Source organism: Hippopotamus amphibius, chromosome 15 (assembly GCF_030028045.1).
Source record: "Hippopotamus amphibius kiboko isolate mHipAmp2 chromosome 15, mHipAmp2.hap2, whole genome shotgun sequence".
NCBI classification, from domain to species: domain Eukaryota; kingdom Metazoa; phylum Chordata; class Mammalia; order Artiodactyla; family Hippopotamidae; genus Hippopotamus; species Hippopotamus amphibius.
The window spans coordinates 21386640-21487898 of record NC_080200.1 but is presented as its reverse complement, the minus strand read 5'-3'; the positions used below and the strand labels follow the sequence as shown (position 1 = coordinate 21487898).

General features: G+C 43.1%; 1 protein-coding gene and 1 non-coding gene across 6 annotated transcripts; both read left to right on the top strand.

Annotated features, from left to right (window-relative positions):
- Positions 1 to 35787: 35787 nt before the first annotated feature.
- On the top strand, positions 35788 to 35894 carry LOC130837587 (U6 spliceosomal RNA). The gene has a single exon (XR_009049360.1). It is a non-coding gene; the product is annotated as a U6 spliceosomal RNA (small nuclear RNA).
- Positions 35895 to 53786: 17892 nt separating this feature from the next.
- Positions 53787 to 86695, top strand: ZNF496 (zinc finger protein 496). Of its 5 annotated transcripts, none has more exons than XM_057709079.1 (11): positions 53787 to 54067; positions 54231 to 54458; positions 55889 to 56005; positions 56401 to 56780; positions 57180 to 57363; positions 57499 to 57573; positions 62938 to 63014; positions 75550 to 75682; positions 76213 to 76320; positions 77414 to 77527; positions 83265 to 86679. In XM_057709079.1, the coding sequence occupies exons 4-11, from the start codon at positions 56451 to 56453 to the stop codon at positions 84020 to 84022; spliced, it is 1779 nt and encodes a 592-aa protein (XP_057565062.1). In that variant the 5' UTR covers positions 53787 to 54067; positions 54231 to 54458; positions 55889 to 56005; positions 56401 to 56450; the 3' UTR covers positions 84023 to 86679. The 5 variants fall into 5 exon arrangements, with proteins under 5 accessions (XP_057565062.1, XP_057565060.1, XP_057565059.1 ...); XM_057709077.1 differs by having other exon boundaries at positions 56354 to 56780; positions 75571 to 75682; XM_057709076.1 differs by having other exon boundaries at positions 56354 to 56780.
- Positions 86696 to 101259: the final 14564 nt, after the last annotated feature.

Sequence of the window (101259 nt, the reverse complement as noted above, 5' to 3'; positions counted from 1 at the left end):
AAGTTCTTAAAAAGAAAAAGAATCCACCTGCCAATGCAGGGGACACAGGTTCAAGCCCTGCTCTGGGAAGATTCCACATGCCGAGGAGCAACAAAGCCCATGAGCCACAACTATTGAGCCTGTGTGCTGCAACTATTGAAGCCCATGCACCTAGAGCCTGTGCTCCACAACAAGAGAAGCCACTACAATGAGGAGCCTGTGCACCACAATGAAGAGTAGCCCTCGCTCACAGCAACTAGAGAAAGCCCATGTGCAGCAACGAAGACCAAGTGCAGCCAACAAATAAACAAAATAAATAAATTTAAAAAAAAAGAAAGAAGCCCTAGTTCTTCCAGAATAGAGAGCCCAGAAATAAACCCACACATCTATGGTCAATTAATCTTTGACAAAGGAGGCAAGACTATAAAATGGGAAACAGACAGTCTCTTCAGCAAGTGGTGCTGGGAAAGTTGGACAGCTGCATGTAAATCAATGAAGTTAGAACACACCCTCACACCATGTACAAAAATAAACTCAAAATGGCTTAAAGACAAATATAAGACATGACACAATAAAACTCCTAGAAGAGAACATAGGCAAAACATTCTCTGACATACATTGTAGTAATATTTTCTCAGGTCACTCTCCCAAGCAAAAGGAAATAAAAGCAAAAATAAACAAATGGGACCTAATCAAACTTATAAGCTTTTGCACAGCAAAGGAAACCATAAACAAAATGAAAAGCCAACCTACAGAATGGGAGAAAATATTTGCAAATGATGAAATTGACAAGGGATCAAATTCCAAAGTACACCAACAGCTCATATAACTCAATAACAACAAAAAATAATAATAACAAAATGGTCAAAAGACCTAAATAGACTTTCCTCCAAAGAAGACAGCAGATGGCCAACAAGCACATAAAAATAAATGTTCAATATGGCTAATTGTTAGAGAAATGCAAATCAAAACTACAGTGAGGTATCACCTCACACCAGTCAGAATGGCCATTGTCAAAAAGTGTAGAAATAATAAATGCTGGAGAGGGTGTGGAGAAAAGGGAACCCTCCTGCACTATTGGTGGGAATGTAAATTGATGCAGCCACTTTGGAGAACAGTATAGAGGTTTCTTAAAAAATTAAAAATAGAGTTACCATATGAAACAGCAATGCTACTCCTGAGCATATATATGGAAAAGATGAAACCTCTAAGTCAAAAATATACAAGCACCCCAATGTTCATTGCAGTACTATTTATAATAGCCAAGACAACAACCTAAGTGTCCATGAACAGATAAATGGATAAAGAAGATGTGGTACATATATACAATGGAATACTACTCAGCCATAAAAAACAAAATAATGCCATTTGCAGCAACATGTGTGAACATAGAGATTATCATACTAAGTGAAGTAAGTCAGAGAGAGAAGACAAATATATGATATCACTTACATGTGGAATTTAAAAAATAATACAAAGTAATTTACAGAACAGAAATAGACTCACAGGCATAGAAAACAAAATTATTGGTTACCAAAGGGGAAAGCAGGGAGAGGGATAAATTAGGAGTTTGGGATTAACAGAGATATACTACTATATATAAAACATAAACAACGAAGATTTACTGTATAGCACAGGGAACGATATTCAATATCTTGTGATAACCTACAATAAAAAAGAATCTGGGGACTTCCCCGGTGGCGCAGTAGTGAAGAATCCACCTTCCAATGCAGGGGACATGGGTTAAGATCCCTGATCTGGAAAGATCCCACATGCTGCTGAGCAAATAGGCCCATGCACCACAACTACTGAGCCTGTGCTCTAGAGCCAGCGAGCCACAGCTACTGAGCCTGTGTTTCACAAATACTGAAGCACACACACCTAGAGCCCATGCTCCACAACAAGAGAAACCACTGAACGGAGAAGTTAACGCACCGCAATGAAGAGTAGCCCCCACTCACTGCAACTAGAGAAAGCTCACATGCAGCAACAAAGACCCCATGCAGCCAATAAATAAATAAATAAATAAATTTATTTTTAAAAAAAAGAATCTGAAGAACACACATATATGTATAACTGAATCACTTTGCTGTACACCTGAAACTAACACAATATTGTAAATCAACTACACTTCAATAATTTTTTTTTTTTTAAATAACCCATATGGGACTTCTCTGGTGGTCCAGTGATTAAGTCTTTGCCTTCCAGTGCAGGGAGTGTGTGTTCTATCCCTGGTCAGGGAGATAGGATCCCACATGCATGGTGGCCAAAACACCAAAACAGAAAACAGAAGCAATATTGTAACAAATTTAATAAAGACTTAAAAAAAAAAAAAGAGCCCCTAGTTCTCCAAGAAATCCTATAATTTACTAAAAGCTGTAGTTATCAAATATAAGAATCTGAAGAAGGGACATAAACGGTTGGACAATGAGGAAAACGTGAAGAAAAGGAGATAAAATAATGAGCTGACAAACTCAGATCAAATAGAAAGGGGAAATCCTCGCAGAAATGAAGGTCACCATAAGAGCAGCAAAAAAGAAAAATAGAATCTGCTAAATCATTCAAGCATGGAGAACATGCTTGAGAAACTGAGAAAAAGAAAGAAGAAAAGACAAAGTGTTTAAGAGAATTTTAAAGCCAAAGGAAGGGTATATAAGACAAAGGAGATCCAACGTACACATAAATTTTGTCCCTGAAGACAAGAGAAAATAAAACAGGAAACAAAAATCAAAGACAAAGAAAACTTTCCTAAAATAAAGAAATGCTTGAATTTACCAAATGAAAAGGCACAGTGGATCACAGAGAAAATTGATTTGGAATGTGCAACATCTGGGCATACTTTCAAAGACTGAAAAATTATCCTAGGGACAAAAGTAATCAGGTAAAAGCATTTCTAAAGAATAGCAATCAAGCCGCCCATAAACCTTTTTAATTTATTTATTTATTTAATTTGTTTATTGGCTGCACTGGGTCTTCGTTGCTGCACACGGGCTTTCTCTAGTTGTGGTGAGTGGGGGCTACTCTTCATTGTGGTCCACGGGCTCTTCATTGTGGCAGCCTCTCATTGCGGAGCATGGGCTCTAGGTGCACAGGCTTCAGTAGTTGTGGCACATGGGCTCAATAGTTGTGGCTGATGAGCTCTAGAGCGCAGGCTCAATAGTTGTGGTGCACGGGCTTAGTTGCTCCGCAGCATGTGAGATCTTCCCAGAGCAGGGCTTGAACCCAGGCGCCCTGCATTGGCAGGCAGATTCTTAACCGCTGCACCACCTAGGAAGTCCCTGTGCCACAAACTTTTGATCAAAATCCCAGCATCATTTAATCAAAATCTTAAAGCAAGGTTTGGATTAAGAACCGTATATAGAGACAACATTCTTTTAAGCAAATAGTAAAGAAAAACATTTTTTTAAACAGATAAGAACTTTAAAAGTACCATTTCCATGCCTGCTTTTTGGAAAAGAGAAAAAATAAAAAAACAACCCTACTAGAGTACAAACTCAAACCAATCATGGAATGAAAACAGAAGATGTTATAAAATGATGTTCACAGGCAGTGAATTTGTTTTCACATTTTAGAAATTAACTTTTATCAAAATAATTTATGCATGTGGTTTCAAAACCATGTAGTAGTTCAACCCTTCTGTGGTTAAAGCACTGGTTAAACCCCATTTTCCACCAGCCCTACACGGGGTGCTTGTGTGTCTAGTTAAGCTGCTCATTCCCAGCCTCCCTCACAGAGAGGAGTGACCACCGTCACAATCCCAGACAATGAGATATTAGCAGAAGTCACTGAATTGCTCTTTTAAGAAAGCTCTTGTATAAGTTTCACTTCTGGAATGGCAAGGGAAAGAGCCCTATGGACCTACTCCCAAGAAAAATACCTACAACTGGTGAAAATTGTAAAAATAACAACCATTTAAAGTTTCAGGAAATTGTCCTGAAGGTAGACAGCAAATGAAGGAGCATTTACTCAAGAAAATCTACTAAATTTCCATAGGAACAGTGAGAATCTGTGGCACTTGAGTTGCAACCAGCCCCTCCTATCTGCGTCCCCTAGCTCCCTCCTGCAACAAGAGGAAAATTTCAGTCTGGGTGAGTGAGGCCAAGAAAATAGTGACCCTTTTTAAACTCATCTGTCAATCAAAGGATATCACCAGAAAGGACAAGAAGCCAATATTTTTCATCCCTTCCAACTCCAAGTAGCAGAAGGTAAATTCCTAGCTTTACCCCTGGCATGGAAAGCTGAGAGTATTTGCCAATGGTCTTTGCAACACCTTACTCATAGGGCAGAGTTTCCATGCCCGTAACTTTTACATGGATGTTCCTAGCAACACTATTCATTTTTTTAGCATTTATTGGTTGATTGATTGATTGATTGATTGATGGCTGCATCGGGTCTTAGTTTTAGCATGCAGGATCTTTCATTGTGGCATGTAGGCTCTTCATTGTGGCACAAACGGGCTCTCTAGTTGCGATGTGCAATGCACAGGCTCTGTAGTCATGGCACACAGGCTTAGTTGCCCCACCGCACGTGGGATATTAGTTCCCCAACCAGGAATTGAACCTGTGTCCCTGCATTGGAAGGCGGATTCTTAACCACGGGACCATCACAAAAGTCCCAGCTGTCGCTATTTATAATAGCCAAAAAGTAGAAACAACCCAAATGTTCATCAACTGATGAGTGGACAAAATGTGGCATGTCCATCCAATGAAATATTATTCAGCAATAAAAAGTAACCAATGACTGATACATGCAATTACATGGATGAACCTTAAACACATATTATGTGAAAGAAGCTACTCACAAAAGACCATATATTGTATGATTATAAAAAATGTCTATAATAGGCAAATCTATGGACACAGAAAGTAACTTCATGGTTGCCTAGGGCCGAGGATTTGGGAGGAAATAGAAAGTGACTTCTAATGGAAACAAGGTTTCTTTTTGTGGTGATGAAATGTTCTAAAATTAACTGTGATGGTTATACAACTATGTGAATATACTAAGAAACTTTGAATTGCATATTTTAAATGGTTAGACTGTATAGTATATGAATTATCGTATATCAACACAACTATTATTTTTTAAAAGATTGCATTTAAAAAAGAAGAAAAAGAAGAAGACAGCAACAACTACAGGGCAGGTGCAATGTATCTTTTAGAATTTGTCCTTCCTCTTCTACCTGCCTCGTATGCAGCTGCAGAACCTGAAGTACAAAATCCACCTTGAATCTATAAGAACAAAAATCATGTTCTAAGAAAGTCTGCACAGAAAGAGTAAAAGAATCTGGGACCTCAATGATGTCATGAGACGGTCCCCTTCCTCTGAATAGAAAGCAAACAACTACAACAAAGTCTTACTTAAGTCACCATGATTTGGGCTTTTTGCCATATGCATCCAAGTGAAAATCCTAGATAAACAACTACCCTCTCCATCCTTTTCCACTCTCAGAAGCACCTACTTTTTAACATTTTTTGGCTCTTTTTTTCTAATGTTTATTGCTTTACTTTTATGTTTGCTTACACTGCTAATTTCTTGATGTTTCCGTTTTAGACATTGTTCACTTCCTTTTATGACAGTTGGAGATTTAGTTTTTTAACATCTACTCTTCACTTCCCTGCCATCCATTCTCCCAATATAGTTTATTACTAGTTTAAGTTAACCATTCAATGTTTACAAATTGCTGGCTTTGCTTATGTTCTTCACTGTAAAGCCTAGGACTGAACCAAGATTATCTTCTTGAACTTTTATTTTTTTATAAAGTTTTTTTATAGTTCATAATTGCCTTTATTTTATCATAATTTTTGCATAATTTTTTGTATATCTGGACACTCCATTACATAATCTATCAAATCATCAATTCTATGAGTCTCCTTTTTTTCCCCCCCTAAAGACTGTCCTCTAGGTCCTCAATGCTCCTGACATGGCATCTCTAGATATAATGTCACCGTGTAGAACTTTTCCTTGCCAGTCACCTGAGTTGTAGCCATCATTTCCAGGATCCCATACCTTTCTCTTTCTTGATTTTCTCCCTTAACTTGCAGAAGCACCTCCTCCAGTAGCTTCTTGAGAAAGGAATCATCAGATAAATATTCTGAGCCCTCCTTCCTGGACAGTGTTTATGTTTTGTACTTACACTTGACTAACAGTTTATCTGGGTTAAAAATTTAGGTTGATAATGCTTCTGGCACCAAATGTTGCTTTTGAGAAACATAATAACATTTTTACTCTTGTTGCTTCATATGACATTTCTTTCTCTGTGTTCATTTTCTTCTTTTCTCTAGATGTTTATAAGATCATTTCTTCCCTGGTTCTAAAATTCCAAAATAATATGAGTCTTTTCTGCATGGATAGTCAAGGAGAAATTTCAGTTTGAATGCCAACCAGTTCTAGAAAAATCTCTTGTTATTTCTTTGATTAATCCCTCCCTTCTGTTTTCTGTTTTCTTTTTCTATAAATACTAATAATTGATTTTTTTTTTCTTTCTGGTTGACAACCCAAACTCTTTCATCTGTTCATTATTTGAATCTATCTTCGAATTCATTTTAACTTCCAGCCCTTATATTTTCTTATTAATTTTGACTCAAAATTTTAACTACCAAGAGTGCTAGTTATCAGATTATTTTTACTTTATAATATCTTGTTCTTGTTTATCTATATAAGTATATTGCTAAGTTTTTTCCTCAACTTTGATTTTTCTTCTTTATTGTTTCTTCATCTTCTCCTCTCTCATCTTGCAACTTTTCCTTAAATGTCTCTAGATCCTTCATTATCTGTTACATTCAGCAGTGAGGCACTAAAATAATAGATTAAGGTTCCGAAGGCATAAACGAGGCTCATAAACTGGGGATGGGGAGCTTCTCTTGTGGAACTGAGTATGGAACTATGAATTTTACTGGGGATACACCCAATTTAGGAAAGAGGAGATATTTTCTCTGAATGCATCCAGTTTCTCCAAAGAGCAATCTACTAATCTTCTATATTAGCATTTGACTTTTGGCTGCTGCTGTTCTGTAGGTAAGGCCATTTGACTTCCAATCTCTTGTCTTAATGTGTTCTTTTTAATCTCATCTCCCTCCACCCACACTATGGGTGGTAGTTTCTTCTGCCCCATAACATTAGCTGTCATATAGAAGAAAGTTTAAACATATACACAAATAATAGAAGTAAGCACAGGAAGATGATTTTCATAATCTTACATTGTGCCTTTAAATTATGATATGAAACCCCAAATCCATACAATACTGGTAATCATGTAAAAGATAGACATTTTCAATGGCAATGAAAAAGACAACATTGAAAAATGATATCAGCAACAAAAAGTCAGTTTTTAACTACATAAAATGCTCTTATAGATCAACTCAATGAAAATTAACATTGCAGTAGAAAATCAAACAGACAAAGAATTTAAACATGTAGTTCAGGGAAAAGACAAATATTCAAATGGCATATTAAAAATATTTTTAAATGTACTTAAATAATTAGAAATTAGAAGAAACCATCTTTTTTACATTTCAGAAAAGTAAAGATTAAAATATGTGGTAACATAAGTGTTGGCAAGAATATGGGGAAATAGCTATCATCATACATTTGAGAGTATAAACTGCTGTGAATTTCTACAATTTGACCAATAGCTATTGACATTTTTAATAAACATGTCCATTGAACAAACATTTTTATTTCTAAGAATCAATCTTACATATGTATTTGTAATGTGTATGAAAAATATGTATTATATACAAAGATGTCCATTGAAATATTGTTTGTGATATTTCAAGACTGGGAACAACCTGATATCTGGGTGCTACTAGTACAGGTGAGAGTCAGCCTGGGAACTGTTTTGTAGCCACTGTGTGCCAGCATCTCTATTATTACATAATTCAGTACATTGCAAGACTACCTCAAACAAGAAGGTAATATGTTGATTTACATTTTGATTAGCCTCTTTATCTCATGGACCTGCACGTTCAGTCACACTGGTTTTGGGGACCATATCAATCAATTTTAGCACCACCAGAAAATATTCAGTCTTGAAAAAGAATGGAAAAGAACTATTGAGTTATTTTGGAAAAAAAAAATTATGAAAAATAATCTTGAGCATGTGTGTATGTATGCATGATTAATGTTTTTAAATGTTTTTTATTTGTGTAAAAACAAGGAAAGAATTATTCAATCATGTATCTGTATTTCTGGAAAGAGTTATAAGAAATTGGCAACAGTGTTTGTCTCTGGGAAGAAAGACTTGGGAAATTAGGAAACGAGATCTGAATGAAAGGAGATTTGCTTTTAATTGTATCCTACTTATAACATTTTAATCTTTAGACCATGCATGTACAAAAAAAAAGCAGAATTTTTAATAAATATAATAAACAGAAGAAACATTTTAAAAACCTTATGCACCCTTATGTTCATTATAGCATTATTTACAATAGTCAAGATTTGGAAGCAATCAATGTGTCCACTGACAGATGAATGAATAAAGCAGATGTGGTATGTATATACAATGGAATATTAGTCTTAAAAAAGAATGAAATCTTGCCATTTAAAACAACATTGAGGGGCAGAGCCAAGAGGGCAGAGGAGGATGTGGAATTCACATCTCCTCACAACTAGGGCATCTACTAGGCACTAGTGGGGGACCTCGGGCACCTAAAGGGATGCGAGGAATCCCCATGCTACCAGACAGGATGTGGAAGGAGAGGAGGGGGGCAGAAAAATGGAAGCAGGATGGGACTGGTGCCCCTGATGGAGAGGGGAGAGGGTCCCACACTCAAAGGGGCCCACTCATGGCAAGGGGATCAGCAGGGATGGGGAGGGACATTCTGGGGCTCAGGGGATCAGAGGGGAATGCAGCTGGTGTCTCTCCCACCTGCTTGGGCCCTGGCAAGCCTGCTGGGGTCCTGGGCCTAAACCCCCACCCCCTGGGATCCCCTCTGGCCACATGGGTCCCCGTGCTGGCTCCCCTCCCCCAACCAAGATTTCTTCTGGCTCCATGGGCCCCAGGCCTGAGATGCTCCCCTCAAGACCTCTCCCAGCTGTGTGGGTCCCCAAGCTTGAGCCTTGCCCCCTGTCATGGCCTCTTTCAGCCTTACAGCTCTCAGCCCTGAGCCCTACATCCAACGAAGCCTCCTATGGCTACATGGGTCCTGACAGCCTGAGCACTGACCCTGATAGGGCCTCTGTTGGTTGCGTGGCTCCAGTGGGGCTGAGTTCCATCCCCCTCCAAGGCCTCCTCTGGCTGCACTGGCTCTTATGGGTGCCATCCCTGACAGGGCCTCCTCTGGCCATGTGGGTCCAGGCAGGCTGAGCACTGCCCACCTCCAAGGTCTCCTCTGGCTGCACTGGCCCTTGCAGGCATTCCTGGGGAGGCCTGCACCCCAGCTGGCCTGTATGTGCACTCATGCTCTGGGTCAGCTCCAGGGACTGACACTGGTGAGAGGAAAACATGCAGAGGTGGGGCTGACACAGCAGTTCCAGAGACCTACCTAGAGGTCTTGGAGGCCTACTTGGGAGGTGGGAGTAGGCTGCAGCTCACCATGGGGGCAAGAACACTGATAAATGAGGCACCAGGAAATTTATATTTTTTTAATTTTTAAATTTTTTTTATCTTTTATTTTTATTCTTATTTTTTATTTTTTCATTTTCTTTATTTTTTTATTTTGCTTTTGTGGTTCTGTTTTGTTTTGTTGTTGTTTCATTTTTACTGCTATTTTTTCTGATATATTTTTATTTTTCTAATTTTTTATTTTTTTATTCTTTGTTACTTTCTCCTCTTTTCTGTTTTTTGTTTTTTGTTGTTGTTGTTTTGTTTTGTTTTTCCATTCTGTGTGGCTTGTGGGGCCTTGGTTCCCAGACTAGGGGTTGAGCCTGAGCTCCTGTGGTGGGAGAGCCAAATCCAACCACTGGAATAACAGAGAATTTCAGGTTCCAGAAAATATCAATTGGTGTGAGGTCTCCTGAAGGTCCTCATCTTGGCACCAAGATCCAGGTCCACCCAATGCCTGCAAACTCCAGTGCTGAACACCTCAGGCCAAACAACCAGCAAGATAGGAACAGAGTGCCATCCATTAAAAAGAAAAAGAGAGAGAGAGAGAGAGAGACAACAAAAAAATATGTTACAGATGAAGAAGCAAGGTAAAAACCTACAAAACCAAATAAATGAAGAGGAAATAGGCAACCTGCCTGAAAAAGAATTCAGAGTAATAATAGTAAAGATGATCCAAAGTCTTAGAAGTTGAATGGAGGCACAGATCAAGAAAAAACAAGAAATGTTTAACACAGACCTAGAAGAACTAAAGAACAAACAACACAATAATTGAAATGAAAAATACACTAAAAGGACTCAATAGCAAAATAACAGAGAAAGAAGAGCAGATGAGTGAGTTGGAAGATAGAATGGTGGAAATACTACAGAGGATCAAAATAAAGAAAAAAGAATGAAAAGAAATGAGGACAGTCTCAGAGATCTCTGGGACAATATTAAATGCACCAACATTCAAATTATAGGGGTCCCAGAAGAAGAAGAGAAAGAGAAAGGGCCTGAGAAAATATTTGCAGAGATTACTGTCAAAAACTTCCCTAACATGAGAAAGGAAATAGCCAGCCAAGTCCAGGAAGCACAGAGAGTCCAATACAGGATAGACCCAAGGAGAAACATGCCAAGACACATATTAATCAAACTAACAAAAATTAAATTCAAAGAAAAAAATATTTTAAAAAGCAAGGAAAAAGCAAAAAATAGCATACAAAGTAATCCCCATAAGGTTATCGGCCAATTTTTAAGCAGCAACTCTGCAGGCCAGAAGGAAATGGCAGGATATATTTAAAGTAATGAAAGGGAAAAACCTACAAACAAGATTACTTTACCCAGCAAGGATCTCATTCATATTTCATGGAGATATCAATAGCTTTACAGACTAGCAAAAGGTAACAGAATTCAGCATCACCAAACCAGCTTTACAACAAATGCTAAAGGAATTTTCTAGGCAGGAAACACAAGAGAGGAAGAAAAAGACCTACAGAAACAAACCCAAAACAATAAAGAAAATGGTAATAGGAACATACATATTGATAATTACCTTAAATGTAAATGGATTAAATGCTCCAACCAAAAGACACAGGTTGTCTGAATGGATACAAAAGCAAGACCCAAATATATATGCTGTCTACAAGAGACCCACTTCAGATCTAAGGACACATAAAGACTGAAAATGAGGGGATGGAAAAAGATATTCCATGCAAATGGATATAAAAAGAAAGCTGCAATAGCAATACTCATATCAGACAAAATAGACTAAAATAAAGACTGTTACAAGAGATGAGGAAGGATACTACATAATGAGCAAGGGATTAATCCAAGAAGAAGACATAACAATTTTAAATATATATGCACCCAATATAGGTGAAGCTCAATATATAAGGCAAATGCTAAAGGCATAATAGGGGAAATTGACAGTAACAAGCACATTCTCCAACCACAACACTGTGTGATTAGAAATCAATTACAGGGGGACAAAAACTGTAAAAAAACACAAACATATGGAGGCTAAACAATACACTACTAACCAAGAGATCACTGAAGAAATCAAAGAGGATATCAAAAATACCTAGAAACAAATGACAAGGAAAACACAGCCACCCAAAACCAATGGGATGCAGCAAAAGCAGTCCTAAGTGGGAAGTTTGTAGCAATTCAAACCTACCTCAAGAAACAAGAAAAATGTCAACTAAACAATCTAACCTTACACCAAAAGTAACTAGAGAAAGAAGAACAAACAAAACCCAAAGTTAGTAGAAGGAAACAAATCATAAAAATCAGAGCAGAAGTACATGAAGTAGAAACAAAGAAAACAATAGCAAAAAATCAATGAAATTAAAAGCTGGTTTTTTGAGAAGATAAACAAAACTGATAAACCTTTACCCAGGCTCATCAACAAAAGAAGTGAGAGGACTCAAATCAATGAAATTGGAAATTAAAAAGAAGAAATTATAACTGACACCACAGAAATATAAAGGATCATAAGAGACTACTACAAGCAAATATATGCCAATAAAATGGACAACCTGGAAGAAATGGACAAATTCTTAGAAAGCTACAAACTCCTAAAACTGACCAGGAAGAAATAGAAAATATAAACACACCAATCACAAGTAATGAAATTGAAACTGTAGTTAAAAATCCTCCAACAAACAAAAGTCCAGGACCAGATGGCTTCACGGGCATATTCTGTCAAACATTTAGAGAACAGCTAACACCCATACTTCTCAAACTCTTCCAAAAAAATTGCAGAGGAAGGAAGACTCCAAACTCATTCTATGAGGCCACCATCACCCTGATACCAAAACCAGACAAAGGTATCACAAAAAGAAAATTATAGGCCAATATCACTTATGAACATAGATATAAAAATCCTCAACAAAATACTAGCAAACAGAATCCAACAACACATTAAAATGTTCGTACACCATAATCAAGTGGGATTTATCCCAGTGATGCAAGGATTCTTCAATATATGCAAATGAATCAATGTGAAACACCATATTAACAAATTAAGGATAAAAACCATATGATAATCTCAATAGATGACAAAATTCTTTTGACAAAATTCAACATCCATTTATGATTTAAAGAACTCTCCAGAAAGTAGGCATAAAGGGAACCTATCTCAACATAATAAAGGCCATACAGGACGAACCCACAGCAAACATTATTCTCAATGGCAAAAAACTGAAAGCATTTCCACTAAGATCAGGAACAAGACAAAGATGTCCAGTCTTGCCACTATTATTCAACATAGTTTTGGAAGCCCTAGTCATGGCAATCAGAGAAGAAAAATGAATAAAAGGAATCCAAATTGGAAAAGTAAAACTATCACTGTTTGCAGATGACAGGATACGATACATAGAAAATCCTAAAGATGCCACCAGGAAACTATTAGAGCTAATCAATGAATTTGGTAAAGTTGCAAGATACAAAATTAATGCACAGAAATCTCTTGTATTCCTATAGACTAATGAGTGAAAGATCAGAAAGAGAAATTAAGGCAACAATCCCATTTACCTCTATAACAACAAGAATAAAATACCTAGGAATAAACCTACCTAAGGAAATTAAAGACCTGTACTTAGAAAACTATAAGCTACTGATGAAAGAAATCAAAGATGACACAACAGATGGAACGATCAATATTGTGAAAATGAATTTACTACCCTAAGCAATCTACAGATTCAACACAATCCCTATCAAATTACCAATGGCATTTTTCACAGAATTAGAATGAAAAATTTCACAACTTGTATGGAGACACAAAAGACTGCGAATAGCCAAAGCAATCTTGAGAAAGAAAAATGGAGCTGGAGGAACCAGGCTTCCTGACCTCAGACTATACCGTAAAGCTACAGTAATCAAGACAGTATGGTACTGGCACAAAAAAAAGAAATATAGATCAATGGCACAGGATAGAAAGCCCAGAGATAAACCCATGCACCTATGGTCACCTAGTCTATGACAAAGGAGGCAAGAATATACAATGGAGAAAAGACAGTCTCTTCAATAAATGGTCCTGGGAAAACTGGACAGCTACTTGCAAAAGAATGAAATTAGAACACTCCCGAACACGAAACACAAAAATAAACTCAAAATGGATTAAAGACCTAAATGTAAGACCGGACACTATAAAACTGTTAAAGGAAAACATAGGAAAAACACTTTTCAACATCAATAGCAGTAAGATTTTTTTGACCCACCTCTTAGAGTAACGAAAATAAAAACAAAAATAAACAAATGGGACCTAATTAAACGTCAAACCTTCTACACAGCAAAGAAAACCATAAATGAGACAAAAAGACAACCCTCAGAATGGGAGAAAATATTTGCAAATGAAGCAACTGACAAGGGATTAATTTCCAAAATACACAAACAACTCATGCAGCTCAAAATCAAAAAAACAAACAACTCAATCAAAAAATGGGTGGAACACCTACATAGACATTTCTCCAAAGAAGACATACAGGTGGCCAACAAACACATGAAAAGATGCTCAACATCACTAATTATTACAGAAACACAAATCAAAACCACAGTGAGGTATCACCTCACACCGGTCAGACTCGTCATCATCATGAAATCTATGAACAATAACTGCTGGAGAGAGTGTGGAGAAAAGGGAATCCTCTTGTACTGTTTTTGGGAAGGTAAATTGATACAGCCACTTTGGAGAAGAGTATGGAGATTCCTTAAAAAACTAAAAATAGAACTACCATATGACCCAGCAATCCCACTACTGGGCATATACCCTGAGAAAACAATAATTGACAAAGACACGTGCACCCCAATGTTCACTGCAGTGCTATTTACAATAGCCAGGACATGGAAGCAACCTAAATGCCCATCAACAGATGAATGGATAAAGAAGATGTGGCACATATATACAATGGAATATTACTCAGCCCTAAAAAGAAATGAAATTGAGATATTTGTAGTGAGGTGGGTGGACCTAGAGTCTGTTATACGGAGCGAAGTAAGCCAGAAAGAGAAAAACAAATACAGTATGCTAACTCATATATATGGAATCTAAAAAAATGGTACTGATGAACCCAGTGACAGGGCAAGAATAAAGATGCAGATGTAGAGAACAGACTTGAGGACACAGGGTGGGGGGTGAAGGGGAAGCTGGGATGAAGTAAGAGAGTAGCACTGACATATATACACTACCAAATGTAAAAGAGATAGCTAGTGGGAAACTGCCGCATAACACAGGGAGATCAACCTGATGATGGGTGATGACTTAGAGGGTTGGGATAGGGAAGGTGGGAAGGAGTCATAGGAGGGAGGGGATATGGGGATATATGTATAAATACAGCTGATTCACTTTGTTGTACAGCAAAAACTGGCACAACAGTGTAAAGCAACTATATTCCAATAAAGAGCTTGAAAATAAATAAATAAAATATTTGAAAACAATCCAGTTACATGAATCAGAAGCTTTTAAAAAATGTTATCCACCAAAATGGATAGTGGGGTTAGAAATCCATGGATGCAAACTTGTGTTCCTAAAGGAAAGAGAGTAATAGAAATCCCAATGAGGAGTACAGGGTATTTATTTTCAATAAATGCCATTCTACAGTTTAAAATTTCATGCTATTTAAATAAAATTTGATATGTCCATATGATGGAATGTTCCACAGCTGTTGAAAAGAATGAAGAAGTTTATACTCTAATAAGCAGGTTATTTTAAAAACTGAGGTGAGGACATCCCTGATGGGCCAGTGGTTAAGACTCTGCACTCCCAGTGCTGGGGACCTGGGCTCGATCCCTGGTCAGGATCCTGCATGCTGCCCCTAAAAGATCCCACATGCCGCAACAAAGATCCCACAGGGGATCTGCAGTTCCACCAAGATGGAGTAGCTCCATCTCAGGTCCTCCCAGGTCCTCCCTTGCACATCTAAGGACACCTGTAAATAATACAACAAACAAGCATAGGAAGTCTCTGAAAGGTCTAGAGAAGGTGAACTGCCTAGGGATATCAGAACTTGATGACTGCAGAACAAGCAACATTCCTGGGTTTCCTTATTGTCTCCCATATATCTGGGAAAGGGCACTAAAGAATCCTCTGATGAAATTCAGGCCACCCTACCCAAAAATACAGCACCTTGATATACTGAATATTTTGAGCTGAAGGAATTGAGAAAATGCACGTGCAGGAAGGAGTTTCTGACCTTCCTCCAAAGCACGTCATAAAACCCTCAGGTGAGAGGTACCTTACCTAATACCTGGAAGAAAGGCACATCCTCATCCCAGAAGATAAAGGGACAAAGAGAGGAATCAATGAAAAGGCCTTGCTAAGTTCCCCCCACACACACACACACACACCCAGTTTACTGCGCTCAGCTCATACCCCTTTTTTGTCTTATCACACCTTTCCATGACTTGCCACTTTTCAACAAATCTATCTTAACGTTTAGATTTAACTGCCTTTTCAGGTCTTCATTTCCTTATGAAAGTTCTCAAGTCATGTAAAACTTACATTAAATAAATCAGCACACTTTTCTTGTGTTAATCTGTTTTTAGTTACAGGGGTCTCAGTCGGGAACTTAAAAGGGTAAGGAAAAAGTAATTTTCCTCCCTGACATCTCCAACCCAGAACCACCAAGGGCACAGACAAAAAATGTTGCAAGAAAAGAAAACTGCTAGAGCAAAGAGGGACATTGCATGATGATAGAAGGCTCAATTCACTAAGACATAGCAATCCTAAATGTGCACACACCAAACAAGAAAATGCAAAAATAGACAGAGCTGAAAGAAGAAATAGATAAGTCTACAATTGCAGCTGGGGACAGAAAATCAGTAAGGTGATAAAAGAATTGAACACCAAAATCAACCAATTGGATTCAATTGACATATATACACCACTCTACCTAAAAACAGTAGAAAACACATTTTTCAAGGGCTTATGGAACACTGGAACATTTATCAAAATATACTATGCCCTGGAACATTGGGAAAAAAAAACAAAAAAACAACAAATTTCAAAGAATTTAAATCACACAGAACACACTCTCTTGTAAAAGTGGATTAAAACCCGAAATCAACAGTAAGACAACAGGAGAATCTCCAAGCCCTTTTCACTATCATGGGCCCAAATGTGGACAAGTGTCACTAGATGAGAAAGAACAGGGCCTCATGCAGGCCAGCCCCACACGCCCACACAGTCCATGTGCGCGCGCAAAACAGGAATATCCATTTGGTAAATATCCATTTAAAAAAAAGCAAAATCCCAAGGAAGAGAGTTGAACAGGATGTAGTGAGCCACGCATTAAGCACTGGAAGTACATTTCTTATTAATAACCTGAGAATAAACCAGTTAGATAATACATATGCTTTGCATTTTTGTAAATAAAAAATTGCAGACAAATAGGAAATGCCACTTAATATACAACATTGCAAAAGAGGCTGAAGCTCTCCTAAAATACATGAAAGTTAAGTCTCAGTTGTACAATTTTGGAGCAAATGTGATTGAGCATTTGGCAAACCCGTATTAGATGAATTGACTTTGGGGCAACTGGCCTGCTTCCAAAAGCAGGGGCATTTGGGAAGAACCCCAAGCTTCTCAGCTCATGTCCAGAATTGTCTTTGCAGAAAACAAATCCTTTTATGCCATGTAAAAAATGGAGAGGCTCAAATTCACTTAACTTAGGTGGGCCATCAGCACCACCTCTGAGGAAGGATGTTGGTAAAAAGGGCAGAGTTTTGTGTTTGGGAGAAGAATCAGGGTGGATAGAGAACTCTTAGAAAAAAGCGCATAGTAGGAGGACCTCCTTGGGCCCTATTGTCATGTTGCCCACAGTTAGCCTTGATGACAGGTAGAAAGAAGTCTCAGAGATGGAGGACGAAAAATTAAAATAGGACTACTACACGATCCAGCAATTCCACCTCTGGGTATTTATTCTAAGAAAACAAAGACAGTAATTCAAAAAGATAAATGTACCCCTATGTTCATTGCAGCTTCCAACATATGGAAGCAACGTAAGCATCCATCAACAGATGAATGGATACAGATGTGGTGAACACACACACACACACATACACACACACACACACACACACACACACACACACACGTGAGTCAAAAATTATCCGCACTCTGGCTGGAAAATTTATAGAAGTTTTAATATAACTGGAGTGTGGATAATTTTTGACTCACCTAGAGGGTATTATGCTAATTGAAATAAGTCAGACAGAAAAAGGCAAACACCATATTTCACTTATGTGTGGAATCTCAACAACAAAACAAGAATAGATTCATAGATACAGAGAAAAAACTGATAGTTGCAGGGGGGGGAATGAAATAGGTAAAGGTGATTAAGAAGCACAAACTGCCAGTTATAAAATAAATAAATTGGGACTTCCCTGGCAGTCCAGTGGTTAAGACTCTGCAGTTTCACTGCAGGGAGCACGGGTGTTCGACCCCTGGTAGGGGATCCTGCGTGTCAGGCAGTGCAGCCCAAAAAATAAATAATTTAAATTTTTAAAATTAAAAAAATAAATACATCGTGGGATGTAACATTCAGAATAGGGAATACAGTCAATAATATTATAATAACTTTAATGGTGACAGATGGTAACTGGACTTAGTGTGATTATTTCATAATGTATAAATATGCTAAACCACTATGCTGTACATCTGAAACTAATATAAGTCAAGTATAACTTAATTTTTAATAAATAATTAATATTTTAAATTTTTTTAAATAAAAATAACCTATCATTGCACTGGACCTTCAATTTTCTGTAAATGGGAGGTTTATTCAATTTAAGCATTTAAAACACACCACAGTTTCGTAACCCTGCTTTGTCACTTCTTCTTTTTTTAATGTACTGGGATTCTCAAAACAAAAAAAAGAAAAAGAAAAAAGGAAAGAAAAAAAAAAATGGAAGTGGCCTGGAACTGCTGTCACAACACTTTTCCTGCCCACATTCTGGGCACTTCTCCTTTCTAGAACCTGGCTGCAGCTGCATCTTGGGTTGTGAGGGTCTCAACACTTCTTAGGCCTGGCCTCTCCTTTCATCTTTAGGACTCTAAGCAAAACCGGCCACCTGGAGGGGCCTGGCCTGCTCTACAGCCCCTAACAGCTGACCTCATTGCTTACTAGGGAGAAGTCTGGCAACCTTGCTTATGTTACTCTCTGCTCCCCTCTGCTGGTCATGGGTGTTAGTAGCACTCAATCTTCCACCCTGCTCCCCTGATTAAGGAGACTAAAGAAAAGCAAGGACCAGAGGAGAGTACAAACAGAGGACCAGAGAAAGGAGAAATCTAGTCACTGAAGCAAAGAGTGTGCAAGGTGTTGAAATCTCCAGGAGAGAGGTGAATGACTGGGTACTGGCGAAAGATGTTGTTTTTCTAGATGAACATTAATACAGTTACTTATAGAAGTGTTGGGCTGAGACCTGTGCAAAACCAGGAAGCAGGAACCTCCCCCTTTTTTTAACCAAGAGCCCCACACTGTGAAGCACTCACCTTCATGGGGAGCCTCCCCCCTGCCACCTTACGTATGGTGACCAAATATCCTCCTGTTCACCCTTCATCAAAACCCTTTCACAAGAAAGGCTCTTGTAAACCTGTAGGAGAGTCTCTTTCAATAGTTTAGAAATAAAAAGATATTAGAAATCATCCCGTTTAATATCCTTCCTTTATAAAAGGATACTCTGAGACTCAGAAAGATCAGCTTGCTCAGGGTTTAAAAGAAGCCTAGAGTAGCAGTTCTCAAAAGAGACCACTAAAGGCCCCTTTACACAATCAAAAATGAGAATCCCAGGGAGCTTTTATGGGAAGGTCATATCTATTGATATTTACTATCTCAGAAATTAAAACAGAGAAAATATATTTAATAATCAGTAATTTATTGAAAATAGAAATAATAAACATGTGAATCTAAGTAACACATTTTTCATAAAAATGACTGTTTCCCAAAACAAACAAACAAAAGTCTAGTGAAAGAAGTAACACTGTTTTACGCTTTGTACATCTCGTTAATGGTTGATTTGGTAGAAAACAGCTGGATTCTGACATCTGCTTCTGCATTCAGTCAGTTACAATATCATACATCATGTAGCCTGTCGAAAATTCCACTGTACCCTTATTAGAGTGAAAATAAATAATGTCTCAATATTATTATGAATATAGTTTTGACCTTGCAGATCCTCTGAAAGGATGCCAGGGTTCCACAAGGGTTCCCTGACCACATTTTGAAGACTGTAGGTGTACATCCGGAGTCTATGTCTCCCAAATCTCCATCTGCAGTGTTTATATCCTATGACACTATTATAATTATGTTATCCCTTACCAATAAAAAAAAAGTCAAAATTTCTGTTAGCACTTTATAGAAAAATCTGGAGAATACATTAGGGATGTCAGTACTGTAAAAAGAGGTTGCACGAGTCACTTCGAAAGGACAGTTCTCTCTTCACAAAAACTGAGCTGAAATTATGAAAGATATATGCAAATGTTGCTGGGGGTAATGAAAACAAGCAGTGGTTTCTAGCACATTCACGTTGCTTGGCACTCCAGATAAGAGCTCTTCTTTGGCACTGGACTGTTTTTCCCATAGAAATTATATATGATACACTCCAGAGTGAAAAACAGGCCTGCTGCCTTTACTTCAACTTGATGGTAGTTAATGGTTTAGGTCATACAGTTTAGGACAATCAGTGAGTTAAGGATTTTTAAAGTCTTCACCCCATCATTAGGAAGCCAACAAAGATTACTGCAGGGAGGAAAGCTTCAGTCCTGGGACCTACAGAATGAAGAGAAGGCTCTGCAAAGCCAGGTGTCTATATGCCTATCTCCTTCAGCCTCTCCATAGCTCAGCTCTGCTTAATTTAGCTCTGCTTGGCTCCACACTCTCCTACCTATGCCCTCTGCTCCATGACCCCAAGGAAGGTACCCTTTTCTCCACATTTAATCCAGACATGCCAAATATAGTTGCAAAGCTGCTAAACACACACAAAGACCCAGATCCAGTAGCATATCAAAAGACAAAGGGGCAGGGTGAAGTGTGGTGAGCGACCCGCCCGGCTAATTCCAGGGCTGTGGACACGTTCCAATGTTAAGAAATTGTGCACTGTTGGTGGGAATGTAAATTGGTGCAGCCACTACAGAAAATAGTATGGAGGTTCCTCAAAAAATTAAAAATAGAATTACTATATGATCCAGCAATTCCACTTCTGGCTATACATCTGAAGGAAATGAAATCACTATGTAGAAGAGATATCTGCACCCCCCCATGTTCATTGCCATGTTATTTACAATAGCCAAGACATGGAAGAAACCATCCATTGATGGATGAACGGATAAAGAAGTTGTGATATAAATATATATACAATTGGATAGATAGATAGATGATAGATAGATAGATAGATAGATAGATAGATAGATAGATAGATAGATTCAGTTGCTAAAAAATAAGGAAATCCTGTCATTTGTGACAACATAGATGGACCTTGAAGGCACTATACTAACTGTAATAAGTCAGACAGAGAAAGACAAATACTGTATGATATGCCTTATATGTGGAACTTTTTTAAAAAGAGAAACTCATAGAAAAAAGAGCTCAGATTTGTGATTACCAGAAGTGGGGGCTAAAGGAATTAGAGAAAAGTGGTTAGAGGTACAAATTTCCAGTTATAAGATAAATAAGAACTGGGTATGTAATGCACAATACAATGACTGTAGTTAACACTGCTGTATGACATATTTGAAAGTTGTTAAGAGAGTAAATCCTTAAACATTTTTTTTCTTTTTTCTTTTTTTAACTATGAGATGATAAATGTTAAATAGACTTATTGCGCTAATCATTTCTCAGTATACCTAAGTCAAGTCATTCTGCCGTACACACAGTTCTATATGTCAATAATATCTCAGTAAAACTGAAAGAAAAAAAGAAATTGGTTAATAACATTTCAATAGATCCGAAAAAACAAAAACAATCACATGATCATCTCCATAAAGGCTAAAGATGTATTTACTAAAATTCAACAGCTTTAGGGAGTTCCCTGGTGGTTTAGTGGTTAGGATTTGGCGCTTTCACTGCCATGGTCTTGGTCAGGGAACTGAGATTCCACAAGCCGCACTGCACAGCGAAGACAAACAAACAAACAAAACAAACAAAAACAAAATTCAACATCTTTATTTTTTAGGTACTTATCTATTACTAATTAAATACTCTTTAAAATAATAATATAGTCATATGACCATGTATATAACATGATGATAAACATATCTGTCACCAATTCTTACAGACTGATTTGAAGTTCTAATCCCTGACAACTTAGAATGTGACCTTGTTCAGAAATAGGGTAGCAGTGGGACTTCCCTGGTGGCTCAGTGGTTAAGAATCCACCTGCCAATGCAGGGGACACAGCTTCCATCCCTAGTCCGGGAAGATCCCACATGCTGCAGAGCAACTAAGCCCATGTGTCACAACTACTGAGCCTGCGCTCTAGAGCCCACAAACCACAACTACTGAGCCTGCATGCCACAACTACTGAGCCTACATGCCGCAATCACTGAAGCCCACGTGCCTAGAGCCCGTGCTCCACTACAAGAGAAGCCACCACAATGAGAAGCCTGTGCACTGCAATGAAGAGTAGCCCCCATTCACTGCAACTAGAGAAAGCCCATGCACAGCAACGAAGACCCAATGCTGCCAAAAAATAATAAAGTTCTCTTAAAAAAAAAAAAGGAAAGAAAGAAAAAAGAAATAGGGTAGTAGATGTAATTAGTTAAGGTCATACTTGAATAGAACAGACCCATAATCCAAAGTGACTAGTGTCCTTATAAAAAGAGAGAAGATAACGTGAGAACAAAGATACACATAGACAGCTATGTGACAACAGAGGCAGAGACTGGAGTGATGCATCTCAGGCCAAGAACTCCAATGACTGTTGGCAAACACCAGAACCTAGAAAAGGCAAAAAAGAATTCTCCTCTACAGGTTTCAGGCAGCATGGCCCTGTTGACACTTTGATTTCTGACTTCTGGCCTCCAGAATGGTAAGACAGTAAATTTCCATTGTTTTAAGCCACCTAGCTTGTGGCACTTTGTTATGGCAGCCCTAGCAAACTAATGCAGCACCCAAAAGTCAACAACATGCTGAATAACAAAACATTAGAGGGGTCCAGATTAAACGTAGGAACAAGACAAGTCTATGCACAATTATTACTTAACCCTGTTCCAGAAGTAGTCACCTACACTATTAGAGGAGAGAAATAAGTACATGAATTAAAACAAGGACATCCAATTGTCATTCTTTTCAGCTCTTGTGATTGTTTACTTAGGGAATCTAATCTCCTTCCCAGAGAATTAACTCAGAAATTGTTAAAAATTTAGAAGAATTAAAAATGTGTGGCTGAACACAAAACTGATATGCAGAAATCAATATATTTCACACATAAAAACAAATTAAAGTTAAGGGACTTCCCTGGTGGTGCAGTGGTTAAGAATCTGCCTGCCAATGCAGGGGACACAGATTCGAGCCCTGGCCGGTAAGATCCTACATGCTGCGGAGCAACTAAGCTCATGTGCCACAACCCCTGAGCTTGTGCTCTAGAGCCCATGAGCCACAACTATTGAGCCTGAGTGCCACAACTACTGAAGCCTGCACACCTAGAGCCCATGCTCTGCAACAAGAGAAACCACTTCAATGAGGAGCCTGTGCATCACAACGAAGAGTAGCCCCCACTCGCCGCAACTAGAGAAAGCCCATGCACAGCAACAAAGACCCAACACAGCCAATAAATAAATGAATAAATAATAAATACATACATACATATATAAAGTTATTTTAAAAAACAAAAAAAATTAAAGTTAAAAAGGAAGAAAAATACATTTATAACAGCAAACAAAAATAACAAATACTATATAGGTAGGCTTTACTCAACAAGAAATGTGCAAGAACTATATGAAGAGACATTTTAAAAGGTACTGAGGGGCACCAAACAAAATGAGAACCATAATTCTTGGCTAGCAAGACCCTGTATCAGAAACCCACCACTCTTCCCCAGTTAACCTATATAGTTAATGCATTTCTTTGAATAACAATTATGTGAGAAAAACCAGAAAATTCTAAAAATATAGAGTACAAGAGGGAAGATTAATCTCTCCATATACTAAAATATTTTAGAAGCCAGAGCTGACACTTAAGTAGGATAAGAAGGGCATCCTCTCTGTAGTCACTGCATTTTGTGCACACCTTTATTAGGGCATGCACCACATTGCATTTGTTTATGTCTGGCTTTCCAAGTAGATGCTGATGCCATCGGTTCCAAGGCTTATTCATCTCAGCTTATTCATCTCTACATACCCAGTGTCCAGGGGTATTTGTCCCAAAGGGAGCTCAATAAATAACCCAAGGAGTCACTCATTCTCTGTGCCTCTACTGTGCAGGGTCATATGTGCAAGGGGAGGGTGGGCAGAGCAGTGAGGCCAGATTGGCAGCCTCCAATGTTAGTATGCTCTTGTAGGAGTTCTCTTACTCTAAAAGTTTCAGGTCTCACCTCCATTATACCTCCAAACTTCAGCAGCAGGGAGGTTCCCCATTCACACTACTGGAGATGTATTTATGAGAAATTACTCTCCCAGTCAGCTCCCTCACTGCTCTTAAAATGGCCTGGCTACTCAGCATCCTTCCCCAACTGAGGACACTCTGGCGGTACTAAGCTCCTGTCCATGAACCTCAGGATGACAGACAGCCTCATCTGCCTTCCCGGGAATCCCCAACACCCACAGATCTGTTGTGAAGCCCAGAAGCCCCCACACTCCGGTGTATGCCTGTTAAAATGCTCAAGTTATTGGAAGGTCAAGGGATCACCAATCGTTAACAGCTTATACTGAACTGTCTTACCATCTCCTGAAATCGACAACAGCCCAAGGCAATGGGATAGAACATGACTATTAATTAAAGAGTGCATATTTTCAAATCTGATCTCACTCACACACTGCAGTATGGTTTTCATCCAGCCATAGGGGAACTATTCGCAACTCTCTGGGGTTCCCTTTGTTTATGGGTAGAATGAAAGAATAAACTAAAGTAACTCTGTTATCTTTCCCAACCTTTTGACCATATAATTCTTTAGCACCACCTCCCCTGTGTGTTATGGGCTGAACTGTCTCCTCAAAAATTTACACGCTGGGGACTTCCCTGGTGGCCCAGTGGCTAAGAATCTGCCTGCCAACACAGAGGACCCAGGTTCGATGTCTGGGCCAGGAAAATCTCATGTGCCCCTGGGCAACTAAGCCCATGCGCCACAACTACTGAGCCTGTGCTCTAGAGCCTGTGAGCCACAACTACTGAGCCCAAGTGCCAAAACTACTGAAGCCCGTGCATTCTAGGGCCTGTGTGCCACAACTACTGAGCCTGCTTGCTGCAGCAACTGAAGCCTGCATGCCCAGAGCCTGTGCTCCACAAGAGAAGGCACAGCACTGAAAACAGAGTACCACAACAAAGAGTAGCCCCCACTCACCACAATTAGAGAAAAGCCTGTGCACAGCAATGAAGACCCAATGCAGCCAAAAATATAAATAAATAAATACATAAATAAATAAATACATAAATAAATAAAAATTCATACACTGAAGCCCTAACTCCAAGAACCTCAGAATGGGACTCTGTTTGGAGATAGGGCCTTTAAAGAGACAATTAAGGCAAAATGAGGTCACTATGGCTGGCCCTAATCCAAAATGACTGAGGCCCTTACATATAAGAAGATGAGATAAGGACAGACACACATAGGGAGGACCATGTGAAGACACAGAGAGAAAATGGCTGTCTAGAAGCCAAAGAGAAAGGCCTCAGGAGAAACCAAGCCTACCAACATCTTAATCTTGGATTTCCAGCCTCCAGAACTGTGAGAAAACAAATCTATAGTTTAAGCCACTCTGTGTTATCTTGTTACAGCAGCCTCAGCAAACTAATACATCCTGCCACCTCCATGCCGTTTTACTACACCAACCCAGTGTTCCTAAATAGAGGAAGTACTGGCATTTTAAGAGGCATAATCTAGCAGATACAAACTATTATATATAGGATGGATAAACAACAAGGTCGTACTGTATAGCACAAGGAACTGTACTCAATATCCTGTGATAGGGACTTCCCTGGTGGTGTAGTGGTTAGGAATCCGCCTGCCAATGCAGGGGACATGGGTTTGATCACTGGTCCGGGAAGATCCCACATGCTGTGGAGCAGCTAAGCCCATGCACCACAACTACTGAAGCCCACGTCCCTAGAGCCCATGCTCTGCAACAAGCGAAGCCATGGCAATGAGAAGCCTGCACACCACAACAAAGAGTAGACTCCACTCTCTGCAACTAGACCCAATGCAGTCAATAAGTAAATTATTATTTTTTTAAATCCTGTGATAAATCATAATGGAAAAGCATATGAAGGGACTTCCCTGGTGGCACAGTGGTTAAGACTCCACCTGCCAATGCAGGGACACGGGTTTGATCCCTGGTCCAGGAAAATCCCACATGCCATGTAGCAACTAAGCCCATGCACCACAACTATTGAGCCTGTGCTCTAGCTCCTGAAAGCCACAACTACTGAGCCCACGTGCCATAACTACTGAAGCCCAAGCACTTAGAGCCCATGCTCCACAACAAGAGAAGTGACCATAATGAGAAGTCCATACACCACAACAAAGAGTAGCCCCCGCTCTCTGCAACTAGAGAAAGCCCATGTGCAGCAATGAAGACCCAATGCAGCCAAAAATAAATAAATAAATAATAAAATTTTTTTGAAAAAGGATATATATATGAATAACTGAATAACTTTGCTGTATAGCAGAAATTAACACAACATTGTAAATCAATTATACTTCAATAAAATTTTTTAAAAAAGAAGAAGCATAATCTTCCTCAAGGCAGACCCTGGTCCCACTAAATGCTAGTCATGTTTCTCAGTCCTGACAACTGAAAATGCCCACCCACAGCTCAACATGCCCTAGGGGTCCTCTTTTGGATTTGTGTGACTGATCCAACTGGTAAAGATACAAGGAACTGAGCCACTTTTAGGTTCAGACACTTGATTACTTACATAGCAAAAGGTAGAACAGCCAAAAGTGTCCCAGCTCCCCGTAGCCCTCTTCCCACACATCAAAAAGACAACACCCCAATGAAAGGGGCAAGTTGTGGGAATGTTCCATAGTGGAGGAGACCATCCTAGATTGCAGCTAAGCAGTTTTATATTCTGCAGCTCTGTTCTGAGTGGGGCAGGGCAGAAAGCCCCACATCTCACTAGAGCCTCAAAAGTCCTGAGAAAATGCATGACAGCATCGCCGGGGAGATAGGGAGTAAGAGGGACATAGCAACAGAGCAGCTCTTCACAGGCTTACCACGGTCTCATGTTCCAGGGGCAACACAAGGAGTTTTGTCGAGACTCAGATGAGCTGTGGTTCAAGCCTGTGTGGATTGAATGTGTCCCTTCAAATTCATATGTTGAATCCCCAACCCCCAGTGTGATGGTGTGAGGAGGTGGGACCTTTAGGACATACTTAGCGTTAGATGAGGTCATGAGGGTAAGGTCCTAATGTTGGGATTAGTGCCCTCATAAGAAGAAGGAAATTCTCTCTCTCTCACTCTCTGAGCTCAAAGAAGAGATAATGGAGCACACTGCAGGATCCAGTCACCTACAAGTCAACACAAGAAGCCTCAGAATGAAACCTAACTTGCTGGCACCCTAATCTCAAACCTATAGTATCCAGAATTGTGAGATATAATTTCTGTTGTTGAAGCTGCCCAGTCTGTGGTACCTTATTACAGCAGCCCAAGCTCACTGAGACAAAGTTTTACCTGCATGGCCTGTGCCTCCAGGGCACCATGGTAGAACCCTATAATCCCCTCTCTCCAACACTACCCAACTTTCACACCTCTATCACAAACACACTCCATGGCATACCTTGGAAGATTCAGGTATACCTTTCTGACACTCGGACACTCAGACACATACCCTCGGACACTCCTGGAATAACCTAGAGGAAATGAGGAAGAGAGGGAAGAAGTCAATGGTCAGACTGCCATGCTCTCCCAATCTTCTCTAGTTTCCTTTCTTTCTTTTTTCTTTTTTTTAAGCAGTTATGCCAATGGCTTTCTTGTTATTGGTGTACAGTTGATTTACAGTCTTGTGTTATTAGTTTCCTTTATTTCTATTAAAAGCACATTCCAAAAAATATATTTAATAAAGTAGATATATATATAAATAAGCACATTCAAAGACGTCCACTTTACACACGATTGCCTCCTCATCTGCTTCTCCCAGAGGTCAGAACCAAGCTTTGCAAATAGTAAGTACACAATCAATGTCTGTTCAATTATATGCATTAGTTTAAAAGGACTGAATTACTTTTTTCTCACCAACTTCAAGGTAATCCCAACACCGGAAATCCTGTGCCAGGACTATGCAAAACATTTTGTTAACATTACTGTGTTTAACCCTCCAAACTGTTTTTGCTCACAATTATGAGACAAAATGTGTGGGGGTTTCCTCTACCCAATAAATGATTCTTCGAACCTCTGGACACTAACTGGGTGTCCTAAAACTCAATTCTGATACTATCTACTCAGAATTAGTGTCAAAGCTCACAAGTTAAGGGCTCAGTCCCACAAGACTGACCCCACTACAGATGCCAATCAGACGTCCAGGTTGTCTCGGGTACTTCTGACCAATTAGCTATAAATTCAGTGCTCACCATGCCCACTCCCCAACTCAGTTTCAATAATTTGCTAGACACAATCTCTATCAAATTACCAATGGCATTTTTCACAGAACTAGAATAAAATATTTTACAATTTGTATGGAGACACAAAAGACTCCGAATAGCCAAAGCAATCTTGAGAAAGAAAAACAGAGCCAAAGGAATCAGGCTCCCTGACTCCAGCCTATACTACAACTACAGTAATCAAGATAGTATGGTACTGGTATGAAAACAGAAATATAGATCAATGGAACAGGATAGAAACCCCAGGGATACCCCTTGCATATATGGTCACCTTATCTTTGACAAAGGAGATGAGAATATACAATGGAGAAAAGATAGCCTCTTCAATAAGCGGTGCTGGGAAAACTGGAGAGCTACATGTAAAAGAATGAAATTAGAACACTTCCTAACACCATACACAAAAATAAACTCAAAATGGATTAAAGACCTAAATATAAGGCGAGACACTATAGAACTCTTAGAGGGAAACATAGGCAGAACATTCTATGATTATAAATCAAAGCAAGCTCCTTTTTGACCTACCTCCTAGAATAACAGAAACAAAATAAAAAATAAACAAATGGGACCTAATGAAACTAAAAGCTTTTGCATAGCAAAAGAAACCATAAACAAGATGAAAAGACAACACTCAGAATGGCAGAAAATATTTGCCAATGAAGCAACTGACAAAGGATTAATCTCCAAAATACACAAGCAGCTCATGCAGCTCAATATCAAAAAAACAAACAACCCAGTCCAAAAATGGGCAGAAGACCTAAATAGACATTTCTCCAAAGAAGACATACAGATGGCCAACAAGTACATAAAAAGATGCTCAACATCACTAATTATTAGAGTCAGAGCACATGACTCCTACCAACATGCTCCTATCACATTTAAAGTAAGAGCCACACATATACCCTGAGAAAACCATAATCCAAAAAGATACATGTACCACAATGTTCATTGCAGCACTACTTACAATAGCCAGGATATGGAAGCAACCTAAATGCCCATCAACAGATGAATGGATAAAGAAGATGTGGCATATATATACAATGGAATATTAGTCATAAAAAGGAACAAAATTGAGTTATTTGTAGTGGGGTGGATGGACCTAGAATCTGTCACAAAGAGTGAAGTAAGTCAGAAAGAGAAAAACAAATACCATATGCTAACATATATATGGAAACTAGAAAAATGGTACTGATGAACCTAGTGGCAGGGCAGGAATAGAGATGCAGACATAGAGAATGGACTTGAGAACACAGTGGGGAAGGGGAGTATATACATATACATATTACCAAATGTAAACTAGATAGCTAGTGGGAAACTGCTGCATAGTACAGGGAGATCAGCTCAGTTCCTTGCGATAATCTAGAGGGGTGGGAAAGGGAGGGTAGGAGGGAGGCTCAAAAGGGAGTGGATATGGGGACATATGTATACATATAGTTAATTCACTTTGTTGTACAGCAGAAACTAACACAACATTGTAAAGCAATTATACTCCAATAAAGATGTATAGAAAAATAATTTGCTAGAGATGCAAACTATTGCATATAGAATGGATAAACAACAAGGTCCTACTTATAGCACAGGAAACTATATTCAACAACCTGTGATAAACCATAATAAAAATATGTATGTGTATATGTATATATATATATATACATATACACATATATATACCTGAATCATTGTGGTATATAGTAGAAATTAATACAACATTGCAAATCAACAATACTTCAGTAAAATAAATAAAAAATAAAAGGTACATAATCTGCTAGAATGACTCACAGAACTTAGGAAAGTATTTACTAGTTTATTATAAAGGATATAACTCAGAGACAAACAAATGGAAGAGACACATAGGACAAGGTATGGGATGGGGGTGAGTTTCCGCACCCTCTCCGAGCACACCAGCTTCCTAGTACCTCCACATGCTCACCAACCTGTAAGCTCTCTGAACCCTACCATTTAGGGTTTTTGGGGTTTGTTTGTTTTTAATGGAGACTCCATCACATAGACATAGTTGATAAATCATTGGGCCTTGGTGACTGAACTCAATCTCCAGCCCCTCTCCCCTCCTGGGAGGTTGGGCAGTGGGGCTGAAAGTTCCAAATAATCACAATTATTGGTTCCTGTGGCAACCAGTCCCCAATCTGAAGCTACCTAAGAGCCCAACTTGAGTTCAAATAAGTTCAAATAAGTATAAACTCAGGTATGGTTGAAAGGGGCTTATTTGAATTAAAAAAGATTCTCTCTCATTCATATCACTCCAGAAATATCAAGAGTTTTAGAGGGACTGGGGACAAAGACCAAATATATATTTCTTATTACCAACATTCTTATTCTATTGATGAGGGAACTGAAGTTTAGATAATAATCATAGCTTGCACTACAGTGTGTAATATGTAAGAAATAGTTCTGTATGTATTGTAGACCGTATTCCAAATTATACTATAGTGCCTATATAATCACACATACACTATATAAAATGTACTATTCTTTTTTTTTTAATTCTTTATTGGAGTATAATCGCTTTACATTGTTGTGCCAGTTTCTGCTGTGCAACAAAGTGAATCAGCTGTATTTATACATACATCCCCATATCCCCTCCCTCCCGTGACTCCTATCCACCCTCCTTATAAAATGTACTACTCTATAATGTAGAAGTATTACACATTAGTAGATGTTATTACATTACATAGTACATCTAATAAATGTTTTATTCCTAAAATAACCCGATATGGCGAGATCCTACTATGGTAACTATCATTTGACAAGTAAGGAAACAGAACTACAGTGAAGTTACACTAGTGCAAAAGATCATACCATGAGAGGTGGAAGCTGAGCTGCTGATCTAAAATTGTTCAGCCCCACGAGAACTTCCCTGGCAGTCTGGTAGTTAAGATTCCATGCTTCCAATGCAGGGGGCATGGGTTTGATCCCTAGTTGAGGAAGTAAGATCCCACACACCACAGAGTGCAACCAAAAAAAAAAAAAAAAAGAAGTTGTGCAGCCCCAAATCCTTTGCTCTCAGCACTCCCCTAAACTGCTCTTGTCTGTGAGTCCCAGATCTGAGTATGGACTTATCTCAGGGTTCTTGGTCACTATGTTTCCCAGTACATCAAAGAACCTTCTTCAGTTTTATAATATTCTCTCCTTATTTCAATTTAAAATGTTTATTTTCCCAGTCAATTAGTAAAATTCAGCTTCATATTTCCTAGATTCTAAATCTTGCATTTGACAAAAAATGCTCTATATAAAGTTAAAAGATAAATGAAGGATTACTTGTGAAAAGACTCTCATTTTATGTAATAAATTATTAATATCCAAACATGTAAAGGGCTCTTGAAAATAAGGAAGCAAATAAGACTCATATGCTGAGAACTATAAAACATTGATAGAGGAATTCCCTGGTGGTCCAGTGGTTAAGAATTCACTTTTCTATGCAGATGACATAAGTTCGATCTCTGGTCAGGGAACTAAGATCCCACATGCCTTGGGACAGCTAAGCCCACATGCTGCAACTACTGAGCCCACACACCACAACTAGAGAGCCTATACACCACAACTACTGAGACTTTGTGCTCTGGAGAAAGTGCACCACAACTAGAGAGATTCCTGCATGTCACAACAAAGAACCCACAAACTGCAACTAAGACCCATGCAACCAAATATAAAAATAAATAAATAATTTTTTAAAAATTGAAACATTGATAAAGAAAATCAAAGAAGATTCAAGGAATGGAAAGATATCCCATGCTTTTGGATTGGAAAAATTAATAATGTTAAAAGGGCCAGGGACTTCCCTGGTGGTGCAGTGGTTAAGAATTCGCCTGCCAATGCAAGGGACATGGGTTCAAGCCCTGGTCCAGGAAGATCCCACAGGCCATGGAGCAACTAAGCCCATGCACCATAATTACTGACCCGGAACTCTAGAGCCCATGAGCCATAACAACTGAGCCCACGTGCCAAAACTACTGAAGTCCGTGAGCCTAGAGCCCACGCTCTGCAACAAGAGAAGCCGCCACAATGAGAAGCCCTTGCACTTCAATGAAGGGTAGCACCCGCTGGCTGCAATTAAGACTGCAGCAACAAAGACCCAACATAGCAAAAATAAATAAAATTTTTTTTTTTAAATAGCCATCCTGGATTCCTTTGGTGGCACAGTGGTTAAGAATCCACCTGCCAATGCAGGGGACATGGGTTCGAGCCCTGGTCTGGAAAGACCCCACATGCTGAGGAACAACAAAGCCCATGCACCACAACTACTGAGCTTGCACTCTAGAGCTCATGAGCCACAACTTCTGAAGGCTGTACACCACAACTAATGAAGCTGGCATGTCCTAGAGGCCATGTGCCACAACTACTGAGCCCACATGCAGCAACTACTAAACCCTGCATGCCTAGAGAAGCTCTGCAACAAGAGAAGCCACTGCAATGAGAAGCCCACGCACCAGAACAAAGAGTAGCTTCTGCTTAATGCAACTAGAAAAAGCCCATGTGCAGCAACAAAGACCAAATACAGCCAAAATTTAAAAAAAAAGGCCATATTTCCCAAAGCAATCTATAGGTTTAATGCAATCCCTATGAAATTACCCATGACATTTCTCACAGAACTAGAACAAGTAATCCTAAAATTTATATGGAACCAGAAAAGACCCAGAATTGCCAAAGCAATCCTGAGAGAAAACAACAAAGCTAAACCTGTAACCCTTCCAGATTTCAGACAATACTACAAAGCTACAGTAATCAAAACAGCATGGTACTGGCATAAAAACAACACATAGCTCAATGGAACAGAAGAGGGATCCCAGAAAAAAAACCTACACACCTATGATCAATTAATCTTTGACAAAGGAGGCAAGAATATACAATGAACAAAAGACTGTCTCTTCAGCAAGTGGTGTTGGGAAAGCTGGACTTGTAAATCAATGAAGTTAGAACACTCTCTCACACCATATACAAAAATAAACTCAAAATGGCTTAAAGACTTAAATATAAGACATGACACCATGAAACTCCTATTAGAGAACATACGCAAAACATTCTCTGACATAAATGATAACAATGTTTTCTTAGGTCAGTCTCCCAAAGCAATAGAAATAAAAGCAAAAATAAACAAATGGGACCTAATCAAATTTATAAGCTTTTGCATAGCAAAGGAAACCACGAACAAAATGAAAAGAAAACCTAAGGACTGAGAGACAATATTTGCAAACAATGTGACTGACAAGGACTTAATTTCCAAAATATAAAAACAGCTACTATAACTCAATACAAAAAAACAAACAACCCAATCAAAAAACAGACAGAAGACCTAAATAAAGATTTCTCCAAAAAAAATACATATAGATGGCTAACAGGCACATGAAAAGATGCTCAACATCATTAACTAATAAGCCAAAACTACAATGAAGTAACAACTCATACCAGTCAAAATGGCCATCATCAAAAAGTCTACAAATAATAAATGCTGGAGAGGGTGTGAAGAAAATGGAACCTTCCTACACTGTTGGTGGGAATGAAAATAGGTACACCCATTATACAAAACCATATGATCCAGCAATCCCACTCCTGGGCATGTATCTAGAAAAGATGAAAACTCTAATTAGAAAAGTTACATGCACCCCAATGTATATATCAGCAGTATTTACAGTGGCCAAGACATGGAAACAACCCAAATGTCCACCGACAGATGAATGGATAAAGAAGATGTGGTATATATATCACAATGGAATATTACCATAAAATATTACCATAATTAACCATAAAAAAGAATGAAATAATGCCATCTGTAGCAACATGGATGGACCTAGAGATTATCATACTAACTGAGGTAAGTCAGACAGAGGAAGACAACTATTATATATCACTTACATGTGGGATCTACAAAACAGTACAAATGAACTTTTTTACAAAACAGAAACAAACTCATAGACATAGAAGACAAACATATGATTACCAAAGGGGAAGGGAGAGGAGGGATAAATTAGGAGTTTGGGATTAACATATACGCACTACTGTATATAAAACAGATAACCAACAAGGACCTACTGTATAGGATAGGGAACAATACTCAATATCTTGTAATAACCTATAATGGAAGAGAATCAAGGACAAAAAGATAAATGATGAATGATATATTTGTGAAAAGATTTTCTTTTTTTTAACATACATTTATTTACGTATTTATTTATTTATTTCATTTAGCTGCACTGGGTCTTAGTTGCAGCATGAGAGATGCGGGATCTTTAGCTGCAGCCTGTGGGATCTAGTTCCCTGATCAGGGTTAGAACCCAGGCCCCTGCATTGGGAGCACAGAGTCTTAACCACTGGACCACCAGGGAATTCCCAAGATTCTCATTTTATATAATGAATTATTAATATCCAAAATGTGTAAAGGGCTCTTAAAAATAAAATAGCAAATAAAACATTTTATTATTTATCTGTTGCCATGCGTATAACAAGTTACTTAAAACAATAAACAATTGTAGTCTCGGTGTCTGTGGGTCAGGAATGTGGAAGGGCTTAGTGGGTGATTCTGGCTCAGGGTCTCTGGGGAGGCTGCATTTAAGACTCAGGCAGGAGCTAGAGTCATCTGAGGCTTGCCTGGGTTTAGAGGATGCACTTCCAAGCCAGCACTCAGCTGCTGGCAAGAGGCTTCAATCCTGGCCACAAGACCCTTCCCATAAGACTGCTCAAGATATAAAAGTCGGCTTCTCAACTTCTATGAGTGAGTGATAAGATAGAGGGAGAGAGCACAAGCGGGCAAGGGAGCTACAAAAATGAAAGCTACAGCCTTTTATAACTCAATTCTGGAAGGGATATACCATCCCTCCTGCCTTAAGCTGTTGGTCTCACAAACTAACCCCATAGAATGTGGGAGGGAGCCACATAGGGGGTAAGTAGGAAAAGATGAAATAGAGGTCATCTTGGATGCTGGCTGCCATCAACATAAAAATGATTGTCCATATAGAAAGATATTTGCCTCCCCAGTGATTAGGTAATGCAAATTATAACAAAAAGAACCCATTTCTCACCTGTTCGATTAGCAGAAACTTGGAAAGTCTGACATAATCTATCATTGACCACAATGTAGGCAAGTGGGTAGCTTACACCTTATCCTGGAAGCGTGTATTGAAAGGACAATTTGCAGTAACCTCTGATGTAGTGACTCCACTTCCTAGCTATCTCTCCTAAAAGAATACTGCCTTATGTTCACATGATTTATGTTCAAGGGTGCTTAGGGAAGAATTGCTTGCTGTACAAAGAAAATAAAAAACAGAATGCCCATGAATAAGGAATCATTGTTTCATGTCATATCCACAGAGCACATAATGTGTTGCTAAATGAAGAAAGCTTCATGCCAAATATATGTATCTTGTGAGCTAATTTATGTAAAATAATTACACACAAAAAAATCTTCCATGCAGGTGATAACCACACAAGCACACAAGTCAACTGCAAAAGTACAGCAAACCTGCATGCCTTGTTCACTGCTTAACCCCCAGGGCTGTGAACAGAAATATTCTGGTTAAAAACGATGCCCCATGCTCACTTCAGCAGCACATATACTAAAATTGGAACGATACAGAGAAGATTAGCATGGCCCCTGCGCAAGGATGACACGCAAATTCGTGAAGCGTTCCATATTTTTGAGATGGAGCTATATGTAATGAGGTGGATAGAACTAGTCTGTCATACAGAGTGAGGTAAGTCAGAAAGAGAAAGACAAATATTGTATGCTAACTCACATATACGGAATCTAAAAATGGTACTGATGAACTCAGTGACAAGAACAAGGAAGCAGATACAGAGAATGGACTGGAGAACTCGAGGTATGGGAGGGGGCAGGGGGTGAAGGGGAAGCTGAGATGAAGCGAGAGAGTAGCACAGACATATATATACTACCAACTGTAAAACAGATAGTCAGTGGGAAGTTGTTGTATAACAAAGGGAGCCCAACTTGAGGATGGAAGATGCCTTAGAGAACTGGGGCGGGGAGGGTGGGGGGGACTCGAGGGGAAGGGAGTCAAGGAAGGGAGGGAATATGGGGATATGTGTATAAAAACAGTTGATTGAACTTGGTGTACCCCCAAAAAAAAATAAATAAATAAATTAAATTTAAAAAAAAAAACTATGCCTCAAAATATCTGAATATAGATAAAGATAAATCTAGAAAGTTGCATACTCAATTATAGAGAAGAATGATATGATGAAGAAACATTCACACTTGGGTGTGTGTGTATTATATATAAACAACAAATATGTACTAAATTTTTGTAGTTTATTTCCTTCCAACAACATTGCCACAACCAATTGTAAACAAACACCATGAAACTGGCTAAAGTCAGCAAGACTGAAACCATCCTGGCTTTCAGAACTTCTCTCCAAGGGCTTTTAAATCCCAAATTCAGTGCGAAGAAGTTAGAAGAGGAGAAGGATGAAGAGGAAGGGAGGAGGAGAAAAACTAGGAGGGGAAAAGAAATATGAGGAAGGGGAGAAGGGGGAGGAGTATCGGAGAGGAGAAAGGGGAAAAGAAGAGGGATAAAGAGGCGAAAGGCTCTTTTCATTTCATTCCTTTGCTTCTGCAAAGCAAATCTCACCTTAGGAGAGTCAGGGATGAATCCCTTTCACCTGCGTGTGCAGAGGGGCCACAGAAGAGGCAGGAAAGAAGCCTTGGACTTGCTCAGCTGAAATCAATCCTGTACCTCTAAGTCAAACAAAGACAAGAGGAAAAAGAAAAAGAAGTCCTGCCCAGGCGCTGCAGTGAGCTGGTCTAAGGGCCTGAATGTGAGCGCGCAGCATCCAAGTGGACCCGCGTGAGCGTAAGGGGGAGCTCAGCCGGTCCAGGCATGCGCGCGACAAGGATGCCACGGCGTCTGCCGCGCATCTCGCCTGAGAGTTGCTTCTGCATTTCCAGCAATACATATTTGAGGAGCCAGGTCAGCTCTGCGAAGGGAACTCGGGTTTCGTGGTGTTAACACTCCCGCAGTAATTTTCTAGCCCCAGGCTGGACTCACGGATGATTTTGAACCCCCAAAGCACCCGAAGCATCTTCTCCGCCTTCTGGTGGTTACAGCAAAGTGAAACTGATACAGAAATTCTACTCCCGCTAAACTCGGAGGTGCAAGGAATAAATTTATAACTCCTCTGGGAGGAAAATGTATGACCTTGCAATTTGTATTTTTAAATGTCCAGAACTTGTGTCTCTCCACGGGTCACCATTTCACCGAAAGTGCGTGTTTCCAACTGATCCAGGGTGAATGTGATGTCTTCGAAGTACCTCCGCGGTGCTTCGGTGGCCTGCAACACCCACGGCACAGTGGATCGCGCCTTTGTCACTGTATTTCCTCCTGTCTTCTAGGACTTCTGGGTGCGCTCCCGGCAGGCTCTGGGCCTTGTGTCCTGGACTCCTCAGAACAACTTTTGACCTTGACTGCAAGGAAGGAGATAACTCCTCAGCCCCAAGCCAGGGAGACCCAAAAAGGGTGGCTCCCCAACATCTCCCCCGCGAGGCGGCGCGCGCAGCAGTACACTTTAGAAAAGTGTTCTTCAGCCTTTGAGCCAGCAAACCATTTTAATTTTAGAAGAGTAGCCGACTACTAATAAGCAATAGGAGCAGACGTTGTGAGGAAGTTCGTAACTTAAAATGTCCCACTCCGCTACGGGGAGTACCGAGGTGCATCTCTGTGTTCCCATTCTTGAGGAGGGAGAGGAGGCGCACCGGCCCCAAAAGCCTGAAGTCCACCCCTGGAGTTTGGACAGAGAGTGATGCTTCAGGCTTTATAGCCCCTCCCCGCCTAGGGAATTTTCCTTTTGTTCTACATTAAAATACAATGGTTCGGGGTGAGGGAAGAGAAATGGGTGAAGGTGGTCCGAAGGTACAGACTTACAGTTTACTTTCTGGGGTAGTAAAGTAGGTCGTGGTGGCTATAGTTAACAACACTGTATTATATATTTGAAAGTTGCTTAGAAAAGAGATCTTAAAAGTTCACACACACAACTGAAACTCTGTGTGGTGATGGATTTAACTAAAATTGTGTTAACTAAACTTATTTCACAATATATACATATATCAAATCATTATGTTTTACACCTAAAACTAACATAATGTTATATGTCAACTATATCTCAATTTAAAAAAAGGGGGGGGGGGTGCGAATTCCCTTGACAGTTCAGTGGTTAGGACTCCACCCTTTCACTGCAGAGAGCGTGGGATGTCCATGGGACAATGACTGAAAAACTTTTAGTATGAACCCAAATCATCTAATGCAGTGGTCCTCAAACTTTTGTTGTGTTTCAGAAACTCACCTGAACTTAGGACAAAGGAATATTTCTTGGCTCCACCTTCCAGCAGTTCTATGTCTAAAAGGAAGCCTTGGCTTTAAAGAAAACCCCAGGTAATTTTGATGTACTTGGGCTTCCCACTGCTCTTTGAGAAATACTGACAGACCAGTGGTGCTAAAATGTAGACTGGAAAGATTCTCACCTAGAACTTGCCATTTGGAAGGTTTCGGAGGCAGCCAGGAATCAGGGTTTTCATTACACACACAATTGGAATTCAATATGGTATTTCAAAGACTGCTTTTTAAGAAGTCATAATCTAATAATATGATTATTGTCTCTCAGGCTTTTTAAAATTGAAAACCAAAGAAATACATTTAACATTGTATCTAGTACATATGTATTTATGTGTATATAAATATGCATGTATGTATAATATGGGAACAAAATTCAGGGAACAATACTTATTCTGACATAGCCATAAGAAAAAGCAGCCCCCTCTATAATCAGAATTTTGTCATGTGTTCTAAAAGTTAATGTAACATAAAAAAATTCCTTTCATTTTCCTCCCTCAAAGTCCTGCTTCTCTTTGTTGTTCCCAATAAAGCTGGGACTCCTCTGATTTCTCTTTTAAATGTATATTTGGATCCCTTTTCAGATGCAAATTCCACCTTATCTATGGTTATTTAGGGTAGATTTCAAAAACGTGTGCTTGAATAGCTTTTTAAACATAGATTGTGTGTTTACTTTTGAGGACTTCCCAGCCTCCCAGTGTTGATCCCCAAACCAAAAGAAGCCATAAAATTGTGGATATAGGGACTGTAATGAAATAACTGGTAGTTTCTTGCTGGGGGATAGTCCCCTCATTCTTCATTCTTGCAGATCTTAAAAAAACAAAAGCCCTATTTCAGAAATACCAGAGTCTATGGGCTGATTTCCAAATCTGGAGCAAGGTGCTCTGGCATGTAATCTACACTAGTCTCTTCCATTAAAAAAATAATAATAATAACACTGGACTACGAGGCTGATTAAGTCATGCACAACTCACAGGGTGAAACACACCAGTCTAAGACCTGTTGGGAAAGGAGGATACCTTGCGAGGTTACAGGTTTAAAGGGCTCCCTGTTATCGTTCTGAGTGGCATTCAACGGACCCCCAGGACCTGGGCGGACAACAGTCCAGAGAAACTGAACTCGCAGATCATTTTTAAAAAGCCCCCAGTAGGCAAGTGGAAAAGGCGCTGGGCATCAGAGATGTCGCTGGAAGTGGGAGGAGAGGGAAGGCGAGTTCTCAAAACCTGGTGAGGAGCTGTAGTTGAAGGAGAAGATGGAAGCTCAGACCCGGGGGCGATCTTCCCTGCGGCAGTGGTTCTCAACTCTGGGAGACCAGCTTTTCATTTGCGAAAGTGAGGAATATCCGCAAGCGCGCGGCAGCAGCGGCGCTCGAAAGCCGGCACAGCGCCACGCCGTTTGTTCTCATTTATTCCTTTAATGTGTCATCAACGACGCATCGGAACAATCGTGAGGCCAAAACATGTTAGCTTCCTTTTTTCAGAAAATTCCCTAGGAAAACTTTGCTTTTTAAATTTCTTTAAACAACCTTTCACCCTAGAAATGGGAGAACTGAAATTCTAGTTAATTCTGATTTCAAATATCTGCATGCCAATTTGAGAATAAACATTCATCCCCGGGGCCTCGCCCGTTCATCTATGGGAAAGGGGAGGAACTACCCAAGACCCCGCAACTTCACCCCTTCAAGGGTGCTAGGGCCAACGGAGCCCTTCTTACCGCGGTGTCCCGGAACCAAAGTTGGTGACCGGTGGTTACCGACAGTGGCTGGCGGCGCCTGGGCCCGGCTGTCTGTCGGAGTCCGGCGCCCAGGATAGCCTGTTGGAGATACAGGGCCCACCCTCAGAAATTCCCACGCGGGCGCCTGTGTACTTGGCGGGATGTGCACATCTCCCGGACCCCCGCCTTCCCAGCCTGAAGAGCGAAGGCGGAGAGGCCACCGTTCTAGACGCTCCCTTGCGGCCAGTCCACCCCTTCCTCGGCTGCAGGGCGTGTGTAAGGCGCGACTCCCTGAGTCAGAGAACGCGGCACTCGCGGGGGCTGGCCCCGAGAAGCTCCTGGAGCCTGGGCAGGGGCCACCGGTGGAGATGGGGTGGGAGTAGGAGGAATTAGGCAAGGCGGGAGGGTCCAGTGGAGAAAGCAGGAGAGAAGGCCAAGGGCGTGGAGTGTCCGGCCTGCATCAACGGGGAGGCTCTGTAATAACAGAGAGACCAGGCAGCGGCCCCTGTAGAGAGTCCCGGAAACCAGGGGTCAGACGCACTTGTGTCTCCAGAAATTCCTCGAATGCCCTGTGGGCTCTTAACTTCTCCAGGATTTTCAACTCAGTTAAGGAGTTTGATGCTGGATAATTTCTGAGGATTTATCAGGGTGTTAACTCTGTGCGACTAGAGTAAGTAAATTAAAACAAACAAGTGCTCTTGCCGCAGCCGCCGCTGCCATCATGCAAGCCCCTCGGGTCTCAGTCAGACGAGGTGATGCTCCAGAATGGGAGACAAGGCAATTTGGGAGCAGATTGTATCCAGCTTCATTCAACATTACTACCAGTTATTTGATAACGACGGAACCCAACTGGGCGCAATTTATACTGACATGCCATCCCTTACCTGGGAAGGACAGCAATTCCAGTCCAAGGCTGCCATTGTGGAGTAATTGTCTAGCTTCTGTTCTACAAAACCCAGCACAGCCTCACGGCTCAGGACCAACAGTCCACACCAGATAGCTGCATCATCAAGATGGCTGTGGCCCAGCTCGGGGCCAATGAAAACCCCATCATGGGGTTCCACCAGATGTCCCTACTAAAGGACATCAACTGATGCTTGGGTTTGCACCAGTGACATGCTCAGATTTGCCCTGCACAACTTCGGCAGACCCTCTCCCAGTCAGGCACTCATGCTGTTTCCTCCTCCCTCCTCTTCCTGATACTATTCACACTCCTCCAGATGCTCCAAATGTCATACACAAATGAGCAGGGCCGTGGTGGGAGTGGGCACAGTGCCCCGCTGCTACCGAGGTATTGTGCGTCATGTTTGAATGCTGGACTAGTTGCATCTGACAGAAATTTGTTTTATACAAGCACATGGCTTGGTAATGCAAAAGGTTGTCTTTTTTTTTTTTTTTTTAATCTACTGACAAGTTGCTCTAGTAACCCAAAGAAGTGAAGGAGGCACAAGCTGCCTCACCACCCAGATATTGATTTGTTCAGATGTTTCAATGCCTCACGTTACAATAAAACCATAAAAATTTTCTTAACAAAAACAAAACAAGAAACAACATTTTTACTGGATCAGAAAAAAAATGTTTGAAGAAATAATAATAAAAAATTTTCCAAGTTTGAAGGAAAATGCAAACTTACAAATCTAAAGTGTTCAATGAATCCTAAGCAAGACAGACACAAAGAGGCTACACCAGGGCACATCATAATCAAATTGCTAAAAATTAATGCTAGAGAAAAGATTTATATGCAAATGTGCATAGGAATTTTATCTGTAATAGCTCCAAGCTGTAAATAATCCAAATGTCCATCAACAGGAGAGTGTATAAAGAATTTTTTATATAATTATACGATGGAATGCTACTAACCAATAAAAAAGAATAAACTGATGCACACATTTATGGATTTCACAGATATTATGCTAAATGAAAGAAGCCAAGCACAAAAGAACACATATTGTATCATTCCATTTATATGAAGTTCTGGAACAGGCAAAATGAATCTATGTGAAAGAAATGTGACTAGTTGCCCATGTGGAAAGGGTTACTGGTAAAAGGAATGAGGGGTCTTTCTGTGGTGATGGCAGTGTACATCTTGATAAGGATTAAGGGTTATACAGGTACATGCAATTGTCAAAATTAATCTGACTGTACACTAAAGAAATGTGCATCTCATGGAATATATATTATTTTTCAACAGAAAATTTAAAAAGTAAAAATAAAATCAATATCTGTATATGTGGTCAATAATATACCTTTATTTTTGAAGTACATGCTGGTATCACTTTTCCACCCACAATGACTTCCATATGTGCCTATGGATGCCTGAAATTCCAAGTAATTTACCTTGAAGCTCTATGCCTCTTCAAAAATCAAATGGCCTTTAAATGGGGTCATGTGCACCTTATTATATATTGGTTTATCAGCTCCTTTTCTAAGAATGTGTTTTTGTGGGGATGGCTGGGTCAAATACCATGGGAGTCACAAGAGATAGTTTTTCTTGTGTGTTCTAACTTCTCTTCAATAAACACATATAACATATGTATTAAAAAAAATCTTTTAAAGAAATTATACCAACTAGTTGTGGGGGGTAAAGGCAGATCTTCTTTTCTTTTTTATTTTCTTTGTAGTGAGGCTAAGGATACAAGTAGATGATAACTGGGACTTCCCTGGTGGTGTAGTGGTTAAGAATCCGCCTGCCAATGCAGGGGACAAGGATTTGATCCCTGGCCCGGGAAGATCCCACATGCTGCTGAGCAACTATGCCTGTGTGCCACAACTACTGAACCCACTTGCCGCAACTACTGAAGCCCGGGCACCTAGAGCCTGTGCTTCGCAACAAGAGAAGCCATTGCAACGAGAAGCCTGCTCACCACAACTGAGTAGCCCCTGCACACCGCAAATAGAGAAAGCCCATAGACAGCAACAAAGATCCAACACAGCCAAATAAATTAAATTAAAATTTAAAAAAAACACACAAGTAGATGATAACCTTTCACCTAGAATAAATAAGGTAAAGAAAGAAACTAGGAATACAAAGTAACATTTAGACGATCTATTCCTAGAGTGGATCATCCAAGCCACAGGGAAGACAGCTGTGTTCACATCAATTTGGCTTTAGATGGTAATCTGTCTCATTTGTTAAGTCCCAGTAGCCTTCCTTGTGGCAACAGCTGGGGAGTCCCTAGGAAGGCTACCAGCATGAGCCCACCTTACAGTTCAGAGTTCTGGCTCTTACCATTCAGGGTGAGGTTTAGGAGCCAGACCTTTCTTATTTCCAAAGCCCACAACACAGGCTTTAGGATGCTCTTTCTCAGCAAGCTACTACAACCCTAGAGTTTTTGGTTCCCAAACATTCCACAGATCTGGGAGAGAATTTTTACCTGACAATGTCTTTCCACAACCTAATGATGACTGAGACATACAAGAGCCCCCTTCAATGACTAGATTCAATCACAGTTATGGGATAGCCGACTTTCCAGCCTTCAAGTCCTATACTCACTATCTACTGTCTATTTTCTTGTTAAGTCAGTAAGCCAGCAGCCCACACATCTCTTTCTTGGGTTTCCCCAAAATACTAACTGAACTCTAGTACCTGTCAAGATCACATTAGCCTAATGAGAACCATTCATCAACACTCCGTTGTGTTAAAAGGCCCATAAAAGCTTATGACAGTGTTAAAGAAAAATTATTCATGACACTAGTTGAAGCACAATAAGGCAATCTTTATTCAGGGAACTGTTGTGATATGGACCAATAGTGTGTCCATACACGAATAGGTGTATAAACTGTGGAGCCCTATGGCCAAGACAAAGAACAAAAGAAGCCCCTGGACTAAGTCCAATAGCAGCTGTCGGCAAGGGCTCTCTTGACCTTGGCCAAACAGCACCCCACCCCTCACCCAAGACCTTGGCTGAATAGAGCACCCCCCCTCCCCCCACTCCTTACTAGGTAAAGTATCCGACATTTAGCAACCTGACCAATCACCTAATGACACCCTTTGCCTTATGGTGTACTGACCAATCGATTAATGCCATTTTCCTAGCAGCAATTTTCCTTGTCTTGAGGGTATAAAAATTGGCTACAAGGCCACGAAAGGGTCGGCTCTCCCTGGTCTGCCGGGAAGTCATCCCACTGTCTTTACAGCGTCCCTTCTCTCTAAGAAACTCTATTTTCCTTACGTTCTGCCTATGTCTGGAAATTCTTTTCCAATCCACACTCAAGCCTCAACATAGACCACTGAAACAGGGGTTTGCAATGGGGGACAGTGATTGGGCTCCACTCCAAATACAACAAGGAAAAGTGGGAATTTGTAGCCAAGAAGCAGGGTGGGAGAGTCAGTGGATAGAATATTACTAAAGGGAAACATTAGGGGTAAAGGGACAGTCAGGCTAAGGTGATCTGACCTAAAGGGGATTCTTGCCGAAGGCAGGCCAGGGTGATCAGATATCACCTGAGGGGATGGTAGGGGGATGAGGAACCTGATCAGGGATCTCAAGGATAATCAGAAATCTCAAGGGTGGGGGCTTCTGGTTAAACTGACTGAGCAGGATTCCTGTTAAAATTGGACAATGCAGAGCTAGAATGGAAGCCCAAAAGTCAGGTCTAGTTGAAAAAGCCTCAGGGGACCCTGATTAGCGTTTGGCTGAGGAGAGAATCTGCCAACAACAGCCCAGCCTTTTTCCTGCAGAAGAGAATAGAGCAGAAATTATCAGAGTGAATCATGATTTGTACCTTTCTCTGGGGTGCAGGCAAAAAAAACACATGAGAAACACTAGCCTACAGAGTGAAATCCAAGTTCTTTAGCCTGGTGTATGGGGACCTCTTACCTCCTCTGCAGGTTTGTCACACAGTTTCCTCCAACAGCAAGTGTTTTGCATCATGGTCATTCGTTCACTTATTTCATCTTCATGTTGTGCCAATGAGATTTTCCCACCTTCCAGAATAAGCTCTGCTTGCTCACCCTTGAGCTGGGCTGCTCTGAGTTGATACCCTACTAAATTTAATGCTAAATTAAATTAACTCAAAGGAGAGATTGGGACGGCAGAGCTGTTGGCAATTATCTCAATATTCCAAGGAGCTGACTTCAATAAAGACAACCAGAATGCCAAAGAGAAGATGGATGGGGGGCTTTGTCAATTTTAACCAGTTAGATCTGGGAAATAAAAGGCAGGGAAAAGCTGAAGGTGACACTTTGAAGTTTCATTGAAGGATCTCAAATTTATCTATAAGAGACTATGAACAAGAGACTAGAAATAATAATAAAATAAACAGAGAAGTAAGACAGCATCAAGTTTCCTAATGCTGCAGGCCAAGTTAGTGGGTGTGTGTGGGTGGATGTGCCCTGGCCTGTGTTAGTTTCATAGGGCTGCCATAACAAATTCCACAAACTGGATAACCTGAAACAACAGGAATATATTCTCTCACAGTTCTAGAGGCCAGAATGTGAAAACAAGTCATTGGTAGGACCATGCTCTAGGGAAGAATCCTTCCTTGATTCTCCTAGCTTCTGGTGATTACAAGCAACCTATGGTGTTCCTGGCCTTGTAGACACACCACTCCCATCTCTGGCTTTGTTGTCATATGGCCTTCATCCTGTGTGTCTTTCTTCACATGGCCTACCTATAAGGACACACATCATTGGATTTCAGGCTCACTCTAATTCAGGATGACCTTGTCTTAACTTGTTCACAACTACAAAGACCCTATTTCCAAGTAAGGTTACTTTCAGAGTAATAAGAGATTAGGACTTAGGTATATCATGTTGTGGGACACCTTTCTACCCATTATGGGACCTCACTGCCATTCCTATCTGTACTTGAAGTAAATTGAGCTTGAGGGAATGGGGCTGAAGGGAGACTGGCACAATTGGAAGGGCCAGTTGGTAGTGTCAGGAAACTCCTGAAATAGGTCATGCTGTGTTTCAAAGATTATGTGAAAGTACTTGAAGTGTTTGAGGAATGAGGAGTAATTCAGAATTTTGTGTGTCTAGAGCAAAACTATGTGATGCCATCCAGGTGTTCAAGAGCAGAAATGCAAACTGAGATACACTGTAATAAGAGGTGTCGAACACTGAACAGTTTAAAAGTTCATGTGCAGCTAACTGAGGTGGAAAAGCTGACTGGGATGTATAAGTACCTCTTAAGTATCTCTGGCTCTGTGCTGGCGTACTCAGGTAAAAAAATATGTTTGATCCATTTGAGCCAGTATTGTATCATCATATCATGTATCATCATATCAACTTATCCACTGCCTCCTAGCATCTAAGTAACTTGCAGAGCAAGGGAACAGAAATAAGATTTCCCTATTCCTGGGACTGACTGAGAGAAAATACCCAAGGTAGGTACCCCATGGTTATACAACTTAAACTGCACCTGAGTGGGAAGGCTGGATAGAGATGGAGGGGCCAGGATAGGGTCTGTGCTCTGAGAAGGGATCAGGACACACATCAGAGTGTGGGATCCTGGGAGCATGCAGTGAGCACTTCTTTCCTATAGGACAGACTCCAGACTCTTCATGTGGTCCTTAGGGCTCCAGCTTCTTGGGATTCTGGTGTGCGTTGAGTGGTAAAACACAGATGGGAAGCCTAGCAAATGGCAACCATGTTGTTATGCCCCACATGGTGTCTGCCTTCCCCACCCTGACCCCCACACATCTGGGATCCTTGACCAGTTTTCTCTCCCTGAGCTTCAGCTTCCTGAAATTCCAGGATCCTGAGATTCACCTCGCTGAAGGAACAGACAGAATGGAAGGTTGGAAAAGATAAAATTCACATGAATGGACTCAAAGAACTGCAATTCAAAGAACTGCAATGACCAGGGTTGTTTCCCTCCTAAGAGAGTCAAAGCCTGCCCAGGAGCTAAACTGTGAAAATCAGTGAGGACAGAGAAAAGAACGGACAGGAAAGACAGACACACAGTAAAGCAGCTGGGTGTTCACAGGAAACGTGGTTTCCCTGAGGTGTTGCAGCAGCTGTGAAATGCCACAATGCACCCATCTTGGGGTGACTCTTATTTTCTTACTACTGACCCCAGATCTGCTTGCTACACTCATCTGTGACTCCACAACTAAGTCACCCTCACCTCCTGACAACCCATGACCCTCAGTTAACCCCACCCCTCCTGAGCTCACCTCTAAATAGCATCCAAAGCGGAAGTGACCCCACTTTCCTGATACCCTCCTCCTCCTTCTGCTCCATCCTTCAGCTGCAACCAAACTTTACCAAAGACATTTCCTTTCTTCCTTTATCAAGCCTCATTCCAGCCTCCTCTATGCCCCCTCTCTTATGGTACCAGTACAATAAATCTGGTTGTTTCAGTTAACTGAATTTGCCAAACTATAGGCTGGTCCCTGGTGGTCTGGATAAGTCAGTATTAACACCCCAATGCTCATGAATAGCCCCCCAAAACTGATATTTGGGGTCTTGGTTTTGTTTCCTTGACCACAGCATCCACGTGTGACTTCAAGGAAAGGGACTGCACCTTTTTCCAGTGAACAACTGAGTCATTTTAGGTGATTTCACTGGAGCCCTTGAGTAGCTCGTCATGTTGGTCTTTGTGCAGTTTTCAAAGTTTTTTTGACTTCAGCAAAAAGAATAAAACAAAATATAAAAACAGACGAGCAGCCTTCGTGTGATAGCTGGGAGACCAGTATTGTGAGAAAATTAATAAAGCCAAATTCCTTCCCTCATTGGATTCTCACTGAGCCATTTTTACCAGCCATAACGTCTGCTGGATATTTGGGTATCAGGTCAGAGCCCTGCTGTCCTTGCTTCCTGGAAGCCTGTGCATAAGTCACAGTAATATTCAGCACTATTACTCTTACGACTGCTAGTCAAGCTACAGTTTATTGAGCATCTACTATGCCCCAAACCATGCTGACCCCTACAACAGAGCTTCTCAAACTACAAAGAGTTTGGACTTCCCTGGCTGTCCAGTGGTTCAGACTCTACACGTCCACTGCAGGGGGTGCAGGTTTGATCCCTGGTCCGAGAACTAATATCCTACGTGCAGTGAGCCATGGCCACACACCTCCCCCCACCGCCACCCCCCCCCACCAAAAAAAAAAAACTGCAAAGACCTAGAGAGTCCCCTGGTATCTGGTTAACCATGCAGGCTGTGTTTGGGGCCTGAGGATTCTTTTTTTTTTTTTAATTTTTTAAGAACATTTATTGAGATACAATTGACATACAACAAATAGCATATATTTAAAGTATACAATTTGATACTTTTTTTCTCATTAGTAATGTATATATGGCAATCCCAATGAGGCCTGAGGGTTCTATTTCTAACGAGCTCCCAGGTAAGGAAGATGTGGCTGGTCAAGGAACCAGATGGAGAGGTGGCACATCTTATACACCTGTGTTTGTCATCAGTCCACAAATATATTCTGTGGAATGATGACCTTCGTCCCAGGGGAAGAGGTGATTGCTGCCCTTCTGTATGTAGATACTGGGTTTTGGGAAAGCTGCATATGATCCTTCATGGTGCACATTTCACTTTCCACGTTTGGCATAATGTGTGGTTTCCTGTGTTACAGCCCATTCACCTTTTCACTCTGCAAAGTGAGTGTGTCATGCCTTCTCCTTCCTGCTCTCACACCTCTACCATATCCTGCTGCTCCCTGTTAGTCAAGGGCTCTGTGTATTAGTCAGGGCTCTCCAGAGAAACAAAACTAATAGGCTGTGTGTGTGTGTGTGTGTGTGTGTGTGTGTGTGTGTGTGTAGAGAGAGAGAGAGAGACAGAGACAGAGAGAGAGAGGAGGGGGGTACTGTTTGATCGACTTTAAGGGATTGTTTCACACAAATGTGGAGGCTTGCAAGCCCAAAAATTGTGCAGGGCAGGCCAGCAGCTGGAGACCAAGGGAAGAGGTGATGATGCAGCTCAAGACAGAAGGCAGCTTGCAGGCAAAATTCCTTCTTGGTCAGGGCGGGGGGACCTCTGTGTGTGTGTGTGTGTGTGTGCACCTGTGTGCATGTGTAAAGCTCTGTCTTTACTCTTAAAGATGTATTTGTTGAGGCCCACCCACATTAAAGAGTATAATCTGCTTTACTTAAAGTCTACTAATCTATTTATTTATTTACTTATTTATTTATTTACTGGCTGTGTTGGGTCTTCATTTCTGCGCGCAGGCTTTCTCTAGTGGCGGTGAGCGGGGGCTACTCTTTGTTGTGGTGTGCGGGATTCTCATGGCCGTCGCTTCTCTTGTTGCAGAGCACGGGCTCTAGGCACATGGGCTTCAGTAGTTGTGGCACACGGGCTTAGTTGCTCTGCGGCATGTGGGATCTTCCTGGGGCAGGGATCAAACCCAGGTCCCCTGCATTGGCAGGTGGATTCTTAACCACTGCGCCACCAGGGAAGCCCAAGTCTACTACTTTAAATGTTAATCTCAACTAAAAAATATCTTCACAGCAAATCTAGACTATTGTTTGATCAAGTATCTGGGCACCCTGACCTTGCCAAGTTGACGCATAAAATAAACCGTCACATCCTGCTTCTTACTTTGCTGAAGTGTCTGAGGATTCAGAAGTCCACCGTGGACTTCCACTCGCCTGCTCCCTGTCAGCCTCAGGGCCCAGAGACCACCTTGTCTGCTCATCTCCCTCCTTGGCTCCTGCCCGACCCCTCCCTCCTATAAGCCACACACTCTCCCATCTTTAAGATGGGACCCATACTCCCTCGACCATTGCTACATTTTCCTGCGCAATTGCCTCCACTCCTTCACCTTCTTTCTCTTTCCAAACTACTCCATCTCAGCAGTTCTACCACCTCTGCTCTGCCCAGGGGGCCTCTATGCCAAATACTATGGTCATTGTTCTTATCGGTGTTTTTTCCTCATCTAATTTGTTCTTGCAGCAGCACTTCTGCTCAGTGACTATCCCTCTTTCTTGAAACACATTTGCCAGTCTGGAATTCCAAGGCTCAGCACTACCCAGATTTCTCTCCACCTCACTGTGGCTGCTCCTTCTCCTCCCCCTCTCCCCCCTTCCCCCTTTCCTCTTCTCCTCCCGCTCTGGATCTCCTTCCTCTCTTCCTAGTCTCCAAAGCTGGTGTGGCCGATCCACCCTCTCCAAGGCAGCTTCTCCACCCACACTTGTCCATCCCAGGGTCTCAGCTCCTGCTCTGTGCTGTGACAAGATTTCCACCTCTCGCCTTGGCTTTCTCCCTGGATGGTCATAACTATTTGTTTTTTGAGCATTTCATACCTAGCAAGTCCAAAACTCATCTTTGTCTCCTTTGACTGCTGTGCAGTCTCCTAGGCAGACCCTCCAATCACCCAATTGGTGCCAAAATTACAGCCCCTCCTCACTCCTTTAATACGCAGCTGCATACCATGGGGGAACTCACCACTGCTCACCAGCGCCACCTCCACCAGCTGATTCTGGACTGGACCATGTCCTGCCTGCATTTCTGTAGCTGCTTCCAACATAGCCTCTGCCTCCTCCATCCAGCTGTAATCTGTTCTGCACAGTGATCTTGGTAAAATCAAGCCACACCCTCACTTGAAACCCACTAAGTGTAAAATCCACAGTCACTCCATTCCAGCCTCCTCCCTTTTCTCTGATGAGGGGTGGGGGGGCAGCGGAGAATGACAGGCCCCCCGCTTTACGGCCTTTGCACAGGCTGTTCCCTCTGCTGGAATGTTCTTCCTGCACACCTCTGTTCAGTTTGCCCTCCACCTGCTCTCTGCTCAAATGTTACCTTCTCATGAAGGTCCTACCTGACTGCCCCAGCAGGCTCCTTCTTGCCCTGTTTTATTTTTTTCATACCATCTATCATCTGATTCCCTTTCCAGCTTCTAAAAGCCAGGAGCTTCTGTCCACTAAGGTCTCCCCAAGGTTGAAACAATTAGTGGCACACAGCCAGCCTTTCATAAAAATGTACACAATCAGCAACATAATATAAACCAAATGAAATGTATACATTAAGTGTGAGATGGTTACATTCAGGGTTCTCTTTCTGTTGCTTCTCTGGTGGTATCTGTCACAATCCCATCTGGTGTCAAGGAAAGCACCTTCCCACAGCCTCCAGTTGCCTCCCCACCTCCACCCTGAGCTGACAGCCCACTGCCCTCGCTCACTGGCTGCGTCACTGTGCTTTCACAACTTCAGGGCCTTTGCTGTCATGGTGGCCTCCACCTGGGACCCTGTTCTCACCCAGGCTTGGGCTTCAACTCCCTCATCTCAGACGTCACCATCACAGTGGAACCTGCCCTGTCATTTTCTTTAATACTGTGACTGTCACCAGCTCATCCCCAGCAACCCTGTTACCTGATACTGCTCCACTTTCTTTTTCCTCTGCAGCATGGATCAAACATAGCAGATCATGTTATTGATTTTGCTAATTGCCCGCCCTGCCCTTCCCACCCATCCCCTCTGCCAGTTGTGTTCACAGATGCACCCTGAGGACCTGGAATGGAGCCTAGTACCATGAATGCCTAGTAGGTACTCAGTACACATTTGTTGAATGACCAAATGGTCCTGCATATTCAATGAGGTAGACAGCATCATCCTTTTTCTGGATGAGGAAACTGAGGTGCAGAAAGGTTATGTAGACCTTAAGTAGATCACCTGGTTAGGAACTGAGGAGGCAGGTTTTAACTCAGGTGCTCTGACCCATAATCCCTGTGCTAGGCAAAATGCAGAATAAACACAAAGCTTCGAAGAGATAACAGTGCACAGGGAGGTGTCAGTTCAGGGGAAGGAAGGAACTAGACAGGGCAGTGAGGATTGATCCAATGCTGTGTGCTAGGAAATTCTGGGCCCTGCTTTTTAGCTGCTTTAGAACTGCAGTGGGCAGAACTGTGAGCACACATCACCAACACTCAACAGGTAGTTCCCTGCCCGGTCACAGGGTAGGAAGCCAGACGGAGGATCTGGACTTTTAGCACAGGCTGCACTACTTGCCACAGCACCTGCCTTGGCTAATCCTTGGTTCCTCCTCAGGCCTCTCCTCCAGGCCATGGTGCCTGGCTGGTGTTCCTGAGAAGGGGGTGCACATGAATCCTGTTAACACTGAGTCCAGTTAAGTCTGAAGGGGGTGGTTCCCATGGGTATCTGCAGGTTCCAGGCAAGAACTCTGGGTGGCCCCGCCTGCATCTGGCTGTCATCTGGTGGAATAATCACTCTTCACAAAAATGAGCTTTACTCCTTTGCTTTGATCTATCTCCTGCAAAAGGCACAGAATCCAAGCATATGGCAGGTGGTGGCTCCTGGTAACTCCCCTACTCAGGAGTGACTGTTTGTAATTTAGAGGAAGAAACAGGCTCTCAAGTCCCTAGAATAAGGAAAGTAATACCGCTAAGAAATCCAGTTCCTCGGTCCATCCACCTCTTTCCCACCTGCTCAGCCAGGCCACTTTCTTTCAGGGAACTGGTATTGTTCTGCTTGATCTAAGGGAAATCAGTTATCTGCAGTAGTGTCTCCCCTCTAGCAGATGGAGACATTTCTTTGCCTTCTTCCGTGGGAGAGTTCAACTCCAGTGCCGGGCAGATGAAGAAAGAAAAGAGTTGGTGGGAATCAGGCCTGCTTAGGGACCCGGGATAGGCTTGCTCCCAAGCTCAAGAACCTGGAAGATTAAGCATGACCCCAGGAAGACCCCTCTGAGCTATGTTCAGCATAGGGTAGTCGCAAGGATCCCTGTCTAGAGGTCCGGAGGCCCTAATTCTCCTTGCCCGTCAGGGCCACTCGACTTCAAGTCAAAATCCCTTAACCTGTCCCTCTGCCTCAGTGTGAACAGCTAGCTACATCCCACACTTAAGGGAGTAATAAGCACTCCGACCACCCACTGGGGGCTGGGACTGACCGAAGTCCTTCTGAGCACCCCCACCCCAAAGGGCTGTCCTTACGCTCAGAAGAGACATGTAACGTGCCGCTGGGAAAGTCCGCTGGGAAAGTCCGCAAACCCCCCAAAAGCCGGGGTTGACACCTGGGGCATCCGAAAGAGGACGAAGCGGGGAGGTGAGTCTTCCTTCCTCCATCCCTCCTCACCTCTTCAGCGGCCGCCGACCCAGAGGAGGGGGTTTTGTCTGGAAGGGGGCTGGGACTGCCGGGGCGTGGGGTTGGGGGTTGGGGGTTGGGGGTTGTGGGGGGGCGGGTGGTCACACCGCAATTCTGAAAGGTAGCGGCCCACGGGGCGCGGCAGCCTTCTTCCTCCGCTCCCCCTCCCAGTTCCAGGATCGGCCCTTCCGGGCGTCCACAAGCCCCTGTGCGAGTGCGAAGCGGGGAGAGGAGCCCCCAGACCCAACCTCCCCCAGCGGCGGCCGCCCCCGGCAGGGCGCACCCGCGCGAGCCCTCCTGCTGACCGCGTCCCCGGGGCCCCGCCACTCAGCTCCCCCGCCCCCGCCTCCAGGCGCGGTCCCCGCGGAGCCCTCGACGCCCCTGCGCCCGCCCCGCCTGGACGCGCGCCCCCCGCGCGAGCCCGCGGGGAGGCCGAGCAGCAGCGGCGGCGGCGGCGGCAGCGTGGCGGACCCACAAAGCCCCCGGCCGGGCGCCGAGGCCGGGGCGCGCGCGGAGCGGGGCGTGGCAGGGCGGGGCGCGCCGGCCGGGCCGGGCCGGGGGTATCGGATGTCACCCCCGGCTCACACCTCGGCCGGGGGGCGGAGGAGCGAACCACTGAGATGCGGAGACCTCCTCGGTCCTAGAGCGGAGCAGGAAGTGTCCCAGGGGAGGGAGCCGGAGGGCTTCGGCCTTTCCTTTCCTCCGCGTCCGGCGGGCTCCGGAGGCGGTCAGGCCTGCGCGGCCCGCCAAGTGGGACGCGGCGCGGCGGTGAGTGCGGCCCAGGCGGCTCGGGCTTCCGCGGCCCGCGCGCCCGACTCCGCGATCCTCGGTCCCCCGGCTCCCGGCCCCGCGCGCCCCTGCCTCCCTTCCAGGAGCCGTGCAGCGAAGCTCCGAGCAGGGGGATAAGACACCACGGATGTTGTTTTTTCAGGCGCCTCCATTTGCTCCCACTTCTTCCCTCCTGAGCGGAGCCGTGGTTTTGTGGATGAGCAGGAGACGGGGTCTCGGCTAAGCCAGGGACGGAGCGGCCGCCGCAGAGGACCCGCCTCAGGAAGGACACCCGGGGCGACCGGACTGGAAGGATGAGGAGCTGCTGCCGTGGACTTCCGCCGCAGGAGGGATTCGAGTTAGACGCAGGGAACGAGTTCCAGGCTGTGAGGTGAGGAGCTGGGAGCTGGTTTAAAGTGGAGGTGGGTGTGGATGTGTGGGTGTGTAGGGAGGGAAAAGGGAGACAGATCTGGAGCAAGGAAAAGCTTGCCCCTCTCCTTGGCATAAAACGCCCATCCCCTTCCCTTTCTGCTGATCCAGCTCTGTTCCTCCACCTAGAGCTGCTTTAAGCACGCCCCGCCCCCTGTGGGATCCTCTTGGGACCGACGTTCATTCATTCATCAGACATCATTTCTGAGCCTACAATGTGCCAGGTGCCAGGGTGACAGGAACACGGCTGTCTGGTTAGGGATGATGGGCAAAACCCAGAGCCAGATGCCCTAGAACGGACACAGAGTACTGAGGGTGGGGCACGGGTCCCCTAGGTTGGCTGCAGACGTGAGGACCCTAGAGGCCCTGAAGGTGTGTGATGGCTGAGTTTTGGGAAGTGGAGTGAGTACTGCTGAGATTGGGTGTCTGGGTGTCAGACACAGGAGCAAATACTGGAGGGAATCCAGTGGTGGGGCAGGCTGTAATGTGTCCAGCCAGACGCTCTCAGAGTCCTCTTATGCCAGTCTGTATTCGTTTTTCTGTTGGAAAGCAAAGAGGTCCAGAGATTTGGGGTTCTCTGACTGCCATTCAGTGGCTTTGTTGTTGTTCTGGCCTCACTTGTCTTCCTGTGAAATGGGAATGATGCCTGCGTTTTAAATGGAACCCTTGGGGACTGGGGGATGAGGGCACCGAGCTGTAGAGATTAAGGTGCTGTCATTCTGGGGAGCCTCATAAACCGGGTGAGGAGGACAAGTGATGATGTCCAAGGATCTCAGAGGCCTGATGGTGGGGGAGAGGACCCCATTTGCCATTCGTTTTCCCTGGGTCCCATGGTCTGGAGTAGTGGCCGCTACTCCTTGATGTCGCCCTATATGTGTTTACTGGGAAGGTGGGGGGCCCCTGAGCCCCACCCTGCAGATACGGAGGCTGTGCCATGAGTTCCCCACCTCTGTCCTGCCTGAGGGAGTTCTGTGAGGTTTGTGTGATTTTCTTCATTGTTTGAAGATGACAAGAGAAGAGAAGGCAAGATGGGTGGAGGCCAGGTGGAAGGTCCAGACATCTTCAAATATATGCTAAAGTTTACTATTCAGACTTTAGTGAGTTGGGTGGAGGTTCATTTGAAAGCTCTGATGTTTTTAAATACACAAGTGTTGTTTTTCTCTAAGAAACTCAGGATGTGGCTGCCTCTTTTGACTCTCCCTGTCTCTTGTCTGGGTACCTTCTAGGCTGTCTGTTTTATACCCTGCTTCCCAGTGTTTATTTCACTGAGCAAGGCCGATTCTTGGTCTGTGTTGGTCTAGCACTAATAGTCAGCCCTAGCCACCAGCAGGATGAATTTCCTGGATCAGCTTCGAAGGCTTTTCCTATGCATGTCTGTCTTTGTCTTTCCAGCTCATTTCATAAAGGTCTCAAGGGCACGGAAGGTGACTTTGGCTCTGAAGCCTCAAGATAGCGGCCTTCTCAGCTCGTCAATTTCAGGTCCTTTCCAGGAGGACCTGGCCACCGAAGGTACCACAGAGTGTTATTTACATCTCTCTCCTGCATGTGGCCCCGCTGGTCTCCTGGGATGCTTGGAACGCCAGTGCCACGTTGAAATGCCACTGATTTTCTCCTGGACTCCCTGCCTTGTTCGTCCAGTCACCCAGTTAGGGGAATCATATAATGATGCCTTTGGGAGTGGGGTCATTCTTTCTCTCCCTTTGTGTAAGGATCATCCGCACTGACACTTCTCACATGTCCCAGGGCTTCCCCCAAGGGCTGGTCTCTGTGGGCTTTTTCACTTTTCCCATCACCACCCCAAAAAAACTACTGCAGGAGATCAGAACATTGAAGCCAGTGATTTCTGTTTGGAAATAGGGTCGTCTTCTGCTGCTGACCCCCATCAAATCCCATCATGCCCACAGCCCTGTGCCCCCGAGTCTTGGCTCCAAAGGAAAGTGAGGAGCCCAGGAAAATGAGGAGCCCACCGGGAGAGAACCCTAGCCCCCAGGGTGAGCTTCCCAGCCCCGAGTCCTCCCGCCGTCTCTTCCGACGATTCTGCTACCAGGAGGCGGCGGGCCCCCAGGAAGCCCTGCATCGCCTCTGGGACCTGTGCCGGGGCTGGCTGCGGCCTGAAAGGCACACGAAGGAGCAAATCCTGGAGCTGCTGGTGCTGGAGCAGTTCCTGGCCATCCTGCCCCGGGAGATCCAGGGCTGGGTGCGGGCCCAGGAGCCGGAGAGCGGCGATCAGGCTGTGGCTGCTGTGGAGGCACTGGAACGAGAACCGGGGAGACCCTGGCAGTGGGTGAGCAGAGGGGGCTGGGTGAGAGGATGGGAAGGGAGAGGGAGAGAGTGGGGCTGGGCAGCAGATGTGGAAAGGGTGGCTTCGATGCTTTGGTGGGGTCACGCGTCCCCTGGTCAGGGATGAGGAATTCCATCTAGAGCTGTGTGCTTCGATTATGCCCATGTTGACGTCTGGTCTCCCAAGAAAGCAGAATCCATTCTCTGAAGGTCCTGTTTTGTGGCATGGTTATGTCATCCCTCTTTATAGCCCTGTACCAGGCTGGGGATGAGCTAGTGGTAGAGTCAGCGGTCAGCAGGCCCAGGGAGGGAAGGGTCTGCCCAGTCCCTGGCACAGCTGCTGGTCCTCACCTGGCCAGGGATCTCTCCACCGAGCTCTGAAAAGCCCTCTCTGGGATTGCAGCTCAAGCACTGTGAAGACCCCGTGGTGATTGACGATGGGGACAGCCCTCCAGACCAGGAGCAGGAGCGGCTGCCAGCAGAACCCCAGAGTGACCTTGCAAAGAGCCAGGACGCCCAGCCCATGGCCCTGACTCAGGGCCCCGGGCTTCCAAGCAGACTCTCGGGCCAGCTCAGCGGGGACCCAGGTAGGGTGCCCAGGGGAGTGGGGAAGGGGCATTTGTACCTCGCCCTGTGCACGTGGAAGTAGCTCTTGATATTTTTAGTTCTATCCTTCCCCCAAAGTAGCCCTGAACCAATTTCAGGGTCTGGTTCTTCCCTAGAGCAATTCAATCAGAATCTCATGAGAGTGTCCTCTTCATGGGTGCCAGGTCTGCCCAGAGGGAACTCTGCTGTGGGTAGGTGTTTGCTTGTTTGTTTTTAATATTTATTTATTTATTTATTTAGGCGGCACGGGTCTTAGTTGCGGTACATGGGATCTTTGGTGTGGCATGTTTAGTTGTGGCATGCGGACTCCTTAGCTGCGGCATGCATGTGGGATCTAGTTGCCTGACCAGGGTTCAAACTGGGGCCCCCTGCATTGGGAGTGCGGCGTCTTACCCACTGGACCACCAGGGAAGTCCCTGGGTAGGTGTTTTTGAGGCTGCATCATGTCGTCTCTTTGACGCATTTCGGGGCTTTGTTGGTTTGGGGACAGCCAGGCACCATTGCTCTCTCAATAGGGCCTGTGTTGGGAGCTGAGCATGGCCATGTCCTCTTGTCTCTCTGAACCTCTCTTTCTGCAGCCAAACAACTTTTGCTCTTGGGGTTGTTACAATGTTGCAAGGAGATATAAAAATGCTTCCTAGGGGACAGGGTGGTATCTTCAGGACTTGGGGCATAAATGTTGGCTAGACATGTCTGAATATCTATACAAAGTGCGCTAATGGCCACGGGCAGGTGGTTTTGGCAGCAGATACACTTGGCTTTGGATCCTCCAGTTATGACCCAGGGCGTGCTTCTAAACTCTGCAAGCCTTAGGTTCCTGATCTTAGAGTCAGTGGTCAGCAGGCCCAGGGAGGGAGGGGTTTGCCCAGTCCCTGGCACAGTTGAGGGTGTCACACCCTAACACACATTGGACAGTGAGGATAATCTCAGTGAAGTGAGTCACGTGAAGTTTTGGTTTCCCAGTACATATAAAATTTGTGTTTACAGTGTAGTCTATTAAGTGTGTAACAGTATTATGTCTAAAAAAGCAGTGTGCCTACTTTAATTGAAAATGTTTTATTGTTAACCATCACATGAGCCTTCAGCAAGTCAAAATCTTTTTTGCTGGTGAAGGGTCTTGCTTCCATGTCGATGGCTGCTGACTGATCAGGATGGTGGTTGCTGAAGGTTGGGGTGACTGACAGTTTCTTAAAATCAGACAATGATGTTTTGTCTCATTGACTGCATCTTTCCTTTCACAAACAGTTTCTCTGTAGCGTGTAATGCTGTTTTGTAGCATTTTACCCACAGAACTTCTTTCCTTTTAAAATTGGAGTCAGTCCTCTCAAACTCTGCCATTGCTTTATCAACTAAGTTCATGTAATATTCTGAATCCTTTGTTGTCATTTCAGTAGTCTTCACAGCATCTTCACCAAGAGCAGATTCCGTCTCAAGAAACCACTTTCTTTACTCATTCGTAGGATGCAGCTCCTCATCCGTTCAAGTTTTATCATGAGATTGTCGAAATTCAGTCACATCTTCAAGCTCCACTTGTAATTCTAGTTCTCTGTGCTGTTTCCACCACATCTGCAGTTTCTTCCTCCATTCAAGTCTTGAACTAAGTTATCCATGAGGATTGGTCATCAGCTTCTTTCCAACTCCTATTAATGTTGATATTTTGATCTCTTCCTATGAGTTTCACCCCCCTGTGGCCACTCTGCATAACAAACCAGGGATTGAACCTGGGCCCTGGCCGTGAAAGTGCCAAGTCCTAACCAGGGAATTCTCGTGAATGTTCTTAATGACGTCTAGAACGGTGAATCCTTTCCAGGAGACTTTCAGTTTACTTTGTTCAGATCCATCACAAGAATCACTTTGTATAGCAGCTATAGCCTTGTGAAATGTGTTTCTTAAATAATAAAACTTGAAAGTTGAAACTACTCTTTGACCTATGGGCTTCAGAATGGATGTTGTGTTAGTAGGCATGAAAACAATATTAATCTCATACATCTCCATCAGGGAGCTCTTGGGTGACTCATCAAAGAGCAGTACTATTTTGAAAGGAATATTTTTTTCCTGAGCAGTAGGTCTCAACAGTGGGCTTAAAATATTCAGTTAACCATGTTGTAACCAGATGTGCTGTCATCTAGGCTTTGTTCCATTTGTAGAGCACAGGCAGAGTAAATTTAGCATAATGCTTAAGGGTCCTAGGAGTTCTGGAATCGTAAATGAACATTGGTTTCAACTTACAGTCACCAACTGCATTACCCCCTAACAAGAGAATCAGCCTGTCCCTTGAAGCCAGGCATTGCCTTCTGTCTAGCTGTGATAGTCCTAGATGGCATCTTCTTCCAATATAAGGCTATTTTTGTCTACACTGAAATTCTGTTGTGCAGTGTAGCCACCTTTGTTAATGATCTTAGCTAGATCTGGATAACTTGCTGCTTTACCTTGCGCTTTTATGTTACAGAGAATGGCTTTTTTCCTTAAACGTCGTGAACCAGCCTCTGCTAGCTTCAAACTTTTCTTTTGCAGCTTCCTCACCTCTCTCAGCCTTCACAGATTGAAGACACCTGTGGCCTTGTTCTGGATTAAGTTTTGGCTTAAGGGAATGTTGTGGCTGGTTTGATCTATCCAGACCACTAAAATTTTCACCGTATCAGCAGTAAGGCTGTTTTGCTTTCTTATGTGTTCATTGGAGTAGCACTTTTAATTTCCTTTGATAACTTTTTGTCTGCATTTACAGCTTGGCTGTGTGGTGCAAGAGGCCTTGCCTTTGGCCTGTCTCAGCTTTTAACATGCATTCCTCACTAAGCTTAATCATTTCTGTCTTTTGATTTAAAGTGAGAGGTATGTGGCTCTTCCTTTCATTTGAACACCTAGGGGCCATTGTCGGGTTATTAATTAATGGAATTTCAGTATTGTTGTGTCTCAGAGAGGCCTGAGGAGAGGGAGAGAAATGGGGGAGCTGTTGGAACACACAGAACATTTATCGATTAAATTTGCTGTCTTAGATAGGCATGGTTTATGGCACCCCAAACAATTACAACAGTAACATTAAAGATCACTGATCACAGATCACCATAACAAATATAATAATAATGAAAAAGTTGGAAATATTATAAGAATTACCAAAAGGTGACACAGAAACATGAAGTGAGCAAATGCCAGTAGGCTTGTTCATGGCAGGGTTGCCACACTTCAGTTTTTAAAAAACAGTATCTGCGGAGTGCAGTAATGCACTGGATATGAGGTATGCCTGGATACCCATAAAAAATACTGAATGAGGGGCCTGAGCTGCCCATGATTTTTTCTTTTCTTTTCTTTTCTTTTTTTTTTAATATTTTTTTTTTGGTCGCACCGTGAGTCATATAGGATCTTAGTTTCCCGACCAGGGATTGAACCCGTGCCCCCTGCAATGCCCCCTGCCGTGGAAGCATGGAGTCCTAACCACTGGACGAGCAGGAAATTCCTGCCCATGACTTTCAGTTAAAATAATCATCATGGAAAAAAGTGATGCTCTCAGCTTGAAGGAAGTGACCTGCAGGGTGTGAGCATTAGTTCAAGCGGACGTGCCACCTTGTGCTGTAGTTATAGATGGAAAAAGAAAGTATGAGGAGACCGGGAATGCATTCTTGTGATTGACAAAAGTTGTTCTTGTCACTGTAATAAACTTTTCAGTGTAAAAACGTTATATGCTACATTTCTTTATGTGTGAAACTGTACTGCTATCTGTACAAATCAAACTCTTCCAACGTCTCCTTGCTTAAAAGTCAAGACAGATGCGCTAGTTTGTTTGGGCTGCCATAATAAAGTCCCACTTACTGGGCAGCTTAAACAACAGAAGTTTATTGTCTCACAGTTCTGAGGGCTGGACGTCCTAGATCAAGGTATCACAGAGTTGGCTTCTCTTAAGACCTGATTCTCCTTGGCTTCTAGACAGCCATCTTCTCCGTGTCCTCACATAGTCTTCCCTCTGTGTGCCTGTGTCCTAATCTCCTCTTACTATAAGAGCATCAAGCATATTGGATTAGGGCTCACCCCACTTACCTCATTTAAACTTAATTACCTTGAAAACCCCTATGTCCAAATCTAGTCCCATTCTGAGGTATTGGGTGTTGGGACTTCAGCATTTGAATTTGGCAGGGATGCAATTCAGCCCGTAACCACAGGCATGAGAAGCAGCCATCCGCCTAAATAGGCAATTCATGTGTCAGCAGCCTGGGTTAGGCAGGCTGTGGTGGCGGTGAGAGGGCCCTCAGGAGGAGGAGGAGGAGCTTCAGGAACTGTAGCAGCCTCCTCACTCCCTGGTGAAGTTCTGAGGTAAGCCAGCTGTCAGGGATGGGCTTTGGGTCAAAAGGGTCAGTGCTTCCATTTCTCTGAGCCCTAACAAAGCAGGCGTGATGAGAGTCAGCTGTTAGGAACACCTTAAGCCTTAGGTGATTTATCATTAGGAAGCATTTCCAGTAAAAGCCATCCTAATCTTGAAACTTATCGCCAAAATATAGATTTTGTTTCAAGTCTGAAAGCTCTCCAAAGTAATATTCAAAGTGTCGATGTGTTCATTTATCATGGTGAAAGGTAGGGTAGGGCTGTATTTTATACCCCAGAAGGTGGGAGGTATGAGACCAGAATTAAAACATCCCTTCCTCAAATCCACACCCATGTGGCCTGAGCTTCTGGAGCAGAATGATGAGGCTGCCTCCCATGGAGAATTCCCCCCCACCTCCGCCCCTCCCACCCGCTGGCTGAGCTGGCTCCTGTCTTAGGCTCTTGTTCACACCTGCCCCTGCTGCTAGCTGAAAGCTTTACATCCCACATGGGAAAGGTGAGGAACATCAGCTTCTAACCTTAGCTTTTGACGCTGATTTCACATTATGAGCTGTGGTTAACCTCCCAAATTTTCTCTAAACTGAGAGGTGATAGTGCAGCTTTCCAACTCTTATTCTGTGAAAGGAGCACCTTTTGAAACACAGCTCATGTTGACATGGCTGCACCATGGGTCAGGTGTGTGGCTCACTTCTTGCAGAAGCCTGAGCTTGTCAGGGGAGAGAAATCATGAGAACATAATAGAGGCCCTGGCAGCCCGAGATAAGGGAGAACGAGATGATCCCAGTACTATACTCTGCACATTTTGTGTGATGGTGGTTAGGGTACTGTGTCAAGTGGTCTTCCAGGAGCATCTAATAGAGATAATAGTCTTAAGGAGCTTTGCAATTTATAAACTTATAAATGGATAAATTTATATGACACTGGAGTCACACAGTAATCTTCATTGCCAACAGCTCTTACTGACCCCCTTTACTCCATGGAGCTTTAACCTTTGTTTCCCTTGTATTGTGGATGATAAAGCTGAGGTCCCTGAACCTGCAGGGGGTCACATAGCTTGTTGGTGGCAGAGCCAACTGGAATCCAGGCATTCCCTGTTAACGCCCCCATTGACATGTCTGAAAGCAAAGTGACAGAAATCCTTATTTTTCAAGTGCTTTTCATGTGCATCATCTGGTAATGCTCTTTCTACAGGTGAGAAAAAAGATGCAGGATTTTATAAGATATCCTTTTCTGATCTCTTTCAGTCCTGCAGGACACTTCCCTTCTTCAGGAAGCGAGTTTGAGGGACGCACAGCCGGTGACTACCCTCCAGCTGCCCCTGGTGAGTGATTTCTGCAAAAGTCTTTGAGAACCCCACATTTGCCTCTCTGTAAGCTGCGGGGGAGCTTTTCCAGGACCCCAGCCAGCTTGCTGTCTGCCCCATGGGCTGTTCAGCCTTAGCCGAGAAGAACTAATACAGGAAGGGCATGAGTTTATAAGATGCTGTCTTGCATCCCTCCCGCCTGTGGAGTTCTAGCTGTTCACCATGCTGGCTGTTTGTCACCTTCAGGAGGCTTTGTGCAGACAATGATGGTGGAAACCATCCTCATCTCTTGTCCTCTTGGCATCTTAGAGTCCCTTTCCTGTGAGAAAAGAGAGACCTCTTCACTCTTACTTCATAGGATGTTTTTTTATTTAATAATAATCATAATAATAACTACTTCAGAACTATTAGGAAGTGGAGGAGAAAAGCACAGATTATTTCGGCAGTCACACAACCGTGCAGTGGGTTGTTAGGGAATCTCCTCTGCATTTTCCCCGTCCATGTTTCTGCATGAGGCTTGCTGTCTCCGGTGCCCTCACAGGATAGGGGGCTGGTTTTGGTCTGGCAGGTGCTCTCACTCACCTCTTTTCAGCCTGCTTTCTGCCTTCAGCCTTGGTGTCCCACCATACCCCTTCATTTTTCTTTCTAATGCTTTCCATTGGCTGGCATAAAATTTAGTTACCATACTATAGTATCATCTCCTCCCATGAGAACGGGTTGTGTGAAGGTGTGGGCTTTGTTTTGTTACTGGTTGCCTGGCAGCTGGAAGGCTATCAGAAGGACAGCAGATGCACAAGAAACACATCTCAAGTTTGCTCTCAGCACAGTGCATTCTATAAGACCTCTTTTCTTTCTAGTTGGATTCCATTGTTTTCAGAGAACAGACATAGTATCTAAATTCAACTCTTTACAGCTTGTTGGGAGTTTCTCCTCTCCTTCCAGGATTTTGTTGATGATTGTATGGTCTGTCTTGGTATATATCCTGTGGGCATTTGAATCAGAAAACATTTTGCTGTTGCTGAGTGAAGAGTTCTATAAATGTTGGTTGGATCCTATTTGCTCATGGTGCTATTGAGTTCTTCTGTATCCTTGCTTATTTTCTAATTGATTGTTGTATCAGTTTTTGAGAGAGGGATGTAGAAGTCTCCAACTATATTAGTTGATGTGTCTGTTTCTCTTTTCAGTTCTGTTTGTGCTTCACATATTTTGCAGCTCTCTTGTTTGGGACATACACATTTAGGATTGCTATGCTGTCTTATTGGATGGACCCTCTTATTATTATATATAATGTCCCTCTCTCTGATAATTTTCTTTGTTCTAGCATCTACCTTATCTGATATAAATATAGCTACTCTTTCTTTTGGTTAATAATTGCATGATGAATATTTTTCACCTTCACTTCCAACCTGACTGTATCATTAGGTTTAAAGTGAGTTTCTTTTAGATAGCATATAGTTAGTCAGGTTTTTAAATCCATTTTGCCAATCACTGTGTTTTAACTGATGTACATAGACCATTTATATTTAATGAAATTTTTGGCATGTTAGGGCTTAAGTCTGTTCTGTTTGTTTGTTTTTTCTATTCATTCTGTTTTTTGTTTCTTCATTTTCTTTTCCTTGCCTTCCTGTGGGTTATTTGAATACTTTGAAGAATCCTATTTTTATTTACCTAGTGCATTGTCAGGTGTATATCTTTGTATCATTAAAAAAATATTCAGTTTCACTTATTACAGATGGTAAGGCAGACTTTATTCAGGATCGTTGCGATAGGTATAGGAACCACTGTAATGGGATTTTACAGTGCAGGAGAGAGGTGGGGCTTAACTCCAATTCCAGCATGAGCAAATGGGAATTTATAGCTTATAGCCAAGGAGCAGGGTGGGGTCAGTGGATAGGAAGTTACTAAGAGAAAGCATCAGCGATAAAAGGGATTCTGGCTAGACCGACCTAACAGGATTCTTGCTGAAGACAGGCCAGGGTGACCAGACATCACCTAGGGGTTGGTGAGGGATGAGGAACCCAATCAGATGTGGAAGACAGGAGGTTCTGCTTAAACTGACTTATACTAAAATTGGGTTTTACAAGGAAGTGCACAGATGGGCCCAGGGAAAGGCTCACAGCCTGACTAAAGTGGTCAAGCAAAGAATCTTTGTCAATATAGCTTTTTAGTGATGTGTTGCAGGAAACACGTGGCATGAGAGGATGGTCATGTCCCAGGTCTCGGGTGAGTTCCTGGGATGGCCACTAAGTGAGGGTCCTTGGCTTAGCGCAGGAAAGAATTCAGGAGTGAGCCATAATATAGTGAAAGTGGTTTATTTAGAGAGATATACATTCCGTAGACAGTGTAGGCCTTCTCAGAAGGCAAGAGGCAGTGCCGAAATACGGGGTGGTTGAATTGGGCCACCACCCACATTTTGGCCTTTTATGGATGGCCTCAGAACTGTTATGGTGCCTGTGGGTGTGTCGTTTAGCATATGTTAATGTATTACAACGAGTGTATAATGAGACTCAAGGTCTGCTGGAAGTCTAATATTCCACCATCTTGGCCCAGTGGGTTCTAACAGATTTTCGTGGTATCCTGTTCTCCTTCATGGTTGTGTCATTCTTTTAATGGTTGTGCCCTGCCCCCTTCCTTCTTGTCTCAGTTGCTCTAGTTATTATATATAACGTATTACAGCCTATCACAACACTCTACATCCCTTCCCCCTCCCCCTTTTATAATACAATTGATTTAAATAGTTTCTCTACATACATTTAGAACGATGATGTCAGATATTTACAACCATGTTAATGTTATAACTTTTGCTTCAACTATCAAATATTATTTAGAAAACATAAAAAGAAGAAAAATCTATTGTCTTTGCTCATATTTTGACTTAACTCTTTCTTTCTTAGGTTCCATGTTTCCTTTTATTGTTTCTTTTCTGTTCAGAGAATTTTCTGCAGCGGTTTTTTTATAAGTCTGCTGGTAGCAGATGTACCATCTTTGATTCACTTGTGAATGTCTTGATTTCCCCTTCATTCTTTTTTGTTTGTTTGTTTTGGTTTTGGTTTTTTTTTGGTTTCTTTGTGTGGGGGAGTGCCATGCCACATTATATGTGGGATCTTAGTTCCCTGACCAGGGATTGAACCCATGCTGCCTGCATTGGAAGTGCAAAGTCATAACCACTGGACCACCAGGGAAGTCCTTTCCCCTTCATTCTTGAAGGATATTTTCATCAGATATAGGATCCAGAGTTGATAGTTCTCTTTCAGCATTTGAAAAGTATGGTGCCCTTTCCTTCTGGTCTCTATGGTTTCTGACCAGAAATCTGCTATCATTTGAATTTCCTTTTTTCCTATAGGGAAGATATTTTTCTCTGGCTACTTTTAAGATTTTTTCTTTAGATTTCAGAAGTTATGATGTGTCTTTTTATTTATGTATTTATTTATTTACTGGCTGTATTGGGACTTCGTTGCTGCACACAGGCGTTCTCTAGTTGCGGTGAGTGGGGGCTACTCTTCATTGCAATGCACGAACTTCTCATTGTGGCAGCTTCTCTTTTGCGGAGCATGGGCTCTAAGCACGTGGGCTTCAGTAGTTGTGGCACACGGGCTCAGGTGCTCTGCGGCATGTGGGATCTTCTTGGACCAGGGATCGAACCCGTGTCCCCTGCATTGACAGGTGGATTTTTAACTACTGCACCACCAGGGAAGTCCTGTTATGATGTCTTGACATGGATTTCTTTGGATTAACTGATTGGAGTTTACTCCACTTCTTGAGGCTGTGGGCTTATGTCTCTTTTTAAATCTGGGAAATCTTGAGTCCATTTTTTTTCTTTAAGTGCGTTTTCAGTCCCACCCTATCTTTATCTTGTTCTAGGACTCTGATGACACAGATTTTCATCTTTTGTTGCAGTTCCACAGCTACCTGAGACTCTGTTCATATTTTCTCAGTCTGTTTCCTCTGTTTTTCAGATTGGACAATTTCTCATTTTCTGTCTTCAAGTTGACTGATTCTTTCCTCTGCCCCTCCACTCTGCTGTTGAGCCCATCCACCAAGCTCTTTATTTCAGTATTGTAGTTTTCAGTTGTAACATTGTTTAGATCTTCTGTGTTTGGTTTTGTTTGGGGTTTTTTTTCACTGAGACTGCCTAATACTTTGCAGAGGCTTCCTAATTTTTCATTTGTTTTAAGCATTATTGTATTGCTCATGGAAGCATTCTTATGACAGCTTCTTCCTTTGTTGAATAGTTCTCACATCTTTGCCATCTCAGTGTTGGCATCTGTTGACTGTCTTTTTTCATTCATTTCCCTGGTTCTTGGTATAGTTGAAACCGTGTAACTCAGATTGGGACTTGAACCCACAGTCTTGTTTTTTGTTTTTCTTTATTTATTTAATTTTTATTTTGGCTGCATTGGGTCTTCATTGCTGCAGGCGGGCTTTCTCTAGTTGCAGAGAGCAGGAGCTACTCTTTGTTGCGGTGCATGGGCTTCTCAGTGTGGTGTCTTCTCACATACCTGGTCTCAGGACTTAATGAAGCTCAGGTTCTTGATGTCTCATCACAGGAAGAATTCAATGAGAGACAAAGTGATAGGTAAGAAGTGAATTTATTTAGAGAGAAACACGCTCCACAGACAGAGTGTGGGGCATCTCAGAGGGTAAGAGCGGCCTTGGGAGAAACACACTCCACAGACAGTGTGAACCATCTCAGAAGGAGAGAGTGGCACCAGGGTATGGAGTTGGCAGTTTTTATAGGGGTGGGTAATTTCATAGGCTAATGAGTGGAAGGAGTTTTCCAGCTATTTGGGGGAAGTGGTAGGGATTTCCAGAAATTGGGCCACCACCCACTTTGTGACCTTTATGGTCGGCCTTGGAATTGTCATGGCACCTGTGGGTGTGTTACAGTGAGCGTACACTGAGGGCATATAGTGGAAGTCGAATTGTCCACCATCTTGGACCTATATGGTTCTAATCAGTTTATGTCGTGTCCTTGGGCTATGTCATTCTTTTAAAGGTGGTACCCAGCCCCCTTCCCTCCAGTTTCATAGTGAGTTATCTTCTGTTAAAACCTGGACATTTTCATGTTATGTTATGGGTCTCCAGATCTTATTTGAATCTTTCATTTAGCTGTTTGTTTGTTTGTTTTTCCTTTTGACACCACTCTGGCAAGAGAAGGCCAAAGGGTGGGCTACCATGTTGCTGCCAGGTGAGGGAACAAGTCAAGCTCCCCTCTTGGTCTCCACTGGCTCCAAAGGCAGGGGGCTTCTGAGGGGGGTTGGGAGTTTCAGCTCTGCATGTGGTCTCCACTGATACTGTGTGTGTTGGGGCGGTGGGGTCTGGGAAAGAACTGTTACCAGTCGGCAGAAATGGAAGTCCCAGCTCCCTACTTGGCCATCTGTGAGATCACCCAGGCAGGTGTGTTTGGGGCACTTCATTGCAGGCTGGTGAGGGTGGAAGTCTAAACCCCCACTCACTCTCTGCTAGCATGAGCAAGGCTGGGGGCCATGGTTTTTTCTGTGGTGCTCGGCTGGAGTAGAGCAGTTATTGTCTGTCTAGCTATTTTCCTGATCCTGTGGCTGAGAGAACATGCTTTTGTTAGGGTTTTATTTTTATCTGTGTCTGTTGGTGTTTTGGGGTCACTGGCTCCTTCAGCTTCAAGTTTTGATGTATGAGACAGAAAGAAAAACCAGGGTACTCACCACTGGGTTGTTCCTCAAGGTCTGAGGTCCCTAGCTGGTGTGCCTTCCTCTCTCCACCTTTAAGAGTCTGCTGTGTTTTTTTTTAATGTATAATTCCTGGGATTTTAGTTGTACTTAGAGAGAGGGGTTAAAGAAAGGTATGTCTGCTCTATCTTTGAGAAGGCAGCAGAAGCCTCCTCTGAAAACCTAATTTTTTTTTTGGCTGCTTTGGGTCTTCATTGCTGCGTGCCAACTTTCTCTAGTGGTGAGCAGGGCTACTCTTCGTTGCAGTGTGTGGGCTTCTCATTACCGTGGCTTCTCTTGTTGCAGAGCACAGGCGCTAGGCACGCAGGCTTCGGTAGTTGCAGCACACGGGCTCAGTAGTTGTGGCGCACGGACTTAGTTGCTGTGCCGCATGTGTGATCTTCCTAAAGCAGGGATCGAACCTGTGCCCTGCATTGGCAGTTGGATTCTTAACCACTGCACCACCAGGGAAGGTCCGAAAATCTAATTTTAAGTGGATATATTTATTTCCCCTACCCATTCTTATTATAAAAATTGGCAAGATTAGAAAGTGAAAGGATATTACGTTTCCAGTTATCTGAGAAGATCTTTGAGTGTTTTAGATGAACTTCCTTCTTGTCTCTGCCATTTTTTTTGTGCCTTTGTTACCAAGTCCAAGCTTGCTCTGCTTGCCACCCTGACAGGCCAGTGAATTGGAGATGAGGTGTTGAGGCAAGGAATACAACTTTATTCAGAAAGCCAGCAGATCGAGAAGATGGCAGACTAGCGTCTCCTAAAAACTATCTTATCGGGGTCTGGATGCCAGTTTGTTTCATAAAATCTGAGAGGAAAAGGTGGGGAAGTAAAGTAAAAAGTGTTATCAGTCTTGCCAAACATCTCCTGGAATGACTAGTCTTGGGGAAAGGACGTGTTAATTTCACAGGAGGGTAGGGTTCCCTGAGGCAGGCCATTGTGTATGATTAAAACAACAGAAAGCAAAGGTTAAAGCCAAAGAAACAGATCCAATACGGAGTCTAATTTAGCTCTTCCCTGGTACACCTTTCTGGGATCAGTGGTGTATTGAGTCCTGTTTTTATGCTTTGTCTATACTGTGTATGTAAGCATTTCCCCATTTGATATAAAATCTCCCAGAACATCCTGCTAAGTGGCTGTGTCAGATTGTCAGTAATTGGAGCTTCATTGATCCATTCACCAGGCCCTGGGGCTTGGGTTTGCTCACATGATGCCTTGAACATCTGTGCCCACCGTGTTTTGTTCCTATTCCAATTTGGGGTAGATTCACAGACACCTATCCAAGGCTCACAGGGGAAAAACATCCATATCTGTTTTGAAAATACATACTGCCAGTTTCTTTTTCAGAACCTTCAGAGCCAGACACCTCCGCAGTGCGGTCTTAGAGCACTGATTTCTTTCAAATTTCATCAGTAGTGGCAATTACCATCTTTTCCTCATTAAGAGACTTGTCAGGGAGGAAAAAAACCTTTTTCTTTTACCCTCTAAGGTTCAGTCTCTGGGAAACTGCAAATTGAACCGATAAAAGACAGATTAGCAGGTGAAAAATATTTATTTTATATGCTTGTGGGATGCCTCACAGAAATGAAAGGAAAACCCCTAGAAGGCAATCAGACTGACTTACATACCATTTTAACCACAGGCAATACATTTATGGAGAAATGACAGGACAAAGAGGGTTTTGAGCTTCAAGGGCTGACAAATTGTGGGAACTAATGGAAGATAAAGGTTATTTAAGTTTGTTATGTTGTCCCTGGGCTGAGAAGAGTCTAGAGTTCTGTCTGGTGATTAAGAGTCACCTTGCCCTCCCTGGTAGGAGGGGAGGAGTCCTTCACAAAGGAAAGTTTCCACCCTGCCTGTAGGCAGATAGGGGGAGGGTACTTTTAATGCAGTCTTTCTGTTTCTCCATTGCCCAGCTCAGAACAGTCCTTAGGCCAAAGCGGCATATTTCGGAGTGACTTATTCTTACCCTCCTCAAGACCGACATCAAGTTCTCTCCTGCAGGCCCTTGTGAGGAGAGCCTGTGGCTTCCTGAGGCTGTCTTCCATTCTGTGGAACTTGTCCTGGACAGGCTTCCCCCACACTGGCCTCTGGCTAGCAGTGAGGCCACTTAAGAGTTTGAAAAATGTAGGCTCTCAGGCTCCACCCCAGACCTGCAGAGGCAGAATGTGCATTTTTACCAAGATGCCTGAGTGATTCATATGTATATCCACCTTTGAGAAGCCCTGTTCCAAACTGATTCAACTTTAAAAGTTTTTTATTTTTTTACTTTTTTTTTTTTTTGGCTGCGCTGAGCAGCACTCGGAATCTTAGTTCCCGGACCAGGGATAGAACCCATACCCCCTGCGGTGGAAGTGCGGAGTCTTAACCACTGGACTGGCAGGGGAGTCCCTGAAATATTATATTTATTTTTATTATTAACTTTTTCTTTGGCATTAGTATCAAATTGGGGAAGACTTCCAGAATAGTAGAGACGTGCAAATACCCTTCACTTTAATTCCTCCATTCTCTGTCCCTCTCTCTCTCTCTCTCTTTCCCTTCTCTCTCTCTCTCTGTCTCCTCCCCAACTGCACCTCCGCCCCCCATTTTTTCCCTCCGAATCTTTAGGGAATTACATGCAGACATTCTTCCCTTTTTATCTCTCTGTTCGTAACGAGGGGACATATTTCCTAAAAGCAAGGGCGGTTGCTTACCTAACTATAATACCTTTACTACAGTCTGGAAATCCAGCACTGAAATAGTCGTCACAGAGCATCATGCTCCCCAGTTAGTTGTTCTACGTCCAACGTTTCCTTCTTGGAATTGCAGTGTTTGTCAAAGCATCCATAATTCTGAAGCGTGAAGACGAGTTGTAATGTAGACTCTTACTCAGATAGGTTTTAACTCGCGATGAGATTCAGGTTACTCATTTTGATGGGAGTGTCAGGCTGGGTTGTCTTTCCCCACGTGGCATGTCACGGGCACTGAAGTGGTGTTCTCTTGTGGGCCGTGTCAGCTCTGACCTTTGGGGTAAGGGTCTCAGGTGATTTTAATATGACATATATATAATTTATGTATAGTTGTTCCATGTTTACTTATTTTTTATATTAACGTGTTTTTGATCTTCACCAAAATGACCAAAAATGGTCTCTATATTTTTACCTTTTTTAATCTATCTTTTGAGCTATAATTTGTTTATGATACACCTGTTTTAAATGTAAAGTTTAGCGAGTTTGACAAGTGTAGACACATGTAACCATTACCCAATCAAAATACAAAACATCTCCATCACCCCAGAAATTCCCTTGTGCCCATTTATAGTAAAGCCACGCTCTCCTGCCCAGGCCGGCACTGATCTCCTTTTTGTCACAATAGATCTGTTTTTCTCATTTTACAGCTTTATATAAATGGAATCGTATAGTATGTGGTCTTTGGTGTCACGCTTCTCTTAACCCAGTGATTTAAGCATCATTAATGCTGTGTATATCAGTAGTTTTTCCCTTTTTATTGCCAAGTAGTATTCCATTGTATCTCATAGTTGGTTTATCCAGGGAAGTACCCTGGTAGTAGGTTGGGACTCTGTGCTCTCACTGACAAGGGCTGGGTTCGATCCATGGTCCAGGAACTGAAATCACACACACACACACACACACACACACACACACACACACACAGTTGGTTTATCCATTGACATGTTGGTGAATATTTGGGTCACTTTCACTTTTGGCTGTTATGAATGAAGCTTCTATGAGCATTCGTATACAAGTCTTTTTGTGGACATAGGATTTCCTTTCTCTTGGGCAGTTGCCTAGGAGTGAAACTGTCATGGGGAAGTATATATAATTAATTGGAGAATTGGCTGTTTTCTATGATTTAACCACTTACACTCCTACCTGCAATGAATGAGATTTCCCAGTTTTTACATATCTTCACCTTATCCTGGCACTGTCATCTTATTTATTTATTTTTATAAATTTACTTATTTACTTATTGGCTGCTTTGGGTCTTCATTGCTGCTCACGAGCTTTCTCTAGTTGTGGTGAGCTACTAGAGAAAGCTACTCTTTGTTGCAGTGCATGGGCTTCTCACTGCAGTGGCTTCTCTTGTTGGCATGCACGGGCTCTAGGCGCGTGGGCTTCAGTAGTTGTGGCACATGCGCTTACTTGCTCCGCAGCATGTGGGATCTTACAGGACCAGGGCTTGAACCCATATACCCTGCATTGGCAGGCAGATTCTTAACCACCACGCCACCAGGGAGGTTCCCCATTTCAGTTTTTAATAATAAAATATAAATGATACATGCTTAGGGTAAGTCTTCAGACACTAGGGAAAAGCGTAAAGAAGAAAAGAAACTTCACATATGATTCAGCCAAACGTATTCTACATTCTTTATACACATCTTTGCATATGTCTCTAATGATTTCCTTAGGAAAATTTCCTAGAAATAGAATTACTGGATCACAGAGTATGTTTCTGCTACATTCTCCCAAGTATTGCTCAGAAATGTGCATTTCTCCCAATAGGCCTTTATGCATAAAGGCCTATTTCCCTACATCCCGAAGTACCCAGGGGAGCATCACACTTTTAATCTCTTAATCTTTTCTAATTGAATAGACTTGGGCAAAAGCAAACAAACTCATAAATAAGTAATTGTAAACATATGCCCGTGGTAATATAAACACAAGACTTGAATTTTATTTATATTCTGGTTGATTGACATTTAAAAGGCAATGTATGTTTAGCAAGATTTTTTAGGGGCCTATTTAACCCAGCAATTCCCAATCTTGACTTCTTGTCACAGTCACCCATGAAACTCTTCATAATCTTTTTCTTTAAAAGGGTAATGCTATTTCATAATTCAGAAGACACTAGTTGATATTACTGAACCAATGTTGAATTTCTCAGGTGTCGTCTCTTGACCATGGCTCTGTTGACACTTTGGCTGGAAGTTCTTTGTCGTGTTGAGCTGTCTCGGGCACAGCCCAGGGGTGTGTGAGCAGCATCCTCAGCCTTCACCCCCTCGGTGCCAGTAGTGTCCACCCCTCAGCGGTGACAAAAATGTCTCCAGACGTTGCCAGATACCCGCTGGGTAGAATCAGTCCCCCTTAGTTGAGAACCACTGTGCTAAAGGAATTGTGCTGATATAGGAGGATAACTTTTTCTTAGGAGGTTTCACATTGCTGTATGTTGGGGTGACATACTGTGGTGCCTGCAACTGCCCAGTGATCCAGGAGAACAAGTAAACATACCCACTCACCATATACGTGAGAAAGGGGGAAATGTGACAAAATAGCAAAATGTCAATTTATTGACTAGTTGAAGAGTGGTATATCCTTCATGTTCATTGTATTACTCTCTTTTCTCTAGGTTTAATTTTAAAAATTAAAAAGTATGTGTGTGGGGGACGAAGGGTCCAGAGGTACCAGAGGAGATTCATTGAAAACTCTCCTTACCCCGTCTCCCCACCCCCACCCCCTGCCCCCCCATACTTGGCACCTGGCCCCAGAGCAACCATATGGCAGTAACTGGTAATCTTCCAGAGATTTAGATGCAGGGACACGTGTTTAAAATATTATGAATTCTTTTTCTTTTTTTAGAAAGCAGATGTTAGTATATTATACAAAAGTACTGTGGATTGCAATTTTGCCCCCAAATTTTATGTTGAAGTCCTGATAAAGGGCTTTAAAAAAAAAGAAAAAAAATGGAATTTTATTTTAAATGCTTTGTAATTGAAACGCTTTGTAGAAAATCTTTCTGCTAAGCCAATATATAGTGGCATGCTTAATAGAAATAATACATTTATGTATTTCTGTTCTTCTGGCATTAGAAGGTACAAACTAGGAAATGTCAACTAGACCAGTAGTTGTCCATCTTTCACATTTTACTTCTCCCAAATATTCTATCAAATGGTCAAGGTTCCAGATTATTACAAGCAAAATGAATGATTTTTCAATGACATTTACATGTACCATCAGTCTGTCATCACATTAGTATTTACAGGAAGTTTGAGAACCTAGCTTCATGCTCTAACTGGCAGAGAACTACATTTCTATTTTGTAAATGACTTCTCATTATTTTTATGGACTCCGGGTATGATGCCATCATTTCACAAAGTAAAATTAATTTTTTACACATTCCCATGGTCCGTGACACAGCATAAGAAAAGTGTCCCTGCTACTCCTAACCCTGCGGGTCCTGCCTCCCTCTGCAGAAGCAGCTGATGGTCAAGACTTCTAGACGCTGTGCACATGGGGGCAATCTAGACAACCTCTGCACAGGTGCTTTTTGCATGTAATCATACACCTTGGAGGGCTTCCTGCTCAGTACCGAGAAGCCCTTATTCTTTCTAACGGGGGTGTGGTCATGCCTCGTAGGATGTCCTGGAGCTTACTTAAACGGTGCTCTGTTGATGAGCAGAGACCTTGTTTTCAGCTTTAACTACTGTCATCAGTGCTGCAGCAAAGGAGCTCATATAGACCTCATGCTGCAGATGTGCAAAACAAAACTCTAGAAATGGAATCTCTGCATCAGAGGGTGAGCACATGGGTAATTTGGCGGACATTCCCCATTTGCCTGCCTGGGAGTTATGGGTCTGCAGCCTCCCCTGCACTCTGTAGGAAGGCCTGTTGTATACATACTTGGCCACCTTGAGAGGCATCTACTGTTTGGATTCTGCCAAACCAGGTCCATCCGAGGTGGATCTCAGGCTAGAACCAGGCAGTCAGTGTGCGCTCTGGAGCAGCCTGTCTGCTTTCTCTTTCTCCCATTTGCACATGTTGCTGGGGGCTCTGCCTCAGCCTATCTTGCTTCCCACTTGTTTGTAGCATCCCTCCCCTGTCTTGTCCTTGGATTGAGGTGTACCTGTTCTGTGGTTTCAGAACCGGGTTTCTCCTTTCAAGGATATGATCTTCTGCTTCTCAGAAGAGGACTGGTCCCTGCTAGACCCTGCCCAGACTGGCTTCTACGGAGAGTTCATCATTGGGGAGGACTGCGGAGTCTCACTGCCTCCAAGTAAGACTTAACTCCTTTCTCTCCTGAGACTAGGAAGCTAGCGGTCCCACATCTGACCTCATCGTTCACCCCCAAACCCTGATGGGAAGTCACCTGTACACAGTGGCCCCAGGGCCACTTTTGCAGATTGACCATTGCCTGCTGCTAGCACTTGTAAGTTAGCCTTATTATTTGGCTGTTTTATGTACAAAACCAAATATAACATGTACCCCTTGCATTTGCTTTCCTTCTGTCATTCTTATCCTCTGGGTCTCTTCATGGCCGGTGTTCTAACTCATAGGCCCGAAAGAGTTGCCCCAAGCCCACAGCTTCCCCTTTAGTGTCCTCCCTCCCCTGCCCTCTCCCTGCTTGCTCTGGTCTTTCTACTTCTCTGTGGCCCTGCGTGGGCCCTGGTGGTGCCATGGCCTGTCATGTGTCCCTCCAACTTCTCTCTTCCGGACCTGTCCCAGAGTCACCACTCTTCTCCCACCCTGGTTTCCTGTGGGAGCAGATCACCGATGAATGTGTATCCTCTCCTTTTCTGTGAACAGATGACCCAGCTGCTCAGCTGGATCTCTCCCAGGGAGAGGAGAACGAGCCACGTGTTCCAGAGTTGCAGGACCTCCAGGGGAAGGATGTGTCCCAGGTCTCCTATTTGGGTGAGTAATGACACCAGAACTCGGTGAATAGAGCAGGACGGAAGGCTGCTGCTGGCCAGAGGCGGGCCTGCTCCCTCTGCCATCTCTCTGCAGCCCTCTGTCACCCGTGGGACCATGTCTTGGTAGAACAGCTCTTGCCTCGTCCCTGATTCCTTACAGAAAGAATGTGGGGTTTTAATTTTGCCAGGCGTGGGGATTGTACTCCATACACCAGGAACTGGGGTATAATAGGAGTATCTTTCTCCTGTGCTGTAAGTAACACCTGGCTTGTGCTGACAACCCAATGGCCCCTCCACCAGTGGGGTCAGATACTCTCCAGTAGTCAGGTGGGGGAGGAGGAGGGTGTGCCACCTCTTGGCTGGGCACTGGGCACAGTGCCTCTGGATGCCTCACCTCTCTGCTCCTTGCAGCCACACACTGCAGGTAGTGTGAGGAAAGTGAGGCAATGGGAGGTTCTGGGGCTTGACTGACCTGGCGCAGCTCAGCAGCAGCATTTCCCAGCCCCCTCCCCACCCCACCCCAGCTTTCTGTGTCACCAGAGCTTGTGTTTGTAAGCACCGTGCCTCAAGACATCTGCTCCTGCAGGGGGAAAAACTTTATACGGTGTCAGCAGCATCCCCACACCCTCTTCCTCTTTGGGACCTAAAGCTGGCACAGAGCAGATCAGTGTTTCACTCACCATGCCCACCTAGAACAAGCATCCAGGGCCTCTGGGGTGGCTGGCTTCCCATCCCATCTCTGCCCCAGCAGGCTCTGTCCAGGCTGCGTTTATGCAGCATCTGCGTGGAGTGCTGGAAATCCCACCACAGAAAGTGGAAATGACAGCAAGGGATGGCGGTTCCTTACCCACAGTCACGTGGAAGGGGCAGAACCAGGATCCACGTTCCTTCTGTCTAGCTTCAAAACCCATGTTCATGGTGTTGGCCCATTTTGTCAACAAGTTCATTTGCTCAACAACCACTTAATGAGTGGCTGCCCTGAGAGGGAGCCCAGGCCTACTCTCGGATCACAGCCTGGCATCTATTAAGATGCCCCCCCAGGTGGTGCTGCAGCTGCAGGGAAAATCAATTTTTTCAATTTCTTCTCTGGAAAGACTTTCCAAGTCTCCAGCCATTCCAGGTAGAAGAAAGAAGAAAACGGGATGAGCCGCAGGTGCCAGAGTTCCAGATCTGCCAGCAGACAGTGCTCCCTCAAAGCACCTGCCCAGGTAAAGGAAGGCCTGGGAGGTGTGGGGGGGTGTGCACCTGTGTGTGATGTGTGGCTTGAGTGTGTATATGTGAGTATGTGTGTGTGTGGTGTGTACGTGAGTTTGTGTGTGCGTGCAGTGTGGGATGTGATATGGTATGTACGTGTGCATTGTGTATGTGTGTGCATGCATGTGGTAATGGCATGTGTGTAGTATGTCTGGTGTGTTGTGTGTGTGAGTGTATGTGTGGTGTATATGCTATATTGCATGTGTGGCATGCATGTCTGCATATGTGGTCATACACATGTGAGTGGTATTTATGTATGTGGTATGTATGTATGTGGTGTGTGCATGTGTGTATAATGCCTTGTGAAAGTGTGCATGCAAGCATGTTGTGTATGTATATACATTGGTGCGGGTGGGGGTGGTAGCTTCAGGAATTGAACGTTCTGAAATTCCTGCTGACAGTTCTTGAAGGTTGCCAGCTGCCTGCCCTAGTTTTGTTTTGCTAGGATCTCTTCCAGCTTACTCCCAATCTGAGACTCTCCCCTCCTTGCCTTTCTCTTGTGGGTTGAGTCAGGGTGCTGGTGTAGTGCTGTTGACCACCTAGATTGTCTGTTTCTTCCTTGAGCATGGAAGACCAGAGCGCCTGGACAGAGTGTTGGAATTAAAGAACAGGTTTGCAGAATACTGAAAGGGGGACCTCTGGAGAATGTGCTCCAGCTCCTCTCTTCAACATTTAGACTCCGAGTCATGCTGGTGAAAGTTGCCACTTCCAGAGGCAGAGACAAAAATCCCACCATATTTAATATCTCTGTGTTCGGCCACTCTTCCAAATATCACACCCAAGTCTCCAGTCCTTACTCAAACTAACTGTGTCATGGAGGACTTTTTGCAGCTGCAAAGACTGACTCATGCACATCTGTGATGCATTTTGGAGGCAAGATTTGCATGATATTTTGGTATTTCCACCTACCACCATGCAGGGTTCACAACCATTTGTGTTCGCCCCCTATCCTGTGTAAACAGAAGGGATTTTATGTTTATGTAAATCTACAGTAGATCTAAATGGACAGTACTCCCTCCCCACAAGCTTGGGTGCTCACGCCTGGTTTTCTAAGAAGCCTGCTTCTGTGTGCTGAGGTGTGGCCCATTCTCAGTTCTAGTTGATGAAAGCTTGATTCTCAGGATACATTTTGAATCCCCTCTGGCATCTGCCTGCCCATAGCATGTCTCAGCCCTGGCAGCACACTTACAGAATGTAGGGAGTCATTACCACAAGGGAGTTTTCAGCTCCACTCTCCCTTTGCTGGGCTCTGACACAGAATCTACTTTGAAAGAAGCTAAAGGTTGCTCTCTGAGATCAGTGAGAGATGATAGATTGCCAAGACTAGGCACCGTTTTTATTTTGGTAGCCTCTCCCATACCTTCTGACAGCAGGTGAAGGGTCCACATCCCCACATCCACACTCATGAAGGATCCTCCCAGCCGATTCCATTTGTGTCCGTCCAACTAGCACGTTATAATGCTGCCACTGAGATGGAGTATCTTTTCTTGTTTATTGTGTTTTCTCTGTGAATTGCCTAGTTAATATTCTTTAGTCTTTTTCTTTTTTTGCACCTTCCCCCTTCACATTGGGTAAGCTCTGTGTCTTTATGTCCCACGCACTGCACCTTGGGTGCACTGTGTAAGGTCTTTACATGATTTTGTGCGTTGCATCCTCACGGCACCTTCTGAGATAGGTACTGTCTTCGCCAGCACAGTATACAATAGCAGAATACCATAGAGGTGTTTTCTATTCAGCAGTAGAGATTTATTTCTCATAGTTCTGGAGGTTGAGAAGTCTGAGATCGAGTCAGCAGATTCATTGTGTGGTGAGGGCTTTCCTCCTGGCTTGTAGCTGGCTGCCTTCTCCCTCTGTGCTCACATGACCTTTCCTTGGTGCTTGCTTGTGGAGACAGAGCTCTTGTCTCTTCCTCTTCTTATAAAGGTACTAGTCCCATCACAAAGGTCCCACCTTCAAGACCACATATAAACCTAATTACCTTCCAAAGGCTCCACCTCCTGTACCATCACATTGGGGGTTAGTCCTTCAACATACAAATTTTGGGGGGACACAGACCCTTGGCCCATAACAGATGCAGTGATGTCTCCATTCTGCAGCTGGGCCCCCAGAGCTGAAGTCACTTGCCCAGGCAGCGTCTGACCCTCACAGGCTGTGAGTATCAGACTGAGGATCTGAACCCATGGGACTGGGCTCCAGACCCATGCTCTTTATTCCACATTCACTTGCCTTTTCCATGAATTAGAAACTCAAAATTGTGGGTCTCAGTCTGTTTCCTCTTAAGTATTTGTACATAATTCCTCCTGTTTTTTAACTTTGTGTATGTGTCTTTTAGCACATAAATGGTTTTTAAAAAACATTTTAATATTTAAATATAGTTATTCATCTCTTGATTTTGTGTTTTACTTAAGAAAAATCCCCATCCTAATGTTATAAGAATATATTTTTAACATTATTTATTTATTTATTTATTTACTTATTTAATTTTACATCTCGCTTCCTATCCTTCCTGCTTCTCTCCTTAGCCCCTCCAGCTGACAGGGAAACATTCATTCCCAGGCCATAGATTGCCTTTCTCAAGGAGTTAGCCATCAACCCGAGTATGGGCGTACACCACCTCCCACCCCCAACCCCCCCAGAACACACACAGCAGCCTGATCGTTCCCTGGCCGTGGACCAGAATAGCCACGGGCTTTGGAAAGTATCACCACCACCACCCAGATGAGCTCAAGTCTCCTGAAACCTTGGGCTACTTTATCTCCCTTTAAAATTTTTCTCCTGTAAGACAGAGATGATAGTGATAGTTACCTTGTGGAGTTATTGTTGAAGCTTCAGTGATTTAATACACCCAAAAGCACTTAACATCAATAACTCTTCCTTGTTTTCCCTACTATTATCCTGACAGCCAATTCAGCCTCCCTCTGCCCTACACACCTCACCCCCGCGCCCTTTGTACTCATCAGTGCTGAGCTGAGACACCCCTGGTATTACTCTTTCTCTGTGGTTTGGGCACACCTATGAGTCTCGTCTCATTTACTAGGTATTCTTTTACACTGTTGTGTCAGTGGCACACAACAACACTATTGTTGATTTATTTCCCCGTTTTTAGAAACTAGCATCTATTTTTGGTCACTTCATCTGATTTGAGGAGATGTCATCCTATATGCACTATATTAGCCTCCTAGGACTGGTGTAGCAAAGTACCGCAGACTGGGAGGCTCAAACAGCAGAAATTGATTTTCTCAACATTCTGGAAGCTTAGAAGATTGAGATCAAGGTCTCAGTAGGGTAGGTTTCTCCTAAGGCCTGTCTTCTTGGCTTGTAGACAGCTCTGTCTTCTCCCTGTGTTTTCACATGGTCGTCTCTCTTGCATGTCTGTGTCCTAATTTTTTCTTACGAGCATACCTGTTGGATTAAGGCCTGCCCTAATGACCCAATTTTAACTTAACTACCTCTTTCTTTTCTGTTTTCTTGGCTGTGTTGGGTCTTTGTTGCTGCACGCGGGCTTTCTCTAGTTGTGGCACGTGGGGGCTACTCTTCATTGCGGTGCGCAGGCTTCTCTTGTTGCGGAGCACAGGCTCTAGGCTGGCAGGCTTCAGTGGTTGCAGCACATGGGCCCTAGAGTGTGTAGGCTTCAATGTTGTGGTATGTGGGCTCAGAAGTTGTGGCTTGCAGGCCCTAGAGCTCAGGCTCAGTAGTTGTTGTGCACAGTCTTCCCAGACCAGGGATCGAATCTGTGTCCCCTGCATTGGTAGGCGGATTCTCAACCACTGCGCCACCAGGGAAGTCCCTTAATTACCTCTTGAAAGACCTTATATCCAAATATTGTCACATTCTGAGGTATTGGGGGTTAAGACTTCAACAAACGTATTTTTAAAGGGATGCAGTTTAGCCTGTAACACTTCACCCTATGTTCCCCCATAATTCATGCTTCTCATATGCAAAATACGTTCATCCTATCCCAACACCCCTTAATCTATTCCAGCATCAAGTCTAAGATTTAATCTAAGTATCATCTAAATCAGGTTTGGGTGAAATTCAAGGTGTAGTCACTTCCAGCTGTGAACCTGTGAATCCAGACATCAAGTTATGTGCTTCCAAAATGCAGTGGTGAGACAGGCAGAGAGTAGACATTCTCATTCCAAAAGGGAGAAATTGAAAAAAAGAAAGGCTGACGGCTCCCAAGCAAGTCTGAATCCTAGCAGGGCAAATTCCATTAGATTTTAGGGCTTGAGATTCATCTTTGGCTCAGTGCTCTGTCCCCACTCTGTGCCTGTGGATGCAGTGGCAGTCCTCTTAACCTCTCAACTGCCTTTGGGGCTGGTCTTCCTTTTCCTTCAAGGATAATGCATATTTGCAGCGAGATAGCTCTGTTAGTTTGTTCTGGAAGTCTGATAGCCTCCCTTCAGTTCATCCTGCCTCTTTCCTTTTTATTCCAAGATGGCAGTGTTTCTGATCATATAACATTCTCAGAAACACTGTTGGCCTCCCATGCAGTTTACAGGAATTCAGGCCATCAGACAAGAGGGTCCTCTACAGACCATTCCTGGATTATCTCATCTCCATTCTTGGCATCTGAGATGGTTGATTGGATCCAAGGGTGTTCTGTCACACCCTCGGTATTCTCCCTGGAGTATACGTTCTCATTTTTTATAGTATAGGTAAATTGAAAATTTTCTGAATCTCCAAGTCTTCCCACTCTCCAGTCTCACATTCTACCCAGTCCCTCTAACACTTGTCTTATGATGTATGGACATATACCCCCATGGACTCTGCCACTCCCAGTGTCTCTTCTGCTTACTGTGGCTTTGTGTCTCTGTGCAGTGGGCTCTGAGCTACAGGCCAAGACCTCATACAAGGTTCCACATTGCCCACCCACTTCCACCCCACAGTAGAGCTTTCCAACATTACAGGCTCGGGATCCATTGAGCAGCTTCAGTCAGTTTATAAAGTCCAGTACATCTCTACGCATCACCACTAGTGGCTGTTGGTGGGCCTCTGATATGACACTGAGAGGGAGAGATGATCTTGGGCGGTCTGGGACCATTGAACAGCCCTGAATCACAGCAGGGCTCAACTCCACTTCATCCCTAAGCCCTTGGGCACATCACCTGAGTTTGCCTATGTTTGTAATGTGGCAAATAATATATCATTGGGTTGTGTCCAGGAGCAAATGGCACTGTGCATGTCAGAAGTCTTGCACAGCCCCTGGGGCATTTAAGTGCTCAGAGTATGGTAGCTATCAGCTTCCTCGCACTCTCTTTATAGAATATAGGGTCTTCCTCTATCTCAAGACTTTTAATGTCCCTTGATAGATTTCCCCCCATGCCTGGTTAAGGAAGACAGTGTTCAGTGATGTGTAAATAATCAAGACATATGGATAGATACAAACTCTTAGAGCTTGGAGAGGTCTCAGTGGCTAGAAAAGAAAAAAAAAAAGATTGGGGTCTAGGGGCTTAGGAGAAAAGGGTAGGGAAGGGGGAGAGAGGAGAAAGAGGTACCCAGAATGGCTTGGCACAGTGTGACCTATGCTAAGGGTTTCCTTCTCACAAGATATGCCAGAGGTATCTACAGCAGGGAGATCTCTTGCAAAAATGTGGGTCTGGACCCACGCTGAGCCTTCCTGGGTAGGATTCAGAGGGGCTTGGGTGTGGCCTGGGCAGCACCACTGACCTCCACGTTGCTTTCTGGTAGATGGAGGTGATGCACCATTTCCTGACAACAGCCTGGATGAGGAAGTGACCATTGAGATCGTTTTATCCAGTTCTGGAGACGAGGACTCCCAGCTCGGCCCCTACTGCACAGATGAGCTGCAGAGCCCCATGGAGAAGCAGCACAGCCTCCCTACCTCCCACCGGAGCAGCATTGAGTCAGGGGGTGAGGTGCAGACCTCCTCCAAAAAGTCCTATGTGTGCCCGAACTGTGGCAAAATCTTCCGCTGGAGGGTCAATTTCATCCGGCACCTGCGAAGTCGCAGGGAGCAGGAGAAGCCACATGAGTGCTCAGTGTGCGGGGAGCTGTTCAGTGACAGCGAGGACCTAGACGGGCACCTGGAGACCCACGAGGTCCAGAAACCTTTCCGGTGTGGTGCCTGTGGGAAGAGCTTCCGCCTCAACTCCCACCTGCTCTCCCACAGGCGGATACACTTGCAGCCGGACAGACTTGAGCTGGTGAAGAAAAGAGAGCAGGAGGCTTTGGGGACCATGGACGGGGATTCTGCTGCCCTGCTTGCAAAGGGCAAAGCCAAGCTGCGCTTCCAGTGCTGTGACTGCGGGAAGGTGTTCCAGCGCCCCGACCACCTGGCCCGGCACCGCAGTAACACTCACGTGGACAAGTCCCGGCCCTTTCAGTGTCGGTACTGCGTCAAAAGCTTCTCCCAGAACTCTGATCTCCTCCGCCACCAGCGCCTGCACATGAAGCGCCGGTCCAAGCAGGCTCTGAACTCCTACTGAGTCAAGGGCGCACACACTGCTGAGGACCGCTCCAGCCTGGGTAGAGCGCATCCCACTCATGCTTGGTAGTGACTGGTTCCAGACGCCTCCCCAGGACAGAGACCACATCCTCCTGACCTTTACTCTCAGGTAGAAACGAGATAGTGGCCAACTGAGCATCTGTTCTGTCTCTGCTGTGCCAAAAGCTGGGAGGGCATGTCACCACCAGCTTTGACTTGCCAAGTGTTTTTCGGGTCTAAGAGAACCCTGTCCAGTGCTTCCCAAACGGTGGAGGGACTGGGGTGCCCTCTACTGCAGTGACCCCTTGGGGGGTCTCTCCCTTACCAACTAACTTTCAGTACACTCCCATCCCGTCGTGTCTGAACGCCCACCCATCCTGAGGTCTGGAGGTAACTGTACTTCCTACCTAACAGTAAGAAGCTGCAGGTGGGATGATGGGTTAGGAGGAAGGCAGTAAGGTGGGATGGGACTGGTGGGCATAAGGGCAGCAGGGCCAAGCACAGCAGGCCATGTCACATCAGAAGTCTGAGTCCCGGTCACCATCTGGTCCATAAGAACACCTCAGGATTATCAGGTGGCCCTTGCAGGTTCAGAAGCCTTGGTGGAGGGCTTTATAGCTTCTTGCCAAAGGGAAACCTTTCATTTGTGATGGAGGTTGGTTATTAGGGATTGTGAGTGCATCTAAGGCAAAGCCCACATTTTAAATTGTATGTTGGCACACACTCCCCAAAGTGTCCTTTCTTTGCACCCCTAAGGTCCTTGGTATGTGGTTGTGGGGTAGAAGTGAAGTCATCATCGTTTGAAAGGCACTTAAGTTTCCCTTCCGGTTGTGTCTAGGAAAGGGGAGCTCAGCTCCGGTGAATGAGAGGTTCTCTTATCTGGTGTGAACTGAGCAGGGGAAACAACAGAACCTTTGGCGAAGCCATTCTCTATATATATATTAACGTAGTGTGCCAGTTGTATCAGTTCATTAGGGCTGCTGTAACAAAGTACCAAGAGCTGAGTGGCTTAGAACAACAGAAGTTCATGGTTTCAGTTCTGGAGGCCAGAAGTCCAAGCTCAAGGTGTCAGCAGGGTTGGTTTCTTGTGACGGAAGGGTCTGTTCCATGCCTCTCCTTTACCGTCAGTGGTTGCTGACAATTGTTGATGTTCTTTGTCTCGTCGAAGCATCACCCCATGTCTGCGTTCCCCTTTACATGGTGTTCCTGTGTATGTGTGTCTCCAAATTTCCCGTTTTTTATAAAGACACCAGTCATACTGGACTAGGGCCTACCCTACCGATTCCAGTATGTTCCTGTCTTAATTGTATCTGCAATGACCCTATTTCCAAATAAGGTCACATTCTGAGGAACAGGGGTTAGAACTTCAACATGAATTTGGGGGGATGGGGAGACACAATTCAACCCATAACACCAGATAATCCTGAGGTTTTGCTGTCATTCCTGATTCACAGGTGAGTCAATACAAACTTGAGTTAGCCTGCTGTCGCTCCTATTGGAAGCAGGATTCAGATCCAAGCTTTTGCACCCAGGGTAGGTGTCCTCTGCATATAGCCTTTAAAGTTCGTAGCCTGGGGCTCTGGACTGGGAGTGGCCACTCAGGCACTGAAAGCCATGGTCTTGTTCCTGGCAGACTGTCCAGGCTGGCTTGGCCCAGTGAGGAGAGAGCATGGAGGCTGTGGAGTGTCAGTGACCGAGTCAGAACGCCAGCCACCAGGCATGCGTCTTGTATTTCTATGTCAGGTCCCATTAGCAGGCAGTAAGGCTGGACGAATGACTGCAAGGCCCTTTGCTCTTTGTTAGCCACTTCACTATCACCTCGAGAGACACTGCTGGCACAAACTCAGTGAAAGAGTTACAGAGTTTTATAATTACGATTACCGTGCCGTGTAGACTCATCTACGTACCCAGGAACAGTAAATGCAATAAAATAATTTGGTCATACCCTGAACAAGAAAGAAACTTTTGGGGTTCTTTGTTTTCCAAATAGTTTGCCTCTTGGATTGATCTGCCAGGAAAAGGGGAAAATATGAATCTTGAAAGCCAAGGGAGGGGAAAATTCCAAGTAGAATGCAGATTCTGTGTACATTTACCCCACTCACCTATGCACTCTTGCCCAAGGATTCCATTAAGAGGGAAGGTTATGAACCCACCCACTTCAGACATTTGTCTAAAAGAGGAACACTGCCCTACCTAGTATATTTTATCTGTAAAATCAGATCATAAGAGAGACAAAAGGAATGTAACAGAATTGAAACCTTTGGGGACGCTGTGCATCTGTTCAGTACCCACCAAATATTGTGAGGGAGTCCCCCATTCACCGACGCAAACCTAACCAAGGTACCTAGCTAATCAGAAGGTCACCTTCCCCCTGAATTCAGAAACCCTTCTGGGTGGTGCAGCTCAATTCCCAGGTTCTTCCCATGCAAAAGAACCAGTGGGGTTACCTGCTGTGGAGAAAGCTCCTCCAGAAGATAGGAGAACTGACCCACTTAGTCCCTTCCCACCCACCCTTCCTGGGTGGCTGGGCAGACAGGTGAGCTATGTCTCTGCTGTGCCATGGATGTTCAGAGACCCCACATCTGAAAAGCATCTGTCCTCCCTGTTCCTCTGATCCCTTGGCATTGTTCCCATCAATTCACAGGTGCATAATAAAAATTCAACTCACTGAATTAATACTTGCGTTTGACTTTTCATTTTAGTCAAAAAAAATAATAGCACAGCTGAGAGAGATGGTCAGTTGGCCTAACAAAGAGAACCTGAGGTGGGAGGATGCTGGAAATGGCCCTTCTGGATGTCACACTTCAGTTTGTGAAACTTACAGGCTTCAGATAGATAGTTCTGGTCACCTGATCTGACTTCTTTCTAGAGGAGAGAAGAAGTGAAGTAACTGCTTCTTCACACCAGGGATAGGATGCACTCCTGGTAAGACCATAGCTGTTTCACCCAACCTCTGCCATATTCATATAGCTTTTGTCTCCTGACCTTTTGCCTCAGCTGGGAAAAACAAAGATAAAGCCAGTGGTGGGAAGGTCCCTTGCTATTCTTAAGTCAAATCGTGGCACACGTGGAAGAGAAGGTACAAGTCTCTGCCTACCTTGGACTTGGAGATAGGTGCTGGTTGCTTTTCTCCCATGAGATGGTTTCCTTTCTCTACCTAAAGCAGATCAGGCACAAACACTTCTGCTTGCAGCGTAATGGACAGAATTTGATGACATTTATGTCACCTCCCCAGTTCCATCAAATAAACCCAGATGCATTTTCTGTTAGCAACAACAGTTAATACTGTTTTGTCTTATAAGTAATGATCAATGCCCACCAGTGCTCCAAAGCAAACAAGTCTACAGGTTAGGTAACGTGTACGCATGCAGTTTAGTCAGCAAAGGAGCTTTGGGAGGAAGACTGGATGACCAAGCTCTCCTGCAGCCCTGTTCCACACCTAAGGCACCCAGCATCTGCAGGCTGATTATTAGGGATCATAAGTTCATCAAGGGCAAAGCCCTGGGGTTCCATCCACACCTGCTTTGACCATCCCATTCAGATTGGGAGCTATCCTCCCTCTAAACCATAGCCAACAACCAGAGCACCATGGCTAATGTGCATAAAATCACCAAAGTACACTGCAGTATTATCAATTCCCTATAAAATGCAGAACTCTTAAGAAGAAATGGAAGAACAGATTCACACATTAATGAGAAGGGCCAGGCTTCACTCACATATCTTGGCTATAGCCAAGGATATCACAAGCAGGTTGGTAACCCCCACAAGACAGAGGGCTGTCTCCTCAGCACACAAGTAAGTGGCAGGGGGTTGCCCTTTTTCCATCACCCGCTAAAAAACGATTTGGTACAGTTGTGTCTATACTAGCCTGTTATGTACGTCTTGCTACATAGTGTCAAAATGTAAAGGGGCGAGGATACTTGCTGTGAAAACATTGCAGGACAGAAAAGGTGCAGACTTAATAGTTGGGGTAAATCAGTCCCATCCAAATGAAGCTGGATCCCCTTTGAAGGTATTTGTGTGCTCTGAGAAGAGATGGGGGCCTGCTTTCAGCCCACTGAAGGTAAATTCAGAGTGAGATTTCCAGATATTTTTAGGTGTTTCTCTACGTACTTGGGGGAAAGAAGATTTGGAGTGGAAAAGAGTATAAACTCACATGAATATTATACCAACACAACATCTTCAGCAAACATTGACTCAAGGTGCAGGTAGGGGGTGGAGTTGCTATGAGTGGCTGGACCAAATTTATCTTGGTCTCATTTTTTGCCACTCATATTTTTCTAAAATGGCTCGACTGATGTCAAGATGGTATTCTATGGTCATGATCTAAAAATTTCACTAGGAACTTACCTTTAACCATCTGCTCAAGAAGCCAAAAGTCTAACAGATGTGCACTCACCAAATTTATAGGAGCAGAACCAGGTGCTCCAGCAAAGATGGCCACTGAGATGAGAGAGCCAGAGGCCTCAGCATCCTTAAGGCTGTCTCCCTTACCTATAGAGATTTTCATGTAGCTGCCTTTGGTGACAGCAGAGAACTTTGGCTCAACGACACTCTCTGTCCTTGGAGAAAATGCTAGGCAGGTGGGCAGTCTTGGGGTTCAGAGAGGATGGGCATAGACCCACGTTGTAGTTGGGAAGGAGAGGGTGGACAGATACCTGGTATACTCTCTTAACATTTTCTCCACTGCTAATCACCAAGAGCAGAGACCTCATTGTGTTTATCTGTTTACATTGTCAGCTCAGTATCTGGATCAAAATGGGACATTGATAATGTACAGTATAAGGTACACCTTGTCTTTTCTGCCCTCCCAAGAGAGACTGGCCTCCTATTGGAGCAGGGGCTTGGAAACCAGCTTGTCCAGGTGCTAAGAACCTGCTGCTATCATAACACCAATTCTCTGACACCAACTGGGTGTCCACTGTGGACAGGGAATGTTGCCTGCCATTCCAGTAAACAAGGATCAAGCCATCAGACACTGTAGCCAGGCCCCTCCCTCCCCAACTGTGTGCATTGAGGGGAATTCAGGAGAGAGAAAAACAGGGACTTCCCTGGAGGTCCAGCGATTAAAACTGCGCTTCCAACACAGGGGGTGCAGGCTTGATTTCTGGTCAGGGAACTAAGATCCCACATGCTAAGGACAGAGAAAAACAGGAAGCATTTTGTGTTTCGGATGTGGTGGGAGCTCCCCCAGAACAAAGTAACACTAGGGCCGGGAGACCATAACTCAACTAGAAAAGAATGCAGTTGGATCCTGCCATTATCTTTATGTTCCCATTAATTCTGAAGCCCCTCTCACATGGTTCCTGCATAAATCTGTTACTGTGTAACTCCTGCCTAACTCTGTAACTTAGCAACAGTCCAGAGGCCATAGAAGGGGAAGTACCCAATCAGGTTATATGCTCCTTTGCTTGTTACCTTATTTGGGAGGCAAAAAATTCTGATGTATAGGAGTTTAACAAAAGTATATAAAGCAATGTCCCACTGCGTTCAGGGCTCAGCCTTTGGATATGAATCCGCTGAGCCTGTGCTGGTACAATAAACTTTGCTTCCTGCTTATAGCCTTGGTGTCCTGTCTGCCACTGCCAATTCCTGCTACATGGATACTGGCCCTATATAGCTAAGATGCTTAGCTAAGGAATAATTTCAATGAGCCCAGATTCTTGCATCTTCCCTCATAGAGAAAAGTGCTAAAATCATTAACTTGAGATGTCTATTTTTGTGTTAGCAGTCATAAATGCAGTCACTCACCCACTAGGATGGACAATCTGAGAATATGGAACACATGATTTTTATTTTTGTTACTCTTTTGGGTGAAGGTGAGATTCTTCTGAGCTGGATTTTAAGAGGCAGAGGGAAGCAAATTCCTTTTTTGCAACTTTTCATGATTGCTTGGGAAAGAGCAGTCTAAGACAAAGGATTGTCTGAAGCCAGACAGCCTTTTTTTCCCAAACCTGAGCTGATCTCCTTCGGCTTTGGGAAAGGGCACTCCTGGGAATATCAGTGCTCTATCCCATGTGCTCTACACCCCATCCCCCTCCCCATCCCATGTTTGTGTCACAAGATGTGGCTGAAGAAGACAGAACCAAAGCCCTGGCTAAATTTCAGGCTCTGTATAGCAAGGGTGAAGTTGAAACTGAGCAGGACCCTGTGGGGACCTCCTGGGCACAAAAGTCTTTCTGTGTCCCCCATTTCTTGTTTGCAGGAAATAGGCTTCATTTAGCCTTCCTGACCTTCCCTGAGTCAAAAGGGCAGATCCAAACAGTTGCTAATCAGGGAAGGGAGGGAATGCAGAAACAAGGTAGGAGCCATCAATAAACAATAGTGAAGTCTTGGGGCAGAGTCCTAGTTCCTCCTCAGGGAATATACATAACAATATCTTTGACTTCTTCTGCTGGAACTAAGGCCCCCACCCAGATGGAGGATGGTAGCTTCATGCTGAGCACAAGATTCCCAGAACACCACCCTGTTACCTCACCACCAACCAATCAGAAGAAAGTCACACACCCTGCAGCCCTCACCCCAAATTTTGCCTATAAAAACTTTCCCCTCTAAACCACTGGGGAGCTCAGGGTGTTTGAGCATGGGCCACCCATCGTCTTTGCTTGGCCTTGCAATAAACCTCTCTCTGCTCCAAACTCTGATGTTTCGGTTTATTTGGCTTCAGTGTGCATCAGTAACAAAGTCATGATAAATCCAGGGAAGAAGAAAAAATTTTAAATTAAAAGGCCCTAGTCTGCTTTGAAATGGGTTAAGGGTGACACATAAAGGAAGAGGGCAAGGCACAACCATTAAAAGAATGACACAACTATTAAGAAGTACAGGATACCACAAAAACTGGTTAGAAGCTGCTAGGTCCAAGACGGTGGATGATTCAACTTCCAGTAGACCTTGAGCCTCATTATACACTCATACATTAGCATCTAAATGACACACCCACAGGTGCCATGACAGTTCTGAGGTCAATCATAAGAGGCCAAAAGGTGAGTGGTGGCCCAGTTCCTGGAAATCTCTGCCCCTTCCCCAAAATAATTAGAATTATCCTCCCACTTGTTAGCCTATGAAATTACCCAGCTCATAAAAACTAACCACCCCCATGCTTCAGGGCCACTCTCACTTTCCAAGACCCTGACTTCATGCCCTGGGGTCACCTCTCTTGCCTTCTGAGATGGCCCATACTCTGTCTATGGAGTGTGTATCTCTCTAAATAAATCTGCTTTAACTTTACTTTGGCTCCCTCTTGAATCCTTTCCCACACAAAGCCAAGGACTCTCACTCATGACCCGTTCCAGGGACTCACTTGAGACATGGGACATGACCATCTTCCCATGCCCCATTTTTCCTACAATATGGGGAAGAGACTTCATGAGAGCAGGACTTGTTTTACCTGGAAACACCTAGGAGCTGCCTTCACTGCCCATCCCTTTCCTTTGCTCCCTTAGTGGCTGTGAGGGACTTGTAAAAGGCCAGATGCCTTTGGCTTGGTAACTGTGGGCAACACCTATGCATTCCGTAGAGGAGCAACTCTCTTTGGAACCTCAAAGTATCACTTTGTGGACTGATTTATTCCAACAAGGCTACAGCAGAAACTCAATGGTGGGGTGGGGTGGGAGGCAGGGGTGGTCCATTTCTAGGTATTGTGTATCCTAGTGCACCTTTTGTCTTGATAATTAGATCAAGCCTCCAACAGTCATGGAAACACTGATATCTTGGAGGCACTCAGCTCTCCCAACTATAATCTGCTGCCCCTCCTCAACCTCTGTCTGTCTTTCTGTCCTGTCTGTTTTCCAGAAAGGAATGTGACTGCAACAGAGAGAGACCTAGGGAGGAGACCTGACCAGATCCTGGTCTTACCATTCTCCATGGCCCTGAGCATTTTCCTGGGAGTCTTTTAACTGCTCTAAGCCTCAGGAGACTGCTCAGTGAGTGACAGTCCCCTCTGGCCTGCATGGGCAGAGGCACTGCCATGCCTGTAAAGCTTGTAACCTGAGCTCAACCCTGGATCATCTGAGCTAGAAAGGGAAAGGTACACACATTCTGCAAGATTTTATGTGAACTTCAACATGCCCCTCACTTTGGTAGATGGTGACTCAAAAAGCAGGAAAAAAAAAGGCTCAGGAATTTCCCTATAACTGCAGGAAACTTATGTATTTACCTCTTATGGCAATTGGAAGAGCTTGAAAGTTAAATACATGCTAACTCATTTAATCTTCACAATGATTCAGAAAAATAGGCACAATTATTACCCTCATTTTACTGAGGAGGCATGGAGTGGTTAAGGAATTTGATTAGGGACACACAGCTGACCCCAAGATGTCAATTCCAGCAGCCTGTATAGGTAGTCTGGGCTTTTCATAGTATGCTGAGTTACTTCTCACTAAGGCATTAAGTAATACATTCCACAAATGATTTTTAAATTACTGCTGTGATAAAGGCTATAGATGAGGAATACAGAGAAGAGATACAGGGGGGTATTCCTTAGTCTATGAGGTCAGGGAAGGCTTCCATGAGAAGTAAATTTGAAAGTGGGATGTGGCAGATAAATAAAAGGTAGCAGGATAAAGGGAGGGGACAGAAATTTCCACAGCTGGTAGGACAGAGGAGAATAAGGCCAGTGTAGCACTGGACCTCATACTTTACCTTGAGAGCCCATTTGGGCAAGGATGTGACATACCAAATCTTGTGTTTTCTAAGATGTCTCTGGTGCAGTGGGGTAAAGGGGAAGGAGTACTGGGGGTGCTGGGGAGTGGCAGCAGGTACAGGGGAGATAGTGGGGTACAGGGGAGAGGCAGTGCAGTTCAGGGTAAGGCAGTACAGTGGGAGGGCAGTGAGTTTTAAGGGAGAGCAGTGGGGTGCAGAGGAGGGGCTATGGGGTACATTGTACAGGCAGTGAGTTTTAGGGTAGGGGCAGTGAAGTCAGGGCAAGGGGGTAGTGCTGGGGATTTGGGGGAGGTGAGTTTCAGAGCTGTTGAGCTAGGACAACTGAGATACCAACCAGGAGCTGCTAGCAGCAATAGAGGTGCTGAGAGGTAGAGAGATCTGAGAAATATGTGGGATGTAAGCTGGGGAGAACTTCCCAGTTTCTGACTTGAACAGAAGGGTGATATTTTGAGGAGGAAGGAATATTTCAGCATGAATTCAGTGTGAGACTTGCTGAGTCTCAGGGTAGCCTCAGGAAGAGGCAACTGGAAATGCACATCTGGAGATTAGGGAGAGCTTCAGGCTGCAGGGGAAATACTTATCACTGTAATTAAAGCTGTGAGAGTAAATGAGATAGCTATGGGAGAAAGCACATAAGTGCAAGAGACCCTGGTTGGAGAGTCCTAGGTAACATCTACATTTAAAAGCCCCAGTCCATACCATCAATCAAGAAAAATGCAGAAGGCTGCAAATTAGCAAAGAGTTTATTTGGGGTCTTATAAATTGCAATTCAGGAGACAGATTCAGGTAAAACCCAGAGTGTTCTGGGAAAGGAGAGTCAGTGGCTTTTAAAAGCAAAAGCCACAAAGCTGTTAAAGTTGTCTGGCAAGAGTGATGATTAATTCTGATACAAGAAAGAAGATATTTGATGGCTTAGCAAAAAGAAGGCAGAGTAGAAGGACGTGTGCTCACCTCTTCTTACCAGAACTCCAGAATCACAACTAATGCTGAACAATCATCAGCAACAACAACAACAAAAAAAAAAACACTGGAACCTACCAAAAAAGTTACCCTACACAAAGGAAAAGCCACAATGAGATGGCAGAAGGGGTGCAATCGTGATAAAATCAAATCCCATGCCAGTCAGGTAGGTGACCCATAAAATGAAAAACAATTATACAACAGAAGTTCTCCCACTGGAGTGAAAATTCTGAGCCCCATGTCAGTCTTCCCAGCCTGGGGGTCTGGCAATGGGAGGAGGAGTCCCCAGAGAATCTGGCTTTGAAGCCCAGGGGGATTTGATTGCAGGACTTCCACAGGAATGGAGGAAACAGAAACCTCCCTCTTGGGAGACACACACAAAGTCTGTGTGCACCAGGACCAAGGGGAAAAAGCAGTGACTTCATAAGAGACTGGGCCAGACCTACCTGCTCATATTGGAGGGTCTCCTGCAGAGGTGGGGGGGGCAACTGTGGCTCACTGTAGGGATGAAGACACTGGCCGCAGCAATTCTGCTAAGTACTCAGTGGTGTGAGTCTTCCTGGAGGCTGCCATTAGACCCAGAAAACACACTGTAGGCTCCAGAGCTGGGTCACCTCATGCCAAACAACCAACAGGGAGTGAACACAGCCCCACCCATCAGCAGACAAGTGGATTAAAGTTTTAGTGAACATAGACCTGCCCACCAGAAGGACAAGACCCAGCTCTCCCCTCCTCTCAGGAAACTTGCCCAAACTACTTAGATAGACTTATCCATCAAAGGAGAGACAGCAGAAGCAAGAAGAACTACAATCTTGCATCCTGCAGGATGAAAATCACAATCACAGCAAGTTAGGCAAAATAGCAGAGGATTATGTCCCAGATGAAGGAAAAAGATAAAACCCCAGAAAAATAACTAAGTGAAGTGGAGATAGGCAATCTTCCAGAAAAAGATTTCAGAATAATGATAGTGAAGATGATCCAAGATCTTGGAAAAAGAATGGAGGCAAAGATTAAGAAGATGCAAGAAATGTTTAACAAAGACCTAGAAGAACTAAAGAACAAACAGAAGAACAATACAATAACTAAAATTTAAAAATATACTAGAAGGAATCAATAGCAGAATAACTGAGGCAGAAGAACAGATAAATGACCTGGAAGACAGAATGGTGGAAATCACTGTTGTGGAACAGAATAAAGAAAAAAGAATGAAAAGAAATGAAGGCAGTCTAAGAGGTCTCTGGGACAATATTAAATGCACCAACATTCACATTATAGGGGTCCCAGAAGGAGAAGACAGAGAGAAAGGACATGAGAAAGTATTTGAAGAGATAATAACTGAAAACCTCCTTAATGTGGGAAAGGAAACAGTCACCCAAGCCCAGGAAACACAGAGAGTCCCAGGCAGGATAAACACAAGGAGGAACATGTTGAAACACACAGTAGTCAAATTGACAAAAATTAAAGACAAAGAAAAAATATTAAAAGCAACAAGGAAAAAATGACAAATATCATACAAAGCAACTCCCATAAGGTTATCAGCTGATTTCTCAGCAGAAACACTGCAAGCCAGAAGGGAGTGGCACAATATACTTAAAGTGAAGCAAGGGAAGAACCTACAACCAAGTATACTCTACCCAGCAAGACTCTCATTCAGGTTTGATGGAGAATTTAAAAGCTTAACAGACAAGCAAAACTTAAGAGAATTTGGTACCATCAAACCAGCTTTACAACAAAGGCTGAAGGAGCTCCTCTAGGTGGGAAAGAGAACAGTAACTTAAAACAACCTCATACATATATAGACTGCTATATCAAACCCTCATGGGAACAGCAAACCCCAAAATTACAACAGATATGCACATAAAAAAGAAAAAGTAACCTAAACAAAACTCTAAAGATGGTCACCAAACCACAAGAGAACAAAATATAAAGGGAAGAAAAAAGACCTACAAAACCAAACCCAAAACAATTAAGAAAATGTCAATAGGAACATACATATCGATAATTACCTTAAATGTAACTGGAATAATGCTCCAACAAAAAGACATAGACTAGCTAAATAGATACAAAAAGAAAAACAAAAAAAAAAGACCCATATATATGCTGTCTACAAGAGACCCACTTCAGACCTAGAGACACATTCTGGCTGAAAGTGAAAAGAAGGAAAAACATATTCTATGCAAATGGAAATCAAAAGAAAGCTGGAGTAGCAATATTCATATCAGACAAAATAGACTTTAAAATAAAGACTGTTATAAGAGACAAAGAATGACACTACATAATGATCAAGGGATCAGTCCAAGAAGATATAACAATTGTAAATATATATGCACCCAACATAGGAGCACCTCAATATATAAGGTAAATACAAGCAGCCATAAAGGGAGAAATTGAGAGTAACACAATAATAGTGTGGGAATTTAACACCTCACTTTTGTCAATGGACAGATCATCCAGAAAGGAAATCAATAAGGAAATGCAGACCTTAAATGACACAATAAACCAGATGGGCTTAATAGATATTTATAGAGCTTTTCACATGAAAGCAACAGGGTGTATTTCCTGGCATTCCAGTGGTTAGGACTCTGTGCTTCCACTGGAGGGGGCATGGGTTCAGTCCCTGGTGGGGGAACTAAGATCCTGCATGCCATACAATGTGGCCAAAAAAACCCACAAAGCAAACAAACAAACAAAAAAACCCCAAACCAAAAAACAAAAACAAACAAATAAAAAGAAACAAAAGTAGCAGGACACACATTCTTCTCAAGTGCACACAGAATATTGTCCAGGGTTGACCACATGCTGGGACACAAAGCGAGAACTCAGTGAATTTAAGAAAATTGAAATCATATCAAGCATTTTTTCTGACCACAACACTATGAGTTTAGAAGTAAACTACAAGAAAAAAACACTATAAAAACCACAAACAAGTAGAGGCTAAACAATATAGATCATTAAAGATATCAAAGAGGAAATCAAAAATACTAGAGACAAATAAAAATGCAAGCAAACCAATCCAAAACTTATGGAATGCAGCAAGAGCAGTTCTAATAGGGAAGTTTATAGCAGTACAATCTTACTTCAGGACACAAGCAAAATCTTAAATAAAAATACCTAACCTTAAACCTAAATCAATTAGAGAAAGAATAAACAAAATCCAAAGTTAGTAGGAGGAAAGAAATCATAAAGGTAAGAGCTAAAGAAATGAAATAGAGACAAAGAAAACAATAACAAAGATCAAAGAAACTAAAATCAGGTTCTTTCAGGGACTTCCCTCATGGTCCAGTTGGGTAAGATTCCATGCTCCCAATGCAGGGTGCCCAGGTTCAATCCCTGGTCAGGGAACTAGATCCTGCAAGCATGGCACAACTAAGAGTTTGCATGCCACAGCTAAGAAGTCTACATGCTGCAACTAAGAGTCTGTATGCTGCAACTAGAAGTTTGCATGCCACAACTTAGAGTCCACATGCTACAACTAAGAACTCCACAGATTGCATTAAGAAATCCACACACTCCAATTAAAAAAAAAAAAAAAGATCCTGCGTGATACAACAAAAATCTTGCATGCCACAAATAAGACCCAGCACAACCAAAATGAATGAATGAATGAATAAAAATAAACAAATAAATAAAAATAAAAGCTTGTTCTTTGAAAGGATAAACAAGATTGATAAAATTTAGCCAGACTCATCAAGAAAAAAAGAGAAAGAACTCAAATCAATAAAATTAGAAATGAAAAGGGAAAAGTTAAAATGGACACCATGGAAATATAAAGGATTATAAGAGACTACTACAAGCAACAAGTTGCCAATAAAATGGACAACCTAGAAGAAATGGACAAATTCTTAGAAAGGTACAATCTTCCAAGACTGAACCAGGAAGAAATAGAAAATATGAACAGAACAATCGCAAGCACTGAAATTGAAACTGTGATTAAAAATCACCCAACAGGACTTCCTAGATGGCGCAGTGGTTAAGAATGTGCCTGCCAATGCAGGGGACACAGGTTTGATCCTTGCCCCAGGAATATACCACATGCTGCAGAGCAGCTAAGCCCCTGCACCACAACTATTGAGCCTGCACTCTAGAGCCTGTGAGCCACAACTATTGAGCCCATGTGCTGCAACTACTGAAGCCCACATGCCTAGAGCCCATTCTCTGCAACAAGAGAAACCACTGCAATGAGGACCACGTGCACCACAATGAAGAGTAGCTCCTGCTCACTGCAACTAGAGAAAGCCTGTGTGCAGCAATGAAGTCGCAATGCAGTGAATAAATGAATGAATAAATAAATAAATAAATAAATAAATAAATAAATTTATTAAAAAGACAAACAAAAAACCCACCCAACAAACAAAAGTCCAGGACCTGATGGCTTCACAGGCAAATTCAATCAAACAATTAGAGAAGAGCTAACACCTATTCTTCTGAAATTTTTCCAAAAAAATTGCAGAGTAAAGTCCCAAACTCATTCTATGAGGCTACCATCACCCTGATACCAAATGCAAAGAAAGATATCACAAAAAAAGAAAATTACAGGCCAATATCACAAATGAACTTAAACACAAAAGTCCTTAACAAAGTACTAGCGAAGCAAATCCAATAATACATTAAAAGGATCATACACTATGATCAAGTGGGGTTTATCCCAGGGTAGCAAGGATTTTTCAATATTCGCAAATCAATCCATGTGATACATCACATCAACTGCATGTGAAGAATAAAAACTATATGATCATCTCAATAGATGCAGAAAAAGCTTTTGACAAAGTTCAACACCGATTTATGATAAAAACTCTCTAGAAAGTGGGCATAAATGGAAGATACCTTGACGTAATAAAGGTCATATATGACAAACTTATAGCCAACATCATACTCAATGGTGAGAAGCTGAAAACATTTCCTCTAAGAACAGGAAAAAGACAAGGATGTCCACTCTTACACTTTTATTAAATATAGTTTTGGAAGTCCTAGCTATGGCAATCAGAGGAGAAAAAGAAATAAAAGGAATCCAAATTGGAAAAAAAGTTAAACTGTCACTGTTTGTAGATGACATGATATTATACATAGGAAATCCTAAAGACACTACCAGACAACTACTAAAGCTCATCAATGAATCTGGTAAATTTGCAAGTTATAAAATTAACACACAGAAACCTGTTGCACTTCTATACACTAACAATGAAAAATCAGAAAGAGAAATTCAAGAAACAATCCCATTTACCATCACATCAGAAAGAATAAAATACCTGGGAATAAACCTACCTAAGGAGACAAAAGACCTGTACTCTGAAAGCATTAAGGTGCTGATGAAAGAAATCGGAGAATACACAAACAGATCAAGAAATATACCATATTCTTGGATTGGAAGAATCAATATTGTCAAAATGACTATACTACCCAAGGCAATATACAGATTCAATGCAATGCCTCTCAAACTACCAATGACATTTTTCACAGAACTAGAACAAAACATTTTACAGTTTGTATGGAAACACAAAAGACCCTGAATAGCCAAAGCAATTTGAGAAGAAAAACAGAACTGGAAGTAGCAGGCTCCCTAACTTCAGACTATACTACAAAGCTACAGTAATCAAGACAGTATGGTACAGACACAAATAAAGAAATATAGATCAACAGAAAAGGATAGAAAATACAGAGATAAATCCACGCACCTATGGTCACCTAATCTATGTCAAAAACTGAAAGAATATACAATGGAGAAAAGACAGTGTCTTCAACGAGTTGTGCTGGGAAAACTGGACAGCTACATGTAGAAGAATGAAATTAGAACACTCCCCAATACCATTCACAAAAACAAACACAAAATGGATTAAGGAAAGTCCTAAATGTAAGGCCAGACACTGTAAAACTCTTAGAGGAAAGCATAGGAAGAACACTTTTTGACATGTCACTTTAAGATCTTTTTTGACCTACCTCCTAGAGCAATGAAAATAAAAACAAAAATAACAAATGGGACCTAAGTAAACTTAAAAGCTTTTGCACCACCAAGGAAACCATCAATAAGAAGAAAAGGCCCCACTCACAATGGGAAAAATATTTGCAAGTGAATCAATTGACAAAGGATTAATCTCCAAATTATATGAATAGCTCAGGTAGCTGAATATCAAAAAAACAAAAACAAAAACAAAAACAAAACAAAACAACAGAATCAAAAAATAGATGGAAGACCTAAATAGACATTTCTCCAAAGAATACATACAGATTACCAATAAACATGAAAAGATGCTCAACATCACTAATTAATAGAGAAATGCAAATCAAAACTACAATGAGGTATCACCTCACACCAGTCAGAATGGCCATCATAAAGAAATCTAGAAAAAATAAATGCTGGAGAAGGTGTGGAGAAAAGGGTACCCTCTTGCACTGTTGGTTGGAATGTAAATTGATATAGCCACTATGGAGAATAGTATGGAGATTCCTTATAAAACTAAAAATAGAGCTACCATTTGACCCAGCAATCCCACTACTGGCCATATCATCAGAGAAAAGCATAATTCAAAAAGACACATGCACCCCAATATTAACTGCAGCACTAATTACAATAGCCAGGACATGGAAGCAACCTAAATGTCCATTTACAGAGGAATGGAGAAAGAAGATGTGGTACATATATACAATGGAATATTAACCATAAAAAGGAACAAAATTTGGTCATTTGTAGAGATGTGAATGGACCTAGAGACTGTCATACAGAGTGAAGTAAGTCAGAAAAGGAAAAACAAAAATTGTATATGAACGCATATATGTGGAATCTAGAAAAATGTTATAGATTACCTTATTTGCCAAGTAGAAATAGAGACTAAGATGTAGAGAATAAATGCATGGATCCCAATGGGAAAGTGGGGGTAGGATGAGTGGGGAGACTGCAACTGACATATATACACTCTTGATACTATGTATAAAATAAATAACTAATGAGAACCTATTCTGTAACTCAGCAAACTGTACTCAATGCTCTGTGGTAACCCAAATGGGAAGGAAATCCAAAAAAGATGGGATATATGTATATATATATATAGCTGATTCACTTTACTGTACAGAAGAAACTAACACAGCATTGTAAAGCAACTATACTCCAATAAAAATTAATTTAAAAGATAAGAATTGCCTTTTCTTAGATATAGTGTTCATTTGGTCTCTATAAATATTTGATTGATTTCCCAGTCTGATAGTTAATTCTTATTGTTTTTGCTCAACTTTTTTTTGTGTTTATGTTGTGATGAGCCCTTAGAGCTACTTAATGTTGCATTTCAATAACGTAACTCCCCAAATTGCCTTTTATAGTCTTTTTGTTCACATCAGACCCTACGCTTTGACTTCTGTTGTTATATCATTTAATTCTCTTTTATCCTATAAGTAGTATATCAAGGGTGATTTAAATAAAATCTATTTTTGAAGGGGCTATATTAGTGTCTTTTAACATAGTCTGTGTTTGGATTTCTCTTAATACTTTCTTAGGGTATTATTTTTTTTCTCTATAACCACTTCTTCCCAGAAACTGAAATTTATATTTGAGAGTCTAATTTGATTGAGATTAAATATTTTGGGGAGAAAGATTTCACAGTGATGCTGTATTCTTCATGTTGTTATACA

Coding starts and splice junctions, on each gene's coding strand:
- ZNF496 (XM_057709076.1), top strand. CDS start 56,391: ATGCCCACAGCCCTGTGCCCCCGAGTCTTGGCTCCAAAGGAAAGTGAG. Junction 57,364..57,498: donor CCAGCTCAGCGGGGACCCAG/GTAGGGTGCCCA, acceptor GTTCTTCCCTAG/AGCAATTCAATCAGAATCTC. Junction 63,015..75,549: donor CTACCCTCCAGCTGCCCCTG/GTGAGTGATTTC, acceptor CTGTGGTTTCAG/AACCGGGTTTCTCCTTTCAA.